Raw genomic sequence first — 144,179 nt, 5'->3', positions numbered from 1 at the left:
TAGCAAATATAAAGGCTGACTCTAGGGATGGTGTAGCAAACGAAAGCTTGGAGACATAAGGAAGACAGTAGGGGTTAATCAGTGGCAGTTTCCAAGAAGGCTGGAGAAGAGAATTCCTGTGTGACTTAATACTCATCTATTTGTGATTACAAATGCCTGCTCTCTGCTAGATTCTCACCTCTTTGAGGATAGGAATCGCATTTGTATGGTTCATAATTCTCTACTTAGTGGCTGGCCCAGTGCTGGAACAGTCAGATGCTCAGGAAATAATTGAAGAGAACCAGACACCAGAAGAGGCTATTTGTCTGACACTTGGGGAGGCACCTCCTCCTCCTTGATGAGAAGGCATGAAAGAGGACTGTGAGGAGGAAGGGAGAAATGTGAGGAATTTTCCAACTGATATCTTTTATCTTCTCTCTGAAATGAAGAATAAAAAAAAAAAATAAGGAGTTAATAATGTAGAAGGCTTGAAGAGAATAATGTTTTCACACTGCTAATGTGAAACAAGATTTATAGGTAGAGAACCATCAAGGAGTAGCAAATGACAATCTGTGATGAAGACACAACTAAGTTGTGTTAGATGTTCATATATAGAACATACTTCTTCAAGTCAGAACTATCAAGGAAGTCATGAAGGAGAAAAAAACCTTCTTGTTGACTCTGAAAATTGTGTGTAGGAGAAGGAACAAGGCTATGGGATTGGGGGAGGAGCAGGCACAGAAGCTCAATGATAGAATTTGGCCTTTTGGAACCTATAGGAATCGTGGCTATATTGAGCTGAAGTTCCCTTTAGGCACTAAAATGAAAGAATTTGGGGCAAGGGGCAGGGGTGGGGAAAGGCAGGGGAGATTCATGAGCATCCTCAGCCATTTCATAAAATGCCTATTTTGCCTTAATTAAAGTTCCCCAACTTCATGCTAAATTCTTCTTTTTTGTTTGAGAACCACTGGCTTAGACAATGGTGATTTCATCCCTTGGCTGTTAAGTAAGCCCCAACAATGTCTTTCATAATATCTCCTTGCTCTTTATTTTGGGCTTTCCTGTCAAATTTCATAGCTTCCTTTACATCCACCTATTTCACTCTCATACTGCTGGTATACCAGATGCTCCCTTAATTTACTGGAACTTCAGTTCCCATGACATTTTTTTTTTTTCCTCAGTTGGTCCCTACTGTTCAATGTCTACCTAGGCAAAACTCCATTGTAATCACTTCAACTACTTTCACCAGTACCCCAATTTCTAGACTGTTTACCACCCTCTACCTACATATTCTAAATCTTGCCTCAATCCAGCAATTTGACTCTTCTGCGACTACAGAAAACTGATGAAGAAAATTGCTCAACTATAAAGGATGAGAGTATTCACATTCACATTAACATCCAAATGCTGCTTGGAAATACTCTCATCTTACTCTAATTTCCCTTGGTATTTCTATTCCTCATTACTTTCCTCTTAATTCTTGCCATGCTGCTATTTTCTGTCAGAAAGTAGTCTTATAATTTCATTAAAAAAAAGAGAGGCCATACTACATCATTCCACTTTCCTTCAAGAAACTCATTTTCCCTACCTCCATCCCTGCCCTGCTCTATGTACAATACATACATGTACACATGCACCATGTACCTGCAAACGTATCCTCACCCCACCCTATCTTTACTTGCTCTCCTTCTCCCTCTGTAAAAGATATTTCTTCTCTTGCCTTCCTAGAGCCAATCCTTACATTTGCTTTTTGATTCAGCTATTACTGCCTGCATTCATTTTCTATTGCTGCTGTAAGAAATCACCATAAATTCAGGGCCCTAAAACAACACAAATTTGTTCTCTTACATTTCTGGAAGTAAAGGTCTGAAATCAATTTCACAGGCTAAAGTCAGATTTTGGCAGGGTTGGTTCCTTCAGGAGGCTCTGGGGGAGAATCCATTTCCTTGTCTATTTCAACATCTAGAGACCAACTCCACCGCCTTGGTTTATGGCTCCTCTCTCACAGCATCAACCTCTTGTTTACATCATCAAATCTCCCACTATTCACATTGGGTCTCTTACCTCTGTCTTATAGCGATGCTTGTGATTACATCATGCCAATCTAGATAATTAAAGATAATTTCCTTACTCTCAAGACTCTTAATCACATCTGCAAAGTCCCTTTTTCCATGTAAGGTAACTTGTTCACAAGTTCCAGAAATTAGGACAGGACATCTTCATATTATTCTGTCCACCCCACTATCTCTTCTAGAATTTTGCTTCATGGAGTCCCCTCTGTTCTCCTGCATCCTCACTATTTCCCTGCTGGATCTATCCTCCCAGCTAGTAAACCTGCTTAACTGTTTCTTATCTTATTTAGGTACAGTCATTGACTCCTTTTTCTTTTTACTATGATGATCTGTTTGCATGATCTTATTTCACTCCCTAATTCTATCTATTGCTTATGAAAAAATGACCTCCAAATTTGTAATTTTCCAGTCTATCCAACTGCCCACTGAGAATCTCCACCTGCATGGCCTAAAGGTATCTTAAACTCAGCATGTCCAAAACTGACTGTGAAAGCTGCTTTTCTCATTCCTCTAATTTCTGGCTCAGTTATCGGTGTCTCAGTTAGCTAAACTGAGCAAGAGAATCACTTTTAAACTGTACTCTTCCCCTCTGCATTTAATTGTCCTCTGTGGTGAATATAATTGTGGATCTTTGCTTGCTCAATATCTATTCCAATCTCCTTTTACTGTTTCTTCCCATACTAAAAAGGCTTAAAAACTAAACAATGACATTTCCCAGAAGCCCTTGAAGCTAGATCTGATGGTGATTCAGATGCACTTGTGTGAGGCTTGATTCAAAATTGAGTTTAGAAGGAAGAGAAGCAGGCCACTAGGCATACATTTTGCTGGTGCACATTAAACAGATAACATGGTTGTTCTAGCAAATTCCAAAATCATCACATGATATTTATAATCAGAGCAAGAGAAACAATTCCCTTGGCAGCCTAATTCTGCTGTGACAATGAGAATTATTTCTGGAAGTTCAAGCTAGAATCTAAATCTTTAACCCTTCCAAACATTCCACAAACCATTTATATTCTGTTTAAAATATAAAACAAAAAAAACCTTTCTGCTTTAACTGGCCATAGTGGATTTGTTCTCTGTAACTGAACCCTGACAAAAATAGTTACAAAATTATATGGGTGTTTATTCCTAAGTATATGTTATATTGTTTTATGTGTATTCATTGCCTTAGTTTGGGCCCTTACAGTTTCTTGTTTGGGCTGTTACCACGACTTCCTAATTGGTTGAGCTAATCCTGTATCTCCACAGGCCTTAACTGCTTCAAAGGTACTTCATTAATTGGGGTTACACCCCAAGGTCTTTATGATGGTAGGCACATTCTTCATTTACCAGCTCCTGCACATCTGTCCAACCTCACTTCCTACCAAGCTTACATGCTTATTTTATGCTTTAACCATCAGGTTCCAAACACAACTCACTAGGTTGTGGTTGTGTGATTCCCTCTCTGTGTCCATCTCGCAGACACCTAAGTTGCCTTCAAGGTCCAGTTCCAATATATCCTTTTTTTTTGGTAAAACCTTCCTTGACTCATTTTGACAGAGGTAGAGACCTCTTCTTCTGTGCATTGCCTTATTATGTATCTGCTACTGTTTGTCCTCTTAAGGCCTCATTTAATTCAGGAAGCATGCACATTCATCTTTTTATTCCTGTACCCATCAAGGACCTAAATCCACATGGAAAATACACCCTCAACAAATGTTTGAGCAATGAAAATATCAGTTACAGAAAATAGAATAAAATAGGAGAGTAGCAGTCCATTCCCCACTATCAATAAATATTTATCAAATACCACCTAAGTTAGAGTCTAGAAATATGATGGTAAAAAGACATTCTTTCTTAGCGCTTATAGTCTGGGTGGGAGATAGTTAAAAAACAAATAAAACATTAAAAAAAAAAAAACCAACAACTGGTAATAAGTAATAAATACCCTAGAAGAAACAAGGGGATGAAGAAGATCTGAAACTCTGAGATTACTAAAGAGAATTTCAGCTTAGGAGGGACAAAATTAAATTTGCATGTATCCATGGTTTAAAAGGAAAGCTTTAAACCTTTTGTAAAGTTCCTTATATCCTCCCTGGAGCTGAATTCTCCAAATGGTTGCCTTGTTCCCCCAACCCTAGGCTCACTGTCCTCACAGAGTCTGTACTTCTTCCAGTATTCCCTCTCTTTTTGGTAACCCCCTATCCTTGCTTCAGAATGAAGTTTCCTTCTTGGTTCTCCAAGGTTGAATTAGTCCAGAATGATGTCTCTGGGCTTCTGTAGGACAGACCAGCATGGGGGCAAAGTCAAGTCCTGACTCTCTTGAGATTTCCATCTCTAAGTAGATTATGTGAATACCTCTCAACTTTCTAATTGCTTAGTGGATGTTGGTTAGATGGCTTTCTCTCCTCCTCCCTACCCCCCTGCCCCCCCCCCCCGTCACACACACATACCTACCAAGGGTAAATATTAATTCTTAGAATTTAAGCCATAATAAAATAAAGAAACTTTTTGTTCAAAGGCATATAACTTACCAGATTGCCTCTCTCAAAGTAAAGCTAGGATTTCCCATTGTTACTGAGCATCTTCTATGTCCCAGGTATGTGCTTCATGCTGGGGATACAAAAACAAGTACCAAATAGTCCCTTCTTTCAAATACTGACAGTCTCATCTACCTTGGAAAGATTTTTGAATCTCCAACCTTTTCTCTCCATCTCTACTCCCTTGTCTGTCTTCATTGCTTACCTGGAACAGCTTCAACAGCTTCCCCTGGCTTCCCTAAACTTAAGGTTCTATTTCATTTTCTTTTCTAGTACTTGTTAAAGTAGACCTTATTTTATTTTTCAAGTCTGTTTCCCCATCTAGACTGTAAGTTCTTTGAGAGAAAGGGTCCAGTTTTGCTCACCTTTTCTACTTCTAACACAATACTCAGCAGATAATGATGCTCAGTAGATGTTTTCTAAGTTTATTTATTTATTTTGAGAGACAGAGTGTGTGCACTCAGGGGAGGGAGGAGGGGCAGAGACAGAGATTCCCAAGCAGGCTCCGTACCTTCACTGCAGAGCCTGACTCCGGAACCCATGAACCCTGAGATCAAGACATAAGCCAAAATAAGAGTCTGACACTCAACAGCTCAACCGACTGAGCCACCCAAGCGCCCCAGTAGATGTTTTTCTGAATCAGCATCTCTTTAGTTCAGAAAAGACCATCCAAGTGACAATCAGTAAATTTCTAAACTCCTGTTAAATATTTGAGACAAATATGAACCATCTTTTTTGCTGTTGGGAAAATGGAGTTTCTAGGAAAAGAAGCAAAGCAATCACTTGCAATTGTAGTCTTCCTTTCAGAGCTCTTTCCTATGTAAAAGAATTTTGTAAACAGTAAAGAATGATCTCTATGTAAATGAATATCCTTATTATATTAATCCTGAGACATAGCTGTGGAATATGTATTTTAAGTATTCTTGTGTTTTTAAGTATCCTCATTTCACAAATGCAGGTACTGAGAAATACATTAGTGAACGACTTTAGCCAACCAGCCACTCAGACCAGGGCTCAGTTCTTCTGATGCAAGCAAGCACTGTGAGATCTCTCAGTAAATTGTTTTTTGTGGGGTTTTTGTTGTTGTTGTTGTTGTTGTTTTTATTTGAGTTGCCGATGATTTTCTTTAGACTTCCTACCAATGGGTAAAAGAGCCCAAGAGGAGGGAGGAGTCATATGACTGAGGCTTGACTTGGTTCTGACTGGCTCTGGGTTTGATCCAAGTCCCAAAGTCACAGTACTTTCTATGTTAGTCGTGGATCACATGAAATAGTACATGCCTAAGTTCTGCAGTCTGTGAGGACTCTGTGCAGCACCTTTTCTGTTTTCTCCCCAGACCTTGTAGATCACTTGTGATAGTTGCTGTGTTTTCTCCTGGCTTTAAGACACCAAATTGGAAAAGATGAATTTAATGCAAGACACTATGAATGCTTAATGCTAATGCTAATGCATGCTAAATGCATGCTAAATATATATAATACACATTATATATATTTACAGATTTATATGCTATAACGATATATAATATATATATATGATGAGACTATAATAAAAAATAAAAGAAAGTAGAATACAAATACCCCAAAAGGACGAGTGATTCTTTTATTCCAAGTCTTTTTTTTTTTAAGATTATTTATGTACCTTGAGAGAAAGAGAGAAAGAGAGAATGGGGGGGGTAGGGAGAGAGAGAGAGAGAGAGGGAAAATCCCAAGTAGATTCCACACTGAAAGCACAGAGCCTGACTCAGGGTTTGAACCCACGAACTGTGAAATCGTGACCTGAGCAGAAACCAAGAGTTAGCCGTTCAACCAATTGAACTACCCAGGCACCAAGTCTCTCAATAACACAAAGAAAAAACACTTGCCTTTTTGCAGTTTCCCTCCTTTTTATCACTCCAAACATAAAATAAATATAGAGTTCTAAATACATGGCTAATAAAGGCCATTTAAACTTGAATCAAATGCATTTGTACCAAAAATAACTGAATATTTGCCTTTCAGTTATATGGATCCTGCTCTGTTCGTCTTTTCCTAAAAAGATCTGTACATTAAGTTGCTGACATTTGAATGGTAGCTGAAGCCAGTTTTGAACTGCATTTCAGTTCATGTTATAATGATTAATTGTGGCTTAATAAATTAATAACATCAAGTTAATACTTTCTTAGAGATTTGAAAAATCGCAGACGTCAGTCTTTAGGAAAAATCCCTTTAACTTAGTCCATCATTTCATATCTAACCAGTGATGTTCAAAGTCCTGACCGAATTCAGAATCTCTTCACAACTATCCACACAAGTACTTGAGGGGGTAAGTTTTTAAGCCGAATGCATCATGTATGTCTGAATAAAAACCCAAGGAACTTTTCCCAAAGTGTAGTTACACATCCCGCTCTCCCGTTCGCCAATGTGATCGCCTAAAACCTAGTGAGTTTCCGAAGCTGTAGGACCAGCCACAACTTCTTTGTGAGGCCAAGAGTCCCACTGCCCTGCCGCACCACCCCAATTCAAGGGCATGTCCCGAGGCAATGCCTGTGTCCTTTCGGGCTGAAAGCTTTATTTGTCTGCAGTTCAGCTGAGACCCCAGAGACAGAGCCGCATTGACAACCCACCCACTCTTCAAGGGGGTCACCTGTTGCCTCACCCAGGTCAGGGGAGGTCAGCTTCTCAACAGGAATTTTTAAAAAAGAGGCAGGCACGGGTCTGTCCATAAAAGGATCTCTTTGAGGTTGGTAAAAAAAAAAAAAAAAAAGAAAGAAAGAAAGAAAAAGAAAAAGAAGAAAGGCAGGGAATTTTGTGTTCCCAGTTAGACCCTCTGGAACAAGGCCGCCTGAGAACAGGCCTGTGAGCACTTCTTATTGGAGGCCAGCCAGCGGAGGCAGCCCAGACGATTTTCACAGGACCTCTTGCTGCCACCGCTCACCCACGACAGCCTAAATTGGAGTCAGGGCGGCCACCTCCTGGCCCCGCCCCCCACCCCCACCCTGGACGTCTGCTGAGCAGCACAGGGCTTTACTGGAGCAGCTGCCTCCTGACAGGATCAAGTAATTTAGGGTCAAGGACAGGAAACCAGATTCACACAGACAAGCAAGATGAAAAACTGACATTTGCTGATGACCATATGGAGCCTTCACTCTTCTTTGCCTCCTTCCCTCCTACTGAAAAGGTCAAGAAATCCACTCCCGAAACCCTTTCTCACACAATACCCCTCTAACTCAATATACCTGCTGAATAAGAATTCAGGCACATTCTGACACAAGTGGCAGGCCTTGTGCAGTTCCCGGGACTGTGGTTTATGTCCCTTTGCCTCCTTCTCTTCCCTCCAGAGACCTCGGGCACATTTAAGTGAACAGCCCAGTGTGCTGGGCTTGCACAGCGTGGGAAATCAGGGGCGAGGGCTGATGTGGGCAGCGCTCAGCCTGCTGTGGGAAGGAACCACCACAGTTGCTGCAGGCTCATTGCTAGAGAAGAGAAAAGAGGCTGCCTGCTCCTGCCTCCCTCCCCCAGCATCAGAGAATCTTTCAAAGGAGAGGTGCCTTACAGCTCAGTGGAACCCCAGGGCTTGCTCTCTCCTATGTCCTCCTTCCTGCCCCCACTCCACTATGACAACCATGCGTTTAGAAAGTTAGAATTAGGGGCATCTGGGTGGCTCAGTTCATTAAGTATCCGACTCTGACTCTTTGATTTTGATCAGGTCCTGATCTCGCGGTTTGTGAGATCAGATCAAGCCCCACATGTTGGGCTCTGCGTTGACAGCACAGAACCTGCCTGGGATTCTCTCACTCCCTCTCTCTCTGCCCCTCCCCTGTTCTCACTGTCTCTCTCTCCCTCTCTCAAAATAAATAAATTAACTTAAAAAAAAAAAAAAGATAGTATTTGAGAGTATCTGAGAGTTCAGAAACCAAAAAGTAAACATGTGAAATTAGAAAGAGCTTGGCCAGACTTTCAGGGCTAACCCACCCTTCTTATTCCCAAATAGCTAAACCTCCCCTTGCCTCCAAAAACTGTCTGAAACAGAACAATTTTCTTTACTGCATTGCTTGAGATTTGTTGTTCCCACTTTTATATTTTATTTATTAAAAAAAATTTAATATTTATTTTTGACAGAGAGACAGAGTGCAAGCAGGGGAGGGGCAGAGAGAGAGAGAGGGGGACACAGAATCTGAAGCAGGTTCCAGGCTCTGAGCTGTCATCCCAGAGCCTGAGGCAGGGCTCGAACTCATGAACCATGAGATAGTGACCTGAGCCGAAGTCAGACACTTAACTGACTGAGCCACCCAGGCGCCCTTCCACTTTTATATTAAAAAGAAAAAAAAAATGTGAATACCTCTAGAAAAACCTGAATGTGCTGCAGTATTTCATGCCTCAGTCTTTGGCCTCATGCTCTGTTTTCTGTCTCCACAGGGCAAGGATGCTATCTTGCCTTTCTCCAGGCCCAGCTCAAATATCCCCTTCTCGGTGAAGCCTGTTTCGTGCCCTCAAATTCTCCCTCTTCTCTGCACTCTGTAATGCAGTTATTCTATACTCTGAAGGTACCACTACTACTTAGTTTTCATGAAATTTTTTAGCTACCACCAGTGAAGCATGGATTTTAAGGCTCTTCTCCAGGCACTGCAGCATGGAAACTTCACCGGAATCCTTAACCCAATGTCCCTGTGGCCAACCCCAGGCATTTGTGGGGTGGCTGGGGGACACTGCGGCTAACAACGCTGTCGGCTGGAGCTCACAACCTTGGCTTCATTTGATCAATACTCTAAAACAAGCCCCTTAGTGGCTCTAAGCGACCCAGATCCAAGCACAATTAAAGGCGAGTCTACTCACTATCATGGGGAATGTAGATTTGGGACCATGGCTCTCAGAAACAAACCTATCCAAGAAGATCCAGGAGGAAAACAAAAGAACCCCAGCATCATCCACAACACAGCCTCTTGTGGCACCAAGTCTTTATTAGATTTGGTGTGTGTTCTTTTGGAATCTGCACATGTTTTATTGTTGTTTGTTCAAGCCTGAAGCAGTCTTGTCTCTCTCAGCCTGCTCGCTCGTCAGAGGCTGATGGATGCCAGTTACTGTTCAGCTGCTGGTAGATTGCTATTTGAACGAACCACATCTGAGGGTGCTGGTGCTGGTAAAGCATCTTTTTAGTTGAATAATGTAAGACAGCACATTTGGGGAGGTGGAAGTCGTGCAGTGGTAGCTCAGAAGGAAGACAAAGAGGAAACAGACCACTGACGCTGGTGGGAACCAGGGTGGTATGAGGCGTCCCGCACGTAGAGACAAAGATCCCAGTAAATTACCACGATGCCAAACAGAGGGCCCCGCCAGACACGATGGAACCGCATCCCTCCTTTGTCCAACATTTGAGAGGAAAATCACAGTATGTGCTTTTGTCATGTTCAGCCAAGAGAATTAAAAGACATGCTTAGTTTCTCTTTAAAACCTTTGCCGAAGGGATGGATTACAGCCCTCCCTCTTTGCTGATTCACTTGGTCATACCTAGTCGCATCACACCAAAAGGAAGTGAGCACTTTGTGTGCATGGTTTTGTGCAAATTTCCTTATCAGTTGCTTGTTGTTTTAATTGAGAAACAGGGAAGGAAAGGTGGGGTGCACCTGGACTTTTCTGCGCTGCAAGCTCTCAGGTATTTTACAAAAACACATTGCAGACACCAGGGATCTTTTAGGCTATTGAATAAGTTGTAAGAATCTCCTGAGCTTGTTCTAAGTTCCAATTCCTTCTTCTGCCTGAGATAATCTCATTTATGAACTTGAGATCATGTTGAAGAGACATAAAGAATCTTCAAAGTTTACTTAAACAAAACTCATACAAGATGCTTAGGGTCTGCTGAAGAAAACAGTATTCTTTCGAACTTACAAATAATAAAGGTTGTGAAAATGTTTCATGAATAAAAGGATGTTAATGTCTTATAATGATGAGAAATTGCCTTTGGAAAAATTCAAGTCATGGCTTTGACAATAAAGCATGAAATATACTTTAGATTTATAATGCCCCATTGGCTATCTGCAGAAGGTGAAGTATGCATAAAAAGCCAAATTGATGCAAGGCTCCCCTCAAATGCTGGAAGAGGAAAAGTACAGAGAATAGAGCTGTGTTATAAAACCCTGGGGTGGTCTTCCTCAAAGCAGTCCCCAAAAGGCTCAAGATGACTTTGGAACATAGTAAAACTTAAAACAAAGGAAACCAAATAAAATCTGCAGAATCATTGCATGGTAGGAAGCCAAGGCTGGGAATTTAAGAGCTGTGACCTCTGGCCATCCCTGATGCCATCCTCTGCCTTTGTGACCCCCAGTCTTGTCCCATATAACATTCCATCTCTGAGGTGCCTTGGTGACATTCATTCATTGATTTATGTATTCAATTTTTTTCAAGAAATGTTTACTTGAGTGCCCACTATTTCAGCGCCCTGTGCTGGGTGTTGCTGGATTTACATGCATTTCTCGCATGTTCCTTACAATCCTACACTATGAAGTAGGTGTGGTTGTTGCTTCAACTTACAGATGAAAAAACAGACTTTGGCCAGTTTTTCCAAGGACACAAATCTATGAAAAGATTTGCCTGGGATACAAATTCAGGAGCCCAGGTTTTAACCACAACACAACCTTAAGTAGAGGTATAACCAGCCCTCAGGAAACCCTCCACGAGGGGAGGAGACAAAGCATAGCTTGTACACGTGCAGATACAACCCAATGCATTGTCCTGTGAGAGAACAAGAGCTTGAAGTTCAAGGAAGTGGGCTAGAAGGGGGAAATCACCAATGACTGAGGTAACTGTAGGTAGCTTCAGAGGGAGGTAGGATTTGAGCTGTGTGTTGAAGGATACAGAAGATTTTAGAACTGTATCATAATCATACATCAAACCTAACTAAAACAGAATAACCTGTGATTGTCCTGCTCTTTCTTTCTCTTTTTGTTTTTCTTTTAATTTAAAACTTTTTTTTTAATGTTTACTTATTTTTGAGAGAGAGAGAGAGAGAGTGAGCTGGAGTCGGGCAGAAAGAGGGAGACACAGAATCTGAAGCTGTCAGCTCAGAACTTGGTACAAGTCTCCAACCCACGAACCGTGAGATCATGACCTGAGCTAAAGTCAGACACTTAACTGACAGAGCCACCCAGACACCCCTGTGTTGCTGTTTCTTATACCTCAGTCCTGGAGTCATTTTTCAGCTGCCCCTCACCAAGTCTTTGACTAAAACATTTGAAAAGACTCATGAATTCATTTCTCCTTCTCTTCCTGCAACTGCTAAATTGATTCAAAGCCTGGTTATCCCTTACCTGGAACACATCTGCATTAGAATTCTTCCTCCTCTGCTCCAGTGCTCCTCACTGCTAGGGCAGGATGACATGGCCTTCCTACTCACCGCTGGGGTCCAAAACTAGAAGAGCACCTGCCAAGGCCAATAAATAGGAAGTTCATGTGATATGCCAGGCATGTAGATTATGAAGACATACTAGGATCTGTCCCATGATCTTTACCTGGAAAACTAATGGAAATAAGAGCAGCAGGCTGGGTTATTGACTGTTAAGCCATTGTTTTGGGCTTAAGAGGTATTCGGAGCAGAGAAAACCTAATTTCCATCTTCACATGACTGCAGTATTGTTGTGAGCCAAAGCACAGACATGTGATGGAACAGTGCTACGAGGGCTGCAGAAGCTGGATGAGTGACACACATTAGACCCAGGAGAGTTGTTCTGAAGAGACAGGTGCCACTCACAGCTGAGATGTCCCATTCCCAGAAATTTGGGTTTGAGCAAGAAGCTCAATTAAATTTAAATTTAAATTTAATCAGGATTTAAATTTAAATTTAATCAGGATTTAAATTTAAATTTAATCAGGATTTAAATTTAAATTTAATCAGGATTTAAACCAACAGAAAGAAGTATAAAACGTATTTCAAGGGAGAGAATACATACTTATTCCAGCATTACTCAAAATGATGCCATTAAGCTTGTCATTAAAAAAGAGGTAGGAGGTTAAGTGCTCAAGGGATTAAACACAAAAGTGAACCGAAATCTTCCCCACAGGACCTCTTAGAAATACTAAATGGTAATATGCCTTGTGAGGGAAACATACAGTATACATATACGTATATATGGTGCATGTACTTATATGATATGTATGTGATAGTATATACTATTATCACATGTAACATGGAGTCCAGAGGAAGATCAGGCTTCAGGGATGGTTGGTTGGGTGACTGACAATAGCAGGTAAGATCCAGCTTCCTTCCATATCCCTGCTCTGGTATCCACAGCATTGAGGCTGGTTTTCCTCAAAATCATGAGTTGACTATCAGTAGCTACTGGAACCAACACCTCCCTGTTCATACTCAGCAGGAACATGGTTCTCTTTCCCAAAAGGTTCAAGGAAACTTTACCTTGTGTCTCACTCACTGGTCCAAACTGGTTTAGGCTCGCCTATCCTCAGCTTGATCACTGGCAAGGGGATGGATAGCCAGGATTGGCTAGAAAATGTGCACTACACACACCTTGGAAACCCAGGCCTTCATTCATTCATAATTTCAACATTTCATCTCTCCTTCCAAACTCTATTAACTGAGTACCAACAGTGCTTCCAAGTTACCAATCTCTTCCCTTAGGAAGCGCACCATCTGGTGAGAGAGGAAACTAATGCTGCACTGTAATTTGTGCACAGAAAGCATTGGGGGGTCCAGTTGAGGAAGCCTACAGAGGACTTCACAGGATGGGTAACTTCTCTGCTGGGAAGAGAGCGACAAATAGAAGAGCCTTCCATGTGGAAATTTTATCTTGGTGCTCTTGGGGGAAAACATACAATTTGATGAAAGGACATATAAAGAGAAGACATTGAGAAAGAACACTAGAGGAGAAGGAGCAGTAGTGCTGATGAGATTAAAAAGAAAGAATGTCTGAAGGAAGAAATGCGGCGCAGTAAGGTAAATGAGAAGAAGACCAATGACAATTTATGAAATGTCTGGCACAGTAAATTGTAAACTTCTCAACAGATGAGGAGCCTGAGACTTAGCTAAGTTCCCCCCAGGGCAGGTAACTAGTAAGGAAGGGGCTGCTATGGACCGTATGCTCGTGTCCTCCCCAAATTCCTATGTTTAAACCCTAAAAATTCATACGTTGAAGTCACCTCAGGATGCGATGGTATTTGGAAGTGGGATCTCTGGAAGGCAATTCGTTCATGAAGGTGGAGCCCTTGTGAGAAGATGAATGCCTTTATAAGAGGGGCCATGAGGGAGTTTGCTTTTTGTCTCTTTCTCTGCTCTCTGCCATGTGAGGACCCAGCAAGATGATTGCCATCTGGAAACCAGGAAGAGGCTTTCCACAGAACTCAGCCACGTTGGCACCCTCGTCTCAGACTTGCCAGTCTCCAGAGCTGTGAGAAATTAGTTTCTATTGTTTCCGCCACCCAGTCTACAGTCTCTTGTTACAGCAGCTGGAACTAGCTAAGATGGGAACTGAGTCAGGATTTGCATCCAGGGAAGGCTAGCTCCAGAACACACACTCTTTTATATATTACCATATCGTCCAGTAAAAATGGTGAATGGATTTTGAAAATTAGAAATGCAGTGTCAGTAAAGGAGGAGGTGAGAGGCCGAATGGGGACGCAGGGAAGACAGAACCGCGGGCACCTGGGCTGAGGTACTGGAAACGCGATGAAGAAACTCACACCCAGCCCAGCAGCACTGGCTTTATTGCTATTCTGTCTTTTGCCAATGTCTTTAAAATTGTGTCAGCAGCTGTCTCTGGGGCTCTTTTTTCTCTCCTGATGCAATTTTCACACCTTCTCTGCAACTCTTCAGCTAATCCTAGGCTTACTTATTGGTGCTTCTTCCTTCCTTTACTACATCCTCTTCAGAGGGTTTGTCTTGCTCTAATTGTGAGCACCCTCACGTTCACATGCCTACGCGTCATAATTTTGTTCCTTATTGTTTCATTCTGTGGACTTTTGGAGACCGAGTCAATAATCTAAGCTGGAGATGTTAGTCACTTAGCTCAGAACTTGTGGCTTCTAGCCCAGTGGGTTATAATTTTGGATGCACACGTTGAATCAACCAAAAGCCTTTAAAAAAATGCAGATTCCTAGCTCCTGTCCCAGACCTCCTAAATAGGAATCTCTGAAGATGGAGTCCAAATATTCCTATTTTTAAAAGTTGCCCAGGTAAACCCATGCAACTGACCCGGCACTGGTCCAGGGCCCACTACTGGGAGCCGTGGCTCTAGCTGCTGAGTCACTCTCCTATTACTTAGTCTCTGCTGTTTTCTGGGCTTTGAGCTCAAAGCAGAATAACCCTTGACCACAGATATTTTGTTACTGTATCTCTTTGCTTACAGAGTCACCTCCCATGGCTTGGGAACATTGTGGAAATGATCTTAGGTTGACCCAGTATTTACTGCAATTTTAAAGTCATATCATAATTATATCTTATCTGTCTCCTACACTTCCTTGTCTGGAGCCCAAATCTCTTCTCACTGTTCATGACAAGACGTAAACTGCTCATGTCTTGTCTTAATCCAGAAAGGAGCATTATTCTGTATGGGTCTATTCTTGTAGTCATTTAAAACCAAAGTCAGTTATCTCTGCCTTTATTCATTTAGTCATTACCATCTTTCTCATACTCCCAATGCAGGTGCTTGATCCCACTGGTTATCATGGCCCACTCTTTGTCTCTAAATCCATCTTTTCTTCATCTGAGCTATATATGGCTCATACCGTATAACAGCAAACATTGGGATGGTGGAAATCTAGTGGGTTAGGATGGGAAGCAGAATCACTACATGATCCTGGGGGAGCCTAGGATTTTTAGTTACTTTCTAGTGAGAGTTTTTAGTTCATGGAAATGATGCTTGGAAGTTGAGCGGTTAGGGCCTTCTTTGCAGATCTCTAGGACGGAAGTCAAAGTCTGAGGTCATTTCCTAGGGATGCAGGGGAGCTGAACCGGAGCCTTGGAAGCTTCACTGTGATCAACATTCCTGGGAAAAGAAGCCTGGACAAAGTTCTGTGATTTCTGAGCTTCTAAAAGGGATGGATGAAACAAGAACAAGAACAAGAACAAGAACAAGGAGTGCTGAGGAATGAGAACCGGCACTGTGAGGGAGAGGCTCTGTGCTCTGGTAGAACACCACAATCCAGGAGCACCTTGGTGGCTCAGTTGGTTGAGTGTTCGACTTCAGCTCAGGTCATGATCTCACGGTTTGTGAGTTTGAGCCCCGCATCGGGCTCTGTGCTGACAGCTCAGAGCCTGGAGACTGCTTCCAATTCTGTGTCTCCCTCTCTCTCTCTTTGTCCTTCTCCCCCTCATGCTCTGTCTCCTTCTCTCAAAAGTAAATAAACATTAAAAAAAAATTTTTTTTTAAAGAAAAGAACACCACAATCCAGGTGAAAGTCTAGAGGCCAGTGGTACTTGTAGAAAAACCAAATTCCGGGTCACCTGGGTGGCTCAGTCGGTTAAGTGTCCAACTTTGGCTTAAGTCATGATCTTGTGGCTCATGAGTTCAAGCCTGGCATCGGCTGAGTGCTGACAGCTCAGAGCCTGGATCCTGCTTCGGATTCTGTGTCTCCCTCTCTCTCTGCCCCTCCTCTACTTGTGCCTCCCCCACCAACTCTCTCAAATGTAAACATTAAAAATTAAAAAAATAAAATGAAAAACAAATTCCAAGCCCTTTGCATATGGTACTAAATGAGTTTAATGTTTGTTTAGCTACTGTGTGTTGAGGGAGTATAGTGGGAAGGACCAGGTCTGAGAGAAGCAAGAAAAGGGATGAATCTGCAGAATGTGCAACAAGAACCCAGGAAGGCCCTCAAGGACTTTGAGGGCCTTCAGTTCTTGAAGTCCTGTCTAGTGAGTGCTTAGTACTCATGGAAACAATTTTTGATTAGACTTTGCTCAGTTTTTCTACTACTAATCGACAATCAAGAATTTCCCTTTCAACAGCTGTGACATCTGTATGCCTTTTTTAAGTTATAGGAGAATTCTACATGTGCCTTTGGGGGTATGAAAAGTTTAGAACACTTGCATTTCCATATTTGCATTTTATGCATTATCCGTTTGTGGAAACTCCATGTGACCATGCCATAACAGATGTCATTTTAGCTTCATTTTCACTTCTTCTGGAATTGTTTGTTCACTCCCCTTGATTTAATACTAATTTCAATGTACAAGATATGCAGTGTCATCCAACCAAAAGAATATTTAAAAATTATCCCATTGCCCTGGTAATGAAAAAATGATTATCATGTGCTAGATCGGAATTTATATACAAATAAAGTATCTTTAAACATATATGCAACAATTCCCACCTCCAAACTCATGGGACCAGACTAGAAATGATTCTTGGTTTCAGCACATCAGTGGTCTTAAGATCAAATAAAATGTGGCTGAAAATTGGAAAATTAAGCATCTAAAATGAAAATGTTTCCCTTTTTCCCTTTTAAGAAAGTGCTTTGTTTATTTCATTCAAATGGAACAGGGAATTCCTATACTCAACCACCACAATGCTCCTAATTTGTTAAAGATGTTTCTTCTTATGATGGGGAATCATCAGATGCAAGAATGTCAAAGCTAACCTAGGGTTTATTACAAAAATATAAATTGCCCAATGACCTCCCCACTTCCTCTCCTTTTGGTTTCTTTATGAATGAACTCTTTGGAGAGGAACATTGTAAAGATGCTCTCAGATCTCTTGATGATATGGAACCAAACCACAGAATTAAAGTGTTCTCTAGTCCATAATAATTTTCCTCTTGATATCCTTAAACTCTAGATTAAACCAGTGAATCTTTTGCATTCATTTAATAAAGGATGAAAGAGTCTTAACAGTGTACAATGTATTAGCAGGATTTAATTTTTACAAAAGATCTTTATTTTTAAACTATGGCAAAAGTTAGTCATTTTCAATTAAGGAAAAAAATAGATTGAACACAGCTTTAAACACATGCAGCAACTGGGGCAACTCAGTTGTTCAAAAACAATGTAAATCCAGGTAGCTGAAGATGAAACGTTTCTGGGCTACTCAATGGTAAAGTCACTTACCATTATCACAGGCACAATTTCAGAAGATAAATATCTAAGAACATAAAATGAATTTCCTGACATTCAGCAGCAACCACCCCACCCCTACCTCCTGTTAACTTCTAGTGGATGTTAGTAACCACGCATGAGTAACAAGGAACTCACTGCAGTGAATAATTATAGTAAATGTCTTGCTCAAAGACTTATTCAGTAACTTGAAAATAGGTGTTTAAATTATATAATTAATCATCCAATTAGCTGGTATTATAATCAGTAGATAGTTAGTGGATGGTTCAGTTGCTATTCATTCAGTTACATTTAGTGTCTGAGAATATCAGATAAAATTGTTCTGTTTTGTTAGTCCCCATGTGAAAAATAGAACATGAGTGGAGGATGCGATGTATCCACATCATTGGGAATATAAGCATCAATAAGGCAAACCTCCTCATGATGATTCTTCTGTGCCACCACTGAGCTTTAGGCTGAAAGAATTGGTTCTTGCTAATTATAATCTGCTTCATTTTCTTACAGAAGCTCTTCAGTGTTGACAGAGAAGCTTGCCCATTCATTTCTGGGACTACAGTAAGTTGATATATAGGGGACATATTTAGCGTGTCTTTCCACAGGCATGGTGGTTTTCCCTTTCCCTGGAGCCTTCTTCAACTATCTTACTCTTTTCTTAACTATATTTGCATGAGACAGCATCTACCTATGTGACAGGATCTCTCCCCTAGAATGCTGGCAATTGAATTTTTTTTAATGTTTATTTATTTTTGAGACAGAGGGAGACAGAGCACGAGTGGGGGGGAGACAGAGAGAGAGGGAGACACAGAATCTGAAACAGGGTCCAGGCTCTGAGCTATCAGCACAGAGCCCAATGCGGGGCTCAAACCCAGGAACCGTGAGACCATGACCTGAGCCGAAGTCGGACACTTAACCGACTGAGCCACCCAGGCACACCTAGAATGCTGGTAATTGAGAACAACAAAAGATGTTACAAAATAATTTTTTTAAAGCTAACATTCAGTTCCACTAGGTTATTAAGAATGCACTACATGCCCAGCATTAATGTAGATGCTGAGGAAACAAGAATGGATAAGGCAGAGCTCCTGTCCTCAAGTAATTCACTAAGAAGAAGTGAAGATTCTTATACAATGGTGTGAGATACACTAAAATATTCACAGGCTCCTAGTTTTATGAAAAGTCCATAGAGAGTACTATTTATTTCATCTGGTAAGGATAATAGGAATATTCAGATATACAAAAAAGAGGACATCTAGCATCTCAGGATTTAAAGAAAGGTCGTCAAATCCAGAGGCTCTCATGGACCTCATCTCATAGAACCAAAAAATTAAAAAAAAAAAAAAAAGGTAGGAGACATACGTCAGGTTGTTCATTTTTATATTTCCAAAAGTGGACACCAAAAAATCAGATAATTGGCTATGATTATTGTCACCATCTGCTTTCATTATCTATTGCTACATAACAAACTACCCCAAAATTAATGACTCACAGCCACAGCAAGTTATTATTTCTCACAATTTTCTAGTTTGGCTGAAAATGCTTTACGTGGTGTCAGCTTCAGGGGCTGCAAGTTCCAAAGGAGCCTCACTCACAGGTCAGCTTGGCAATTAGCTGGGGCTACCAGCCTGGGGCACTGCTTCTTTTCCATATGGCTCCTTGGGCTTCCTCACCAGATGGTAGCTGGGGAAAATATTCCGTGAAATGAAAGCGGAAGCTACAGATCCCTTAAATTCCAGCCTTGGAAGTTAAACAGTATCAGTTTTGCTCTGTTCTGTTACTGAATACATATCATGGAACCAGCCAAGATTTAAGGGAAGAAAAAATAGATTCTACCTTTTGATGGGACAGTGACAAAGTCACATTGGAAAAGGGATGGGCAATATTGTTGTGACCATGTTCAGAAATACTATCCACCACCCTTCATTTGAAAACAGGGCATTTTAGCACTGATGTATTTAGAAGGACATAATCACAGACTAATGGGTGATCATGTAAATTGAATAAATCTAGCTTAATGAAAAACACTATGTAGTTTATATTTTTTCTAGTCACTAAATACCAGACATAACTTTATCAAGGATCAGCACTGGCTCAAAGACCAGCCAAGGTTTAGAGACCAATTATTTAAGCCAGCAACTTTAACATCTACTTAATGACTCATGAGAAATACATCTTAACAACCCAATGAGCACTTACACATACATGAAACAAATCAAAAGTATCATGAATGTTGTACTTCAAACAATTTCTTTTTCAACTTTTCCTATTTTATTAACAATAATGATGTTAATATTCCACTAGATTAATTTCATGATCTAATAATTGGGTAACACCCATGGCCAGAAAAGAACATTTCTAAACCATTCCCTCCTTATTCTGTCTCTATTGAACACCTTGAGTAATGACAATATGACTGTCAACTAAGACAGTCCTTATTACCTTTAGCAGTTCTTTTTTGTTAGAAAAGGGTAAGATTTGCTTCTGGCTTTCATATATTTTTCTTTGGGCCCAAGAATAATCTATCCTCCACCTGAGAGATCGATCGTCCAGTATTTGGGGACAGCTGTCATACCCCTGAAGTCAGCTTGTTTTTACTTCTCACTCCCTTTCCTTCATCTGATCTTTAGTGAACAGTCTCCTGAGTTCTATAGGGACATGGATAAGAGAGTGAGCCCTGAGGTCAATCTGCTGAATTTAAATTCTGGCTCCAGCTTTTATTAGTTGTGCAGCTTTGTGGAAGGTACTCAACTTTCCAGAGACTCCGTCTCCTCACGTGTAAACTGGAGGGTAATTATAACATTTAGATCATAAGGGACTATGAAAGTTAAATGAGAGAATATAAGAAAATGTTTTGCATGGTACTTGGCAAGTATTAAATATTTAAAAATTATTATTGTTTTCATACTTATCTCTCTTTAGTCTGTCTATACTCCATTTAAGATGTGGTTCAGAATATTATATTCTGTACGTTTACATTATATATTATTCTGTATTATCTAATGATGGATACACAGCATTTTTTTTTTTTTGAGAGAGAGAGAGAGAGGGCCCAAGTGAGTGAGGGGCAGAGAGAGGAAGAGAATCTCAAGTGCGGAGCCCTAGCAGGGCTCAAAGTCGGGCCCAAACTCACCAATGGTGAGATTATGACCTGAGCTTAAGTCAGATGCTTATCCTGAGCCTAAGTCAGATGCTTAACCAACTGAGCCACCCAGATGCCCCAACATTCAATGTTTCTTATAATCTGTGGAGTGTAGTATGAGAAGAGAGTATCCCTTTCATGGATAAGCATCCTATGCTTTTCTTTGGGCAGATTGAGGTGGCATAACTTTTATGACAGTTTTTATTTGTACTTAAACTGAACTAGCTGGTGTCTAAAATCTCTTGTTTTTCATACATGTTTCCGTTAAGTCAGGTCTCTGCCCTCCCACATTTGAGCTTTTGTCTTTTAAGACCCTATTCATTATTATCTCATTAGATTCAAACCGCTGTTACAATCTGTTAAATAACGTTATATTTTAATTCTAATCCTGCTATCCAGTGAATAATAAAATGTTCTGTCTCCCTGCATCTCCTCCATCTAGATGTTATCTTCTGAATCTCCTTCTAAGATATCTTACATAGATAAACATGTAAGAGGAACAGGATCTAGCTAGAGCCCCCACAACAAGGCACCAGAAACACCCATCAAGACACCAAATGGTCAGTCAGGATTCTCTATATCCAGTATTTGACCAATTGCTGCCGTCAAAATGGTCTGGTGACCAAACCACTTATTTCTCTTCTCTCATTTTACACGCTGTAATGAAAGATGTCATATGGATTTTTTTAGAGCTCAGTTTTACTGTATCTTCCACATTTCCCTGAAATAACATTATGACAATAACCCCATCAACCAAAGAAGTGGAAACATCTATGGTATAGTCAGAAGATGTGATTCTGTCTCCTGACTGTGAAATCTGGGGCAAAGTCCAGTTCCGTTCCATGGTCCAGTGATCATCTAACATGTATCCAAGTGCCAACCGACACTTCCACTTTTGTACTTAATAGGTATCTCCATATTTATATTTCTGTGTTTGTTGGGTTAATTCTAACTCTGTATTAGTTAGGTTCATTCTAAGAGGAGGAAGAAGAAGGAGAAAAGAGAAGCAAAAAGAAACCCAAAACATCAGCAGCTTAATACAATAGGATATGTCTGGTTCATGTGTTTAATGCATGTGTTCCTGGATTGTAGGGGAGCTTTCTTCCATGTGGTGATTCAAGAAACCAAGATCACTACTGCTTGTGGCTCACCGTTCACTAGGACCTCAATGTCTCTGCATCCAGCTGAGGAAATAGCAAGCTAGCCTACAGAAGACACACTGGCCAATAAGAGGTACATATCACTTCTGCTCACATTGTAGTGGGAAGACTGGCCACATGGCTGTACTGAGGTGCAATGGGAATGGTGAAAGGTGGACTCTGGCTGGGCAGCTGCTTCCCTGATACAACTCTACAAAAGAAGCACAGGCAGGCCCCACACAACTCCTTCACCACCTGTAACTCTATGACCTTATTTCCTAACCTTTCCCCCAAGCTTCCTTGCCTCCTGACACTTTGCCACTTCAGGGCTTTGCCTTGGCTTTTCCCTCTTCCCAGAATCTCTATAAGCTTCACTCCCTCACTTCTTTGCCACGTCTGCTCAAATCACATCTCATCACAGAGGCCTTCTCTGACCACCTCATTTAAATAGCACCACCTGCCATTCCCTATGCCCACGTCCTTTCAAATAGACTTTTCTTAAAAAGAACAGTTTTAGGTTCACAGAAAAATTGAGTGGAAGGTACAGAGAGTTCTCATGTACCCCCTGTAGCCATGGAGACACAGCCTCCCCACAAAGAATGTGTGGTACACAGTGGTACATTTGTTATAATCAATGAACCTATACTAACACATCATTATCACCCAAAGTCCATTATTTCCATTAGTTTTCACTCATGGTGGTGTGCATTCTATGGATTTTTAGCCAATAGATATAATGAAAATGTGCCTACCATTATAATGCATATGATGTATCACACAGAGTGGTTTCACTGCCCTAAAATATTCTCTGTTCCACTTATTCATCCTTTCCCCCGTCCTGATCACTTATCTCTTCACTGTCTGCATAGTTTTGCCTTTTCTAGAATATCATTTGTTAGAATCGTACAGCATGTGGCCTTTTCAGATTATTGTCTTTCACTTAGTAATATGCATTTAACTTTCCTCTGTGTCTTTTCATTTTTTAATAGCTATTTCTTTTTAGTGCTAAATACTGTTTCATTATTTGGATGCACCACAGTTCATTCATCCATTTACCCACTGAAGGACGGTCTCGGCTGTTTCCAAATTTTGGCAATTGTGAATGAAATTTCTATAAACATGTAGGTACAGGTTTTGTGTGAACATAAGTTTTCAACTCCTTTGGGTAAATACCAAGGAACATGATTGCTGGATTGTATGATAAGAGTATGTTTAGTTTTGTAAAAACTGCCAAACTGTCTCCCAAAGTGGCTGTCCCATTTTGCATTCCCACCAGCTATGAATGAGGGTTCTCATTGCTCCACGCCCTCATTTGGATGCCATCATTTAGTGCTGTCAGTGTTCTGGATTTTGGCCATTAAAACAGGAGTATAGTAGCATCTTTTTGTTTTAATTTGCTTTTCTCTGATGACATATGATGAGGAGCATCTTTTCATATCCTTATTTTCTATCTCTGATCCTCTTTGGTAGGGTGTCAGTTCAGACCTTTTGCCCATTTTTTAAGTTAAATTATTCACTTTTTTATTGTTGAAGTTCAAGAGTTCTTTGTATATGTTGACTAATAGTTCTTTTTTAGCCGGTCCTTTGCAAATGTTTTCTCCCGGTCTGAGGCTTGTCTTCTCAATCTCTTGACAGTGTCTTTCATGGAACAGAAGTTTTCTTATTTTATTTATGTTTTATTTGAGAGAGAGAGAGAGAGAGAGTGCACGGGGCAGGAGTAGAAGATCAGAAGGAAAGACAGAATCTTTTTTTTTTCTTTTTTTACAGAGAAAAAGAGAGGCAGAGAGCTGGGGAGATGGGCAGAGGAAGAGAGAGGGAGAATCTTAAGCAGGCTCCATGCTCAGTGCAGAGCCCGATACAGGACTCAATCCTATGACCCTGGGATCATGGCCTGACCAATCATCAAGACTCAGACTCTCAACGAACTGAGTCACCCAGGCACTCCACAGAACAGAAATTTTTAATTTCAGTGAAGTCCAGCTTATTGTATTTATTTCATAGATCATGACTTTGGTGTATCTAAAAAGTCATCACTATGCCAAGGTCAACTAGATATTCTCTCACCTTCTAAAAATTTTAGTTTTGTGTTTTCATTTAGGTCTATGATCTGTTTTGAATTCATTTTTGTGAAACGTTTAAGATCTGTGTCTAGATTCATTTCTTTCTTCTTCTTTTTCTATTTTTAATTTTATTTTTATTATTTTTCTTGTGGATGTCCAGTTGTTCCAATATTATTTGTTGAAAAGTCTGTCTTTTCTTCATTGCATTTATTTTGCCCTTTTGTCAATGGTCAGTTGACTATATGTGAGTCTCTTTGCAGCTCTCTTTTATATTCCATTGATCTTTGTGTCTGTTCTTTCTCCAGTACCACTCCACCATGATTACTGTAGCTGTGTAGTCAGTCTTAAAGTTGAGTAGTATCAGTCCTCTGACTTTGTTCCTTTCCTTCAAATTGTGTTGGATATTTTGAGTATTTCACTTCAATTATACTTTTTTTTTTTTAGTGGTTTCCCCAGAGTTCACAATATACAATATACATTTACAACTAACCCAAATCCACTTCAAATACCACTATATTGTTCATGGGTATTATAAGTACCTTAAAATACATGTATTTTATGTATGTATATATAAAATATATGTACTATATATATATATAGTATGATATATAATGTACATATATAGAGAGAGAAGCAAATGATTGTTGCTATTATTTTATTTTAGATAGATATATAGCGGGAGCAGGGAAAGAGGCAGAGGGAGAGAGAAAATCTTAAGGTGGCACCACACTCTGCATGAAGCCCAGTGCAGGTCTCAATCCCACAACCCTGGGATCATGGCCCAAGTTGAAATCAAGAGTCTGACACTCAACTAACTAAGCCACCCAGGTACCCCTGTTGCTATTATTTTAACTAAACTGTTACTGTTAGATCAAATGAGATTAAGAAATACCAAGGTTTTTATATACCTTCATTTATTCCTTCTCTAATATTCTTCCTTTTTTTTTATGTAGAAAGTTTCTGCCTTATATCAAGGCTGATCTACTAGCAATAAATTCATGTTTGTTTGTTTGTTTGAGAAAGTCTTTCTCTTTCATTCTTGAAGTACAGTTTTGCAGAATTCTGGGTTGGTGGTCATTTTCTTTGAACACTTTAAAAATGTCACTCCACTCTCCTTGTTTGCATGGTTTCTGAGGAAACGTTGGATCTAATTCTTATCTTTGCTCCTCTGTAGGTAAGGTGTTTTTTTCCTCTGTCTTCTTTTAAGATTTTTTTTTCTTTATTTTGATTTTTCTCCAGCTTGAAGATGTTATATGCCTAGGGACAGTTTTTGTTTATTTGTTTGCATTTGTCCTGCCTGGTGTTCTCTGAACTTCTTGGATCTGTGGTTTGGTGTGTGACATTAATTTGGCAGGAAATTCTCAGTCATTATTGCTTCAGATATTTGTTTTGTTTCTTTCTGTCCTTATTCTCCTTCTGGTATTCCCATTGTACATACATTTTACTTTTTGTAGTTGTCCCACAGTCCTTGGATATTTTGTTCTGTTTTTTTCTCCCTCAGTCTTTTTTTTTTTTTTTTTTTTGCTTTTCTGATTTAGAAGTTTTTTTCTTAATGTTTATTTATTTATTTGTTTTGTGAGAGTGAGAGAGAGAGAGAGAGAGACTGTGTGTGTGCAGGTGGAGGGGCAGAGAGAGAGAGCAGTGAGAGAACCCCAAGCAGGCTCTGCCCTAACAGCATGGAGCCGGATATGGTACTTCATCCTAAGAACTGTGAAATCATTACCTGAGTTGAAATCAGGAGTTGGATGCTTAACCAACTGAGCCACCCAGATGCCCCCAGATTTAGAAGTTTCTATGGACATTTCCTCAAGCTCAGAGATTATTTTCTTAGCTGTGTCCAGTTTACTAATGAGCCCATCAAAGGCATTCTTTTTGTTTGATTCTTCTTAGAATTTCTATCTCTGCTTGCATTATCCATCTGTTCTTGTATGTTGTCTACTTTATCCATTAGATCCCTTAGCATATTAATCATAGTTGTTTTTGAATGTCATGGTCTGATAATTCCAATACCTTTGCCATATCTGAGTCTGGTTCTGATATTGCTCTGTCTTCAAACTGTGTTTTTTTTTTCTTTTTAGTATGTTCTTGTAATTTTTGTTGAAAGCCAGACATGATGATATACTAAGTGAAAAGAACCCAAGTAAATAGGCCTTTAGTGTTGTGGTGGTAAAGTGTGGGAGGAGGAGAAGCATTCTATGTTCCTATGATTAGATCTCATTGCTTCTCGGACCTTTGGCTAAGATCAAGTGTATATTCCTATGATTACAGCCCAGTCTTTTAGTGAGCCTGTGCCCCTTGGGCTGTGAACTTCACAACCTTAGGACAGAATGGCTGGAGGGGGCTGGGTTTAAATATTTCCCAACCCTAGCAGGTTAGGCTCTGATAAAATAGTTTATCTTGAGGACAGGCCTTGTTAAGAACAGAATACTCTGGTGTATTTCAAAATGGTTCCTTTTCAGAGGATTTTTCTCTGATCTTCATGAGGAGAACCCAGTAGAGCCCCAAGACGTAAAAGTCACAGAAGTATGCCTTTCTTCCCAACTCCAGGAAGTTTTTAACCCATAGACTTGTCCACAGTAAGCCTCTAACAATTCATCAATTATAGTTCACCACCCCATGCCCCCAGCCCCCAGTGGTTCTTGCAGAAGGGGGTTTCTGCTGCAGTAAGTTGTGATTATTTCTATCTGTGCATGTCTGGCTTTCTAATTTGGGGGGCAGTACTTTCCCTTATGAAGTCATTTCTTGAAAGGAGTTAAGAAGAGTTGTTCTAAGCTCCTTATGTACCAGAGTGGAAACAAGAAGTCCTCCTAATCTTTTTTTAAAATTATTTATTTATTTATTATTATTATTTTTTATGCCAGGTATCACTACCTGATAAATTAATGGTAGCTTGTTGTTGGTATTTTTTTTTTCCTGTCTCCCCTGCTGAATTGAAGTTCCATGAGGACAGGAAAGTATTTTGTTTTATTCATTACTATGATGCTTGAACTCACATCACTACCTTGAATTCTTCTAGGTTTTTAATAAATGAGGTGTTCAGTGAAGGCTTTTGGAATAAATGAAAGAATGGCAGTTTGGGGGCTACTCCTAGTTCAGTCACATCATTTTTGTGATGAATTGCAACCATGATGCAAAAGCTTTACTCACAGAGTTGCTGTGTTGAAGAATTTAATTTAAATTCTTAAATTTAAATTTGTTGAAGACTCAATATAAAGATCAGGAGCAACTTGACTTCCAGCAAGTGTAAGGAGCCACATTCCTGTGTCTGTTTTGTTTTGCCTCATTTATTTCATATGAATCATACATGTTGAAATAGAGAAAGCAAGGACATGGGCTTACAGCTAACCTGACCTCCATGATTGACTAATAGTTTCAAGGGGGAAAGATGTGGTAAATGTACTGTTTGTTTATAATATTTAAAAGATTTTTGAATTCTAGAATAGTTTTAGATTTACAGAAAAGTTGCCAAGATAATACAGAGAATTTTATATGCCCCATACTCAGGTTCTTCTATTACCACATCTTGCATTATTGGTGCAATTGCCAAAACTAGTGAACCAATATTGGTACATTATGATTAACTAAGCTCTATGCTTTATTGTATTTCATTAGCTGTTCCCTAATGTCCTTTTTCTGTTCTAAGATGCCATCCAAGAGACCATATTACACTTAATCATTATATGTCTTTATGTTCATCTGGGCTATGACAATTTTTCAGACTTCCCTTGTTTGTGATGACCTTTGTGATGACAGTTTAAAGAGTACAGGTCTTGTATTTTGTGGAATGTCCCTCGGCTACAATTTGTCTGGTGTTTTTCTCAGGATGAGATTGGGATTATAAGTTTCAGGGAGAAAGATCAGAGAAGTAAGATGCCATTCTTAACGCATCGTATTAAGGACATGTGCTATCCACATGACTTATCACTCGTAGTGTTGATCTTAATAACCTAAGGTAGCATTTACCAGGTTTCTCTTTAATGTACTCTTTAGAAGCAAGTCCTTAACCATAATCCACATTTAAAGAGTGGGGTGTTATACTCCATTTCCTTGAGGGCAGAATGTTTATATTAATTATTTGGAATTCTTCTGTATAGATTTGCTTCTTCCCTCTTCCTCCTGTGTTTGTTTGTTTGTTCAATTATGTATTGAGATGATGGCTGGTGGATATTTATTTTATATTTTATGTTATAATACAATGCTACTGTATTTTGATTCATAAATTGTACTGTCTCTGGCTTATTGAATGCTCTTTCAGTAGACTCTTGTGTCCCTTTGACAAACCCGTGTCATTTCGTTTGAGCGCTTCCTTATTTTCTAGCTTTGCAAGATGATCCAGGTTATCTTGTTTATTCTATAACCAAGTCCTAAGATTGATCATTTCTCCCAAAGATCACTGATTCATTTTACTGCAAAGGCAGAGAGAGAGGGAGAGAGAATCCTAAGCAGGTGCCATGCTGTCAGCTGAGAGCCTGATGTGGGGCTTGAACTCATGAAACCGTGAGATCATGACCTGAGCTGAAACCAAGAGTTTAGAATCTTAACTGGGTGAGCCACCCAGGTGCCCCTAAAGGTTAAACTGTTACAATTGTGTGACATTGACTGATATGGAAAAACAACAACAACAACTCGAGGTTAGTTGGGGACCTCACTAGCCCAGGTGAGAGACATTCGAGTATCATATTGAACAATCTCTGGAGATGCAATAAAGGAAGCTGATGCACGACTATGATGACTGGGGGGCCTGGGTGGCTCAGTCAGTTGAGTGTTCAACTTCAGCTCAGGTCGTGATCTCGCGGTTTGTGAGGTCAAGCCCTGCATCAGGCCCACTGCTGTCAGCGTGCGGAGCCTGCTTTGGAACTTCTGTCTTCCTCTCTCTTTGCCCCTCCCCAGCTCGAACTCCCTCTCTCTCTCTCTCTCTCTCAAAAATAAATAAACATTAAAAATACAAACAATAGGATGACTGCGTTTAACATGGCAGTGGCAGACATTAAATAGATGCCTACCTGTATGCAATGGCATTAAACAAAGAACTAGTGTAGATCCAAAATTATAGACCTTACCTTCTCCCATTTATTTATTGAACAAATATCTGTTGACAGCCCACTATGGAGCAGGCACAGAACTGGACTCTGGGTATGTAATGGTGAACAAAACAGACATGCTTCTCACCCTGAGGGCTCTAGACCATAAATACGAAGAGAGGGAGAGACAGTTAAATAAATACATGTATAAGTATATGGTTGTAAACCCCTGTGCTGAAAGAGAATATGAGTGAGATTAAAGGAGGAAGCTAATTTGGATTTGCAATCTGGTTTCATGTTCTTTGTTTCCCCTGAGAACAGAGGGAAAGTCTTCAGTCTTAACAGAAAGATTTAGATTTGGGCATTTGAACTATAAAGGATGCTAAATGTTGGAGTGCTTTACCAAAGAGAAGTAGAATACTTTCTATTCTGCCTTTTTGAAGAGGGCTAATTGACAGATATGCATCCTTTATTAAACCTTTTACTGCAAGTCATTTTCAGTTCTGCATTTCCAGGATGGGAGAGGGGCCCAGATGCCACTCTGGTGCCTGGGTTCTTCATGTGGTTTGTCTCTAGAAAACTGAAAAACAAGCTCTTTATCCCCAGTGTTTACAGGAATCTCAAACAGGGCTACATAAAAGTAGCAATTTATTTACATGCAACAACACAGGAATAGAAATGGCAGTCCTCTTTGCTGACAGGAAAATTTTGCCTAATGTCACTTATTACAAACAAAATGCCTTTTGTAAACTCCCCAAAACACTTATTAAATATATATCTCTGTGTTTTGAGAAAGTCTGGGAAGTGGCTTGGTAATTACAGCCCAGAGTTAACACAATTTAGCCTCACTTATTCAGTTCCAGCTTTCAGATTCCCACTGCCTTGCTGGGACCCCTGTGGACCATCCTGACCACGTCTTTGCTTTCTTGATACTTATTTCAAACCTAGCAATTATCAACCAAACCTTCACTACCACCAGAGTGGTCAGAACCTCCTGACCTTAAAGACTTGCCAGGACTCAACATTAAACAGCCTCTGGTACTTCTGACTGTGACACTGACAGCTGCGTTTCCCACACGAGGATTGTGCAAACCACATTCCAAGGAATGCTCTCTCCCCAAATCTATGCAGCATGTTCTTAGTCATGATTTGTTTAACGTGTCCTGTCCTCCATCGTTCCTTTCTCTTTTCTTCCTTGTCCTATGTCACACTCATAATTTGTTACCCACTCTACTCTTGCGAAGCACTCTATTTACCTCTCCATTTCTCAGCACTCTATTTACTTTTGCGGTGATCAGATTTGGGAAACCATTCTCTCCCTTGCCTGTGCTGTATCTCAATCCCAAGTGCTATTTCTGCCCTGATTTTGCTGGAGGCGGTTTGGTGTAGTAGATAAGGGCACAGACTTTCGGACGGGACAGACTTCCTTGATTGGAATTCTGATTTGCACCTAGCAGCTGTGAAACTCGAGGCAAGCTTTATCTTCTTTGAGCCTCAGTGCCCTCATCTGTATAATGGCAATAATAATAGTACCTACCTCAAGGCCATTATGAGGATTTGGTAAGTTAATGTATGTTAAGTGCTTAGAACAATATCAGGCATGTAACAAGCCCTATTGAGATGTTAGCTGCCATTATCATCATAATCATGCACTTCCTAGGAACAATTGACTTCCTAGCTATAAAAACTCACTGAGTCAGACTTTCTCAGTTTGAATTCCAGTGTCATCAACTCCTTGCCATGTGACTTTGGGCATTTTCATCTCTCTCTGAGCCCCTGTTTTCCTCCTCTGAAAATATAGATACTGATTGTAACTTCCTTATAGGGATTTGTGAGGATTCAAATGAGATAATGAATATAAAGCCCGCATCACGGGGTCTCATAAGTAGTAAAAAAAAAAAAAAACTCCAAATGAAATTGTACAACTGAACAATAAAATTACAAGAAGAACTCACTAGATGGGTTTAACAGAAGTTTAGATACAACAGAAGAGAGAATTTTTGGGACAAAATATAAGTCATTAGAACACATTCGAACACATTCAGATCGGAGCACAATAAAAAAGAAGGGTGGAGTACACTGAAAAGAGCATTAAAGCTGATGAGACAGAGAAAAGGTCTAACATAAGGGTCTTTGTACTCCCCAGTTTGAGGGAAAAGAAGAGAAGGAAGATATAATATTTGAGTATTCATCAAATGTTGCGTATTTAAATATCCATCTCTTCTCAACATTGATTACAAAAGGTATCAAACCATTTCAAGAAGCTCCGGCAATTCCAAGGTAAATACAAAGGAAGTACTGGGCATTGGAATAAAACTGTGAAATATCAAAGACAGAGAGGAATCTTAGGAAATAGCCAGAGAAAAGAGACACATTACCCCTACAGGAGCAACAATAACATTTCTATTTGATTTTTCAACGGAAATTATAGAAGCCAAGAGAATGTAATTGTATCTTTAAAACGAAGTGCCAGCCTGAAATTCTATATTTGGAAAAAATATTCATCAAAATTGGAGGAAACTTAAGGCTGTTTTCTGACCAACAAAAGCAGAGAATTTGTTACCAGTCTAAGCACACCAAAAATATAGGCATGGGTATTCTTCAGGTAAAAAGAAAATTATCCCACATAGGAAATTTGAGATAGAATGAGGATCAACTTATAATAATAGACATAAGAAGAGACAAATAGCCTAATAAAAAAAAAAAATTAGAAAGCCCAGGATTAGAGTAGAAAGTCCAAAAACAGACCTATATGTATACAATCATTTGATTTATGACAAAAATGCCTTGGGGTGCCTGGGTGGCTCAGTCAGTGAAGCGCCCAACTTCGGCTCAGGTCATGATCTTACAGTTCAGAAGTTCGAGCCCCAACATCGGTCTCTGTGCTGACAGCTCAGAGCCTGGAGCTGGCTTCGGATTCTCTCTCTCTCTCTCTCTCTCTCTGTCAAAAATAAATAAACGTTAAAAAAATGCCTGTAACTGGTTGAATTGTGTCTCCCACAAAATATATACTGAAGTCTTAACTCCTGGTACCTCAGAGTGTGACCTGATTTGGGAAGGGGAAGGTTGCAGGTGTAATTAGTTAAGAGAAGTTCTCGCAGGAGTAAGGTGGGCCCTTAATCCTGTATAACTGGTGTCCTTATAAGAAGAGGGATATCTGAACCCAGACATAAGTCATTGTGGGAGAAAACCACGTGATGAAGGCTGCAGAGAGTGAAAGGCCACAGCTAAGCTAAGAAATGTCAAGTATGGGAGCGCCAGCTCAATCGGTTAAGTATCTGACATCAGCTCAAGTCGTGATCTCACATTTCTTGAGCCTGGTGTTGGGCTCTGTGTTGGCAGCTCAGAGTCTGGAGCCTGCTTCAGATTCTGTGTGTCCCTCTCTCTCTCTCCCCCTCCCCTGCTTGTGCTCCCTCTCTCTCAAAAATATATAAATAAATATTAAAAAAGAAAGAAAGAAAGTCAGTCAAGTATATAGCCAGCAAATCACCAGAAGCTAGAAAAAAGCAGGTAAGGATTCTCTACAGGTTTCAGAGGCAATGCACCCTGCTGACAACTTGATTTTGGACTTCCAGTCTCCAGAACTGTGAGAAATAAATTTCTGTTTATATGACACACAGGGCACGTGGTTAGGACAGCATTAGGAAACTCACACAAGGCCACTTCAATGAAATAGGAATGATGATCTTTCATCAAAAGGTTCTGGGTAAATTAAATATCCATGTTTTTTTAAAAATGTATCTTAATATTAATTACACTAAGGACAATAAGTATTTTATTAAAAAGGATGAAAATATATCTTGATGCTATATGGATGAAAATTCAAATATCAATAAACATGAAAAATGCCTAATGTCATTAATTTTTAGAAAAATACAAACTAGATCACAATGAGATTCCACTGCATAACCTCCAGACTGGCCATAATGCAAAATAAACCCGACACTACAACACGTGGGTGGGGGCAACGGGTAGCTGGAACTTTTATACACTGCTAATTTGACATACCTACTAAGCAGAAAAAACGCATCCAATGCTCTGCAAATTCCATTCCCAACAGAAAAGCAAAATATATCTATCAAAAGACACATATAAGAATGTTTATAGCAGCATTTCTTCTAGTAAATAGTCAAGAAACAAAAACAAAAACAAAAAAAATAGCTGCCCATCAATGGTAGAATAGATTTTTAAAAATTGTGGTCTATGGCAATAAATATAAATGAAATCCTGCTACCTGAAGCAACAAGAAAGACTATTAAAAAAATTATGTTCAGACAATAAGGCAGGTACAAATGGGTATATCATGCTTGATTTTAAATGCATAAAGCCTCAAAACAGACAATTTAACGTATAATTTTTATGTTTTAGAAATAGAAATAATGATTATCTTGGAAAGGGGGTTAATGATTTGAGGAGTTGAAAAAAGACTTCTGAGATACTGGCAATATTCTGTTTTTTTATTTGGATGGTTAATTATATGTGTGTGTTCCCATTATAGAAATTCATTGAACTGTGCTCTCATGATTTGTGTGGTTTTCTGTATGTGTGCACTCAAAGAAATTTACAAAACAATGCATGTATGTGAGTTATTTAATGCTCTGTAACAAATTATCTCAAAACAACAGCTTAAGACACATTTGTTATCCCACAGCTTCATGGGTCAAGAATCCAGGCATGGCTTAACTGGGTCCTCTGGCCCTCCCTGTCAAGAGAGGCCCTCTCAGGTCTCACAGGGGCAGGATTTGTGACCTAGCTCACTCCTGTGGTTGATAGCAGGACTCAGTTCCTTGCAGGTTGTTGGCTGGAGAATTCAGTTCCTCCTGAGCTCCTTTCCAAGAGGCCTCACTTTATTCTTCTCTGTAGGCCTCTCCAAAGAACACCTAACAGCATGATAGCAGAATGTACCCATAAGAGAGCATGCTAACAAGATGGAAGTCATAGTCCTTTGTAAGGTAATTGTGGAAGTGACATCTCATCACTTTTGCCATATTTTATTCATTAGAAGCAAGTCATTAGGTCCAGCTTACACATAAGGGCTTAAGGGATAGGAGGCAGGGCTCACTGGAAGCCACTTTAGAAGTCTGCCTATCACAGCATATTACTAGTGGTAGCAAAGAACAAAATACATACAAATATGTACTAGTCCCTACACTTCCCTATGCATTTCCTAATACACAGGATAAGGTCAGTCAAACAGAAATCTGTATTAAATGGAAAAGTCTCTATTCCTGTTTCACTTTGGTTGTGTAGATGGAGAGATTGTGACTTTTAACTGACCACAGGCCTTCTCCCAAAAGAAATTAAATTGAATTATATAGAGGAAAAATAGCCCCATGAAAAGAAAGGGCAGAATGCTTTGTTTTAATGGGTTTTGAAGACTCTGCCCCAGTAACAAATGTTCTCAGTTATCCCACCACCCACTTGAAAAGCAACTGGCATTGGGGAAAGAACAGAGTTGCTTGGCCTATTGCAAGAAGGCTCATTTTACTGGAATGCAAGCATTACTCTGAAATAGGGAAGAAGAGACAGAAAGTGGGAAAATGGCCTCCAACAACCGCTTTTAATGGAAATGGCATGATGGCCCCTTACCCTCCTCTTCATGGTTTTAAGTCCGTGGTCCCCAGAGAGCATATCTGAGGCTGCAATGAAAGCCTGGATGCAAGTTCTCTCTTCTTTAATGCCCCAGTCAGAGAGAATGTTTCCATTGTGTGTGGGGTTTTGATATGTAGCTTTGAAAAGAATACTAAATCCTTCCATGAAAAGGTTGGATATTGTGCTCTTTGCTGAGTAAAGAGAGTTGTTGTTTTGGAGTAAGGCTGAAATCCCACTCAAAGTCTCTCCTTGTTTGGGACCTGCTTCTTCCTCAGGAGGCACATCAATGTACCCTTTCTTTTACTTATTATTTTTTTTCTTTTCCGTGGATGACGTGACCATTCTATTCTTTGATGGGAAGGAAATGTCACACTGAAAGAGGAAAAAATGTGAAAATGCAGGTAACATTTTTTTTAAGGAAGAGAAAAAAACGAGACAGCGTTGTTTCACTGTACTGGAGGCATGATATACTAAGGTTGCCGATGTTAGAGGCTGGGGTCTATGAAGGCCACTCCCTGCCAAATCCTCAGGTTCTGAGTGGGGAAAAAATCAATAGGAAGTGCAGTATTAACACACAGAAATCCAGTTAACTGGATTCTTCAGAGAACTGGAATTTTTTGCTGCTCAGCAGTGCTAGGAAACATTAAGAGAGCAAATGAGAGCAGGAGTTTGTTAAATGGCACACTGAACGTCAACCCCCCCCCCCCCCCCCCCCCCCGGAAAAGGACCCTGTGGTTTCGTGCCTTCCAAAGGTAGCTGAAAATCAAGCTGTGTGAGACTTAAATTGCTACAGCCTCATCTAAATCTACTAAATCAGAATCCCTAGAAGTAAGGTGTGAGCATCTTTATTTTAAAGGGAAAAAAAGAGCCATTCAGGTGAGGAGTTTGGACCAAAAGGTTTTTTGCAGGGAGTACAAACACAAGACCACTACGGTTATATTTACCATGTAAAGCAAACAGAGACTTTCAGATGATAGTGATAAATGTAGGTCCAGAAATCTTCCACCTGAGACTGAGAGCTCCAGTAATTGGGGGAAAATAGAAAACTCCAATCATGCAGATGATGGCCCGAATCCCTCATTTCATGTTCACGAGAGCCAGAGGAAACAGGCTCTCCTCGCTTCCAGCCTTCTGGTGATAATTTCCTTCAGCAATATCTCTGTGCCACCGAATGATACTTTGTTACATTAAAAGCTCCCTGTTTTCTACTTTTGATAGAGTATATGTTAGTACTTGAACTATCTGTTGAAGGAAACTATTAAATCCTCCCTAATTATACTTTCCATACAGTTGTCATCTCTCTGTCTCTGATTTTCCAAATGAAGCAATCTGTCCCTCTGTTTTCTTCCTGTGTCAGGCAATTGGAAACAGGGGCAATCTTAACTTTCCCAGAAACTTCCTTCTCAGCCTTCAGACTCCCATCTCCAGTCCTCAGAGCAAGATTGGCTATATCCAGGCTTGTGTCTGCAGGGCTGGGCTGGAGAGACCCCTCTCTTTTTTTTCTCTCTCAGAAGCTGGAGAGCCACACATACTCTGGGAAACCTGCCCAGGAAGTCCTTAACACTCATCAGAAAGATCTTCCTTCAATTAACCTAGATCACAACTATATTAAGGAAAGCCCATCTCCTTCCTTTGGCCAAACAAAGCTCATTCTCAAGAAATGCATGCAAATCATTTAAACATAGGACAGCAGTGCTGCACCTGTGGATAAACTCCTTCAAAGTCCTCGTCCATATTCATTCACTGCCATATTTCTTCCCCGCCCCCCCCTCAGAAGAATGTATCTTTCAGTAAGTGTGAACGCAGTTGTGTTCTGAATCACTGTTAATCCAAACACTGAGGAATTTCACGCATCAGGCACTAATGTACAAGGTGCTTCCACACCAAGTACACATTAAAAATTCCAGATCAGTTTCTCTCAAACTCAGCAGCTGCACCAACCTAAAAGTTACTGGCTACTTTGGTACAGCTGCTCAACTAAGAAAAACAGACGAGGGTGTAGGTAACAGGCTCCATTCTTCGCAAAGCATTTTAATTAGGGTTCATGTGCCTGGTGTGATGGGAAAAGGCCAAGAACTTGGGAGTTTCTCAGATGCACTTGGAGTTGCCAAGTGTACCTTCTGGCCAAGTGTACTTCTGACCAAGTGAAGTAACTTTATCTTGCTAAACCTCATTTTCCTCATTTCTAAAGTGAGAAGAACACATCCAACTGACTCTCAGCATTGTTGTGAGGGCATGGTTAGAAGATGAATCTGAAAGAGCAGTGTAGTCAGCCAGGGGTTAGTGAAGGGTATGGAGCTCTGATTGCCACCTATTTGGCCTCCAAATCATGCTGTTCTGTAGCTAGTGCTGGTGAACACATCGTTTCACATGATATTCATATTTTTTCAAGATTTTCTTGGCAGATTTTTCATACACGAACCATGCGTTGAGTGATAGGGTGGGATGCCGGAGATATGGAAGTAAAAAACAATCTAATAGGTGTCTCTTTATTTTACAGTATGTCGTCATTATGAATCTGCCCTTGATTAATTATATTTATGCAACAAATATTTATGAAACACTATATGCCAGACACTGTCCTAGTTCATAGGAAGGGTGACATATTAAATATACATATTTTAACATATGTTTAAATATACATATTATGTGATAGAAAATGGTGATAAGGCAAATAAGGAAGATAGATGGTGTGTAGTTTGCACAATGGAAGCCCACTCTGAAATTGTTGTATTTGAGCAGATTTTTGAAGAAAAGTGTGTGAGACAGCTACAAGGCTATCAGATGGAAAGGTGCTTAAAGCAGAAGGAACAGCAGTTGCAGAGGCAGGGTGTGCCTGGGATGTTGGAGGAAGAGTGAGCATGCCTGAGGCAGAAGCATAGTGAAGCAGGGAAAAGGAGTAAAAGGGGAGGTCGGAGAAGTTGCTGGGACCAAATCACGGGAGTCAAATGGAACTTTGTAAAGGCTTTGCTTTTAACCCTGATGAGTTGAGAAGCCACTGAAAATTCTGAGCAGAGGAGTAACATGATCTGGCTCAACCTGTTGTGAAAACACTCTGGTTGCTGTGTAGAGAATGTTTGGAAGCTGAAAGGTTAGTTAGGAGCCATTGCTGTAATCTTGGCAAGAGAAGATAGTGGCTTAGAATGGGGTGGCAGTGGAGGAGGTGATGAGAAGGTGTCGGGCTCTGGATGTCTTTGGAAGAATTGACAGGATTTGTGGACAGTCAATATACAGTGTGAGAGAAAGAGGGGAGTCAAGGATAGCATTGTGATTTTAGCTGAGCACTAGAACTTTGAATCTACAATTTACTAAGATGGGAAGACTGAGTAGGTCTGTAAGGTGGAAGGAGAAACAAGTGTTCCATTTTGGACATGTTGAGTCTGAGATGCCTAATTATATCTACATCATGTAGAGTAGGTAGTTGGATATATAAGTTTTGAGTTCAGAAGGGTTGAATACAGGAAATGTGAGGTCTCTAGCATTTAGGCACCTTTAAAGACATGGGAGTTAGATAAGGTCATCCAGGAAAGTGAATATTGACAGAGAAAATAAGATGCCAAAGATTTTTTCCATTTCTATTTCTATTTAGTCTTTAGTCAAAAACCTTCACAAAACCTTTATCATGTACTCTGAGACTTCTTCATCCAGTATAAGATTTACCATATTGATACAACCCAGTTTCCCAACCTTATGTCTCCTTCTTCCTTCCTTGCTAACGTATGCTCCCTATGACGATCCCTATTTCCTCAATCTTACCGTACTCGTTCCTGTCTCTGAATCTTTGATTGTCTTATTTTTTTCCATTGCAACTGGCCACCCACATTTCTGGCTATTGAGACACCACCAGCTTCTTGAGGTCCAGTTCAATTCTATGTCCATGATGGGTGGAACGATCCTATTATCTCACAACCAAATCTGATCCCTACTCTTTCTTATCAACCATTGTATGCATTTGGACCCATGGCAGATATGGCAGATTGTAGATCACAAGGCACTCATTCCAGGCCTCTTCTGGACTGCCTTTTTGTACTAAAGAAGCTCAAAAACTAAAAAAACAAAAACAAACAAACAAACAAACAAAAAACACTAATCCCAAACTCCTCCACTAGAGTTTCTACCTATGCCTTAGGTTCTCCAAGTAAATCTCTGGGATCACACAAGACTTGAAAAGCAGAAGTAGTCATTATGGCATAACTACTACACTCAGCTACACTCAAAGAGGTTTTCATTCTTCTGAGGCAGCGAGGTACAGAACGTAGGATCATAGGTGCTGAGCGGAAGATAGCAAGGGCCACGACAATGAAATTTTCACTAAATTGTTTTCTGAGATGGTGGACAATTCTGGCTGTGTAGCATCCAACTTTGCTTCCTTGGCCTATCTAAAAATTTTTTTTAATTAAAAAAATTATTTTTTATTTTAGAGAGAGAGAGTACAAGTGGGGGAGAAGAGCAGAGGGAGGGAGAGAGAGAGAAAGAGAATCTTAAGCAGACTCCACTCTCAGCACAGAGCCGGATGCAGGACTTGATCCCACAATCCTGGGGATACTGACCTGAGCCGAAATCACAAGTCAGACTCTCAACTGATTGAGCTGGCCAGATGCCCCAACCTTTCTAGAAATTATGTAAGCACCCTAATACTCTTTAATAAACACTTTCTGCTCAAAGTAGGCTGGGGGATTATATTTCTGCAATTAAACATCCTAACCAATAAAATACCTTTCTCATTATGACATACCATCTTGCTTTGCTGTATAACATGTCTTAGCATACTTTTATTATGTTCTCTATTAGATTGCCTAGCTCCTTTCAGGAAGTAACAGTGTTAAACTGTCCCTGTATGCAGTACAGTGCCTAACTGTACTTAGGGGTGTCCAGGGTGCCACAGGAAACTCACAGGGGTACTGCAAGGTATCTAAACACAGTGATGTGTGTGAACACTGAACAGACTATGACTATGAGGTTATTTGAAACTTTCTACTTAGAAAATTGAACTGTTTTTTCATATCATAAGAGAAAATTACAGAGACCCTGAGGGAATTATGAACCAAAAAATTCTGATAACCTGTGTACTAGGTGCTGAACAGAAATAAATGTGTATCACATCTGGGCTTAAATGAGACTCAGAGAGTATAGTCCTTTTCAGTTCAGGAACGAAGGGCAATCTGACCCATACGGGAACCAGTCAAGGCAGGGAGGGTTGGAAAATAAGACTGAGTTTTTGACTTAAATTGTGGAGCATCTCAAATATAGCTTTATAATTTTGGTCAGAAATTATGCGAAATGCTCCAATACCTACAGCAGGCAGAGGACCCGCTGCCTATCTTTGCATCACTGAGCTACTATGGTAGCTCTTTAAGGTCCTCTTGGCAGCCCCCTCCTTATCCTTAATGCCACTGCCTTGTAGCACTCTACTGGCTAAAATGAAGCGTAAGAGCCCAGAAAGGAGGTCAAACACAGGCAGAGAGCCTAACTGAGGCTATGATAGAGATGAAAGGCTGTATTCTGACTGTTGGCATTCCAGCTCATATCTTTTGCCAAATGATATTTATACAGCTGAGAGGAGTATGTGAGTTTCGTGTTCCTTCTGCATAGGAGTGCGAGCCATTCTCAGGAGAAGGGTCCTAAATGGAATGCATATGTTTTACAATATCCAAATGAGCCTCCCATCCTCAGATCCTTGAGCCCCTAAATACCACTACTTTGGCTAAGCTGGCAGGCTCCTTTCTGGCCAGAACTCTGATTAGAATCTAAACTTCACATGATTGTACTCCAGAATCATGGAGTATGAACCATGTTGGGGTTTTGTAGCGTCCGAATGCAATTCATTATGGTTACTGAGGTTTAGAATTCATTTGAAGGAGCTAGAATTATTCTGAGGAGACATTTTATCAGATAGTTTTCAGCTAAGCCAAGTTTTCCTGAGAGCTTAGAAACCGTGGTCCAAACCTGGGACCTCATCCACCCAAAGCAGCAATTAGGGGGCTAAAGGGCAACCCACCAAATCAACTTGGATTTGCCTAATGGAAATGTGAGTCAGCTTCTCAGGGCTACAGTGGCCAGGCCTGTGGGACAGGGTACAATAGAGTGAGAATGCAAGGAATTGACATGCAACTTCCATTTAATGGACAGGAATAAAGTTACTAGCCAGTTGTTCTACTAATCAGGTGTCCCCAAAGGTAAGAATATGGCAGCTTTTAAAGCAATCATTACAGAGCTCTCTCTGTCTCTGTCTCTGTGTGTGTGTGTGTGTGTGTGTGTGTGTGTGTTTAAATATTTAATCTTCCATCTATCTGAAACCCAGAGTAATTATCAGGACTAGAGCTGTAGAGGAGCAGAGGATGGGGAATCCTGCTTTTTTCAGTTGGTTAGAGAGAAATATATGTAATTTTAGAGTCACTCTCTTGTCTCCAACTTTTACAGAGCAGTGTAGAGTGGAGGAGGGCTGAGATGCTATGGAAGGTAAGGCAAATGCTGGCTTTTTTTCCTCCCTTGATAACCAAATTAAGGGTTGCTCTTCAAAAAATAAAATACTCTGCTTATAAGTATGCTTATCTGTAGGGGAAAAAGAGCATGGGTGACTCTTGATGATCTATTTATCGGTCTTTATCAGCTAAGAATGTGACACAGACAGAATCCCAAAGAAAAGCAGGAGAGAAACATTCAAACATTTACTTGGCAGCCTTTTTGCCAAGACAGATATAATATTTGTGTTGGTGATGTTCGCTGCTTCACAAGTGAGAGCGTTTCTCTTCACCTTGAAACACTGAAAGCAGCCTGACCTAAAATCATAAATAAAAAATTAAACTTACTCCCAAGACCCTTGAAAGGTCAGTGATGTCACTAACTGAAATGACCTTGCACTTATTTTAATTTGGTGTCTTTCTGTCAAGACTTGACTTTTCTCTCCTAGGAGACCACTCATTTGTTAAAGCAGGTTGTTTGAATGTGGAGAGAATTCTGGATGAGGAGTCATTAGACAGGTGGCCCATCTGGCACTGTCATTAATCAGGGGGTGCCTGTGGGCAGCTTTGTTCAACTCTCGGGGGCACAGCTTACTCCTCAGTAACAGGACAGGGCAAAATGGAAATGTCCTCTAAAATCTTTTCCAACTCGAACGATTCCTGATTTTAAGAGTTTAAGAATTCACCTTGTTGGCCCTTGTGCCACTGGGCCAGCCTCCTTCTATCCATGCTTCCATCTGTTATCATTTTTCCTCCCCTCAACACACAGCCACATGCCAGGTTCTGTATATTCTTGTTGATAAGCCACGTCAAACTCTGATATTGTGCTCATAAAGAATTCATCTCATTGCCAACTGAGCCTAAAAGATGTCTTTAGATTTTCTACAAGTCGCCCAAACAACTATCCAATATTGCAAACTAAATCAAAGATGTCAACTGAACGAACAAATCAGTTAAATCATCAAAGGACCTGATTATTTGATCAATTTGATTAATCTATTTAGTAGCTGTTAGAGGCCCCCAGCCTCTGTGTGCAGACCCTCTACATCGGAACAGAACAGCTGACAGAGAAGGCCATGCAGGGGTAGGTCCAGACATGAGTCTCTGCTTGCTTAGCAGCTGTGTGGCCTTGTGGAAGTTTTGCAACATCACTTAGCTGCAGTTTCTTCTTAAGTAAGATAAAGATGACATTACATAAAGTATAGGGCGGCTTAAATGAAATGCGGTGTATCGAGTCCCTAACACAATACCAACTCATTTCCTTTCTCTCTCTTACCTTTTGCCCAGCTAAGAAGTCTTTTTGCAGCAACCCTAGCAAGTGGGCATAGAACTGAGAAAATTTCTCCAGGGTAGGGGAGCCCATTACTAGAGAGCCACCCAGACAGCCAGAAAAGGCTTAACAGAGAAAAAAGGCAAAGGCCTTCCTCTGAGTTCAAAATAGCAATTGCCAAAATTTTAGGATCAAAGCACTCACATAATCATTCAAAACAACAACAAAAACTGCCTTCAGCTGACTTCATCTTATTTCATCAATGGAATTTTAGAATCGGCTGTGTATGTGCCCAAGCAATATCCTCTGTAATATCCTTGGAGTCTGTCAGCCAATAAGCTTCCGGAAACAAGAGAGCTCACTACTTTTCAATAAAGCTGTCCATATTAAGACAACCTTACTCAACATTAGCACAAAAATCTTGCTCATTTCTAACTCCCGCTTGATGTCCTAACTCTTCTCTTTGGAGTAACTTAGAATGTTTATCCCTTAGCAATGCAGCCCATCACATACCTGAGAAGGAAGGTTGTAGCTTCCAAAATCCACTCTTTCCCGAGTAAAAATTGCTCTAATTTTCCCCTGCAAGACACTGAAATCTATTACTCTTCTCTGGGAGAGTGGAGTAAATGTGAGGCATTTGTGTAAAGGAAAAAGTGGATGTTTGCGGTAAGATCCCGGGGAAAGTTTAACATATGTTATAGTATTGCTCATGTGTCCTCAAAAACATGCAGGCCTAAATAAAATAAATAAAATATTTCAATCCTCTCTAAATTTATTCATCCAAATCTGATGATGGATTTTGATTCATCTTTAATTTCATTGCACACACACACATACACACACACACGCATCAAATATTGAAAACTATTCGGAGTCTTTTTTGCAGGGGACAAAAAGCTTGAGTTCTTTCAGACAAAAATAATAACATAAAGCGAATATCCACTGTAATAATTTCTCTTGTGGCAGATTTTAGATGGCATTCACAGATCAGTTATAAAGAAAAGAGCATCTCTTAAGAAAGCTTATCAATTTAAAGTGCCCAAGAATAGATTGGAACAAGTCCACAAACCTGTAAGTGCTGCACGGTTGCTGAAAGTCTCTCAGAAAACATGTGGCCTAAAACCTAAAGTCCAAATGTATTGCTTTAATGTATAATAAATAGCAGTGGCCTGATCAGTGAGGAGGGAGGGGATGGTGATTCCAACTACCCCCTAAGCAGGAGGCCTGGAGTGTGTGTGGGCACATGCAGTCTCCCTGTCAAGTCACATTGGCTCCATGGCTCTAGATGTTGCTTGCTGCCTGGCGATCTGTCCAGAGACGAAGCAACAAACTCGCTTAGACTTCAGATTCCCCAGACAGCCTTGGTAAACATCACTGATGGTTCCAGGAGCAGCGAGGCCCTTGGTCAGAGCAGGGAGCCCGGTACCCCTCGGTGTTAACACCACTTTGGCCCCAGGAGTCTGCTCACCCCTCTTCCCAGCCTGTCCTCTGTGCCTCTGCAGAAACCCCCCCTTGGAGATTTTATTCTGGGTTCATACCATTTGAATTCATATGACTGCATTCACAAATGCTCACATTTTTTGCTTTTTTTAAAATACAGATTTAAAAATAGAGTAGACAGTTCACTTCAAGGAGATCTAAAAAAAATTTCCAGTGTAATCTGCAACCTGCATGTTGGAACACTTTGTTCTTGATGCTAACACTGTAGCCTTTAATTCTCCTTCTCCTTTTGCCTCTGACCCATGAAGAAATCTGACTAGAGGGCTTTCAGTTCCTGAAAACAATGTTTTTAAAATACCCAAATCAGTTCAGCAAATATTTATTTGAGCATCTCTTACGTACCATGCATTGTTTATTCTAAGTACTGGAGATACAACAGTAAACAGAACAGAGAAAAATTGAATTTTGTACAATAAATACTGAAGAGGAAAGGGAAGGAGGTGATGAAAAGTAACATCTAAATAGGGAAAGCCCTCACTGAGAAGAAGGCTTAGAGGAAAGGTCTGAAGGAAGTGAGGGATCTATCCAAGCAGGGAAGGAGATTTGATGCACAGAGAGAGCTAGCTTGAGGGGTATGAGGCGAAAGTGTGCCTGGAGGTTCAAGGAGCAGGAGGCTGGTGAGGCTGGAACAAAGTGAGCCAGGGAGGCAGGGAAGAGCTGTTCCCAGGAGGCCAGGTGACGTGGGGCTTGTGGCTTACAGGAAGGATTCTGGCTTTTACTTTGAATGAGATGTCAAACCATTGGAGAGGGTTTTTTTTTTCCTTTTTTTTAAAGTTTATTTATTTATTCTTGAGAGGTAGAGGAGGAACAGAGAGAGAGAAGATTAAGAATCCCAAACAGGCTTTGTGCTGTTAGCATAGAGCCTGACATGGGGTTCGATCCCACAAACCATGAGATCATGACCTGAACTGAAATCAAACCACTGCAGAGCTTTAAGCAGAGGAGAACCATGAGTTGAATTATGTTTTAATGGGTTGCTGTGGCTACTGTGTTAAACATATACTGGGGAGGGGCACCTGGGTGGCTCATTCCATGAACCGTCTGACTTGACTCAGGTCATGATCTCATAGTTTGTGAGTCTGAGCCCCGCCACGGGCTCTGTGCTGACAGCACAGACACAGCCTGGAGCCTGCTTCATATTCTGTGTCTCCCTCTTTCTCTGCCCCTCCCCCACCCCTGCTCACACTCTGTCTCTCTCTCTCTCTCTCTCTCAAAAATAAATAAACATAAAAAATTTTTGTTAATAATAATAAAAAATATATTGGGGCACTTGGATGGCTCAGTCAGTTAAGCATCCCACTTCAGCTCAGGTCATGATCTCATGGTTTATGAGTTTGAGCCCCATGGGGGGCACTGACAGTGTGGGAGCCTGCTTAGATTCTCTCTTTCTCCCTCTCTCTCTACCCCTCCCCTACTTGCACTCCGTCTCTCTCTCAAAATAATGAACTTAAAAAATATATACTGAAGCTGGGAAATTATGGAGGCTCTAGGTAGGAGGTTATTGAAATGATCCAGGTGAAATATGGTGGTGGTTGGAACCAAAGGGATAGCTGTGGGGGTGAGGGCAAGAGGCTGATCCCAAATATCAGATGCAAGGAATTTGGTCTGGGTAATTGGAAGAACAGAGTTGCTATTAACTAAGACAAGGAAAGCAGCAGGAGTTTTGGAACTAAAAGATACCAGGAGTTTAGTGAGGGTCATATTAAGGCCAAACAACTATGAAAGCTATCAATTTTTTTTCCTTGCTCTTTAACATATAAGATAAGCTCCCTTACTTTTACACACACACACATGCACAAACACACATATGCACACACGTGCTGTGCTGTTTTCTACCACCCAGACTCAAGAAGGGAGTCCTTCAATTCCTGAAGGAATCACTCCTCTGCTGAGTGAATCCATTCCAGGAGGTCCAGTTGAAGTGGTTCTTGAGTACAGAGGTTTCTAAATCTTCAAGGCCAAGTGAGGAGTGGCCTGGAATCTCTTTGACACCCAGCAGCAACATTTCCTATATACTTATTTATTATTATTATTATTATTATTATTAATACTAGTGGGCAAACAACTAGGGTGTCAAACCACAGAAAGCCTGATGAGCCGTGGAGAAAATGACAAATTGCTGACTATCAACTCCAGACTGTTGGGACTCCCTGAAACCTGCAACAGTATCACAAATGGAAGGATGGAGACAGTCTATAAAACAGTTTATGATGACAATTACAGGCAGGGAATCATTGGCTATTCTTGTAAGAGAATATCATTTATAATCCAATTCTGTGTTTACTCACCTAATCAGTCATTCAATACACACTTCTAGAGGACTCACTAAGTGGCCAGCACTCAGACACAAAAATGAATATTGTGGCCACATCTTTCTTTCAAGGCACACAAGCCAGCTGGGGAGACAGCGTGCAACCTAACAATGCAGGGTGTGGCCAGCGAAAGCTATAAAAGTATGATGGTGGAGACGCAAGGAAGACAGTTCTTTCTGGGCTGAGAGAGGAAGTATTGTTTGAACAGTTGCAAAGAGAGTGGACATTCCCCCAAGCAGGCCAAGGAGAGAGGAAGCGAGGGGAATCATGTTTTTAGATGAATGGCTTGAACATAGAGTGAAGCTGTGGGCATATTCACCGACCTACAGAGTAGTCCACAGGAATGTGGCAGGAGGGTAATATGGTGAGCGACGGAGCCAGCTCCCAAAGAAGTCTGGTCTGCAGGTAGTTGGCTTTATCCTATGAGCAAAGAGGGACCATTAAGTAGGGGAAAGCCTGATGGATTTGCCTTTTAGAAAATTCACTCTGATAGAGAGATAAGGAAGTGCACAGGATACATGAACATGTACAAGACCTTTGGAAGGATTCTACAGATCCTACAGTAAAGGTGGTTTCAAAGGTTTTTCAGTCAAATATACTATATGTTAATTAAGATAGTTCTTCTTAGCAAATTGACTGAAGTAGACACTTGTAGAGTTGCATTTGCCCTACTTGAGTGTTGCCTGTTTTCAGTGTCACGGAGCCAAACATGAATGACAAACTTTTACATGCTTCTCCGTACCCTAAGTAAAATGAATATGAAAGACAAGGAGATATTTTGAAAGTCTAGTCTATCAGAATGCTTCTTTGGTTCTACAAGCTATTCAGTCTAATTCATCTACTTCATTGCCTAAATTCATTTCAAAGAATTTATATTTAGAAAAGATTTATGTTATTGATGAAAACAAAAATGAAGGGAAATGTAAGTTTTCAGTTAATGTCACATGCATATTTGAGGTGTATAAAAGTCATTAAAAAGCCTTTTTATTAGAATAACTGGTTTGGGAAATACCAGGTGAATGTGTAAAACATTTTAAAGAAATGGGAAATTTTTCCCACTTGTCCTAAAAGTCATTGAAAGGGTTTAAATGTGTCAGAAACATTGCTTAAAAGAATAATCAACTCTTATTGATTATTCTAGAGCAGAGGTAAATAAATAAGTAATACATAAACAAGCTTGGATGCCTGAGACCTTCCACAGTCTCTGATGGTTTCCTCACAAATGAAGCATCCTGCCTTCAAAGATACCTTGGTGATGGGTTCTGACCTCAATGGGTCCCATCACCCACCGGTGGTGAGATTCAGATAATCATGAAAAGGTTGTTGTTCTGTAGAAATGAGAAATGAATCCAGTCATCAGGCATTATTTCTCTTTTATTGTTTAGCATTGAATACAACTTGTTCTCTCAACTACTGTATCCTAAACCATTGGAAGCAAGATCCCAACCCCTCGTTACCAAGGTGGACATGCCTGTAGAGTCTTCAGGCATCGTATAGACCTTTTTCTTAGATCCTAAATAAAAAACAAAGCAACACACTTATAAGAAAAGACCCTGTCCCCATTGCACCACTGTTTCTTCTCTGATGAACTCCTTGTCTGTATGTCTACACTGTTGTCCTGAGTGTAAATTCCAAACCCCATCTCTTATCTCTATCCAGCGAGGTGCCCCCATAGTGCTATAATTCCTGCTTTTACAAGAATTCTGAGACAGTTTGTGATCTAACTTGCAATGGAAGAGAAAAGAGGAACCCCAAGCACGAGGGTCTTGATTCTGAGTGCCACCGTAAGCCTGCTATGCCAACAAGAGACTGCCAAACTAATACTTCCTGTTTCTACAGCTCTGTGTTCCATACAACACAGAAGATTATAGGATATGTGGGACTGAGGAAGCAGAGAAAAAGTTCTCTTATCCTGATTCCACCTAACTTACACTCATTTATTTATTATTTTTTATGTGACATTCATTTAAATCTCTTAGAGGGGCACCTGGGTGGCTCAGGTGGTTAAGCATCTGCCTTCAGCTCAGGTCATGGTCTCACAGTTTGTGGCTTTGAGCCCCACATCAGACTCTCTGCTGTCTGCGCAGAGCTGGCTTCGGGTTCCCACTCTCTCTCTGCCCCTCCCCAACTTGCAAGTGTGCTCTCTCTCTCTCTTTCTCTCTCTGAAAAATAAATTTTAAAAATCCCCTAAATCTCTTAAAGATAATATATGAATTATTCAGACAAAGAACAATGAAGAAAAAGTTTGCTGAGTAAATGTAATCAAATGTAATCGAAATGACACAAAATTACGTGCTTTTGAAGCGTCTTTCAAAAAGCAAGCTAAAATATTAATATTAGCTAAAAATCTTTTGAATACTTATCATTGGCTCACACATACAGGTTAAATACTTTGTTTATAGTTCCCACTGAATCCTCAGTACTGATTTGGGAGGGGACATGTACAATCTGAGACTTGAGGGATTTGTCCAGGAACATAAAGGTTTTACATGGCAAATTTGGGATTCAAATGTAGCTCTTCCTGTGCTCAGTATAATATACAGCCTCCTGACGATTGCACCAATATTGTAGGTCTCCTAGAACAAATATTATTAATACTTTGTACATGATTCATATTATTATACATTCTTAAAAGCAATACAACTGTTTTCATTTTAAAATGAATGTAATCTGGAATTTTCACCCCTTCACACTATTCTATTTAATTATTTAGGATTTGTATGACCCTACCATAAAATTCACATGTGCTATCCAAAACTCAGAAAGAAAAAAAATGAATTCCATATAAGCAGTCCAAAAATTAGTATTATCTTGTTTTTCTTTAAATTGTATTCCATTGGTCCTAACAGCCAGATAGGATTCAGTTGCCCAAATACACACAGTGCAGCTCAAAATATTTTAGCAGGAAGTGAAGTAGACAGCTTCCTCTCCCTAGAAGTTTAAAATCTAAAATTCAATATGGGCACTTAACAATGCAAAGAATATTACTGTTATGCCCAGAATTCGTGATCCCCAAAGACCACTAGGGAGCCGAGTCTGATGCAAAAGCAAAGAGCCTTTATTCGAGCTAGCTCGAGCTCAATCCCCTACCTGCACCGACGCAGTGGTGAGATACCAGGGAAAGAGAGCGAGTTTCAAAAGGACAAAGGTTTTATTGGGGCCTAGGGGCAGTTGGTGAGGTAATGGCTGTGGCCTCAGCCGATTGGCTGGGGAAGGGTCCTGGGGAAGGGTCCAAGTCCTGTTAGGCAGGTGAGGGGGGGTTACTCAAGGGGAGGAGGTGTGGTCAAGGTGAAGGACACAGAACAAGATGGAGTCAGCTGGCCTAGGCCCGCCCTTTCATTCCCCCCTTGTCATGTAGCTTAGGGACCCAATCATGGGACTGGCTGCATTTATGGTGACAAGGGGAACAGAGTTTGGAGGTTTACGCAAAGTTCTGGGAACCAAGTGTCCCTGGGGTGGCTCTGGGACGTCTGATTAAGTATTGTCCCCGAGCTGGTGTCTATGATCTGCCAGGTGATGTTTTGGGGGGTGTGGGGACTCCCGGCAGCATGAGCAATGACAAGCAGAGTTAACAGAGTTACCAATATTAGGTAGGACGAATGCGCTGTAGCTTGAGCTTGAGCGGGTTGTGTTGGTCCCGACTGATGGCCCATCACGTGACAACGTCCTTCCGGATCGAGGAGGGGTCTGCTGGCTGAGCGTGGGTGTGATGGACCCAGGTCGCGATGTCGTCTACCTTGAGAGCGGTGGGAGTTGTCAACACCACGATGTAGGGTCCCTTCCAGCGTGGCTCGAGAGTCTCTCGGTGGTGCCTCTTGACGTAGACCCAGTCTCCCGGCCTGTACTGATGAGGTGTCGGGATCGGGCCAGCCTCGTAGATGGCATGGAGGTGCGGCCAAATGTCCTCGTGCGCCCTCTGGAGCCCGCTCAAGGAAAGAAAAAGTTCTTGATCTTTAAACTCAGCAGTAAGTTCAGCTCGAAGGCTGGGAATAACAGGGGGTGGCCTGCCAAACATGATCTTGTAGGGAGTAAAACCCAGAGTGTAAGGAGTGTTTCTAACCCGGTAAAGGGCGTATGGTAGGAGAGTCACCCAGTCCCTGCCAGTTTCCATGGTTAATTTGGTAAGGGTCTCTTTTAGGGTTCTATTCATTCTTTCTACCTGTCCTGAGCTCTGGGGCCTATAAGCACAATGTAATTTCCAGTTTGCCCCCACCGCCTTGGCTACTGCCTGTGTTACCTGCGAGATAAAAGCTGGTCCATTGTCTGATCCTACCATGGCAGGAAAACCATACCTGAGTAAGATGTCTTCTAGTAGCTTCTTAGCCACCGTCTGAGCTGTTTCATGCTTGGTTGGGTATGCCTCCACCCAGCCAGAGAAGGTGTCTGTAAATACCAGGTCCTCGTGTAGTGCCTCGTCGAAGATGGTGGGTGAATTTTTGAATCCCTGAGGTAGCCGTGTCCAGGTGAGTTGCCCACTGTAGCCCTCCTCCGGATCATGCCACTCAAAGGCGAACAAGGTTGGCTCTGGGGTGCCAACGGCAGACTGAAGAAGGCGTCCTTTAAATCTAGTACAGTATACCAGACCCTGGAGGGCGCTAAGGAGCTCAAGAGAGTATATGGGTTGGGAACAGTTGGGTGTATGTCCGCGACCCTCTTATTTACTTCCCGGAGGTCTTGTACCGGTCGGTAGTCATTTGTGTGAGGCTTTTTGACCAGCAGTAAGGGGGTGTTCCAGGCAGACTGGCAAGGAACTAGTACCCCTAGGCTTCGTAGTCTCCGGATGTGTGGCTGGATCCCCTTCCAGGCGTCCTGAGACATGGGGTATTGTTTGATCCTTACCGGACTCTCTCCTGGCTTGAGCTCTACCAGGACTGGGGTCCTGTGAGCGGCTAGTCCCATCCCCCCCGTCTCTGCCCAAACCGAGGGGAATTCTTGTAGCCATCTGTCTATATTATTCTCTCTCGGGAGCGCCTCCTGGTGGAGGAGGTATTCATCCTCCAGTTTCATGGTCAGGACCTGGATGGGGTGGCCCTTGCCATCGGTGACCTGAGGCCCCCCTTGTCTGAAAGTTATCTGAGCTCCAATCTTGGTCAGTAAGTCCCATCCTAACAGCGGGTAGGGGCATTCTGGTATTACCATAAAGGAGTGGGATACCCGGCTCGTTCCCAAATCTACTGTTCTTCGGGTAGTCCATGAATACTGGCTCATACCAGTTGCCCCTTGTACCCAGGACTTTTTGCTAGCTAGTTTTCCTTGTGGGGTGCGGAGGACCGAATGTTGTGCTCCGGTGTCGACAAGGAAGTCAATAGGGGTCCCCTCCACTTTAAGAGTTACCCTGGGTTCGGGGAGAGGGTCCGAACCCTGACTCCCCTAATCACTTAGTTCATCCAGCTCTAGGACTTTTACTCGATCAGTCTTGCTTCCCTTCCCGCCAGCTCTTTTTGGACAATCTCGGGCCCAATGCCCTATCTCCTTGCAGTATGCGCACTGATCCTTCTGCAACCTCTGCTTCCCCCCCTTGGTGCTTTTACCTTTTCTTGTGTCGTCTGCCAGCTTCCGGAGACGGCGGTCTCGTTCCTCGGGGAAGTCAGCAGTGGTAGCTAGTAGTATTCTGGCCAGGTCTCGAGTCTGCTTACTGCTGGCAGCCACCATGGCGCGAGCCTGCTTGTCCTCAGGAGGCTCCCAGTTATTATATACCTTTTCGGCTACCACCAGTAAGTCCTGCAGACTTTTTTCTCCTAGTCTATCTATTTTCTGTAATTTTCTCCTAATGTCTATGGCCGATTGGTTTACAGAGGCCATGATAACAGCTGCCTTGCTTTCTGGAGCCTCTGGATCCATGGGGGTATAGGTACGGAATGCCTCCATGATCCATTCTAAAAAGGCAGCCGGAGATTCATCTTTTCCCTGTTGTACATTTCCTACCTTGGCCAAATTGATTGGCTTTCTAGCAGCCATTCAGAGACCCCCCATTAGAGTCTGGCGGTAGACCTGGAGCCTCTCCTTACCTTCTGCCGTGTTGAAATCCCACTGGGGCCGAGTTAAAGGGAAGGAGGCATCTATCTGAGCCTGGTTGGTGGTGGGATTCCCGTCTGCGCCTGGAACTAGTTTTCGGGCCCCACTGAGGATTCTTTCTCTTTCTTCAGTCGTGAACAGGACCTGCAAAAGCTGCTGGCAATCATCCCACGTGGGCTGATGGGTAAAAAGAACAGAGTCTAATAAATCAATAAGCCCTGCCGGTTTCTCGGAAAACTTAGGATTCTGAGCTTTCCAATTGTAGAGGTCACTAGTGGCGAAAGGCCAATAGTGATGGGGCTGATTCCCCTCCGCGTCTGGGGGTCCGGTGGCTCTCAGGGGCAGAATAGTGGAGTCAGCGGCGGAGGCGGATTGCCCCCTCTGAGCCCTTTGTCTGGTAAAGGGCGGGCTTCCCCCTGGAGCGTTTCCGCCTCCCGCTCTCGGAACAGCATCTGCCTCCCCCGGAGGGGGAGGCGGATGGTGTTCTTCCGGCATCCTAGAGGGGTTATATGGGGGAGGAAAAATTAATTCTTCTTCAGTACCCCCCTGTAGGACAGGGTAGAGGGGTGCTGAAGGCTGGGTAAGACTTTTCCTCTTCTGTCTCCTGCAAAGCAAGAATGGGTTTTGGCTCTGGAGGGAGCAGGGTTAGGAAGGGCTTAAGCCAAGAGGGTGGGTCTTCTACAAGGTCCTGCCAAGTGATAATGTAAGAGAGCTGATCAAAATGGCCCGTCTTAGGCTGAGAGATGATACTCCTGACTCGGTGGATGGTAGGGAGGTCGAAGGTCCCCTCTGGTGGCCATCCGACATTGAAAGTTGGCCACTCGCTAGAACAAAAAAACTGCAACCGACCCTTTCGGACTTCCACACTGAGGTTGTTAGCTCTTCCCCTCACATCCTTAAAGTGATCAATCATAATACTTAGAGGAGTAGTCTGAGTCTGTCCCATAACGTCCGTCCAGTAAGTCCACAGAACAAAACAGAGAAACACAAAAACAGACAAACAGAGGGCCCCTGGAAAGTCTTCCAACTCCATGGAAGCAAAACTGCAAGCTAGCTTAGACCTTTGAGGGGATTCCATGTCCCTCCAAAACTGATGAGGGGATTCCACGTCCCTCCAAAGACGACGGCCTCACGCCGACCAGCGGGAGCGACCCGCCTTGTCTCAGACCTTTGAGGGGATTCCACGTCCCTCCAGAAGGGAGAATCGGAACGTCTTCCGAAACTCCCGGCCCGTGGTACTCCAGTGCGTCCACTTAGACCGCGTCGGGCACTACCAGAATTCCAGAAATGAGCTCACACAGAAAAGACAGAACAAACAGACACTAACCATGGCCAGTCAGGCTCTCCGGGTCGGGGGTGCCTCGGGGTTCTTGGGGATCCCAGACGAGCCCCCAAATGTTATGCCCAGAATTTGTGATCCCCAAAGACCACTAGGGAGCCGAGTCCGATGCAAAAGCAAAGAGCCTTTATTCGAGCTAGCTCGAGCTCAATCCCCTACCTGCACCGACGCAGCGGTGAGATACCAGGGAAAGAGAGCGAGTTTCAAAAGGACAAAGGTTTTATTGGGGCCTAGGGGCAGTTGGTGAGGTAATGGCTGTGGCCTCAGCCGATTGGCTGGGGAAGGGTCCGAGTCCTGTTAGGCAGGTGAGGGGGGAGTTACTCAAGGGGAGGAGGTGTGGTCAAGGTGAAGGACACAGAACAAGATGGAGTCGGCTGGTGTAGGCCCGCCCTTTAAATTACCACACCCAACCGTGCAAGAAGAAAGTACATGGAATAATAAATATATAAGCAAGCCCATAAATTATCACTAATTTTCATATTTGTCTGAAGTTTTCATTGTTGTGGGCATTGTACACACACACACACACACACACACACACACATCCCACACACACACAGAGCAATTATCACTCAAATCAGGGAGAATCTCAGAAGAAATGAAAGCAAGGGAAAGACTTTTCCCAATAGAGAGACTACTGGATGAAACCTGGGAATGGCTTCCATGACAGTGGGGTAAGCTTGGTAGAACAATATGAAGCACATGGTAAGGAGATGGGTTTGGGCAAAATGAAGGAAACCTGAAAGAAGGAATGAGATTCATTACAGATCCAGGGATCAGATAAAGAGCCCCATAGTAGGGCCAGAGCAGCCTGACCTATATGGAGGGAACACAACTGGAAGCCACAAGAGATTTCAAGGGGTCAGATAATGTGGGGTGGGTGGTGGAGGCATTGGCCCTGCTCCATCACCTGGATCATCTGGGTCTGAGGTGGAGGAAAGTGGGCCAGTGAGAAGGAGGTAGCCATGGTCAAGTCTAGAAGCTGGTTCCTCAGAAACTAAATCCCTTTATCCACATAATGCCACTTCTTCAGATGAAAAGGACAGAATTCAAATGGTGCTAAGACTCCTTTTTCATTTCTTTCAGGTTTTCAGGCAGTAACTCTTGGCATAGAGGGCAAAAATGCAGAGATGGAAGGACGGTGTGGTCAGGAAGGAAGGAAGCCCAGATCATAAAGGGGATGAGTTTTAGTGGTAGAAACTGGCATAAAATACACTCACTAGTATGTTAATCTCTTCACCATGTTCCTGGTGATATTTTATGTCCATTCTGATGAAAGAAAAATATTCGAACTTCATCTCTCAAATATCATTATCAACAAACTCTATTTCTTTATTCCAGGTCTTGATGAAGACTTATGAACTCAGTTGGCACATTTGCACTTGTTTCCATATCACTTGCAAGAGAGTTTTATTGTCTTTTGAGCAGTTAGGAGGTAAGGATGTGAAGCCAGATGTGCCTCACTCAGTTCAAATTCCAGCTGTTCTGCTTAATTGCTGTGTGATGTTGGGAAGGTGCTTAATGTGTCTAAGTCTCAATGTCCTCAACTGTTAAAGGGAATAATAATAACATCTACCTGCATCATTGCTTTACAGATTAAATAAAACAATGCATGTAAAGCACTTAATATAGTGCTGACAAACAACAGATGCTCAAAGGATATTAAAGACTATAGTTATTTTTCTGTATGCTTTCTTTCCAGATAAATCTCGCACTTTTTAAAAGTAAGTTCAAAGTTTATGTTACCTCTGATACCCCAACAAAATACTAAATCCCATCTTCTACAAACAGTGAGGGGTTGAAAAGTAAAAGCTATTGTAGCTGTGACCAGGATTACATGCCCCACCAACATCCAAGCAGAAAGCAGATCCTTCTGTTCATGATCATATAGCAGCAAACACCAAGTTGTCTCTTGGACTGATGGACTGTTGGCTTCTGAAAGAAGAGATTTAGAAACTATGGATTAATATAAGCGTGCAGGAATTGCTTACCTTGTAAAGTGTGCAGAGGTGTGGTGATGTTTAGTATCTAGTTATTCATCCCTGATGATTTTTATTGCAGCAATAGTCTATTTTAGATAGTTTTTCATCCTACTGCATGACCTGCTAATAAATTGAAGCATTTTCACCTCACTAAACTCAATTTTTAATGACAATAGCCTATTTTGAATACACATCATTGGAATCTCACTCTTGGCGCATAATGAATCCCTCTCTGTGGCCTGCCTAGGACTCTATTAAATAATCTTTGTGAGCCTCACCACAATGGTTTGGTTCAGTATCCCTCCACCATCGAATACATTAAACCCAAAACAAAACACTGTCATACATGGAAGAGTTCATAAAATCCAGCCTGTGAAAGACAGTCAGCAATCTGTCCAAGTCACGTCCTGGACTTTTTGTTTTACAGACTTTCCCAGAATATTGGCTCAATGTTAACAGAGAAGCAGTATATCAAACTTAAAAAGGAAGGGGTTGGTTAGTCTATGGGTGACCAGAGTCTAGAGAGTTGCCCACACCTCTGAAAAACACCAAGTTTGCTAAACTGCTCTTGTCAGCTCAGATTCTATGGCTGATAAAATCACAGGGCTCTACAGTATGCCTACTCAGTCCTTTGGGATTATTACTAAATAGGACCATAAGGTACTTTTTTGCTTTTTGCACTAACCGCAAATGCAAAGACTCCAAAAGCAGTCATTTGCAAACACATTCTTTTTCCCTCCAGGTCATGCATTCCTCTTTTTTTTTTTTTCTAAGTGAGAATGAAAAAATTTTTAATTCATTGTAAGAATAGTTATTCTCATTTGCCTTGCCTTTTTTTTTTAAAGAATTATTTCATATTCTTATAAAGTGTTATTAAGCATATTTTTGAAGCAAAGGATATAGCTTTGGAACTAAAAGATTCTTCACAAAGGAAATTGCTAATCAGACAATTTTAATAATTTGCTCAAAGTCCCACAGCCAGTGAGAGGTAGATGTGGGAGTAGGATCCTACTCCCCCTCTCCTAAATGCTGGGTTTACACCCTGCCAAGCAGTCCAACTTCAAATAGTGGAGCAATTATAATGTGCCCACATGCTCTGGACTCTCAACTGGCCCCAACCTGTATAGCACCCTTTGCCCTTCTTTCTAGCATTTCCTACCTCTAGTCTGAATGCCTCCTGTTCTAAATAATCAGATGGAATCCCAGCAGTTTCCGCACATTTCACCAGAACAGCTAAAAACATGACTCCTCACAGATATCCTAAAGGCTAAAAGATCTTAATAAGGTGTCATGAACACTCCTGATCCACATGAGTACCACTCTCCAACACAGGCAGAAGCAAGAGGAGAGTAACACATATAGAGAAAACGCTGCCGTGTGATGAGGTAGAGGTGCCTCCTGAAGAGGAATCCTGAACTGGGGTCATAGAGTGTGTGCTGCAATAGATGATCCTGACCCTGATCTAAAGGTTGAGTAAGGGTTACCAGGGTAGGGGGCTGGGGTGGGGCACCCCTGTTACAATAACCAGATTTGACTTTTATTCTACCACTAAGTAGCTGTAAACCTCTGGACAAGTTTTACAAATCCCCTGACTTCTTATCTGAAATGGAGTTGTTAATAGTAACTACCCAAAAAGTTTGGTGGGCTATAAATGAATACATAGATGTAATTTCTTTTGAAAGCCTAAGTAGACATCTCATAAATTTTAGCTATGATGTTGTTGTTGATGATGGAACAATATGCTCAAAGACTCAGAGGTAAAATTTGCATAGCATATTGCTGAACATTCCAGGAAAAGCAAATAGTTCAGGTTGGTGGAAAGATTGAATGTAATTTAACTGAAGTGGATTCACTTCTCCTAGCTGTGGTATAAGCAAGAAATTGCACATCATTTCAACTAACCAATATAGTGGAATACTCATTAAAGCTTGCTTTCTCTTCAAAGGCTTGATGGTGGGTTTATGGTGGCCTCCGTTAGAAGGCATGTTTGAAGTGGGCACCCGGGTGGCTTAGTTGGTTGAGCTTATGACTCCTGATTTTGGCTCAGGTTATGATCTCACAGTTTGTGAGATCAAGTCTTGCATCCGGCTCTGCTCTGACAGCGTGGAGCCTCCTTGGGATTCTCTCCCTCTCTTTCTGCCCCTCCCCCATTCTCTCTCCCTCTCTCTCTCTCTCAAAATAAATAAACTTATTGAAAAAAAAAAGAAGGCAGGTGTGAATTTAAGGTAGGTAGCCTTAGTGGAGGGAAAAGATTTAATTTCTAAGAGATAGGTAAAGTGGAGCCCCGGGAATAGTAGGATAGGCAACCAGGGCTGAATATGGAGAACTAGCCTCATACCTGGAAGTAGACCTATAGAAGGTCTATGGCTCCAAAGGTTCCAGGAGCACTGGCCTATAGTACTTCCTCAGAGCCACCATTTAAATGATCTGAAGTTATAGGGCTCAGAAAAAGCTAACTGCAGCTTTTGTGCTGGGGATGACTCTTCCTGGATGGACTGCCCATCATGTTAGTGAAACTTCTAGTCTTTCCCGTGTCTCAGGCCTGGGGCCACCTCATGAGTGTGAACTTTGGTTCAGTGAGGCTTCAAGTCTTAGAGTGCCAGTGAAGGGACTGTTAAGTGGAACTGCTAATTATGACCTGTGGCACAAGTGTGTCCATTTATTAACAAGAGGTAATTCTGTCTAATATGGAGAAATAAGTCATTTATAAATGGAGTTGAAATGACTTTTTCCAGATGTCACAGCAAACTTCAGGCAGAATTTGTCCTAGAAGGAAAATATTTTACTCTCAAAGATCTCAGAGCCATGGGGATTGTCCTTTGGCAAGAGAGAATGACCAATCCAAATTACTTAAATATGTCTTCTCCTTTAAAGTTAACAAGATTTCTAACTTCTTTAACTTTGTCTTCTCCGCCCCCCCCCCTTTTTTAAGAGAGTAAGCTGAGGAGAGGGGCAGAGAGAGAGAGAGAGAGGATCATAAGCATGGAGCCTGATGTGGGGCTCGATCCCACAACCCTGGGATCATGATCTGACCTGATATTGAGTTGGACACTTGACTGACTGAGCCACCCAGGTACCCCAAGATTCCTAAATTCTGGCAAAGTTATGTGCTATAGACTGAATGTCATGTCTCCCCAAAATTTATACACTGAAACCTAATCCTCAATGTGATGGTATTAGAAGATGGGGCCTTTAAGAGGTGATGAGGTCATGAGGGTACAGCCCACATCAATGGGATTAGTGCCCTTGTAGAAGACATCCAGAGAGTTCCCTTGCCCCCTTTCCACACTTGAAAATACAGTGAGAAGAGGGAGACCTATGAAGCAGAAAGCCAACTCTCATCAGACCCAGCATCTGCTGATGCCTTAATCTTGGACTTGCCAGCCTCTAGAACTGTGAGAAATAAACATTCGTTGTTTAAGCCCCTCCCACCCAGTCTATGGTATTTTTGTTACAGTAGCCTGAACTGACTAAATCACTGAGTTAGAAAAGAAACACCAAAACGAATATGACTGGAGTGCTCTTGTGTCCTTTCTGAACCTTTGCACCCAGGGTACAAAACCACTCAGGGATCCGATGGCACGCAAAGCGCTTCCACTGTGACCCACCTCCACTCACACTCCAGGCAGATGGGAATTCAGAAGTGCCCTTCCCTCCTGTGCTTCCCTCCGCTGTTCATCCCCGCCACATCTCTCATAAGGTTGTTAGGCTTCCCAATCCTGCTTTATCTTAAACTTCAAACAGACTCCTCTGCCTGCCCCATAGGACACTCTAGTGCTTGCTGGCTTGCAGGTATTGTATTGAGCCATTTTCATTTAATGAGCAGGATGTGTTCACATAGCGATTCACTGCATTATAAAAGCCTTTATTAATCACTCCATGGTGCCATAAAATGACAGGCATTTGGTTCCCAAAGCAAACACTACAAACCAAGAACCTTAATATAGAGGTGGATATAAAATTATAATAGCCAAGTGGCAAGTCCTTGGTGCATTTAGAGGATCACAAGAGGATAAAAAGAGCTTCTGGTGCCTCTCTAATTGTTTTTAAATTTTTATTTATGGTCATATTAAGCAGTTCCCTGAGAGCTCGAGCCATTTAAATTATGGTGATTCTTTCTGAAGGCTTTTAACGGTAAGGAAATTGGGAATTAGTCCCTTTTCTGAGGAGACACAGGTGCCTGAGTATTTCCTAGCAGACAATGTTCTTTCAAACTTGCTGAGTGGATGAGTTATCAGCAGTTTGCAACCTTCAGCATGCTTCAGAATCTCCTGATGAATTTAATAAACTCATATTGCTGAGCCCCACTTCTAGAGTTCTGATTCAGTAGGTCTGGAACAGGACTTGAAAACCTGTAAACATTCCTTGGTGATGTTGATGCTGCTGGTCTAGGGACCACACTTTGAGAATTACCATTATAGAATATACTTTGAGCTAAATGCACCAGGCCATCTGTCATTGTTGGGTAGGGTTTAAAAAGGTATGGCTCCTCCAAGAAGCACGTCAGTCCCTTCATTGTCTTTTTCTCAGTAAGAAAGGCACACTAATCCCACACTATGCTCCTCAAGTTGCTTATGGATTAGATGCTGTTTAAGGTGAAAAAATGAATGTTTGTTCTAGTTGTTACCATGGAGTAACAATATATGCATGGGGCTGGGCAAAGGGATTGCATGGCATTTGTTCTGGGTCACTCAGAAATATGAGAAAATAATTACATTGAATTTTCAAGCAAATCCAGAGATGTTTTTCTCCAGTAAGTCCATACTTCGTATATACAGTTGACCCTTGAGCAACTTAGGTTTGAGCTGCATGGATCCACTTATACACGGATTTTTTCGATAAATACTGTACAGTACTATAAATGTATTTTCTTTCATGATTTTCTTAACATTTTCTTTTCTCTGACTTTATTAAAGAATATAGTGCATAAAATCTGGGTTAATTATATATATAATGTACAAAATCTGGATTAATTGACTATTTACATTATCCACGAGGCTTCCAGTAAACAGTAGGCTAATGGTAGTCAAGTTTTGGGGGAGTCAAAAGTTATACTCGATTTTTGACTGTGCAGAGGTTGGCACCCTAACCCTTGCATTGTTCAAGGATCAAGTGTATTCCATTTCAGAATGAGCAAAGAATAACCATATATAATGTCAGTAATGAAGTTGCAATAAAGGAGATTTTCTTTATGCCTAAACTGTAGCATCTTTTGATTTCATTTCAGCCTATTCTCTATCAATAGATTATGGTTCTTCCCCAAAGAATTGTTATTATATATGATATTTCTATTATATCACACTTTAGGATGTTGTCTTAGGATAACATCTTTTATATTTGTTAATTTCTCAGGCTTAGGTTATTAATTTAATTTCTCATATTGGTTGTACTGAAATCCATTAATTTTTAACCTTTAATTTTGAAATAATTTCAAACATACAAAAAAGTTACATACAAAAAAGTTGCAAGAATGGTACAAAGAACTTCCATATAACCTACACTCAGATTAGCCAGTTCAATATTTTCCACATCTCTCTCTCCATATATATGTATATATATATATATATATGTATATATATATACATATATATATGTATATATATATACATATATATATATATACATATATATACAAGATTTTACCCCTCAAGATTTTAGTGTTAATTTTCTAAAAATAAAGACAGTCTACTACATAGACACGGAACAGCCATCAGCATCAGAAAATTAACTTTGATAGTTTACCACCATCAAATTTATAGACTCCATTCAAATTTTACTAATTTTTCCAATAAGATACTTTATAAACTGAGGATTTCAATCTAAGATTGTTGTATTTAGTTGTCATGTCCTACAACTTGGAATAATTCTTCAGTCTTTCCTTGTGCTTTATGTACTTAATATTTTTTAGGTGTTTAAGACTCATATTTTGTGGGCTAGTCTTCCATCTAAATATGTCTGCTTTCTCCTCGTGATTAGATTCCAGGTATGCTTTTTGGCATGAATACCATGGCAGTGACACTGTGCTCTCCTCGGAGTATCACATAACGACGTACATGATGTCAGTTTGTTCCATTCTCAGTGCTGTGAATTTTTTGCCGTTTGGTTATGGTTATGTCTGCCAGTTTTTTGGGTACTATTTATTAATAAGTTATTAACAAGTATTTTGATAGGATATACATTGACACTATCGATATCCTGGTTGTCATCAAACTATCACCAGCTAGTTTGGGCATGCATCAATGATTTTCATGCCTGAACAGTGACAATCAATTTCTTTAATTAAAATTCATGGGCTTTATGGGAAAGGGGGCTAGGAAATGACTCTAAAACAATGATCAGTCCTTGAGTTTACAGTCTAAATGGGAAGGTAAGAAATAGATGCAGGTGTAGGAAATGAGCTATGAAGTATCAGGCTGGTGGTCGGACCGAAGACCTGTAACTACTGACAAAAGTGTGACATGGAGGAGTAGTTTGGGTCTCAAGCTTGTGGGACTGTGAAGAAGATGTAGCCCTGGGAGGAGAGGGGTTGCTGAGGCAAAAGCAAGACATGAGAAGTAGGAATGTGAAGCTGTCACGGCAGAGGTTTTTGTAGGAAATTTGGGGGAAATAAGAAAAAAAATTTTGAACTGAAAACCTATTGCATTGATTTTCAGGAATAACTGCTTCGACCAAATCCATGAAATAATCAAATAAGAAACAGTACTGGAGGGGCGCCTGGGTGGCTCAGTCGGTTAAGCATCCAACTTCGGCTCAAGTCATGATCTCGCGGTCCGTGTGTTCGAGCCCCGCGTCAGGCTCTGTGCTGACAGCTCAGAGCTTGGAGCCTGTTTCAGATTCTGTGTCTCCCTCTCTCTCTGACCCTCCCCTGTTCATGCTGTCTCTCCCTGTCTCAAAAATAAATAAACGTTAAAAAATTTAAAAAAAATTAAAAAAAAAGAAACAGTACTGGAAAATCTTAAGTTCTACAGTAGTTTCTGCCCTTCTAATAACCAAGAATACATTTTATTATTATCTCTCTCGCAAATTCCTGAAATGTTACTATTGACCATCATTTGTTATCTGCATGAAAAGTAATGTTATCATTCAAAGGTGATTTTTTTTTTTTTTTTAGTCCTGCAAAAGCAAAGAATTTTGATAGTTTAGTTAATCTAAGCAGTTTTATCTCGGTACAAACTTTGATTTTATTGAGTTTTTTGAAATATTAAAAATAGCTTGAGGATTCTCATTGTTTGTGGACTCTTAGAAGTTGTACATACTCATTTAGTTTAATAATTGCATAGTATAGATAAGGAAATAAGAGGCTCAGAAAAGTTAAATAACTTGCCAAAGGTCACACAGTTATTGACTAAACCAGTCTTGACATGAATCCAGAACCTGCTCCTTTGTCTTTCTTCCTAGTTGAGAGCTTTATTATGCACTAACTTGTGTTCTTTTCTTTTTTTCTCTTTTGCACTATTCCTTTCCACCCAAGATTTTAAACTGTTGAAACAAGGGAAAGTCATCTTCTTTTTGAATAATGATGATAGCAATATGTGTATATTATTCCTAAAGAGAGTCGGTACTAAATGCTTTCTAGACATGGCTCATTTAATCCTTCTAACAACTCTGTGAAACCGGTATTAGGAGTCTCACTTTACAGATACAGAATCTGGGCTTTATGAAGGGTAAGTAATTTGCCTTCAATTATGCAGCTAGTAAAGAGCAGAACATGGGTTTAACCCCAGATCCAGTCTTCTCCAATGCCTTTGTTCTCTACCAGCTAAGCTGCCTCTAAGGGTACTCATAATTCTACATTCCCTAACACAGCCAGGTGGCCGAGTCTGATGATTTTCTAAGGTCCCTTACGATGCCCAGCTCTTAGAAAGACATAAAAGTCATAAAAGCATGGGTATTTGTTTTCTGAAAACAATAAGGTACTGCAAAATATGTTAAATGTATCAAAGTGAACATATGAAAATCTCCTCTAATTATTTTTATAAGACAGTTGGAAATATATTCAATCAGAGAATCTTCACATTTCATAAGATGTTTAACATTCATCTTCTTGTTTATTTCTCCTTATCAATTTTGTCCTTTGCAGGCAATTTTCCCTACAGGCAATTTTCCAGCAAAAATATCCCTCTTCACTTGGAATTATTTTGCTCATCTGTAATGCCTCAAGGGTAATGTTGGACATCTTTAATCAACACATCACTTCTCTTGAGGTTTTGAATGGTCACCATTCAGGAGCAAGGGGACCAGAGGTGGGGCCTCAGGGACCACCAGAAGAGTAGGAAATCTCACACAGAGGCTTGACCCATGCTATTAGGCAACTTTGCGACCTTAGTGGTCATTGACATGTTAGCAAACATGGGGCTTGAGAGAAGGGATGACACCAAAGCTGTGTGGGAATGAGAGAGCTGTTGGCAAATGCAGGATGGCTTGGCAGGAAGAACGTCAACTGAGATATTGATGGTGCCCCTACATATTTAATTGAATGCAGGGAATTTAATCCTGAGACATCTTGAGTCAGAGCTCACTCTCCTGTTTCCTGTCGGATTTGGCAGTGCCCTGGTCTGTTATTGAGACTCTGCCCCCGGGGAAAAGAGAGATTTCGGGGGGAGGGGACACATCTGCCTTCACGTTCAGGAGTTGTCATTAGCCCGACAGAGGCCAGACCCAGAGTACAAAAAGCTTTTCTCCCAGTTACCGATGCATCCTCCAAGGCAGGCTTTTTCCTCTTTTTCCTTTCTTTTCCCGGTTTTTACTTTTGTTTTCTTTTTAACATTTGCTTTAGATATGCTACACCGTGTAGTGGTTTTAACCCTAGTCATGCATTAAAATCACTCTTCTGTATTGTTGGACTTTTTTAACCACATGAATTTATTATTTCAAAAAAATCAAGTCACGCCGGGGCACAGAAATTTTAATTTAATTGCTCTGGAATGGGGCCTCGGCACCAGGACTTTCAAGCTCTCCAGTTGGTCCCAATGTAAAGCCTAATGTGATTCTCAGCCTGGGACCCCCAGAGGTCCTCAGGAACTACTTTGAATATTTCAAAGAGCCCAAAGACAGTCATCTATTTTACCCATAATACACTTCCTCCAGTTAACACTGAATCTCTTTGCTCTTGGCTGGAACTAAATCAACACCTGATATAATAGCTTATCACTTTCTGATGCTAAACTTTGATAAGCAGAGTTTCGTAAAATAAAACTGAAATGGGAAATTAATTATTACTTTATAAATACAGTTTTTATGTGGGTAAAATCTTTCAAAAATTGAGTATATCATGAGAGAAAGTATATAAAAGGGTAATTTCAGGTGATAAAATTGGGAAGCAATCTGATAAAGTTATCTTTTAAGCTGGTATTAGCCTTCAAATACCAAACAACAAATAAGTAAAAGGCGTACCGGCAAGGTACTGGCTGGCAGGCCGAAGCCAGCAAGGGGATTTTATATTTGTCCTGGATAATGAGCACTCAGCTATGCAGAGGATGACGTTTGTGATCTTTGTGAATTCACCTGCATTCTCCTGCTGTAGGCAACCTAAGTCTCACAGCATCTCCCAATCGCCCCATCTCACTTCTATCAATCCCATTAGGACCAGACCCTTCAAGACCTGTCTGAGAAAAATCACAGAAGGAAGCACTAGAGATTATTTCTATTGTCTGCCAAGTTGGTCTCTTGCTATCATCCGGAAATGTTTAACATAAGTGAATCTTTAATTAACTTCAAAAAGTGCCTGTGCTTGGTTTCAGGTATGTAAACATGGCAGGACAAAAGTCACTAATGTTTGGCAAGGGGAGTTCTGAAAACATCAATTAGAACGAGTTGGTATGAACACCCGATGAACACCCACCTCGACAGCAGGAACGAAATTAGTGCTAATTATGAGTATCCCTCTTACTTCACCAAACATTTGTTCATGATTATACACTGGGAAGTGAAATCAAGTACATTTTTTGCTTGTATTTTATTTATTCATACATTTAACAAATATTTAAAGAGAATATACCATGCACTAGATACTGCTCCCGGCACTAGAAATAAAGAAATAAGCAAAATAAACAAAACTTACTATCCCCATGAAGCTTAGATCTTGAAAGGGACTGTAGATGTTGGAAGTCACTACCAGTCAAGAAGAGTACATGCAAAACAGCTGTTACTTAAAACTCTGTATTAAAACATTTGTAATTCAGACTTCTAAAAACAATATCTCCTTTGCATACAGAAAACTAAAGTATTCCCTCCAACCCTTCACAAGAATAGTTTTAATTCACAGCTTCCCATTGCTCGAAACGATTAAATCGAAATCCAACTAAGAGCAAAACATAATTTTAGGTTCTTATGTTCTCCATCCCCAACAGTTTACAACTGAGCATTTACTAGCTGGGAGCTTGGGTCATTCAAGTAGACCTTGCTTCTTTAGCGATGATAAGCGAGACAATGCGCTGTGTTTATGGACTTAGAGGTGAGAAGAGAAAGAAAAGCTCTCTTAGGAAATCTGAAAAGGAGTTTAGAGACCAGTAAAGAAATTCAGAGGACATCAACATTCAAATCAGATACTGCCATGTAATAAATATTTGCTGAATATTTCGTTGGGCAGCTAGATTCCATAGATAGGGTGACATTGTGTCTCTTAAGACGTTAGCACTTTGTATGTACAATTGTACTGTATAGGATACATTTCAGCTCTCATTTCCAATTGGTAATCCCTTGAAAAAAATCGTATAATGTGTCTGTGGCTGAGTGTAAAATTATCTTGGGTAGAGCCTCTGTGAGAGTATTGAGGCAAATGCTAATTGTGCCACCTTCTTGGCTTGAGTGTTTTTCAAGGAACAGTTATAAAGCCTTTAAGGCAGAGAAAGTGATCGAGAGTCAGAAAGTATGCTAGCAGTTGAAACTCTACTCTTGAGATAAGAGCTACCTTGCCTAAAATACAGTGAATGGCAGCCTCAGGACAAAGGATTAATGTGAAGAGGTACAGCCACACGTCTTCTGAAAGCCCTACACCATTGCCACATTGTTCTGAGTATTTATAAAAAGTAGTTTTCCAGGAGTAGGGACTTGTCAAAGGAAGTTAAATGTTCACTTCATAATGGGGGTTCCATGAAGAATTACTGAGGAAGTGAGAATGCTTTTTCTTAAACAAGCCTCCTTCTGTTTAAAATTTTATTTTAAAGTGAAGAAAAGTATATATGTCTTGATGCTTTAGAAACAGATGTAGTGTAAATAATACAAATTTTAGTCAGATAATAACAGAGGCTTACAAATTTGGCAAAAAATAGGAGACTATCTTTTCTTTGAAGTGTCTTCCCACAGAAATGTCAGACAAATGTAGCAATCAGTTTTACCTGGACACTTTAAAAACACTTAATCTCACTGTCCTTATATTAATTCAACACACAAACATTTAAGTTGGTGTCCTGCAGAATAACAAATTCATAGGATATGATCCCTTACACGAATAAAAAAGTAGCACTGATCACATTGAAGCATGAAAAGGACTGCCAGAGAAAAAAACAGAACACATTAAAAAAAATTTTTTTTTGAGAGAGAGACAGGGCACAAGTGAGGGAGGGGCAGAGAGAGAGAGAGAGAGAGAGAGAGAGAGAGAGAGAGAGAGACAAGCAAGGCTTACCTAAAGCGGGGCCCATGCTCACCCAAGCAGAGCTTGAGCTCACTCCATGCAGAATTTGAACTCACAAACAGGGAGGTCATGATCTGAGCCGAAGTCAGATATTTACTGAGCCATCCAGATACCCCAAGAACACCAAATATTGTAAGAGACACTCTTATACTAACAATTTTTTGCTGTTTATCTGAAATTCAAATATAACTGAACATTCTGTATTTTTATCTTATTTTTTATTTTATTTTAATTTTTTTTAACATTCTCTGTTTTTATTTGCTAAATCTGGCAAGCCTAAAAGGGTACATCCAAATTAAAAAGCAAATTACTAGAACTCCAATTTTTTTAAACATTTGAAAAAAATATTCAACTAGACTCTCTCCTGAAATGCTCCCAAGGTGCTATGGACTGATGTCTGCCCCTCCCAACTTATATGTTGAAGCCTTAACCCCCAATGGGACTGTATTTGAAGATAAGGCTTTTAGGAGACAATTAGGTTAAATGAGGTCGTAAGAGTGTTCCTAATCCAACATAATTAGTGGCCTTATAAAAAGAGAAAAAGACATCTCTCTGTCGGCACACCTGCACCGAGGAAAGGCCACATGAGCACTGCACAGAAAGGTGGCCATCAAAAGCCAGGGAGAGAACCTTTCCCAGAACCTGACCATGCTGGCACCCTGATCTCAGATTTCCACTCTCCAGACTGTGAGAAAATAAATTTCTGTTGTATAGGCCACCAGTCTGTAATATTTTGTCATGATCACCCAAGCTCACAAAGACACAAGACCCACTGCACTTCCCCTCGTAGTCATCATCACCCCTGGACCTGCTGTACTTCCCAGATTTATTTCCCCAGCAGATCCTGACCTCCATGGCAGCAGGGAGGGCAGAGAGTGCCTGCATGGTCTTTTGCTGTGTGCTTAGCTGACTGCACAGTGCCTCTGGCTTGTAATGGGGACTGAGTGAATACCTGTCAGCTAAAGGAATACTGTATGAATTAAGTGACTAGAAGGGCAGACAAAAAAAAAAATGTGTTCACCATTGCCTAATGTATAGAATTATTGAATTATTATGTTGTACACCTGAAACTAATATAACATTGTATGTCAAGTATACTTCAATTATTTAAAAATATGCCCACTGCAATGTTATTTATAATAATAGTTGAAACATTAAGAAAGATCTAAATGTCCAAAATTAGGAGAGTGTTCAAATAAATTAATTACATTAATAAAAGTACAATCATATGACAATATATCATGTAGTTGTTAAAAAGAGTCTTACAAATATTACTTTTGATGGCATGATAAAGGTCACATAAAGTCACATTAAGAAAAAAATAGGATATATATGTACCTATACACACACACACACACACACACACAGAGGAATATTTGGGAGTAAATGCAATTTTTTTTCTTTTCTTTTAGAGAGAGAGGGAGAGAGCCTGTGCCCGCACCTGCTCACCTTGGGAAAAGGCTAAGCCTGGTTGTCCAGAGATTTCCAAAGAGAAATAATATTGGGATTGTCTTCAGTGGAACATGGCAGGATAGGGAGTGAGCATTAATACTACCATTGTTTTGGACTGCCAGCTCACCATGATAATAAAGTGCATACTGACTTTTAGTTGTTTATTTTTAAAGCAATTTTTTTAAGTTTATTTATCTTGAGAGAAAGAGAAAGAGTGGGGGAGGGACAGAGATAAAGGGAGAGAGAGAATCCCAAGCAGGCTCCATGCTGTCAGCACAGAGCCCCACAGGGAGATATATTTCACAAACCGTAAGATCATGACCTGAGCCTAAATCAAGAGCTGGATACTTAGTCAACTGAGCCACCCAGGTGCTCTGGAGTAAATGTGATTGTTAACGATGGTTATATTCAGATAGTCAGATAAGATTATTTTTTCATTAAGTTTTTCTTTACTTTTCAAATTTACTACAAGAATTATGGATGCTTTATAATCAGGAAGAAAATTAGTAGTCATTTGGCATGAGTCATATGGATTGAAAGATTATATTTGCAAAATTTTTATAGCAGGGAAAACAAAGATAAGTTGGTCAAAGTCATTATTCATGCAGGATTCAGAAAAACCTTATAAACTCCACTGAGAAAACACCTCAGTAGTGAGATTAAACTAAGTTACACCATAAAGAAAGCCTTTATGGTCAGGAATAGTCATGTGAACAGATAATGTCATTATTTGTAAGGACTAAGGCAAACCCATGTAGTAGGGATCTGGGGCAGAAAGGAAAGACCTTGAAGTGGATGCCATTGCTGCCCTGTCATGATTCCCTTCTTTAGCCTGTTGTATCCAGCTTACAGCTGCTGTGAGTTTGGGCTGCTGGAGGTTCACAGCTGCCTTCTTCCCTGGTGAATTTCCTTTCACAATATTGCAGCCTCCCCTCCTGGATGAGAGGGGCACCAGCATTGTCGAGAAGCTGCAGTGGCTGTCCCATGTAGGTGAGGATTAAAAGGATAGGAGATCCTCCTATAGCACTGTGCTCCCTGATAGCAATGGGGATGATAGGACCTCAGAATAGCACAGGCCAGATGGCCAGAAGCAAGGTGGGCATGATTATCAAAGTGCACAGCAGACGGACTAACAGGCTGTGTTCAAAGAGACCTATGGAGTTACCTAATGGAGAATGGTGTTCCCAGAATGAGATTGACGGACAAGTCAATAGGGGTCTTGCTTAATGTATATCAGCAATCAAGATATATCATGAATAGATAAACAGAACGCTAAGGTCTACCCACTCAGTGGAAAATCATGATCCCTTCATCAGTTTACAGACTTTAGCTAGTTCTTAGGCCCATAACCTATTGCTTCCTAACTTGCAACACCATGGAAACTGTATAAAGTAGTGTTTCCCTCCTTCTACAATGGGGCCAATGGCCATTTACTCAAATAAAGATACACTGGGGAAAGTGGGCTGTTGAATCAGGAATCTGAGTTGACTATGATACCTAAGGACACAGAGTACCATCATGGATCCTCCTGTTAGAGAAGAGCCATATCTGGGTCCAGAGTTCTAGGCTGGGTCCATCTCATAGTGGGTGCACAGGGTCCATGAATCTACCCTGCGGTTATTTCCTGGATTGCTAAATTTATAATCAGCATACGTGTACTTAACGTTTGTGAAAACCCTCACCATGATTTGTAGATAAAGAGCTGTTACAGTGGGAAAAACCAAAATGAATACCCCCTGAAATTTCTAAGGTAATACATCAAAAACAATATTATATTCCAGATGGAAAGGCAGAGATTGGTACCATCCTCAAAAACTTAAAAGGTAAATGGATCATGGTCTTCATCAGCTCCATTTAATTCATTAGTCATGAAATGACTGTGGACAGAATGACTCAGCCATTGATGTAAGTCAGCTGCTAACCACCACCTCTAAACATCATAACCAAAGAGCTTGGAAAATCTTTTCCAGGATGGAGTGAATTTCATGTGGGAAACAACTGGATATGAGTGGTGTAAGGGATAGAGTATCATAGATGCTGTTGGTGCCCTGGCAGGATCCCTTTTTTCCAGGCCAGTGCACTTATCCCACAGCTAGTGTGAGTTGATCTGCTAATGGCTCACAGGTACCCCTTTACCTGGAAAACTGCCCTTGATAAATGGAAATTATCACTCCTGAGAGGTATTTTTCAGTTAAGTGCAGTGAAATCTATTTCGTGGGATCATCTCTTAGCATGAAGAGAACAGAAAAGTGGTCATTTCTTTCGGTGAAATAAAAACTAATTCATTTCTCTATTTATTTAGCAATAACTTCCTAAACACAGATTAGAGCCAATCATTTGTGTTACCTGTTCCAGATCCAAGAGGGAATCAGACTATCTCCTGTCTTTCAGAACTTACACTTTAGGGTCATGTCTGAGTCTCCCTCCATTTGTCTGGAAAGGTGAGAGCAGGGTGTGCTTCTGGACACAGATGGGAGAAAACGGTAGCTTTCTGAAGGGAGGGTTAAAGAGTAGTTTTCCCTAGTACAAGCAACAAGTGGGTGCACCATCTGTAGAAAATTTCAAACAGTAATAAAAACCAACTAAAAGGGGGCGCCTGGGTGGCTTAGTCGGTTAAGCTTCCGACTCAGGTTATGATCTCACAGCTGGTGGGATAGAGCCCCATGTCAGGCTCCTCACTGAATAAATAAATAAACTTTAAAAATTGCTTTAAAAAAACAACTAAAAGTCAGTATGCACTTTATTATCATGGTGAGCTGGCAATCCTAAACAATGGTAGTGTTAATGCTTACTCCCTACCCCCCATACGCCACTGAAGAGAATCCTAGTATTATTCCTGTTTGGAAATCTCTGGACAACCAGGCTTAACCTTTCCCCAAGGTGAGAGGTCACAACAGCTTCCATCACCAAGGAAGGAGAGAAGTGGTTAGAAGGAGAGGTTTAGAGCCACCAGTCCCAAAATAACCTTGAGTGTCCACCCCTGAGTGTCTCCAGGAAAGCAGGGGCAGTTCATTATGATTAGACTCTAGCTTTTGTGTGGGGGCAGGGCAGGGAGTGAGGATCGTTGAGGCAGCACACAATGAATTTGCCTCACTATAAGCTTGTATATTTTATCTAGAGTAGGATGCTTGGGGAAAAGTAGAAGAGAATGAACGAAAAGGGAGAGCAGAATCAAACCCCTTCTGCGAGTCAGAGGAGTTTGACTTCAGTGAGCTCTGAGAGAAGAGTTGATCTCTTAACCTGTGCTGGCAAAGATTTAAAGTCACTTACTTTGGCAGGGAGAGTCAAAAGACCAACTGTTCATTCCTAGGGATTTGGAGGTAGTAACTTGCTTAGATTTTGTCAGTAAAAAGAGATAATTAAGGTTCTAAACAACTACAGACTTCTTCCTATTCAGCGAGCTTACAAAACAAGGCTATGAATTTTAAAACCTTTACAACTTACCTGAGGAATTAATATTCTCCCATCCACAATAGTCACCATAATGGGATAGAAAATGAAAAGTGACCAAATGCATTACTTTTCAACCTTGAATTTCATCATGCTCTAATTTTGTAGAGTATTTATTATACTTGATTAAGGGAGATTTAAATAATATGGGTTATATTTTATGTGTTGGGTGAATTTTTCATAGATGAAACTTCTCTTCAGAGGCCTAGGAATAAGAACAAAAGAAAATAAAAAGGTTACTTGGCAAAACTTAGTATTGACCTGCATTATCCAATACTGTAGCCAGTAGCCACATTCAGCTATTTAAATTTATAAAAAGCAAACTAAACTAAAAATTCAGTTGATTGGTTGCTCTCGCCACATTTAAAAAAGATTTTTGTTTTGAAATAATTTAGGGCTTACACAGAAGTTGCAGAAATAGTACAGAGAGTTCCCATGGATGTTTCTCCCAGTTTGCCTCAGCAATATCTTATAACCATAGGATAATTATCAAAGCCATCAAATTGACGGTGGTACGATACTATTAACTAAACTACAGACACTATTTGGGTTGTTACCAGTTTTAATATGCACATTTGGCGGGCGTGGGGGGTGTATAGTTCTATGACATTTTATCGTGCATATAGATTTGTAAAACTATGATAATCATCAAGATCATCATCAACCATTTCACCATCCCTTCATAGTCCTGCCCTCCTGCCAACCCGAACCCTTAGCAAACACTAATCTGTCATTCACCAGTATAATTCTGTCATTTTGAGAAGGTAACGTGAATATAATTGACTTTTCATTATGCAGCATAATGGATATCCAACATGCTGTTGCAGTTTGTTTCTTTTATCACTGAGTAGTATTCCATTGTATGGACATCTTAGTCCATTTGGGCTGCTGTAACAAAATGTCATAGACTGGATGGCTTATTAAAAAGCAGAAATATATTTCTTATAATTCTGGAGACTGGAAATTCTAAGATCAAAGTGTCTACAGATTGGGTGTCTGGAAAGAGCCCACTTCCTGGTCCATAGACAACCATCTTCTTGCCATGTCCTCACATGCTGCAAGGGGTAACAGAGTTCTATGGGTTCTCTTTTATAAGGGCATTACTCCTATTCATGAGAACTCCACCCTCATGACCTAATCACCTTCCAAAGTCTCCACCTTCAAATATCATCACATTGGACATTAGGATTTAACATATGAATTTGAAAGCTGGGGGTTCACATTCATTCTGTAGCAATGGATGTAATATAATTTGTTTATCCGTCCACCTACTGAAAGACATTTAAGTTGTTCTAAGTGTTTTTTTTTTAATTTTTTCAATGTTTATTTATTTCTTTTGAGAGAGAGAGAAAGAGAGAGAGCACATGTACAGGGGAGGGGCAGAAAGGGAAGGAAAGAAAGAATCCCAAGCAAGCCCTGGGCTGTCAGCACACAGCCCGAGGCAGACTCAATCCCATGAACCCGTGAGATCATGACCTAAGCCAAAATCAAGAGTTGGATGACCAGCTGACTGAGCCACCCAGGCATCTCTCAGGTTTGTTTTTTTTTAATATGAAATTATTGTCAAATTGGTTTCCATACAACACCCAGTGCTCATCCCAACAGGTGCCCTCCTCAATGCCCATCACGCACCCTCCCCTCCTTCCCACCCATCCTCATTTTTTGATTTACAAATAAAGCTTCTGTGAACATTCATGCTCAGGTTTTGTGCTGATTTTCTGTCTGGTGGTTTATCAATTACTAAGAGAAGCCTTAGCTCTAGTTACGGGTTTGTCTATTTCCCCTTTCAGTTTTGCAATTTTTCTTTCATGTTTTTTCAGGTTCTGCTGCTTAGAACATACATATTTAGGAGTGTTATGTGTTCTTAGGTAATTGACCCTTTTGATAATTTTGTAATACCACTTTTTGTTAATTTTCTTTGCTCCACAGTCTACTTTGTCTGATATTAATATAGGCACTCCAGCTTTCTTTTGATTAATGTTTGCACAATGTATCTTTTTCCATTCTTGTACTTTAAGTTACCTGTATCATACCTAGATTTGAAGTGAGTTTCTTCTAGACAGCCCATAGTTGGATCATAATTTTTTGAATCCATTTTGCCATTCTCTGTCTTTTATGGTGAGTTGAAGCCATTTACATTTATTTATTTATTTATTTATTTATGTCTTTATTTATTTATTTATTTAATTATAAGAGTTCAGCTTTTTCTTGAACAGGTTAAAGAAGAGATTTAGTCAAAAGACTAAAGCCCACATCATCATCAGACTCCTCTGATTCTTCTTTCTTTGCTTCCACTTTCTTCTCCTCAGTTGGGGCAGCAGTGGTGGAGGGGGCAGGCCCAGCTGCTGGGACAGAACCACCAGCCCCCACCTTACGGACAAGGCTCCTGATGTTGATGATGTTGACGTGGGCCAGGGCCTATGCAAACAAGCCTGGCCAGAAAGATTCAACATTTACACCCACTGTTTTAATGAGAGCATTGACCTCATCCTCCTTGACCGACACCTCATCATCCTGCACGGTGAGACCCGAGTAGATGCCCACGAGCTCCCAACAGAGGCGGAGGTGGGGAGATTGGGCGCTGCTGGATAAAGTGAAGCTTCCTCAGTCGGACCAAGCACTTTAGTAGCAGCTGAGGAAAGGGGCTGAGCCATTTACTTTCAAAGTAATTCACAATGTGTTAGAATTTACGTCTTCTGTTTGATTGTTTTCTATTAGTTCCCATTGCTGTTTGTTTCATTTTCCCTTTCATGCATTTCTTGTTGGAGTATTTTCATGACAGTTGCTTGACAACCTTGTCATTTAACTCCAACCTCTGTGCGATCGTGGCATTGCATGTCTTTTCTCATTTGAGTTATGGTTTTTCTGGGACTTGGATTGATTCCTTAACAGTTTGAGGATTGAGTTAGAAGAATCAGGTTTCTTTTTAAATCAAATATTTTAGCAGGCAATCAACCCTGAACGTGTCTTGACTCCATTTTGTGGACTGTGGTTTGAATGTCAATTTAGTTTCAAAAGCTTTGTACTATTATTTTGGTCTCCCTCACCTGTGTGCTTCTCAGAGTCCAATCTGCAGATGTGATATTGCGCACCAACTTCAGTTTCCTAAGTGTTTGCTGTGTTTATTTTGGCAGGTTTCATGCACATGAGCCATTTTTCAGGGTAAGGAGTAGGGAGCAAGCAATCCGGGACTTTAATCATAGAATTAAAGGAGTCCTTTTTCTACCTTGTTCCTCTCTATAATTCTCTCCACAGTCTCTGCTGTGTTGTCACTGTTTAGTGCCACCCTACCCACAACTTAAGCCCTCAGTAGCAACATATGGCTAACAAGTTCTATATTGGACAGTGCAAATACAGAAAATTTCCATCATCTCCAAAAGTTCTATTGTATAGGGCTGATATAGATGAAAACCTTTTGCTTCATGAGTTTAAGCTCTTCTTCAAGATGATTAATTATAGAAAGAAACAAAAGGCATAAAAATAGATGGGGAGGGTGAGAAAAGAAGAATTTTAAGATCCAAAGATTAGAAAAATAAAAGTGGTAACAAGAAAAGACAGCAGAGAGACATTGGAAATACCTACATGGAATAAATCTTTTTTTTTAAAGTTTATTTATTTTGAGAGAGAGCGAGCGAGCAGGGGAGGGGCAGAAAGATAGGGAGAGAGAGAGAATCCCAAGCAGGCTCCTCACTGTCAATGCAGAGCCTGACCCAACAAACCACAAGATCATGGCCTGAGCTGAGGTCAAGAGTCAGACGCTTAACCGAATGAGCCACCCAGGCGCTCCACCACGTGGAGTAAATCTTAATTGAAAACAGCAGAGCAAGCTCCTAAGCACAGGGTCTCCTAGATATTCCTGATACTTACCTAGTTTCATGCGCCAGAGACCAGGCCATCTTCTCAAAGCTGTGTTTCAAAAGCAGTGGGTTCAAGCTTCAATTGTCATTCTCTTACCTCATTCTCTGCAGTGAAAGAGATACTTAGAATCTTAGAGTGCAAAAGACACTTTAAGACTGTGCAATTCAAATGCTACTTCAAAACACTGTGCATGCAAAGATTACACACTTGGGTATGGTAAGGCTAGCCTCCTTGCTGGTTTTAGACTTGTCTAAATTAATGAGTATCAAGCCCCCACAGGGACTTCCAGGTATGGGAGCCTCACTCCTGCCTAGGCCTTGATGAATTGCAACCCAGTGCTCTTTGGTCACCGAAGAAGAAACATTATGGCTCTCTGACCTTGTTCATCCTTTAGTTTTTCAGATGGAAGAGAGAGACCCCAGATACTGTCCTGAAAGCAGCTGAAAGTCTGAGTGTCTAGTAAATAAACAAAGGCAATCCCTAGCCCCAGGCTCCAGGGCAAGAGAGAAGCTACTAGGGAATTGAAACTGAAGATCTGAGAAGAAAGAAGTAACCTAGAGAGCGGTGGAGAGAGGGGAGTAAAGAAAGAATGCCAAGGCACTAGTGGGTCAGGGGACAGTTTTGAGCTAATCTCACAAGTTCCTTTCTAGAGACTTTCTGGAGGCAGACACTGAAGGACACAAACAGCTGGGACAAGAGCTGGTTTCTTCAGAGCAATCCACACACTAGTTTCTCCTCATGGGATTTCCCAGAACTACGGTTTTCCTTTCCTAGTACACAACTTGGAACAAATTTCCTGAAAGAAGTGTTCAAAAAGTTCTTCTCTCTTCTTACACCTTTTGCCAAGATTTCTTGAAAATTCTCAAATTCATCTCAATGCCTCTCCACCCTTATCGATAAATCAGGACAGAAGGGAGATACCAATCATTAGACCTGACGTGTGTATTTTCACTACCAATAACATATTTAAAACATAATTCAATATAATTATTGAAAAAACAGGCTTTCAATCCAAATATTGTTGAAGAAGAGGGAATATTGCCACAGAGAGGTGAAAGAGATACACTAAGCCAAGATGGAAACTAAACAGTATTTTAGTGTGCTTAGTGACAAATCATAATGAAAAACCTAACAATAGTTTTCAGAATCAACAGAGTTGTTTTCTAAAATGGTGCCAGGATGTGGTATCAACAGTGCGAGTGGGAGTCATATGAAACCAGACAGTTTTCTTATTCTATTATTTAGTACCTGGAAAAATGACCCAAGGTGTCAGCTTCAATAAAAGTAATCGTAATGCCTATCTTGCAAATTCATTATTAGGATTACAAGACACGGTGCATGTAAGGTGCTTAGCGTGATGCCTGGCACACTTGGCACACACTGAATGTCTGGATCTTTCTTCTTTTCTCCCTTTATAACCTGCGATAGATAACATCACTTCTGTTGGGCCTTCAACCTTTCTGCCATCCATCCATGCTGCTGGCCAGGTGCCCTCTTCTCTTCTAGGCTCCCTCTTCTCTTGAATAAACCCTGATTATTACAATTATCATGTGTCTTATAATTAGACATTGTTTCTATTAACTCAAGTCATGTATTTAAATGAAGCACCTAGTGAAGTAATGCATTGGGATCATCAATAGCTTTTTGCCTCTTGCAGTTTCCCCACTTGTCCACTAGGTTTGCTGGGGAGCAGCTGATTCAAACCTACTTTATTGGACTCCGTGTTCATGTTTATTTTACAGTGTTTATCTTTATTCCCAATTATTCTAACCCACTGAAAGAAAGCAAGGCCCTTAATAAAATGGAGCATGCAGTTTCAATTTTCACATGAGTCACACTTGCGAGTAGTGCGTTCTTTTGTCTTGGGCTCAGCGCGTGGGGCAAATCAAAAGAGGATGGGAAGAGTTTTGTGCCTGGACACAGCTGGAGCACTGTGTTAAGTTGATGGTATCAAAGAATCTGAAGCTTTTCTTTTGGTCTGTGTAGGGAATAAAATTAGTAAGAATCATTTTACACCGTGGGAGGGATTTACTGGTTTATAAATATGATAAACTTTTCTTAGTATAAGTGCTTTGAACTTGCTGAGCACCTTTCAGCGGTGGATTCCAAAGCACTTCTCTGACAGTAAGCCCCAGGACCCTCAGGATGGAGGCATTATTTCCATTTTAGAGTTAGGGAAATAAATGCAAGGAGTGACTTGCTCGAGAACAGAGAGTAAGTCCTCTTCATGCTTATACCTCAAGAACTCAGACCAAATCTAACCTCTAGGCTACTCTTGCCCCCACATAATTATTTTGTAAAAGGAAAACAATGATTTCAAATGTATATTGAGTTAAGCATAAGCATACATCCCTTTCCACCTGTTTTAACACGTTTTTGAAGTTTTGCTTATTTTTACATTGGCAGGATTTTCAGATGATTAGCTCTGAGTGTCTTGTTTAAAGTGTCTCATATGAAGGATGAGAGAGACTGGATGATCAAGGATCTTTCCACTGTTTAGTAACTAGCTCATGTTCAGTCGAGCTGTGTGGTGACCAATAGGGACTATTCCAATTCTTCTTCTTTTATTTATTTATTTTCATAGAGACAAAGACAGGGCAAGTGGGGGAGGGGCAGAGAGAGAGGGAGAGAGAATCCCAAGCAGACTCTGCACTGCCAGTGCAGAGCCTGATGCAGAGCTCGAACTCAGGAAACCATGAGATCATGATCTAAGCCGAACCCAAAAGTCAGATGCTTAACCAGCTGAGCCACCCAGGCACCCTGGGACTATTCTAGTTCTGAGAGAGGTTCATCTTAACCTAGTCTTGGAGGTGGGGCATAGTTCCAAAATGAAAAATGGCAGAATTTATATGCGGTTATTTGGGTTCTATACACGAGAGTCCTATTGAAAACCTATGGACATGGATGCAAAAGTACAGAAGGGAGTAGTCTTAGAAACAGAAAATGAACAAAAATGTAGAACAAGTCCTAAAGAGCAGTAGAGAAAGCAGTAGAAGGAGCACTAGACAAAGCCAGAGATTGAGAAATGAAAAGTAGCATCAGCAAGGCTGATACCACCAGTGGTAACCTGCAAACAGATTTCAGGAGAGGCATATGATTTGACCTCACTGGACCAAGAGGATCAAAGGAAACAGGCAACCAGCATTAAGGAATAGGCAAGTAGGAAGACAGTTTTATCACACTAATGTCCTAGAGAATAAGATAAAACAAAATATATCCCTAGTTCCTAGTTTGAAATTTGCATCTATTTAATTGTCTAGTATAGGTGCAACAGATCAAAAAGTAACTGTAAATCATCACCAATATAAAGGTCAACATTTAAACTATTAAGACTGTAAATGGGGTAATAACTGAACATCATTACCCATGCAGGGCACTACACTAATACAGGCTTTTCTAATACCCTTACCCCACCCCCAAATGCACAAAAGCTTTTTGAGGCAACATATAGCTTCCATCCAATCCTTATTTAAGGGAAGCATCAGCTTCAGCAGCCAACAGGTTGCTCCCTATTTCTTCCTTCCTTCCTCTCAGCTTGTAAGATCTGGAAACAGGAAGTGATATTTACTCCTTGGTCTCAATAGAATAACGATGGACACTGTGAATGTACGCGACTCTAAATATTGACCACAGCAGGGAAACATTCTCATAGGAATATTTATAAAGCTTGTGATCTTCATTTTTTAATATCCACGTGATGTTTCTTGTGATTTTTAAAGAATTAAGCACGAATTGACATTTCAGTGAAAGGAGAAATAAGCCCTACAGAACCAGAAGAATCCACATGAGCCTTGTCCAGAGAGGATGATATTGTAAAAAACGGTATCATCAGGAATATGTTAGTAACTGTTCATTCCTTCTCATAAATATAAAAGCCAGAAGAGAAGCACTCAAAATTACAACTTAAGAACTCTATCGAACAAGGTAGTTTGTCATTTGTTTTTGCATAGCTGTGTAGTTACATAGTGAACAGACCAGATTCTGGGCAGATCCCCAGATGGTTCTGAGTCTGGGGGAAGAGATGCATGCAATTTGATAATGCCTTTACAAAAGGGATGTTATACACAAAATGGGTAAAATATGATTGAGACCATCTCACTCGAACTTTATTCGACATTCACTTGTGTCATAGAACACTTGTGTCTATGTTACCATGCAAACTACAGGTCTGGGGGTTACATTTACATTTTTCTCCAGAAACAAGGAAAACAGCACTGCCTTAAACAGAGCTTCTATACTACTTCTGCTGCTGTCTTGCTATGGCCTTCCTTTTGGAGAAAGTCATACCTCAAGCCATGGTTTCTGTACTTGTTTAAGAGCACTTAATACCCCAGCATAGAAACAGGCAAAACATTATTCTACTAGTGTATTTCTTCTATGTAATTAATTTACAACATTGGCTTATTATCAAATCCATCATTAAGCACAACCAGTGTTTTGATTTATAAAATAATTTGAAATCAGCCTCAGTATTTCATTTTTTGCTGTACTTCATTTTGGTTGCACAGTACTGAGAAAAATCCTAATTCAGCTGTAGAAGTCTTTGCAAAGGCCGACACTCTTGCATAGCTCCCCTGGCAATCTCAACATACTCTTTGAAAAAGTGGATGGAAATATTTATTGTAAAAAACTGTATCATCAGGAATATGTTAGTAACTGTTCATTCCTTCTCAAAAATATAAAAGCCAGAAGAGAAGCACTCAAAATTACAACTTAAGAACTGTTTCGAACAAGGTAGCTTGTCATTTGTTTTTGCATAGCTGTGTAGTTACATAGTGAACAGAGCAGATTCTGGGCAGATCCCCAGGCCTGACCTGGCATTTATCGAGCCCAGTATTCATGTAACCGAACCCAGCATTCATGTAACACAGTCGTGTGCTTGTACAGTTTTACATGAGTACACATGAGTGGGCCTGAATTTTTTAAAGGAACATTTAAGCACCATTACATTCCTAATCAATGGCACATTTAGAAGTAAAAATATTTTCAGAGAAGGCAGGAGAAGCTATATTCTGACTCTACACAAAAACGAGTTAACCTGAGTACACAAGTTACAACACCAGTGCTATCAAGAGTCAGCCTGATATCCAGCATATTGAACATGCATGCCATTTCTATTCTTTTTTCGAATAAAATTCAGATCAAACATTTGAAGCTTCCTGAATCATTTTCCAGAGTTCTTCTAATATCTGACATACCGCCTGGCCTAGAGTCAGTAATAAATACTTGTTGAGTGGGTAACAGACTCTAGTTTGAAAATTCACTGGCATAATAGAGCAAAGGTCTTTTCAAGACCCCTTGTCCTCTCCAGGGGAGATAGAAAGAAAACCAAGCCATTCTGCAGTTACCTACCTCTGGTACTTAACCAACCACTTTCAAAGCTTATTTCTCATGCCTCCTTTACAATGGAGGTTTTTACATGAGTACTTGCAGGTCTGTAAGGGAGATGTTATTATCCTAGCATCATAGCTCAAAAATCAAAACAAAATAATATTTACTAGGGTCTATTAATGAGTGAAGTGTGGAATTGAGATTCAGAACCTGGGCCATGGGATCTCTAAACCCACTTCTGTCTTTGGCGTTCTCTACCTCTCCCTCAATTTCCTGCCTCTGTCACATGCTTAAAGCACTACATATAATTTAAAGCCTACTTGGGCTTTGGGGTTAGTCAGAGAAAGCCATTGAGTCTCATAGTTGCACTTGTTCACACATAAAAGATTTGAGATAATAATATTTCATAAATATATAAACTGTATATATAAATATATATATTTAAATATATGTATTAAATATATAAATATTTTATATATTTAAATATATATATAAATACATAAACTAAACTATACATAAACTATATGATAAAAAAGTATAAACACAGAACATATCCACACATCCTATGTATAGAGTAAGTTTCTTAAAGTTTGGCGTAAAGTACATTTCTTACTGTATCAGGGCATTTCACAGTGAGAGCTTTCTTATTCAGAAATGAACATTTGATTCTTTCCTCTGTTTAAAGAAATTTTTTTGAATGTTTTCTTCCTCTAGATATTGGAGAGTGTACTAACCAAATAAACATATAGAATATTAAAATTTCCCTGCTGATAATTTTGCTAAAATACTGAAAAGTCATTTCTTGCATAAACAAGACTAGACACAATAGTCAAGGATCAGGGTTTCTCGGCACACAAAGTAGGCTTTGTCCAGTGGATGTTTTCCTTGGTTTTTTTTTTTTTTTTTTCCTTGATAGAGTGCTAACAAAAGTATAACTTTCCCACTTTGTTGCAGAGATGGGGGATTGAAGTCTAGTGAGGGCAACTTTGTGCCTTATCTAAGCCTCTCATGGTGGGTCACTTAAGAGGGAAAGACCCCATTCATAGGTCCCTGGACAGGAAAGAGGGCCCACAGTGGGGACAAGGAGCAGTTCTGTGCTTAAAGGGATCTTGCAGATTTGCATAACGGAAGATGTTTATCCCTGTTTATGGCATATCCCTTCTCCCTTTATGTTTCCCATGGTTGATGTTACTTTTTATAGTATATCTGCCTGTTTGAGAAGGAGAGTGTGAGTTCCATGCCTTGGAAAGCAAAGAGGAAGGGACAGAAACCTTCAGTAACACTATCTGCTGGAGGGTGTCTGGCTTTAGGAATTTACAAAGAAGATGAAGTGTGTGTGTGTGTGTGTGTGTGTGTGTGTGTGTGTATGTGTATTCACTGAAACACATATATATGGTATATATGATGTGGGAGCTTTTCAAATGGATAACTTATATGAAAGAATCAAAAGCTTTTCTTTATATACACTTGCAACTTCTTTAGTATATTGCATACATTGTCAAATTAATATCAATTATTAATAATTAGATTCAAAATTATATTCTAATGTCATTTTTTGTGGAATAGTAAATTGGGAGGATCCCACTGTCTTTGAGTTTTAAACATACCTGTGGGAAATACCAAAATTCCTGTGATGTACTTTTATCATTGACATTATGATTTTAGTAAGAAAAGAAAGGAAACTTCCAAGGAGAGTTTAATTTTAAAGAGGATGCAGGGTATCTTTTAGAAAGATTTTCTTAATCATCTGGATTAATCCCGACTTTCAACTCCAGATAAGAAATAGGATATCCCATAAGGAGGATTTGCAGCATGTAGGGAATTTTTTGCCAACCAGGAAAGGCTCCCAGGGTCTCAGTTATTAAAGTTAAATTTATTGGTGATTATGTCTATTTCCTGTATAAATGAAACTTCAAAACAAACACTTGAAAAAGCCAAAAGAAGTCAACTAAATGGCATGGTTTTTACAAGTATAAAAGAAGTGGACATTTTCAAAGGGCCTCATGGCTTGGCAGATTGAATAAAATGAATGTGAGAGCTTACTGTTAACCCCCAACAAATGCTGACACAGTTGTAGCCCCCCCCCACCACCCCCACACACTGTTCACAAGAAATAATAGACAAACTGCCCAGAGATACACAGCTTTAATCCCATCAAGGGGCTCTTGTGACATTGTAAACCAAGTAACTAGAGTTTGAGTAGATGAGGCTGTCCCTAGACCTTCTGGTTGGGATTAATTCCATGTAATTCTCTACAGCCTTTTCTAATTGGTTAAGATGTGTGAGATGCCATGCGTAATGGAATCACTTAGCCATCTGCCTCTCACACAGGCCACTTCAAATGGGGGAAAAAAAATTATTGTGAGAAGCCAGCAATTGACTCTATCTTGTAGGAATATAGTACTTACTCTTCAGCCAGACATTATGACAAATCAAAACAATGAACACGAATGTTGCTGCACCGGCAATGCCAACCTTGGTAGAAGGCGCAATTGTATTGTAAATGAGCCTGGATGCTGCAGAGCCAGGTGTCTCAATCTGCATGTGGAGTTTTACGTTTTGGTAAAAGTAAATACCAAGCCTTGTGCCAGTACACACACTGGTTTTTTATAAAACAGATCTTCAAGAAGTTAAGCTGTAACAAAAATAACATACATCAGATGGAACACTTGCCCAGCACTTGTCTGTACTTGTCATCCACTAAAATACTTCACTCATTTGGCAAAGTTAGAAAATAATAAAATCATCAATATACGATGAAGGTCACACAATTAGCCCGTTAATTGAACTTTTTTAATTTTTCACCTTGTTTGTTACAGTGCTATATAAATACAACCTGAACCCACAAGCCATTATAATCATAAACACAAGCAAAAGCATGTTCCAGTATTACACAATGACCATGGGCCCACTTAAGGCTTGTTGCTTATTAAGCTGGATACATCTAAATGAACGTTGGACACCTATATGCAGTTGAGACTGGGCATGTATCCATGTGCCTCTAAATCAGTGATTTTACACATATGTGTTTGTAATGCCCAGAGACCTCAACACAATCTTGGTGGCTTGGGAGACATGCCCATAGAGATCTACACTTTTGAGAGAGCTAAGTGAAGTTAATTATTTGAGTGCTTGTATTCATTAGATGTGATGATTGGAAAAGGTGTGGGAGAAAGTGTGGTTTTCTTGGTAAATAGGATTGGAGGTTACAAAAAAAAAAATAAGAGTACATAATAAGACAAGGTGATAAAGCAGGCTTAATTTTTGTAGTCAACTATAAGGGACATCGTTATTTGTAAAAATTAGACTTCTAGAATGAATATATTTAAGAGCAATATATTTTTCAGGTATGTTACTTGAGCCACCTCCATCTGAATTATTCAGTGTCCTTATTAAAAATGACCCCCCAATACCTTTTTCACCTGCCATTCTCTTTGCCTGATTGACTCCAAGTAATCCTTGTTGTTACATGCTGGACTTTCCCCTAAACTCATAACTGCTTTAGGATGAGGGTTGTGCTTCATTGATATCTCCAGAGCTTAGCACAAAGAGATATCCATGTTGAATAAATCAATGCTGATTTTAAGAAAGTGGAATTTCATACGATTTCACAACTAAGTCTGAAGTAGTTAATATCAGGTGTTCGTGTCAGATGGGTCTGAGAATAATATGCTGCTGTAGGGCCTGAGCACCTGAGCCAATGCCCACACCCTATTCATAGACAAGAGAAAGGAAGCAAACGTGTATCAGGCACTAAGTGCTAGGAATGATGATGGCTGCCTCAAAGAGTGTGTCATGTGAGCCTCACAATCCCAGTAGGAGGAAGAAATTGCCACACATTATAGAGCTAAGGTAGTAGAAGCTCAAGGAGGTTAGGCTACATATTCAATTTCTCAGAGCTACAAAGTAGCCAAAGAAGGACTGACTACACCCCAAGGATCCTCTGTCCATTGTTGCAAGTTGGGTTCAAGTGGATTTCACCCACACCTAAAATATCTGATTTATCTTGGACCTCCCCCTGCTAGAAATTAAGAAAATTCTCAACTCAGGACAGTTGATTCTACACTCCATCTCCTGGGTTTTACAATTAGGTCAAGCAGATTTTCAAAAGTAGTTATTTCCAAAGCATCACCTTAGGGCGGATGGGAAGAGACCCCCTTACTCCCTGACTCTCATTCATCCCACTTACTTGCAGCTGGGCTCCAACCAGGATACCAAAGGGCCACAGGGTCACCCCAGAGTTCTAAGCTTCAGGCAGATGGCTCCTCAAGTGTAAGACAGAACCTAGATCTGCACACAGGCTGGAGTTTATGGTCAAGGGTCTGTTGCTCTGTAAGGGAACAAAGAAACCATTAAAGCAGCCCTGGGCCATTTTCCAAGAGATTTGGAGGGGGGAGAAAAAGTTAGTGGTTATAAGCAGAAGAAAAGTGAAATTTATATTTTCTAGAGATTTATGTATGTGTGAAATATATATGTATACATGTATGAATGTTTAATTCCAGGGACCCAATACAGAACAAAAGAAAGTCTCTTTGAAATAGGTTTCCTTTTCTTGTTTAAAACTCCGTTTGATGAGCATGTAGCTTAATAATCCATTTATAGTTGACATGTGTGCTGCTATTTGAGCGGTCTTAACATATTCACGGTTAAGATCCTTCAGGGTCCAAAACAGAAAAGCACCACAGCAGCCCAGAAAATGCATTCAAACTCATCTCATTTCCTTAACAAGTGGTCTTTCAGGTAAGATCACACTTAAAGAAATGCCATTACAAGAAAAGAAGAAAAGAATAGAGAAAAGTTTTTATATTCCTTTTAGATTACATCTTTTCCCTTACCTTATGAAAATAAAAGTATTTTAAAAGAATTCTAGTTATAAGAGGAAGCAGCTTCAACCTGAATTAATATTGGCAATTGGCAATGTCTCTTGAATTATTCTTAAGTGTTTCTTTAAAAATTAGGATTTTTGGGGGCGCCTGGGTGGCGCAGTCGGTTAAGCGTCCGACTTCAGCCAGGTCACGATCTCGCGGTCCGTGAGTTCCAGCCCCGCGTCGGGCTCTGGGCTGATGGCTCAGAGCCTGGGGCCTGTTTCCGATTCTGTGTCTCCCTCTCTCTCTGCCCCTCCCCCGTTCATGCTCTGGCTCTCTCTGTCCCAAAAATAAATAAACGTTGAAAAAAAAATTAAAAAATTAGGATTTTTTTCTTTTTGCTTTTTTTCTTCATATTTTAGCCCTCAGGAAGTACTTCTATGGTTCAACTTTCTCGTTTTCAGGAACATATGTATACCAAAATATGTGACTCACTCCACTTACCAATTTTTCCCCACATTTTCTTTCTTTTTATTATACATGCTTTTTTTTTAAAGCTTTCCAACTATATTTACATAACATTTAGGGGAGCAGCAGGCAATTGTAGGGTATGGGGAAATATACCAAATTTTGTAGTGTATTAACAGGGATTTCTTCTGCCAAAAAAAACTCTGACACCATTCATTGGTGTGTTGTTGGCTCAAGTGGGCAAGACAGATGGATCCGCCCTTTCACCTCAAAGGAGAAATCTTTTTTGGATTAATAAACAACTGATCTATAAGAAGCACTTTTCCATCCCTAACAATCCACCATCCTCTATAAAATTCACAGTCTCCTTGCAAAAACCAGCTTCAGTGTCATAGAAGCATTCTAAACCACAGTGTTTTCCTAATCCAGCATTGCTCACCAAAATCAGGGCTTATGGAGATATTTTTGGTAAACTTGTCTGCCTCCATCCTAAGAAGGCTATATTAAAAAACACCCAGAATTGCCCAAGGAACAAAACCCCCAGCGGGGCCATGGGATTGTTTCCAGGTCAAGCATGCAATACTGGCTTTCCCTTACTCATCTCCTCACCTCAGAGAGGAGGTGCCTGTATCCATCATAAGTGGACGTGGCAATGTCCCTCTTCCTTGCATTGACTATAGAACTGACAAATTCCCCCCCAGTTCCCTCTGCCTGGAATGCTTTTCTTTCACTTCAGTCATGCTGCTGCCCAAATGTCATTCAGTTACCAGAAGGCCTTCCCTGACCACCCTATGTAAGTTAACCCACCACCACCATCTCTCTCAACATCTTACCCTGCATGAATCTGCCTCCTAACCCTGACTCACTACATTTATTTGTTGGCTGCTTCTCCCCATTTAGAATATCAGCTCCTTGGGGACAGGACTCTGAGTTTTTTGTTTGGTGCCGCACTCCTAAGGCCTGGAACGATGCCAGGACATTATTAAATTATAAATAAAAATTATTTTAAATATAAATTAATTATATATTATAAATTATAATTCAATCACAAATTTAAAAGACACCTCCCTGAGATATTTGTCTTATGAACCAACCAATGATGGTAAGACATCTTGCCTAGTGTTTCAGAAAGGTTTCTGGCCATTTTTTGACCTTTCATGGTGTAGTGCCCTCATTTTTGTGTGTGGCCCAGAGGCAAGGTGTTACACCACAGGACCTGGGGACCTTCCTTCAGGCTGTGGAAAAGTCTAGGGTTGGTAAGTGGTGGGTTTTCCCCATAGACTGTGGCCTGATCACAGTTTAAGGTCTTAGTCTGCATTCAAAGACTTCTATAGAATAGCCTTCCACTGTTTTCCAGCCTTCCCTCTTGGGGTAAACATATACAGTCTTACCCACAGTGAGCTATTTTCTACCAGATGTGCTCACCCCACCACTGTGCCCTATTAATGATATTTTATTTGCCCCCAAACTGTTCTTTCTACCATTCCCAGCCTCCTTGGCACTTCTTGCCATCACCACACACCTCAATTTCATCTCATCCACACTCAAAGCCTAGTCTAGGAATCGTGCCTTCCCGGAGGCTCTTCTTCACATGCCCACCATCACTATCACTGCCATTGCTCTGGCTGGAAGAAGCCACTTCCTCTCTGCTCTCACTGATTTAGATCCACATCTCCCTGATTGTGCAATAACAATCTTTACTGTGTATTGGGAGGCTTTGATTGTGTTTATTTTTGTTTGCTTATTTGTTTGTTTTTTGTATGAGTCTTAGCTTTGCACATTAGGTTAAGAAGGAGTTCCCTTGTTTTTATTAATCTGCCTCCACCCACTTCAAATGTGCAAAGCATTCCTAGTCCACAGTGATTATCAACTGCAGAGCACAAATCCTGAGGTGGGGACAGTGAGTGTCTGAGTCTATTGTGGGGAAGAATATATCTAGGCTGAAAGAGTACCCCACCTCTTGCTATGCAAATCCACAATTTCCAACGTTCCAAATAACCTCTCCAACACATGAGATTTGCCATATTAGACTGGAAGCAGCATGTGTATTATTCACCATTACATCTCCTACACTGTCTAGCACAATGCCTTGAACTTTTTTTTAATGTTTATTTATTTTTGAGAAAGTGAGAGAGAGAGAGAGGAGAGAGAGAGAGAGTAGGGGAAGAGCAGAGGGAGAGAGGAGAGGGAGACAAAGAATCTGAAGCAGGCTCCAGGCTCTGAGATGTCAGCACAGAGCCTGACACGGGCTCGAACTCACAGACTGCTAGATCAAGACCTGAGCCGAAGTTGGTTGCTCAATCGACTGAGCCACCCAGGTGCCTCACAATGCCTTGAACTTACTGCGTGCAGAAAAAAAATGCCTGGGGAATGAATGAATGCACTCCTGGAAAATCTTTCTGTTCCCTTGTAGTTAGCACCTCCTTGATCCCAGGTTTAAAGCACACATCCTTAAGGCAGGTTATAAAACATCTTCATCTTTAATCCTTATCCCCCTGCACAGCCCCCACACCCTCTGACCGAGCATTTATCTCAGGGCACAAAATGCCATTTGCGTGCTGATCAAAGGCTGTGGGAATGGGGGCATGAGCAGAATGGCAGCTGCACTCAGATCCTGCCCACACCCTTCCTGTTTGCGGCAGCCCACCCCAGGGGCTATTATGTTTGCAGAAGGCTAAGCCCAGCCCCTCCTTCCCTGGTCCTTACAGACACTCTGTGGGGCTGAAGTGGCAGCCCCTTGCTCATGGAGCCTGTTTTCAGCATTTCATTGTCCCTATGCAAGGCGCAGATAGCAGCCCAGACGCTCCTTTCCCCTTTCCTGGGACACTGATAAGGCAATGAAAACAGTTCTCTATTTTCCTGCACAAAAGCTAACTTAGAAGAATGGGGTGGAGCATAAGTGATAACCGGCCAGAATTTGTTGCTTTGTGAAAAGAAATGTGGCAGGGAGGGACAAGGGAAGACTGAAAGCTTTGAGTTTCTGCTCTGGGTTGTAAAAGTCAGCCACCATTCAACAACAATGTCCCCTTTCCAGCCTTATAGCCTCATTTCACTTCTGTAATGGAAAACGCTGCCCTCAGGTCAGAGGACCACAAGTGTCTCCTCCTGAGGGTGGCTGGGCCACCTGGGAGGCTCTCATGTGACCCACTTAACCACAGTGTAGCTTAGGGGTTGGAATTAAGGGAGAGGGGAGAAGACAAGCATGCCTTCCTGTACATTTAACCCATTCCAACCGAATTTCTTACCCTTTTGAACCCACCAGCTTGGTCAATTTCAGCTCAAGATGTGTGTGTTTGTGTGTGTGTGCATGTGTGCGTGTGTGTGTGTGTGTGTGTGTGTGTTTATGTGGGGAACTTCATCAACTCCACATGATCTTGGTTTATCCCAAGTGTCTCTGGTCAGGGACTCTTTAAATAAACAACACAGCCTGGAGTTTCCAAGTTATTTTGCAAGAGAAATCCTTCAAAGATGTAGTTGGTGTTTGGTGACCATGGAGGCAAAGAAATGCCATAAAGAAATAGAAGATTACTATTTCCATCTGGAACTGAAGAAAAAAAAAAACTGAAATTAAGGAGAGAAATGAGATTTTACCAAAATGTTTCCTGGTGGGAGCTCACTGCCCTGAGGCAGGCACTGGTATCCCTCTGCCACCACTTGCTCTGGAACGTGGTGTAATTAACAGAAACTGCAGTCCTCCTTTTGTTTATCAGAAAAATAAGGTAGTTTCCCTGAGGCCAATTCAAGGAAATTAATTGGTCTGGGGTAGAGTCCCAATATTGCCATTGTTTTTGAAAGCAACCAAGATGGTTCTAACGCACAATCAGGGTAGAAAATCGGTTAACAAGACAATCTCTAAGGCATCTGCTGGTTCTAAAATGTTACAGTTCCATAGTTCAGGGTCCAAGTTTCTCCATTTTTTTTTTTTATAATTTAGATGTAATTGACATACAATGTATTAGATTCAAGTGTACAACATAATGATTCAATATTTGTGTATATCACAAAAATAATCACAGTAAGTCTGGTTAACATCCATCTCTGTTAATCTTTCTCTCATTTACCTAAAGACTTGATTCACAGCTCCTTACTAGCCTCCACATCATTCTGAAATTGATGGAGAAAGAAATTCAGCAAGTGGCCAACTGTTACTTTTCCCACTCTGCGACATAAATGCAGGTAATTGAGCGTTGCTCAACACCTAGGGACCAACTTTCACAAGGCGTGTAAGTTTGGAGGGCTCTGGGAGGATTAAAGCAGGTGCATATTCATGAGCTGAACCTACCCAAGAAAAATAAAGAACTCCACTGAAATAGCAGCCATGAGGAGAAGAGAACACAGCAGTCAAACAACCCTACTAGGCAGTTTAGACTCTTACTCATTTTCATCGTGAACAAGGCTGTATGGAGCCAATGCAATCCCATTAGTCACTGACTGGGATGTGCCTCTTTCACTTTCTTTGAGAAAACACTTGATTATTTTTACAAATCTCACTCTCTGCTTCCTAAATAGCAATATAAATCATTCTTATTGTCCCTCTGTTCCCTTTTCTGCCTCCTTGCATCAAACTCCCTAAAATGAGTTTCCAGAATCTATAGTCCTGTTTTAATTCCAGACTTGCTCATCTTCCCCCTAGGGAGGCTGTTCCTCCAGTGAGTTGTGTTGGAGGGTGTGGGGAGGGTCTTGGTGACAACTGCCTAAGGCACGACCAGCAAATCTCAAGTGATTTTAAAATCAAGTGTGCAGCTGCACAAATACAAAAGGAACAGGCAGCATAAAATTAAGTAAAATGCCAAATATCTCATACAAATGGAATAGTTACACAATAAATGCAAAAAATAAATATGATTATGTTAACTTAGATCTTTAGAATAAAATCTCAGGAATTGGAAACGATTCTATTAGCCATATAGGCCAATTCCCAAAGGATGCTCTCTTCAGCATCCTCAGCGTACAGCCATCGGGGATCTGACCAAACATCCAGCGATGGGCTTTACTCTCTCACAAGGCCTCCCATTCCAGTTTGAATCCATTTTAATTAAAATCCAGCTGAAGTCAAATATTCAATTAGAAGCACTGCGAGTAATAGCACAGCTGTAAAGTAAACATCAGCTCATGGATAAAAGGAAAAGCACAAATTGGGAAGTTTGTAGAGTAGAATGGGTAGCAATGGTCTGAGATGTTTATTTATAATTTTCCCTTAGAATCACTTTTTTTTTTTGAGAGTGAGAATGTGTGTGAGTGGGGTAGGACAGAGGGGGGAGAGCGAGAGAGAGAAAGAGAGAAGCTTAAACAGGCTCTATGCTCAGTGTGGAGCCCCAGGATCATGGCCTGAGCCAAAACCAAGAGCCCAATGCTCAACCCATGGAGCCACTCAGGTGCTCCCCCCCTTAGAATCACTTCTAAATTACACATTCACATGGCCTTTGCATGTCCCCATCCAGAGAATGAATATTTTCATTCAGCAGCTTCTGCTGTTAGATAAAAAAAAATTATGGAAATAAAATATTTTGAAGTAAAAAAAAATTGATGCAAACCTCTTGTTAAAGTGAGATTTTTTTTTTAAATAAGGAATTTGTTTTTTGAAGCTCCAACTATTTGGTAAAAATTATCTCCTCTTTGTATTCTAGTTATTTAAATGTTATGGGTAAGTTGGAAGTATCATAATTATCTCAGTTCCTCTCAAATTCTGTAGGAAAACTGATGTAAATATGTATAGTGATTATACAAATACCACTGAGTATCCATTCAGATCTGATCCTTAAAAACAAAGTTTTAACCAAGATACTCTAAATAAGTAATGTAGATGAAGAAAGATGAAGACTAATTGAGGGGATAAAATTTGCTCTTTGGGATTAATTCCAGATTTAAATGCATGGATTTTATTCCTTCAACCAGAAAATCTCGCTTTTTTGGCTTGTTGTATTAATCAAGATAAAGATATCCCATCACATATTGTGTCCCGTATAAACCCAATACAGGTGTATTTTCAAGTGCAATTGGTCCATGTACTACTCTGAAATGATGATACTTTCTGAGATATTAAAGAAATCATAATAATAATAGCAAACATTTATTGAGCACTCACTAGGAGCCTGGGACTATAATGGAGCCTTACATACATCATCTGATTTAAAGAAACGGTCATGATTTGCTTTATCTGAAACCACTTCCCAGGTACTAGAAAATTAAATGAGTGTCCACCCAGCCTTTCCAGAAGCATCTCATTTACATGGCACTTTAAACTTCCATATCTATAATCTCTTTAGAATCGGGAGGTATATGGAGTAATAGAGCTAACAATAGAAGCTAACTGTTACTCTGTCTTCTACCTTTCTTTATAAAATGAGAAAAATTTGAAGGTTACTTGCAAGTTTCTTTCTAGTTTCAAAATCCCTGTATGTCTTAGCCCAAAACTAAGAGGTAATCAGCTCTATCAGCTTTCAGAGCATTTTGAAAACAGTGCTGTGTTCATTAGCTTATTGTCAAATCTAGACCCACCTCTACCTTCACATGTCTGGAGACGACAGGTCCAAATTTTAGAAATTCACTTTAATTAAGGGCACCTGGGTGGCTCAGTCAGTTAAGCGTCCGACTTCAGCTCAGGTCATGATCTCACGGTTCGTGGTTCAAGTCCTGTGTCGGGCTCTGTGCTGACAGCTTGGAGCCTGAAGCTGCTTTGGATTCTGTGACTCCCTCTCTCTCTGCCCCTCCCCTACTCGTGTTCTGTCTCTCTCACTCTCAAAAATAAACATTAAAAAAAATTAAAAAAAAAAAAAAGAAATTCACTTTAATTCAACCAAACTTGCATTGTTGTGCATGGGCTGGGAGTTTGAGAGATAAATGAACTAACGTTCCTAAGAATCCTAAGTATCTTTTGGAAAGATGCAAGAAAGAGATAATTCCAATGGAGAGAAACTGAGACATCATCAATAAGTCCAGTAAATATGAGCAGAATTTCCAGGGGCTGGTTTTTAGCATGATGAAGGAATTAACTTTTTTCAGGGCTGAATTCTGTGGGCAAGCTCTATCCTATGGGGAACCATATCCTGATGGGGAAGCTTCGTTTATTTGTTTGCTTTGCATTACTCCAAGGTGTCTGTCCAGTGCTCAGCTCAGAGACAAGATTCAATGTATTTTGTGAACTTTTCTTTTTTAATGACTGAATGCATAAATTAGAAACTTCTAAAAAATCAATAGTGTTATAAATGTATCTATTCACCTGCTCAACAAATAGTTATTGCAAATAACTCTGGACACAGTCCCTGCCCACTTGAAGTTTATAATTCAATGAGAGGGACGTACATTGGTTAACTAATCACACAAGTACTTTGTGCCTGCAGTGGTGGTTTTTCCCCTCCACCCTAGGATCACTCCCCTCTGTCTCACACCTGCCTTCAAGTCATCCAGTTGACCACTGTTCCTTGACTTGAGGGCCCCTTCCTACTCTACCATGAGCCATGGGCCATGACTTAATGGGGCTGCTATTTATTGAGAACCCCTGTAAAATTCTCTTCCCTGCCAAGGGCTCATGAGGAAGACAGAAGTGTATGAGGCAGGCCCCACCTCCATTTACTGCCTCATTTCTTCGTTTCTTCGTAACTTCACCACACCAAGATGTGGGGGCACGTAGATGTCACTGAATAACTGGATGTCAAACTAAATGCTAAATGTGACTTCATAGCTCAAGGGGAGATGAGCCCCAAAGCGAAGCCCTCTCTAAGGGGGTAAACTTTTTCTGAAACACATCCTCCTGGTCTCTGAGAGTACCTCTTCAAGTCTCCATGTACCTTTTAGGAAACTTCAGCTCAGATGGGCATAGATTTTTTAAAAATTATTATTTTATTAATATTTAGAAAACTAGCAATAGTCACACAAAAAATAGTGCACATAAAAATGTATTGTCTTATTCATGGTGGCTTAGGAGAGAGGGCAGTGGAGATTATAGGACAGCTCTAGCCATTACCATCCCCCAAGCAACCCTTGGAGCTGCCTCTGGCTGAATCGTTTCCACTGGGGCTGGGGGATGGGATGGGGACACCTTCCAAAAATAATTCCACAGAGGAATATTGGAAATGGCAGCATTCTCCAGACAGTGGTCCTACTCCTAAATGCTACCCTCAAAATAGTTAGGGAGTAGGCAGAAGGCATTTCCTATTGCTCTGTCAGAATACTCCCTGGCCCCTTTCTGGAAGAAAGTTGTAGAAAAAAAGAGCAAGTAGAATCTGCAAGTGGCCAAGAGGTGTCATCAGGGAGGAGCCAGCATCAGAAGCCCCAGAACAGGAAGATTCTACCTGCGAGCAAGAGTACAGGCAAGGATTCAATTAACTTCATGTCCCATGCCTTTCCTGGGCACCTACTAAGCTTGGGCACTGTGCAGAGGTCACGGATCACAGCGCTGTGCAAGCAACAAGGGATGATAAGGGAGCACACAGGATCTGTTATAAGGATGCCTACCAGGCATTATGGGAATGGAGATGCAGGAGCAACTGAGGCAGGGATCCATCCCAGAGCAACCAGTTCTTTAACCAGGAAGGACAAAGCGAGGGTGCAGCATCAGTTAGAGAGGCTGGGACTTCCATCTTTTGGCAGAAGAGAGCTAGTGAGCGGGCTTTTCCAGAGAGTAGTCCCCATCCTAAGGCAGGAGCTATGCTCACAGCTGTGAATATTCCCCCACTGTGTTGTGTGGGAGGGCAGAGGGAGGACAGGGACAGAGGGATGAGGCAGCTTGCTCCTGACTCCCACAGGGACAGGGTGAGCCCTTCACCAAGACTCTAAAGCCCAGAGGTCAGTATTTTCTTAGGTTTCTTTCTTGGCCCCTCTACTGCCTCAGACTTCAGGAGCCCCTGTAGACTTGGTCACCAAGGTGCCACAGGCGCCAAGGTCCCTGGCTCCACTGCTCTGGCAGAGGCCCTGCCCTGACCACATTCTCCCCGGGGCCCAGTGGCTGCTTTCTCCGGTTTTACCTTTGTTTTGCTAGTCTGTTCCTCCCTGGGCTTGTTTGTGTAAGAAAACCTCTCTCCCTGTTTCCTGTGTCTCTGTCATTTCCTCCCATTGCCATTCTGCACCATGGCACTGAGGCCCATTGTTTTTCTTTCTAACCACATTCTAGTCCCTGGGAATGGACAGTAGGTATGGGACAATGTGGAGGAAGGCAGGTCTGCCTGGGCTGTTTCAGAACCACTCTCAAGCACCACAATATCACAGTAAACTGGCGGGAGTGGTGTTCGATTGTCAGCGAGGGAAGGAAGAAACTCAATATCAGGAGACAGCTTCTTGCCAATTAATCCTTAGACACTGTCCAAATGGAGGCAAAGGCAAGTTCCCAGGGGTGAAGACCAGAGATGTCTGATAGCGCTGATAACCATCTTTGGGAAAGGAAGCTATGACTGTCCCATTTGCTTTCAGGTTTTCTGACATGTTCTTACTGCTTTTAAATTAACTGGAAAATCAACTGAGCCTTATTTAAAAGGGGAGCTAAACAGAGGTCTGAAACCAGGAGCAGGACACATGGATGCCCAGTGAAATGCACTTAGGGATGGATTTCTTTGTGGTTCTATTCAGTGCTCTGACCTGTTATCCCTTTTGATCAGCCCACTATTCAGGCAGCCTGCATTGTAGTGTAAGGTAAACGACTTGGTGTTTTCTTGGCAGAGCTTGAATCAAACAGGTTCTCACAGGAGCTCAGATCCTGAGTTGTTTTCCTGAGCCCAGGGAGAGACAACTGTAAAAGTAGCTGGCCTGGGGAAAGAGGAATGTGATGCTTTTTATTTACCATTGAAATGTTCAATGCTTGTGTATGTGTTGATTTCCAAATACAAATGGGAGGAACACCGAGGTCCATATCCCATTAATGACTAAGTGTCACGTTGGCTTAGTTTGGGAACACTGCCTTAGTTTTGAAAACCAGTGCTTTTTTTTTTTTTTTTTTTTTTTTTTTAGTGAAATTTCAACAAAGTGAACTGAGCAAGATTTGATATAGGATTTCAGCTTGGTTTTCCTAAGAGAAGTATTGAAAAGCACATTTATTTTGTTGACTATCACCTAGCAGAAGTTTGTGGTTCTATTTTGGTAGTATTTGTTTCATAAAACTTTCATGGTTTTTGCCAGCTTCTTTTATTACACTGTTCCCATCAGTTATGACACTGAGACTCCCTCATCAAAGAGGTTTTGTTTATTTCAAGTTTTAAAGGACAACATGGTTGCCAGAAACATGTTAAACCTCCAGGTTTCTGTTCGAACAGTAGACAGTTATAAAGCACAAAGGTATCAAATTCCCTTATTTCAAATAAAGTTTGTTGTTTTTCATTAAAGGATTTAAGCATGCACTATGCCATGCATGTGCTGCAAAGCTGCTTGGGACACAATTTTAATATCAACCAGTCTCGGGGTGCCTGGGTGGCTCAGTTGGTTGAGCGTTGGACTTTGGCTCACGTCATGATCTCATGGTTCCTGGGTTTGAGCCCTGCGTCGAGCTCTGTGTTCATAGCTTAGAGCCAGGAGCCTGCTTCAGACTCTCTGTCTCCCTCTCTTTCTGCCCCTCCCCCACTCACGCTCTGTCTCTCCAAAATAAATAAACATTTAAAATAAATAAATAAATAATATCGACCAGTCTCTGGGTGCTTAAGTGGCTCAGTAGGTTGAGTGTCCAACTTCAGCTCAGGTCATGATCCCAGGGTCGTGAGATCAAGCCCCATGTCTGGCTCCACACTGAAGGTGGAGCCTGCTTGGGATTCTGTGTCTCCCTCTCTCTCTGCCCCTCCCCCACTCGCACTCTGTCTTTCTCAAAATAAATAAATAAACTTAAAAAATTTTTTAAATAAAAGAAAATAAACGCTCAAGCATATTGAAACATTTAAGGATGAGATGCAATGATTTTTGAGTTGTGCTTCGAAATAAAAGGAAAGATGGTTGGTGGAGTTTATATGAAGCTCGACCAATGAGGACTTAGAAATGTCTGTGGGCAATGAGTAAAAGAGGGTTCATCACAGCAATCTGTCTCTTTTACATGCTTCAACTAATCTATGCTTCAACTAAACTAACAATTGGCAAAACAAACAAACAAACAAACAAAAGAACAATGGGAGTCAAAAATATTTTTTTTTCTAAAGAGAGTTAACTGGTATTATTTCTTCATTTAAATTCTCTAATCAAGTAACACTTTAGTGTTACTCTCTGTGTTACAGAGAGTTCAGTGTTACACTCTGATGCTGTCTTCTTACAGGGATCAGATGTATTAAAACTGTTGGAAAGCCAGAAATCTGAGCAGGTCCATCATTTTTCAGATGTCCAATGAAAGAAATACAAATTACATGACTGCATGCAAATTACTTGATATTATTAACTCAGAATTCACTTATTTCCTAGAATAAAATTTATAGGGAAAATCTGAGAAAAAACAATACTGGTGAATAAATCTGAGAAATGAGCTTTTTCCATCTCTGGCTCTAGAACAAGCAAATATAGACAAGCTTTGCCAGGAGTGTTCCATCATGGGCTTCAGTGGGTGGAGGTCCATTTATGAAAAGGGAAAGCTTCTTTAGCATGTGAATGAGGAAGAGTCATTTTACTTCCAGAGACAATTCTTGATCTATGTAAATCTGTATTTTCTGGGACTGCATCTCAGACTCTTGTCAGTGTTCCTTCTCTGTACTGCTGAGAACAAAGTCTTAAGAATCAAGATTTTTCCATTGCGGGTTTGCCAATCGGATATTATAACATTTCCTTCCTAGGATATTTTCTTTTTCTTTTATCTATTTTACCCAAATTACATTTATGTACACATATTCAAAGAATGCACTAAACAATAAATCATTGAGATAATTTTCTCATTTCAAGGTGTCCCATGAAAGATTCTATGGCCAGCAAGTAGACTACATAGGCAAAAGTGAGTTAGGATCCTGGCCCAGAGGCAGTTAATCAATTATAATATGTGATCCAGATGAGAAGCAGATAACATGGCCCAATATTTTTGTAACTAAACCTGTATGGTATTTAGAGTTTGCCCTCCCAGAGGAGATTCAACAATGGGCTCTCAGCCTTGCATGGGGAAATACCTCACTTTGGTGTACACTGTATTTATATTTTGGGCCATTAGAGACACAAGCTGTCCACTAAACTAGCCGAAATAGAAAAAAAAAAAAAAAATCCCTGCCTCTGTGTGGGTTAAATAAAGACCACAAGTTGCAGCAGTTGGCCTCAAAGAATTGAATAGGCCTCTCCCCAGACACTCATTCTGCTTATCTGGAATCTTAATTCCAGTCTGCACCTTTTGATCAGGCAAGCCCCAGACCATGGACGACTTATCGAAGGGGCTGGAATTTGCACTGTGCCCCATGCACTCCATCTTACTGGCCACTTGTAGGCTGGATTATGGGACTAACACTTCAACACTCACAAGTGGAGGCCTGGGAGTGGCTCCTGGTGTCCATCACAGGCGAGGTGCCATGAGTCAAGTGGGAGGTCAAGCGGAACACGCCAGAAGGCCTCCCACAGCCTCTGTGGCTCTTCCCAGCTCTCCGTGTTAACAGAAACATCCTTCCTCACTACACAGCAACAAGGTTATTTTTCCTTTTGAATGCAGGCATGAAGCTCAGTTTCCCAGTCTTCCTTCTCTGCACATCCTTTCCTTTTCAGGGTGGTCTTATGATGCTGTCTCACTGACTTCCCATCTCACCCCAGGAGGCAGCCCCCACCTGTGCCACAAGCTGGTGAAGGTCTTGCAATCTTCCCGCCTGCCTGGATTTTCTGTTATCAGCCTCTAGGCCTGCCGGCTCCCAGGGTCCACTTTCAGGGACAGCAATAGCTCCAGGCCTTCAACCCATTTCCATGTTAAGCTGGACAGTTACTAAGATTAATTCCTACTCTGCTCACAATCTGATTTTCCCATCATTTGTGCCTCAAACCCTAATTCAGAGTCACCCTTAGCTAAAAATTATAACACCCAAGGATATGTAAACCTTTGGTGGCCCCTGTCCCTGACCTGGCCCCTCCATTCCCCATACCCTCACAGGAACTCAGAGAGTAGGAGAGGCCTCTCACTGTGACCCTTCACCTTGTCCTCCCATTCTTGGGTAGTTTCTTCTCTGAAACCTTTTTTTCACCTTTCAGACCATCAAAATCTACTCTCTTTGCATCGCATTTCTTTCTGTCCCATCCCAGTCACTTGTCCCATGAAAAACAAGTTTCAAATACTAATTAACACAAAGATGTTAACAGATAAACAGGGCTACATGTGTGATCGAGTGATGTAAACATAAGAAATGTTTTTATACCAGAATTCTCAAGTACCCTGGGAGACGACTGGCCCAAGAAAAAATTATTTAGTGATGAATTGTCCTTTCCTGTCACTTATTTCCATATAATACAGCCAGCCCTTGCTCTGTAGGGCTGATTCTGGTTTGTTTCCCATCAGCTTTCCCCAAAATTGTACATTGTTCACCCTCATTTCAGATGGAACGCTTCATTCCAGATCCAGATAGCTGTCAGTGCTGCTTCTGTCCACTCGGGGTGACAGTATGATGTAATGGAAAGAACCCCAACTTTAGAATCAGGCAGACTTGAATTCCATGCTCAACTCAACCACCTGCTAGCCTGGTGACATTGGCAAGTTATTAAATTCTTTGAGCCCTCAGCTTCCTCATCTGTAAAATGGGAATATATCACTTACTTCCAAGTTGCCGAATAAGGTAGATGAGACAACACACATAGTTGTTTGGTAGTTTGCTTTTAAAGCTAGGTATAACACTAGTACTTGAATCACAGCTTTGAACATAAAAGTCATCTGCCTGCAGTAAATATGGGTTAACTTGCTGGTCACTTCTCATTTTCCATTAATAATTGCTTCATTCAACACTGCAGAACTAGCAAAGAGCAGCCTACTTCTTGACTTTAGGTGCTAGAAAACTTAGATACTTAAACCATTTGACAGCCATTTTTTTAGCTTATTCTGGGCTACCTCGTGTGTATCATGAGAAACTTAAAAATAAATGGAAAAGATGGAGAAAGTAAAAAAAAAAAAAAAGTCTTAATATCACTCTTCCTGCTGAAGGCAAAAATTGCCTCCACACTAAAATTTTGAATTTAATGGCTAGTATAATTTTTAAATAGCATAAACATTGAACTTTCCAACCAGCCCCTTAAAAATATTCATTATGAAGTGATAAGGCTCACTGTAAAAGAAGTCTTCCCAAGTAACAAACCTAAACTTTCCCTGCTTTTTGACAATTCCAGAGGATCCTAAAATATCCATGAGTGTGTGATCTGGTGAAATGTCCTATTTATATGTAAAAGTAGTTATCTAAGCACACCTTGGGAAAAGATAACACTTACTGATTCTTTAAGCATATCAGGAAGGGAAATCTATTTGACTAAAACCTTGACCTATTCTTATACTGGTGATTGCTCTCTCCTCAAAGATCCAGTCTCTCACAATTTAATTTAACAAATTCTTCTTTTAGTCACTTTGTGCTTTTCATGTAAAAGTCAAAACTTGTCCACTTCCTGGGCTGGAAACCCAGATGCCAATTCTTTCTTTATTTCACACTGAGTCACTGTTGTAAATCTGAGACAAGTTGGTCAACGTGGTTAGAAAGCTTAAAATAACAAGAAAAAAGGTGGATATTATTTTTTACTCCCAGTCCAGAATTGAGGCTTCAAAGGCTCCCGGAGATTCTGGATGTGCCCAAGGTTGCCTGGTCATTGGTGGCAGACCTGAAACTCAAGCCCAGGTGGATCTGATACCACATTGGTATACTGAGGTCGGAAGCATGGACTGGCCTTGTGGGAGCCAGTCACCTTTTGTCATTCACTTCACCTGACGCCTGGCCAGCTGTCCTTCCAGAGTGTGCTGTTGTCACAAATGGTGCCAGCTGGAAAAGTGAGAGGGAGAGCAATACACACAGCCCTGCTAGAATCAGTGCCAGAGGGTGCACACTCTGGGAATGAGGCAGCAGGGCTGACTTCTGTTTCTCTGTTCTTTCGGAACCCTGGCTCTCTTCACTGTGCTTCAGTTGCGAAAACTAACCTGCAAATTCTTCCCTCCCATGTGCCTTACTAGGCTCCTCTCCAGGATTTATTCACCTTTGGCAAATGTTCATACTTCTTTCCCCTTGCCCAAGACATCCCAGCCATTCTTCCTTTCAAAGATTTTCATGACCCATTCCCTCATTTCTACTCCTGCTGCCTCCAACCTGGTGCTGTGTTTTATAGTTTCATATCCAAGTTCTTGCAACAAGTTCTGAACCGCTTCCCTAGTTCCCAGAACTCCACTCTTACCCACCATCCCAACACAGAAAGATTGAATCACAAACACACCTCCCAGGGTATTTCCTATGGTGGATCCAGATTTATCAGCCTAAACTCCTGCTGGTGTGGTGAAAAGAGCAAAGAGCATGGGGTCAAAAGACCTGGTTCTAGTGCTGGCTCTATGGCTGACTCTAGTTCTTTGACTTTGGTTGAGTTATAGAAAAGGTTGAATTGAAAGTCTGAACTAGATTAAGCTGTAATTTGAGTGAAGGTGGGGTCCCAGATTCACACCCAAGTGACCCAATCTGCTACTCATTTTCCCTTAGCCCTATGATCTAAATCTATTCTATGACCTGCCTGTGTCCTGGAATGCTGACCCCTATGGAGAATCACTAGACTCTCCTCCAGCTGTCTTCCTCTCCACCAATGGGAGGGAGGCAGAGATGAGAGCAAGAGAGGAGAGAGAAACTGGGGTATTTGTTCCCTACTGTCTCCTTCCTACTGGGCAGACTCTCCTACAAAATCCCAGCAGTCACTGGACTCCAGTAACATGATCTTCCCTTGTCGTTTCAGTCCTAATGGTGCTAATTCTGTGAGAGATGCAGTTCTCAAAGTATCGTCCCCAGACCAGCAACATTAGTATCACCTGGGAACTTGTTAGAACATTTGCAGGCCCTGCCTCAGATTTACTGAATGAGAAATTTAGAGGGTGGGATCTAGTCATTTCTATTTTTAACAAGATCTTGGATGATTCTGACACTCAATAAAGTTTGAGAGTCACTGCCAGAGAGGAGATTGCTAGAACTGACCCTAAGTCTCTGGTTCAGTAGGTTAGGTGGTAGGGTCCAACACTGTGCATTTCTAACACAGATGAGGCCTTAGCTGCTCATCGCAAAAGTACAAATTGAAAACCACAGCTCTCTGGGGCACCTGGGTGGCTCAGTTGGATAAGCATCCAACTTTGGCTCAGGTCATGATCTCACAGTTCATGAGTTCAAGCCCCCCATCAGGTTCTGTGCTGACAGCTCAGAGACTGGAGCCTGGAACCTGCCTCGAATTCTGTTTCTCCCTCTCTCTTTGTTCCTCCCCACTCATATTCTGTTTCTCTCTCTCAAAAATAAATTAACATTAAAAAAAAATTAACACACACACAAAAGGAAAGAAAACCACAGCTCTAGATCAAAAGCCAAGTGTCTCTTTCTCTTGCTAAGAAAAAGGAAGCTTTCCCTCACTTATAGATCTTCCAGTGAGTTCACCCACAGCAGATTCTGTTTGAGGTAATGTAAATTCTCCTCAAAACCTACTCAAATCCCCCCAACACCCAGCACCTCCCCCCCACACACACATGTGCACACACATGCACACACACACTCCCAACAGACTCACTAGGAGAGTTAAATGCCAGTGTGGTTTAGAAGAATTTCAAGATTTGCTCCTGAAGGAAACCCAACTCATTCTAACTAAAGGAGTTATAAAATCTTGCAAACTTTTACAAAGAGTGTATTAATTTGTTAGGGCTTTCATAACAATTACCACAGACTGAATGGCTTAAACAAAACAAACTTATTTTCTCACAGTTCTAGAGGTGAAAAGTCCAAGATCGAGGTCTTAGCAGGGCTAATTACATTCTGATGTGTTGGCTTCTAGATGGCCATCTTCTCTCTGTGTCTTTATATAGTCTCTCCTCTGTGCATGTCTGTGTCTTAATCTTCTCTTATTATAAGAATTTCAGTCATATTGGTTTAGGACCCACTCATAAGACTTCATTTTATCTCAGTGATCTCTGTAAATGCCTTATCTCCAAATACAATCACATTCTGGGGCACTGAGGGTTAGAAATTCAACATATGAATTTTGGGTTGACATGATTCAATCCATAACAAGCAGAATCTTGGGAAACATGGGTAGAAATAGATTGGACCAAGGAAGACAAAATATAGTTGGATAGGATTGAATGTAGTGATATGAGTGCACTCACCTGAGCCTAACATAGTAGTTCTCAACCTTGACAGCACATTTGGCTGTCAAAAAATACTGGTGATGTTGGAGTCCAACCCCAAAGATTCTAATTTAATTTTTCTGGGGTATAGCCTGGGCATCAGAAAAAAAAAATTTTAAGTTTATTTATTTTGAGAAAGAGAGTGTGTGAGAGTCAGGGAGGGGCACAGAGAGAGAGGGTGAGAGAGAATCCCAAGCAGTCTCAGTGACACTAGTGCAGAGCTCTATATGGAGCTTGAACTCAAGAACTGTGAGATCATGACCTGAGCTGAGATCAAGAGTCAGATGCTTAACCAACTGAGCACACAGGTGCCTCAAGGGCATCGGAAAGTTTTTAGTTGCCCCAGATAGGTACCAAGGTTGGGAACCCCTGTAAAGCAGTTTCCTTACCCAGTTAATTGGACCAGTAAATGAGGCTGAAATATCACAGTTGTTCTTGGAAGAATAAGGGGTCCATACACATCAAAAGGTGGAAGTGTTGGAGTGAATTTATTATGTGTAAACCACCCAAGTACCCTCACCCCTGTCATGCCCCACTCCCACTTTAGAAGACCCATATGATGCTCCCCTTATTAAGAAATGCCTTAGGGAAAGAAAGCTCTATCTTAGAAAGCTCTACAAAGATGCAGAATGTCTCTATGCTAGAGATAGAGGGAGGGGGGATGTTATTGCACAGTTGGGTCCTGATTTCAATGGCAGTATGTAATCCTGGTGGACTTGAAAGGAGTAATTACCATAACAGACTGCAGAAACAGGGAGAGCTGATCAGACTGTCAGACCTGGAAAAATCTGGTGGTTACTTATCACAGAGCCCTTGGGAAAGGGAAAGATGGGCAGGTTACCAGGGTATTGGTTGATCCACATATCTCAAAAAAATTCTAGGTTTAATCAGTAGGAACTAGACTAGTTTACCTGGAAAAAACTCTTAGGTGCCATCCCCTCACCTCCCCCACTGTCCTCATCAGATGTACCAGAGTTTGCAAAGGGAATGTAGTGGACATTTGTGAAAAAGTATCCGAGTGAGGCTGTTATGTGCCTCACATAAAAATGGGGAAAAGGCATTTCCCCAAGGAGAAGATGATGAATAGAAAAAAAAAAAAAGTAATAATTGCCTACTACAATGCCCACCCAATAGCTATTTCTATGTAATTAATTGACTCTTTGATTCACCATTAACATTTCATCTCACTTTATTGTTGACAAAATGTTTTTCACATATACTATCTACTTTAATCTCATTTTAAAACTCCTGACTTCATTTTTTTTTATATTTTCCTTTTAGAGAAAAGGCAATTGGGTCTAAGAAAAGGTGTACTTATATAGAACTGAAATCCAGATCCAGTATAAACTTCAATCTCTTTCCATTATATAACATCATTACCTTAAAAATAAGAGTTGTTTTTTTTAATATGACATTTTAGAATCAGGCTTGGATCAATTTGGACTAAGTAAATGCAGTATTCTTCCAACATATGTAACTTCTATAATAATATGAGCAAAAAATAAGTAATGGTTACTACTTCGAGATCAATCATATGCCAGACTTTACTCAATTAAGTTAAATTCAATAAATATATTTAAATATATAGGATGCATCCCAGATACTAGGGAATCAAATAAATATAAGATCCAGTCTCTGTGCTCCCATAGTTCAAATTAGGTCATCTAAATAAATAAAGTAGACATCTAAACAAATAAGTACAATAGAGATACTTCAGGAACATTGTATTTTAATTATCTATTTGCTTCTATTCCCTGGACTCCAAGACTCTTGGGTTCAGGGATCACGTCTTTTTTGTATTCCCAGCACTGATCACAGTGTCTGGGACTGAGTAAATTCTCAATAAATAGTTATAGAATTAATTAATGTATTTATTTATGAAAAAAGATAAGTGTAATGGAGACTCAGTTGAAGGAGGGATTATTTTTATTTCTGTACTAAGAAAAGCTACATTTGACGTGGTAGGATGAGTTTCAAAAGAATCCAAGAAAACAACTCATCTGCACACTGGAGTTGTGCTGTGTATGTGTGCACTCTTTGTCGTGCTCATGACTAGAAAGGCCTCGTCACAATAAGGAGGGCATTCTGTCCTATAGAAGGTACTTTTGCATTGTTGTGTTGCAACCAATAGATACTTCTGTTCTGACAGATACTGCAAACAGTAGACTTAGCTTTGCTCCTTTAAGACGTGTTTCCAATCTCCTTACTACTGCTGCGTGTAAATCTAGCCCTATTTCAAACACGTCTACAGTCTTAATTTTCTCAAACTGTCCATTTGTACTATGTATATTGCCCATACAGACACTATATCATCAATTTTTTTTTCTCATGGAAAGTACACTTATTCATTTATTTACTCATTATTCTGCTGAGCATAGAACCCTCTACTGGGTCCACTGTGATTCTGAGACCTACATCCCTCTAACTCAAATGTAAAAGGCCTCCATCATTTCTCTCTAAGCTCATTCCTCCTGGAATGAATACATTGTTCATTAGACATTCAGCAAAGTATTTGCCATCTGACAGGCTAAATGAAAGCATCTCCTCTCCTAGAAGAAGTTCACTACAAGGACAACCACTGTCATTGTTCCAGTCTAGCACAGACCCCCAATGATACACGCACTCTAACACAGTTAAATTCAAAGGGGCCACACCTAGGGAAGCTACAGAATAGTTGAGAGTCACTTAAAATACTCTGACATGTCATGTCAGGTCACCAATTGGAAAAGAGGATTTTTGAAATACCTGGATCAGGAAAGCTCGGAGGTCCTGCCTATGGGATCCAGAAATGTGCCAAAATTGAGCTGCTGTTTTGGACACGCTTTGAAGGAAAACATTTTTGGTGGCCAGTTTCAGTGTTTGTCTTCGATTCAGAACTCATATTTGATCCTAGACCAAAATATGTATCCAAAATTGCAAACAAAGCTGTTAAAATATCAGAAGGACCATGGGGGCTAGTCTTCAGAGACAGATCCAAAGGCACATGTATAAGGAAAGCCCCGTGGCCACTTCACAAAACCTTTAAAGTACCAACTTCAACTCAAAACATATGGCAGCACAGGGTATGAAAAGGAGCCTTTCACTTCCTGGAGAGATGCCAGTCTTCTGTTGGTAGCACTGAGAAGCTCTGCCACAGAAGAGGCTCCTGGGGAAAATGCAGTGGACTGTGTGAAACACATTGGTGGTCTGTCTCCTTTCTCACTGCCAACGTATTAATGGTGGAAGTTGTTCCTTCAGTTGGCATGAATTGGTATTTTTATGTTGCCTAAAGAAACTTGGAAACTACTGTATTCTCATCATTTAGATGTAGACTTTCTCATGTGGGAGACTATTTGAGGCCATGTGAGATCCGTTAATTAATTATTAATGAAAATGAATTCTTTAAGTCAATAAAGCTTGCGGCCACAAGATTTTAAGCCCCAGATTATCCATAAAGAAGGCAGAATGCCTTATGTGTGTTATGTTAATTGGATCTTCTACTTACACAGAGTTGTGTATAGCCCATACACAGACCACCAATTCCAAAAAATGGAGGGCAACATGTTCATCTAGTATGAAAACTATACTGAGTAAAACCATTCTTGGTTCCGAAGTGCCTTAGAATGTAATGGGGCTTAGGGTCACCATTAAACATGTCATTTTTAAGAGCTATAGAAGAATAAACTGACTCCCCACAGACCTACCCTGGGATGTACACTTTTAAACAAATTCTTCACATTCACTTAGTTACTTGTGATTTATTTCTTTCTCGTAAAATGAAGCTCGGTGTATGAAAAAAGAAGTCCTATTGGTTTGAATGTGGGAATCTAGATGTAGAAACCTGGATTCCCACGTCCAGATATAATCAGCTTTTTTTATGTACATATTTTGACATGGTTGAGATGATGCTACACTCAAAAATTATACTCTTCTCTTTTCACTCAACAGTCTGTGCATCATGAGACTTTTTACATGTCATTGAAATCCTTTATTAACAGGTTATAATTGCTATATAATATTATGTCAAATAGGTTAGTTTGTAATATATAACTTCTCATGTTTGTACATTAAAAAAACCGTTTCTATCATTTAGCTCTTCTAAATATTGTTGTGATAATTTTAATGTGTTAATCTTTGTCTACTCATTTCCTTAAAATAATTCACTAGAAATGGAATTGCAATTAAAGTGTTTGGTTCTTGGATATTAACTAAACTGATTGCGGTAATCATTTCACACAATATACATATATTAAATTATTAGATTGTACACCTTAAACTTATACAATGTTATATGTCAGTTGTAGCCCAATAAAACTGGAAAAAAAGGCCAAAATATTTGGTTCTGGATATAATATCTCCACAAGTTTACCTATTTATTCTTTTATATATATATATATATATATATATATATATATATATATATGATACAAATATATCAGTAACATATATCAGGAAGTGCTGTGTGTGTATAATTTCCCCCACAAGTTTACCAATTTATTCTCCATTAGTAGTATTGTTATTTTAATATTTTTAATGTTTATTTTTGAGAGATAGATAGAATGAGCAGAAGACAGGCAGAGAGAGAGGGAGACAGAAAATCTGAAGCAGGCTCCATGCTGTCAGCACAAAGTCTGAGGGGGAATTGAACCCACAAACCATGAAATCATGACCTGAGCCAAAGTGGGACGCTCAACCAACTGAGCCACGCAGGTGCCCCCCATTAGTAATATTTTTAAATGTCCATTTTACCACCATCGACAGCACTGAAAGTTCACTTTAATTTTTAAGCTATTTTAAGGTTTAGTCATTCCTTTCACACATTGCTCCTGGTAGGTTGCCTTGTCTAATCACTCATATGATTGATTATCTGGCAAGTTCTTCTGAATGTCAACATCTTTTTAAAAACATATTATAAACCTACAACATATTATGAGGCTACATTGTCTTCTACAATAAAACAGGGTTATTTTCACAATTCTATATAATTGGGAATGAGGTTGTCACATAGATGGAACACAACAGCCTTCAGCTACTCTCTGATAGATTTAAAATGTGACAAGCAAAGACTGTTACACTTTAGTATTTTCTGCAGAAGGGATGTATCTGAGTCCTCATAATGCTTAAAAAACTTACCTGAAAATCCACGTTCCTTTTCAAGTTATTATGTTCAAATACTGTAAGACGAAAAAGAGGACATGAAAGCTCAATAAAAAAAATTAAAGTCCGGGGTGCCTGGGTGGCTCAGTCGGTTATGCATCCGACTTCGGCTCATGTCATGATCTCACGGTCCCTGAGTTTGAGCCCCGCGTCAGGCTCTGTGCTGACAGCTCAGAGCCTGGAGCGTGTTTCAGATTCTGTGTCTCCCTCTCTCTCTGACCCTCCCCCATTCATGCTCTGTCTTCTGTCTCAGAAATAAATAAACGTTAAATAAATAAATAAATAAATAAATAAATAAATAAATAAATAACGTCCATGTTTTCTCTCTTTATTTGAGCAGGTGTCTGAAGGGAAAAAAAATAAATCTCTCTCAAACTGAAAAGGACAGAACTACGTGTTTATTTTGCTCAACTCTCAATCTCCAGGTCCCCCAAGTAGGGTAGTGCTGCCTCAAAAAGCAATGGAGAAAAAGTTCTGGAGATGAACGTGGTGATGGTTGTACAAAAATGTGAATATATCTAATGCCACAGAACATTTGTAGTTAAAAAAGTTAAAATGGTAAAATTTTATATATATTATATATATATTATATTATATTATATTTATTATTATATTTTATACCCCTCATACCCACCCCCTCAAAAAACAGCAATGGAGGCTCTTCTGGTTTTCCCTTGACTTTTCTGAGCCTCCTGCTATCTGTTAACCAACCTGTAATGAATCTGCCATAGTCCCCTAGCTGCTGGGAACTTCAATTATCTGAGAACTCATAAACTCTGCCCCAGATCTTCTTTTAAATTAGCAGCAATGTGAGTACAGATCTTCCTCAGTTTATGATGGGGTATTGTCCCAACAAGCCCATCATAAGTTGAAAATGCATTTAATTCACTTAACCTACTGAATATCATAGCTTGTCTGACCTACCTTGAATGTGATCAGAACACTTACGTTAGCCTCAAATTGGGCAAAATCATCTAACACAAATACCATTTTATAATAAAGTGTTGCATATCTCATGTAACTTATTAAATCCTGTACTTAAAGTGAGAAACAATGGTTGGATGGAGACAGAATCGTGGTAAGCATATTGGTTGTTCATCCTCGCGATCCGGTGGCTACTGGGAGCTGCCGCTGCCACTGCTTCTGCCCAGCGTCACCAGAGAGGGTCTTACCATATCTCTCTAGCCGGGAAAAGATCCAAATTCAAAATGTGAAGTATAGTTTCTATTGAATGCTTATCACTTTCACAGGATCGCAAAGTCGAAAAACCATAAGGGGACCCATCGTAACCCAGGGACCGTCTGTCCAGGCATGAACATAATATATTTGAAAAAAGAAAACCAGAAGAATAGCAGCTGCGGTTTCACTACTGTCTGGTGACTGAGAGACTTGGTTCAAACTCTGCCTACAGGCAAAGTTACTGCACATGTACCCTGCATTCTGTCATCAGCATATTTCTGGAAATGTAGTATGTAAATTAAATTTTTTTTTAAAGTTTATTCATTTTTTGAGAGAGAGAGGGAGAGAGAGAGAGAGAGAAAAAAAGAGAGCTCAAGTGGGATTAAGGCAGAGAAAGAAGACACAGAATCCAAAGCAGGCTCCAGTCTCTGAGCTGTCATCACAGAGCCTGTGATGGGACTTGAACTTACAGACGGAGCTGAAGTCAGACGCTTAACCAACTGAGCCACCCAGGCGCCCCATGTAGTATATAAATTAAAATTAACAAAATGAATTATTTACATAGAGATGAAAATAGCAATTGTATTTCAATTCTTTAAATAAAGCAAATGGTGCAAAAGAGTCTAAAATACAGAACTCAACCTTTTAGAACTACCTTTGAAACATAAAATCTTGCTTTGTTTATAAAATCAATTCCTGTCCCCACCCCTGCCCCCACAAGAAGGCCACAAAACTCATCTTGCTTCTTGGCAGAAATTAAATGAAAACACAAACAAGTGTAAATAAAATGTTATAACAGCTATAAGAATATGTTAAAGAATTGGAGAAACCATCTTAAACACACAAAAAATTAAAATAGTATCTGTATAATATTAATATAAATATATTAACATCTAAGAGCAGCTAAAATGTCTGGACCACTTACTCTGAGCCAGGCACTGTCCCAAGTGCTTATTTGTACTTGCCTCGAGTTGGGCAAAATCATCTAACACAAATACCATTTCATTCTTAACATACCCTTCATTCTTAACATAGTCCTTACCAGGTAAGGCACTATTTATTACTGCCCCATTTTACAGACATGGAAAGCCATTAAAGAGAGCCAGAGAGTTTGGTAATTTACCCAAGGCTTTCAATTAGCTGCAATGCTCTTAAGATGTACACAGTAATGCTTTTTCAGACTCCATCTGGGATCTTACCCTGTACCTAAGATGGCCACAACTGGAAAGGAGAAAGGCCATAACTGTAAATAAAAGCATCCACTGGCTTTTGCAAGCCCTACAAGCATCTCTTTGAAAAATGACCATAATTCATATCTAAATAAAATTGAAGAGAGAAGTAGTTTATCTTCTCCTGACCCTCAAGTTTAGGCAGTTAAACTACTGCTATGCCTCCAGATTTTCCTGTGATCATAATTGTTTCCTAGAGGCATCAGCTGGGGCTTGACTGAGGAGTGATGAAGAAAAGCATACTTTACAAAAGCTTAGTCCAGTGTGGAGTCTTTCCCTGCATACTCGAATTCTGGACACGGTTACTTTCTATCATGACAGACCCCTACTAGGACGATAGTGGGGACAGAGTACTGGTTCACATGGAAACTCATCCTCTTCAGATCCTCCACATTAGAAAGGCCAGAGCCCTTTGCAGACCCTATTTCCTCTATCTTGAAAGATTTTGTTCTTTACCTCTAACTACCCTTAACCCCCACCACCAGCCCCAGGCTTCCTACCCCTGGTACAATCTAAGAGAGAAATCAATGAGGTTTTCCTCATTTACTGAGTTCAACAAAGGCAAGCCCACAATCTTGGGGGTGGGGTTAGAGGTGATGAAAATAAATTCCAACTAGCCCATCCTGCAAACACTTGGAGGTCCAGATCACATCTGGCTGGGGAGAGGGCTTGGAGTGCTGGTAACTTATCAGTGCTCGGGTTACTCAATTACACCAAAGAGTATCCTCTGGGAAAGCAGCCGGTATCCCCTCCTATCACCTCAGACAGAAAGCACATCTCAACAAAGCTGGTGACTGAAGGGTTGCCATTAGTGACAAATTCATTTATTTATTTCCTGAGTTTCCATCTTTAGGACTACTTCCACATCCATAAAACAAAGAATCTTTATGCTATATTTATTTCCAAGAAAGTGTTCCAGTGTCAATATGGAAATTATGACTACAGAAGTGGACAGAGTATGGTCAACTACCATGCATTTAGGTTCTTTCTACATAGGAAAGGATTAGCAGCAGAAAGAACGCCAGAACTAATTTTAATCTCTCTTTTACCTTGTGACTAGAAGCAAATCATTGAATTCCCAGAGATGCACATTCTCATCTGGAAAACATAGATAATATTCCTAGGTCTTCTTTTTGCATCTGGATGTGCAAAAATTAAATGGAGTGATGTAAAGAACAATGTAATTGAAAGTGCTGTGTATACTATCCATTAAGGATTATATGAGTAATAAGCTATTACCATATAAGGTGATAAAGGAGATGTTCTGCCTATGAACACACTAGGCAATGACTTCTTAAGGGTGTCTTTAAATCTCATGTTCGATAGTTTAGTAAATGAAGAAAACTTTGCCATTTAATGCAGTAAGACAGTCACATTTAATGTGTCCACAGTAGCTTAGGCCAGTCCACAGAGTTCATACCCCGTCTCCAAACATTGTATATGTTGTTTATATGATTCACTTGTTTATATGGACATTAATCACATGCTGTTTAATGGTGTCATGTATTATTATTTGCCTCTTTTTAAATTTAATTTTTTATATGCAAATATATGTCTCATTCCTTCAACTAGACTGTAAATCACTTCATGACTATTTAAGAGCTTGTTAAATGAGATGATAAGTATTAAAGACATAGTACAGTATCTAGCACATGGTAAGAGCTCAATAAATAGTAATTATTTTTTTAGTCCAGAGTATATACAACAAGTTATCAATTAACTATTTCAAGTAGGAAACACCACACTGTGGGATATTATTTGAAGACTCCCTTGAGCAATAATCATATAGGACTTCAAAAGAATATTTCAAGCCCCATACAAAATGACATTTCCAATTAAGCAACAATATTTAAGGGTCAAGAATGAGCAGTGATGATGAACACAGGTTTTGGAGTCAGACAGACCTTGGTTTGGATGTCTACTCCACCTCTTACAAGATGTGTGGCCTTGGCCAAATTACATCACTCTATTAACTCCAAATGAGAATAATAATACCTGCTCCAGTGTTGTGGTAATGAAAGGAATCAATACAGGCAAAAACTTACACTGAACCAAATGGTAGTTGTTACTCCTACTAAGAGTCCAACAATTTTGTGTTCTAGGATTGAGTAGGCCACTATATGAGAAGGATAGATTAAAATGTCCACAAAGAAAGAGAAAGGAGAATTTAGCCTGACAGTCTCCTAGTCCACCAACCCAATCTTCACATTTTGAAAATTAAGTAGAACATATAGCCCAAATAGCCCATATAAGAACATATTTAATGCATATATTTTTCTGATAAAAAATGTTTAAAATTCTAGAAAATATATGTTTAGTTTGTTGAAACACATGCCTTTCTGGTTTAGACTAAAATCGGATAAGTTACCATCAGGGAAATGTAAATCAAAACCACCATGAGGTAACACCATATATACTGGGATGACTGTAATCAAAAAGACAGACAATAATCAATCTTGGTGAGGCAGTAGAGGAAATTTGGAATCCTCATTCACCATCGGTGGGAATGTAAAATGGAGCAGTCACTTTGGAAAACAGACTAGAAAGTCCTCAAAATTTTAAGAGTTAGCATTAGAATTAGCATCAAAGCTACCATATGAGCCAGCAATTCCACTCTTGGGAACATACCCCAGGAAATGCAAACATATGTCCACATAAAAGCTTGTACACAGATGTTCGTAGCAGCAGTATTAATAATAGCCAAAAAGTGGAAATAACACAAATGTTCATCAAATGATGAATGGTTAAACAAAATGCGATATAGCTAACAATAATTATTCAGCAGTGGAAAAAATAAAGTACTGATAAATGCAATAGTATGAATGAATCTTGAAAATATGTCAGGTGAAAGAAGCCAGTCACAAAAGCCACATATGTGATTCCATTTATATGAAGTGTTCCAAATAGGCAAATTCATAGAAACAGAAAGTAAATTCATGGTTGCTTAGGGCTGGGAAGACTAGGGGGAAATAGGAAGTGGTTAATGGGTACAGGGTTCCTTTTTGGAGTGATGAGAATGTCTTAAAAAACTAATTGCGGCGATGGTTGCCCAGTTCTGTGGATATGCTAAAAACCACTGAATTGTGCACTTTAAACAAATGAATTATATGGTATGTGAATTATATCTCAATATAGCTGTTTATTTTTTTAATGTTTATTTCTTTATCTTGAGAGTGAGAGAGCACAAGCAGGATGAGGGGGAGAAAGGGAGAGAGAGAGAATCTCAAGCAGGCTCTGTTCTTGGCTCAATGGAGGGGTTCGATTTCACAAACTGTGAGATCAGGACCTGAGCTAAAATCACGAGTCAAACGCTGAACTGACTGAGCCACCCAGGCACCCCAAGCTGTTAATTCAAAAGATTGGATTAGTGCTGTATTGACTAGAAAGGCCTTGTTAGTTTACAGAAAGACAAAGACATCAAACCAACAAAAATATCACTAACAAAATAGTAAAGATTACTTGAAGAGTTTTTAATGATATAAATACATCACGAAAATGTAACTGTAGTTCACAGCTGAATTTTTTTTGGACAATTGCATTTTTAAATGTGCTACAATACACTTAACTTAGAAACATTAGAGTTCTTATCAGTGATATGTTTTAGTAAGCTACATAGCTATTAGGTTTATAATAGACTATAAAACCATGTTAAAAGAAGGCAATTAAGGGGCCTGGGTGGCTCAGTGGGTTAAGCGGCTGACTTCAGCTCAGGTCATGATCACACAGCTTGTGGGTTCGAGCCCTGCACCCGGCTCTGTGCTGACAGCTCAGAGCCTGGAACCTGCTTCAGATTCTGTGTCTCCCTCTCTCTCTCTGCCCCTCCCCTGCTCATGCTCTGTCTCAAAAATAAATATAAACATTAAAAAAAATTTTTTAAATAAAAAATTTATTTAAAAAAATAAAAGAAAGGTAATTAATTTTAAATTGCACTTTATTTCCATGTGTTCCATTTTGTTCCAACTATTAATATCATCAAAATCTTGAAGTATGGTATTGTTAGAACTTTTAGACTTTTTCTAATCAATCAATAGAAATGTTATAAAAATTATGGAGGGCAAAGGGCTACCAAAATATGTAGTTAAGAAACTGAAAAGATAAAGTGTGTGCACCAATTATAATCTGATACATGATAGTCTAATAATTATAATCAAATAGTCAAAGTGTCTTTTTACCATTTTGGTGAAAATAATAGTAACTGTACAGAGTACTCTTTTGGAGGGGGATTCTTACAACACACTTTCATTAACTTATGTATTGGTAATTATATTCAGGCTTTACAGCATCAATATTTAACATTTAAATTTGAAAATATCTTCCTTCAAAAACCATATAATCCCATGTCTTCTAAAATTAAATTATTATATTATTGCCCAAAATAAACTTCACTCAGTAAATGTGTCTAATACATAAATAAAACATTCTTATGATTTCTAACATGCCAAAATTTAGAAAATACACTTACAAAAGAAATAGATGTTGTGTAGTAAATAATGCTACTTAATTCTAACATCAAAAGAAGATGATTGTGGTAACTTAAAACTTTCAAAAAACTGTATCTATAAGTCTTTGCTCAAGAGAAACATTTTGAGATTAAAATGTCATCAAGATTCACATTTATTTCACTCACAGGGCCTTTCTCTTTTAAATTTATATTTGATATTATTTTAGAGGATGTTACATGCATCTTAATTTTAGAATTTGGTTTTTGTTTTATCTTTATAAAAAAATTTAATATGATTAGAAAATATTTAGCAGCAGTTGAAACAATATGTAAAAACATTTAAGGTTGGAGGTAGATTTAAAATTAAATTAATGTTAGGGGCGCCTGGGTGGCTCAGTTGGTTTAGCGTCCAAGTTTGGCTCAGGTCATGATCTCACAGTTTGTGGGTTCAAGTCCCACGTCAGGATCTGTGCTGACAGCTCAGAGCCTGGAGCCTGGAGCCTGCTTCTGATTCTCTGTCTCCCTTTCTCTCTGCCCCTCCTCTGCTCCTGCTGTCTCTTTCTGTCTCTCAAAAATAAATAAATGTAAAAAAAATTTTTTAATTAAATTAATGTTATGTCAATCATACTACAATAGAGTGGTTTAAAAAATAAAATTAAAACAAGGGTGCCTGGGTGGCTCAGTCAGTTAAGTGTCTGACTTCAGCTCAGGTCATGATCTCATGGTTTGTGAGTTCAGGCCCTGGGTTGGCCTCTGTGCTGACAGCTCAGAGCCTGGAACCTGCTTTGGGTTCTGTGTCTCCCTCTCTCTCTCAATCTCTCAGAAATAAATAAATAAACATTTTTTAAAAAATTAAAACAATTTTCAGAGGAGACACCATTATAATAAATGAAGAAAACTTCAAATTTAAAAATTTTGCCAAAATACAATACTTGTTTGAATGACCTCAAATTTTTTGTGTTTCAAATTGCTTCATATTTCTTCCACCTGTCTGTTGTCATCTTGTTATATTCCAGAAAACAAATTAAAGGAAATATAACATTCAAGCAAATTACACAATTAATATTAAGAACTACATGTATCTCATTGTATAACTTCATAAAAAATAGAGGATTCGATTTTCTAAATTTCTCTGAGAATTGTGTGAACTGAACACATTGCTTATATATTCATTGTGTTTTCTTTTGCCACCTTATTTACAAAGTTGGGTTGGGGCAGGAAAAATTTACATTTTCATGTGAAGAATTTTCCTAACGCTTCTGATTAAGTACCCTGGATCACAGTGAATCAGCAAACATTGATTTACACAGAGCTTTAGAAAATAGCTCGACTTTCAAAGAAGTGATACTTTCTCAAGTGAATCCTAAAGTCTTCAAAGGTCAACAAAAAGAGAAATTTCAGATTTTGCTCCCACCACAATAATTTGGTATATTTAAAAGTATTTTTGTAGTCAGACTACTATAGAAATCTGGAAGTAATTCTGATTTTAAAAGGCAACATTTTCTGAAGCTTGAAGTTTCTAAGTGTTAATTAAAAGCCATAGTTAATGTTTCATTTAGTTGGAGCTGTGAACGTTAACACTCATATCACTGAATATGCATTTATATAATGAAAAAACGTCAAATATATGCAACATATTTAAAAACTACCATAATGCTATCCACACATTTTCAAAGGCAAAAAAAAAAAAAAACAACTTTTCAAAAATCTAACTGAAACTGCCTTTTACTCCAATACAAATTGGAGTTCTCAAGTTGTTTAAGTGAACTGATTTATAAGGGAAATAAGTGGAGTTTAGATGAGTTTCCTGTAAATGTGTACTAAAACCCACAGTTGTATATGTAGATTCTTAATTTTTGAACAATAAATTTAGGGCCGGGCAATGTCACTGGAGTAAATTCCTTTAAGAGATGTAAAGGTCTTGATGACAGTTATTTTCCAGGTCTACTTTCCCACAATCACATCTCTGAAAGATTTTCTGCATGAAGTGTCTGAAGAAGAGTGGTGGACATGTCAATGATCCCTGAGGTCCATTCCAGGTTCCCTTTAAGGTGGAGGTGGGGCAAAAAGGAGAGAAGAAAAGGTAATGCTGATAAGGGAATCTGAACCAAATGTTGTCGCATGCTAGAAATGATTAGATGCCCTTGTCATGGAGCTGCTACAGAAGTCCGGGGTGAAAGAGGGAAACAAGAGGTCAAGTGTGGGCACATGAGTAAAAAAAAAAAAAAAAAAAAAAAAGGTTTGTGTGGTATAGTGGAGGGAAAATGAATCCTTAATCTACTCCTAAATCCTCTCTCCTTTTCTTTTTTAAATATCCTTTGGTCCTGTGATGGGAAGAACGGAGGTGGGTCTTGATGCTATTTATTAACACGTATCAGGTTAAGCTACACAATATGTTTGTAATTAAAATAAAAGCTTTAGCAAGAATATTCTGCTCTCTTGCTTAGAGGTGTTCACAAAGCACAAGCAAGCTACTGAACTGACCTTCATCATGGAATGCCTATTTTTTTTATGTTTATTTCTTTTTGAGGGAGAGAGAGAGCTCAAGCAGGGGAGGGACAGAAAGAGAGGGGGGCAGAGGATCCAAAGCGAGTTCCGTGCTGACAGCAGACAGCCCTCATCAGGACTGGAACTCACGAACTGTGAGATCATGACCTGAGATGAAGCCAGGCACTTAACCGACTGAGTCACCCAGGCACCCTGCAATGCCTATTTCTAAATGTCCATGTCTTATCACTGTACTTACGTTTTGGTGGGAGTCATGTCTTATATTCATTCAATAGCTATACATTGAGGACCTGCTAGGTGCCAAGCCCTGTTTTAGACAGTGAATAAACAGTGAAATCCTTGCTCTCATGGAGTTTACAAAATAGTAACAAAATAGGCATTAAACAAAGTTAAATGAGAAAATTGGGTATTATGTTTCATTAGTTTTTAACATATACCTTTCCCATATTTTGATGTATGTAAATTGGGATGCATTTTTAAATTGATGGTAAATAATATTTTAATTGGTGATCTTTTTTCTTTGTGGCAGGCCATGAAACAGTGATATAAGCCTTAAGTGATAACATTCAGAATTCAACATAATGTAGTAGAGTGGTAGAAAGTAACAAACACTTTCAAAAAGAAGAATGGAGAGGAGAGGAATTGTAACAGTGTGGTCAGCGGCAGCCTCACTGAGAAGGCATCTTTCCAGCCCAGGCATAAAAAAGAAACCAACCCATCATGCAGGGCTTCCCAGGTAGAGGAAAGTACAAATGCCCTAAGATAGGAGGGTGCCTGGTCACGGTCCTGGAAATACAAGACCAATGTAGCTGGAACTGAATGGGAGTGAGGACAGCAGTAGAAAAGGGTGAAAGATGAGAAGTAAGAAGGAAGCCAGCCTATATAAGGCCTTGTGGACCATTGTAAGGACTCTGACGTTTACTCTGAGTGAAATGGCAAGTTATTGGGAGTGTGTGGGGCAGAAACCATGATATGAATTCTATGTGAAGGGTAAAAAGGCACCTCTGGCTGCTGTGTTGAGAATGGATGGACTAAAGGAGAACAAGGCAGAAAAGAAGAGAGCAATTTGGAATCTTCTATTCAATGCCAAGTAAAAGGTGATGGTGCCTATCACCAGGGTGTTAGCTGTAGAGGTGATTCTGTAACCAGATTTCTGAATAGATAAAACCTACAAGATTGGTTCATTTTGGATGTGGGGTTCAAGAAGAGGTGTGTCATGATAACCCCAAGACTTCTGGCCTGAAACACTGTAACTAAGATGGGTTATCATGAATTATTCTGATTATAAACCAGGGATGCCTCATACTAAATCAACAAGTTTCCAACCGAATAAAGCTTGTGTATTCAAAGCTAAAAATTTCAAATAGTGGTGACTGTAGGAGTTCTGGCACTAGTATACAAAAGTGCTGTTTACCAAAGGAGGGGAAAGACAGAGAAAGGCAAGAAAGGCAAGAGAAAGGAGAATTAGGTTTATTGTACCAAGTGGTTCATGTATATTCTCATTTAATCCCAACAACCACTACACAATGTCATGATTACTCTCCCCATTTCACAAGTAGAGAAATTAGGCTTTAGGTTGGTTAAGCAGGTTACCAAGGTCACATAGCTATAGATAATCCTTTAGAGTTCTCCCCTTGGAACTGGTTGCAATTTTTTAACTAGGCTTCCAAATCAGGTGTCCCACTCTTTCAGTTTTCTTACAGCATCCAGTTCTGCTCTATTTCCCTCTCCTAAAGGAATTGAGGGGGATATTTTTCCCCCTGAAGATCAGTGGAAGGATATTTCAGTGGATACCATATAGTGTTCTTCCAAAAAGCATCCTTCAGCCAATATACTTCAGTCTCCAGGAATGTCATATTTCACCAACAGAGCTACCTGCCTACGCAGGGCACAAGCCTTTATCCAACATCCAACCCCCTTCCACACCTTCACTTTTTCCCCCAAAACTCTTCATTCTGGGAGTCAGACCTTAGAACCTACAGATTTTCTAACTGCCTTTGCTCACATCACCATATCAGATCCTCACATCGATATGGTACCGTGTCCCCTCGGGCAGTGGTTACACAAGAGATCTGCAAGCTGTGATGCTTGCCCTTAGATGGCAAGCCCTCCCCAAACATGAAGAGTGCAGCATAGAGTGAGAGCTTTGCAATCAGTTAGGACTAGGTTCAGCTCTGAGTTTCTGACACTTTCTGGATCCACAACCTATGACAAGGTACCCAGCATTTTAAACTTCAATTTCTTTATCATTAAAAAGCAGAAAATGGTAATTATGTTACAGTATTGTGAGAATTAAATGGGACAGTGTTTGTAAGCCCCTAGGGTAGGGTGTGATACTAGTAAATGCTTCTTAAATGTACTCTATTACTATTTCCTGGCTCTTCTCCCATGTGAAGCACTAATAGAGGGTGTATACCATGTTCAGTGAGCTCCCAGATTGCAATGGAAGTTCTGCACTTAGAATCTCACATCTAGGGGCACCTGGGCAGCTCAATCGGTTAAGCATCTGGCTCTTGATTCGGCTCAGGTCATGATCTCACAGTTCCTGAGATCAAGCCCTGCGTTGGACTCTGCACTGAGTGTGGAGCCTCTTTGAGATTCTTTCTCTCTTTCTCTCTGCCCCTTCCCCACATCTCAAAATAAATAAGTAAACATTGAGAAAATAAATCCCACATTTATTTTTCTAATGCTACCTTTACTCCTAAAAAGCCAAGGCTGCATGTTTTTTGTTTGTTTTTTCCTATATCTATGGCCAACCAGCCCAGCTTATGAACTGTAACTAAGAGGAGGCAGAGTCAAGAGCAAAGCAGCAGGCAGTGCTGGAAACACTGGCACAGCTGGACATCAGGAGAAGCACCCCACACAGGGACAGGCACACAACCTCTTCTTTCTCAGCAGCTCTGTGACTCATGGGTTGGGAAAAGCTTTGAGAAATGAACTAGTCCTCTCTGTTGCTCGAAACAACTACTGTCAGTTACCTGAGCATCTTGCACTTAAAGACGTTAAAAAAGGAAATAGATTCCCATCTCGGTCCATGTCATCATGTGGTCGATTTATTGTTGTTGCTATTGTTTCATGAAGGTGGCATTTCAGGAGTCAATTCTTTTATTCCATGCCTCCCGGGTAATTGGTACTAAACCAAGGACATGTAGAGAAGTGGCCCAGTGACAGAGCCACCTCTCAGCCATGTCTGTGCAGACCTGTGGGAGAAGCACTAATTATCTCTTTCTGTCCAAGGTCTTAGTTCACCTATGGGCACCTCAGTCTCAATTTGTCTAAAACAAACATCTCTCTTACCCTCACCTGCTCTTGCTCTAGTGCTCACAGCACTGATTGAAAATATGCTCATACCAGAACTGTAGCCATCACCACAGAAAATCAGTTTCCGAATCTTGTGGGTTCAGGTAATTCTCCCTTTGAAATATTCCTCCAAACTATTCTCTTGTTGTCATCTTCACTGCTTAGTCTCCTCTCACCTGGCCTATTGCAACTGCCTAGCCTAAATCTCCCCATGTCCAGTCTCTCCAAGTCCAACCACCTCAGTGACATAGAAATTATGATTCTAGGGCACTTGAGTAGCTCAGTCATTAAGCATCTGAGTTTGGCTCAGGTCATGATCTCATGGTTCATGAGTTCGAGTCCCACATTGGGTGAGCTCAAGCCCCGCTTCGGGTGAGGATGAGACCCACTTCAGGTAAGCCCCACTTTTCTCTCTCTCTCTGTCTCCCTCTCTGCCCCTCCTGGGATTCTCTCTCTCTCTCTCTCTCTCTCTCTGCCCCTTGCTCACTTGCACCCGCTCTTCTCTCGAAAGAAAGAAAGAAAGAAAGAAAGAAAGAAAGAAAGAAAACAGAAATTATGACTGTACCCCTGATTTGAGCTTAAACTTTCCACATCCATCACTCAGCTGAGATCTATCATACCCTAGAACTCTGCTGTCCAATCCAATAGCCACTAGGGACATATGACTCTTGAGCACTTGCAACATGGCTAGTCCAAATTTCGACGTGCTACAGTGCATAAGACATGCCAGATTTCAAAGACTTGGTATGAAAACAAGAATATAAAATATTTCATTAATCTTTTAGGCTCATCACATGTTGAAATGATAACATTGGGGGACAGCTGAGGTTAAATAAAATGTATCTTTTAAAATTAACTTCAATTAACTTCATTTGTTCCCTCCCTCCCTTTTTTTTTTATTGTGGCTACTAGACAATTTAAAATTGTGCATGCTCCTTTTATTAAAGTTTTCTCTGACAGTGCTACCTTGGTGCCAGGTCCTTCTCAATTTGTGACCTTTGCACCAGCTATTCTTTCCTTCTCCCTGGAACTTCCTTCAGCAAGTGAACTCCCATTCATTCAAGGTTTAATTAAAATTCACTTTCTGATATTTGTCTTTCTCTGACTGACTTATATTGCTTAGCATAATACACTCTAGTTTCATCCACATTGTTGCAAATGGCAAGATTTCATTCTTTGTGATCACTGGGTAGTTTTCCATTGCATATATATATACCACATCTTCTTTATCCATTCATCAGCCGATGGACATTTGGTTTCTTTCCATAATTTGGCCATTTTTGATAATGTTGTTATAAACATCGGGAAGGTTGCTGGAGGGGAGGTGGGAGGGATGGGTTAAATGTGTGATAGGCATAAAGGAGGGCACTTTTAGGGAAGAGTACTGGGTGTTATATGTAAGACATGGAACCAAGACTACACTGTATGTTAACTAACTTGAAGTTAAATAAAATAAATAAATAAAAATAAAATTCACTTTCTGTATTAAGACATCTCTACTTTTTCCTTTGTAAGTCCTTTTTGGCACTTTTCCTGATTTAAATATTTATTTAGAAATTTATTTATTTAATGTCGATCTCCCTCACTAGACTGCAAGGTCCACAAAGGAAGAGAACCAACCTTTTCTTGGTTCCTCACTGACCTTATGAATCTTCTTTAATGTCTGGAAGACATACTATGTGTTTGATAAACTCTACTTGAATAAGTGAATGAATGAGACATTCTGATTCCCCTCCCAGGTGTTGGTGGGGCTGAGCAATAAACTAAACCAGCTGGCATAATTGAGACAGAATAAGATAGTGCAAAGCAAGGCTGGTCCACTATCTAGCTCCCCATTTCTCCCTCTATCAGTTGGTTCCCTGAGAAGCTAAGCCTCTACCCCACAATCAGCACCAATGAGGTGGTAAGAGGTATCAGAAGGAGTCCTTTCCCACTCAACCCTCCATTCTCTTCTTTGTTGTTAACGGGGCCCAGGGAGCTAAGCTTACACCTTGACTCAAAAACAAAAATGCCATGCCCCACCTTCTCTTGGAAGGTGTTAGTGGGATGAGGGGTGACTGAAGTACCATCCCATTTGTCTGCAACAAAGCAGTGTGAACAAGTGTTCCACTTTGGTGGGTGGTGTCAGTGCGACCCAGCATGAAGCTCAACACAGGCACTTACCCAGCCCTCAAGCTACACCTCAACAAGAGACTACCTGTTAAATAAGAAAGATTAAATAGGAGCTTCATAATATAATACTTCAAGTTCCATGACACCAATAAATAAATAAATAAATAAATAAATAAATAAATAAGAAAGAAATCAATCTTGGATCACACCAAGAATAAGAAAAATCACAACTTGAATGACAAAACACAGTCAACAGATGCCAACACTAAGATTAATCAGAAGGAATTATCTGACAAGAATTTTAAAGAAGCCATCATAAAAATGTTTCAACTAGCAATTATTAATTCTCTTGAAACAAATGAAAAATACAGAAAATATCAGCAACATAATAGAAATTACACAGAATAGAAATAACTTCAATAGCAGAAATTAAAAATTCCCTGGATATGTTCTATTGTAGAGTGGAGATGTCAGGATACAATCATTGAACTTGAGGACAGGTCAAAATGATTTACCTATTCTGAACAATATGAAGAAAAATGGAATAGGGTAAAAAATTAACAGAGTCTCAGGAATCTGTAAAATATATATTTTTTAAAGCTAATAGTTGGATCATTTAAGTCCCAGAAGGAAAGGAGAGAGTGAGGCTGGAAAGTTTTCAAAGACATAATGACTGAAAACTTGCCAAATTTGGAGACAGACATAAACTTACACATTCAGGAGGGTGAACCCCAAATAGAATAAACCCAAAGAAACTACACTAAGACATACCATAATTAAACTTCTGAAAACTAAAAACGAAAAAAAGTCTTGAAAGTACCCAGAAAAAAAAATGACACATTACAAGGGATTCCTCATCTAAAACCACAAAGGACACAACAATATTTTTCAAGCCCTGGAAGAAAAGAACTGTCAACCTTCTTTTCTATATCTGGTGAAAATATGGTTCAGCAACAAAGGAAAAATAAAGACATTTTCAGATGAAGAAAAACAAGAAAATCCAGCCATAAAGCATGGCTAAAGAATGTTCTCTATACATAAAGGAAATGATAACAGAAGAAGGCTTGGAATTCCAGAAAGGAAAAATAGAACATGAGAATAGGTAAAAATAGGTAATAGGCAAAATGGGCAAGTATAATAGACTATCCTTCTTTTCATGAGTTTCCTGTATCATATTTGATGTTTAAAACAAAAATAATAAAGCCATCTTTGTGGTGGTCAATGTATATAAAGGGAATTGTATCTTAAAAGTAGGTAGTAAAACATAAGTTGATACCAATAGATTGTTGTAAATGACATATGCACGTGTAATCAGAGAACAACCACTAAGAAAAGTATACAAAGCTAAACACTCCAAAACACTATAAATAAATCAAGATGGAATGAATTAATAAATTAACAAATAAACGAAAACTGGTTCTCAGAAATATCTCATTTCCAAAAAAAAGAAAAAAAATTTGCTTTCAACAACAAAAAATTATTGCATAATAATGCATGTTGCATGTTTAAACCATCACAATTACAAGTGATAATGATCAAAAGAGTTTTTTGTAAATCACTGAATTAGGTATTAAAATTTTTAATCATGAAAATGTGTAAAATCAGTGTAAATGAAAGATGAAATTAATGTGACAAAAGCAAAAAGTGTAGTCATTTCATCATTAAGATCATGTCCTGATCCTATCATTTCATTCATGTTACTTTGTTTTTAATTTACTGCTTCTAACTTGATCCAAAGCAGCTGTTCCCCTACGAGTCTTATCTTTTTCAGCCTGGAGAATAAAATGGGGTTAAAGATGCAACCAGATATAGCCCATCTCCATGAAGCTGCAGGTCGGAAGAGGGTATGTGCAGTGCCAGAAGCTCATAAAGTTGGTTTAAAGGCAGGTTTATCTTATTCTCTCAAGACCAAAGTCATTAGAACAAGGTGGATGGCCACTGCACATAGACATCTCCACAGCAAGTGGATGCCAGACCTCATTCAGTGTCCTTGACTGTGGTAAACTCTTCAAAGAGAGGTCAGCTGTGCTGCTGCTCGCCCAGTGACCCCTGGTCCAAACAGACAGAAAAAGGGACACTGCCTCTTAGAAGATCAAAGCCCTAGCTTTACTCACTGCTTCTCTTGACTCTCCTGCTGTGGAGGCTGAAGGGGTGGTTAATGAGGGAGGGGGTGGGGAGAAAAAAGGAAGGGCATTTTAGCACAATGTAAATCATTACTAGCTCCACAAGAAACTTTGCTGAGGGATCACTGGTCACTGGTCATGAGATGAGCAGAAATGAAGTCTGGAGAATGGCTCTGACAGACAGAACTGCTCTCCTAAGGCCTCTCCTTCCAGCAGAAGCCTGTGACTCACTCATCACAGCTGTCAAAGCAGAGGTCAAAAGGAGAAGAAGGGGCACCTGGGGACAACCCACCTTTTCTCAGAGACATTTGCTTTCTGGTGCTTTGACATCGACATTAACAATGACTTCCAAGCTTCCAGGTTGGGGATATTGGTCATTCAGGCTCTTTGTTCTGTTATAGGGTAACCAACCATCCTAGTCTCCCTGGGATGCACCTTCCTCTGCTTTAGCACGGAAGTCTCACTTCCAGAAAAATCCGTCATGCAGGGAAAACCAGGACAATTGGTCACCTCAGCTGTGGGACAGCAAGACTGAACAGTTGACTGTGCTATTTGTAGAAAGATAAGTATAGTGGATTGAATGGTGTCCCCCCAACACGGCCCCCCCCCCGCCAAAAAATTCCCACACCCTAATCCCCAGAACCTGTGAATGTGACCTTACTTGGGGAAAAAAGGCCTTTGCAAATGTAATTAAAGACCTGAGCTCATCCCGGATTTAGGGTGGTCCCTCTGTCCAATGACAGCTGTCTTTATGAGAGACAGAGAGCACACAGAGACACATAGGAGAAGGTGATGTGAAAACGGAGGCAGAGATTGGAGTGATGCTAACACTCACCAGAAAGTGAAAGAAGAAAGAAACAGAATCCACTGAGAACCTTTGGAGGGAACACAGCCCTGCCAACACGTTGAGTTTTGGACTTCTAGTCTCCAGAACTGTGGCAGAATAAATTGCTGTTGTTTTTAGCCACGCAGTTTTGTAGTATTCGTTATGGCAACCAAGGAAACTAATATGAGAGTCTGGTGCTTGCGCATCTCCCCTGAGGCTACAAAGATTTTTCGCTGAAGACACTGGGTGACTAGAAGGTAGAACAGATAAAATTATGCAGTCAGTTAGTCTAAGGAAGAGTTTTAAGATGGATTGGATTCTTAGGAATCACCAATGAGTTTGGCAGACTGACTTTTTTCATAAACTGATGACATACAAATTTTCCTTCAAGGAAAAAGCACAGACCTCCCTCAGATACATATATGCCCCCTCAGAACAACAAAACATCCTTAGGTCTCTTTTTTCTTTTGCCTAGTGTAAGATATAAGATTTTTTTTTCCATTTTTTCAAAATTTCACTCATGAATTAAGTCTCCCAAGATAGTTTCCCAAATTATAAAAAAAAAAAAATGTTTGTGTCTAAAAAGTTGTGTCTATTACTTGTGTCTATTACTAGTGTCTAAACACTATGTGTTTAAAAAGGGAATTAACTGTGACATAACTGGTGATCTGTGCAAGTCACTTTGCTTCTCCAGTCCCTGTTTTTATCACCTATAAAATCAAGAGGTTCAACTAAATTATGTCAAAAAGATTTTCTTATTTTAGCATTCAGAGGTGTGTGTCAATAACCAGATTTCACTAATAATAATAAATATCTTATTTCCAGGGTGCCTCAGTGGCTTAGTCAGTTAAGCATCTGACTCGATTTCAGCTCAGGTCACGATCTCATAGTTTCGTGAGTTTGACCCCCACATAGGGCTCTGTGCTGACAGTGTGGAGTCGGCTTGGGATTCTGTCTCTCTTCCCCTCCCTTGCGCGCGCTCTCTCTCTCAATCTGTCTCTCAAAAATAAATGAACTTAAAAAAAATCTTATTTCCACATTAAAATAAAACCAATCTCTCTATATTAATAACCACATATGAACTTCTCTTAGTGAACTTACTTTCATTTCAAGATAAAAGCACCCCCTAGTTTTACTTCCTTTTGTATATAAATAAATTTCTTTATGTATTTTTTTTTCAACAGACTTAGGAGGGCCAGGACATTTTAGCCAACAAAACATTATGCTGAAAACATTACAGTTTCTTGTTCTTGAAATTCTATAAAAGCTAAAAATGAGAAGGCAGAAAGCAAATGCATGAAGTATGATAGCAACAATAATCTAAGAGATGCTAGAATTAGCATCTTAGCTCATTATAAATCATTTGAAATCACTACAGGGCACATTTCCAAATAATGTGACGAGGAGGAAAAACAACTATCAACATCCCCAGAGAGACAGTAAAGGAGGTTTGTGTTTTCACTCTCCATAGACTGTGCCAAACAAGATTATTACTGATCTGAGTGACTATCTGCCACAACCCACCAAGAGCAGCTAATTACAATTTATCAATTTATCCATCTTTTCTTCATGATGCCTTCTCTAGCCCCTCAAGTGCAGAACGTATGCCTCTTCAATGTGTGCCCACGCACCCTCACCTCCCTCTGTTTTCTTACCTAGCTATCTTTTTCTCTCCCATTGACCACAGTCCTTGGCGTCAGTGGCTTCTTACTCACTGTATGTCCAGGATTTTGTAAACTTGGCTGCACCTAGCACACTGCTTTGCCCACCACAAGCCAACTGAGTTACAGCAAACCACACCAAATGCTTTATTTTCTCTGTTGGGCTCTCCTGGGTGCATAGTGGTGACTGTAATCACTACATAAACTAACTTCACATGAAGACATGCCATTGTGACACCCAGGAGTTTTCCTCAAGAGCCTCTATTTTTCTGGCATATTTTTGTTTTCTTGACCACACTGAGAGAGGGATGGATGGGTGCCTCCAGAACAGCATTTTTTTAAACAAGTGTCTCTATTACCTAGAAGGAGAATTAGGGAATTCTAAATAGATGCCTCTATCCAGAAACTCCTAACCTCAACAGTGTTCTGTGCTGTACAGGTATGTTTAGCATCATTCCTACTCTCTAACCACTCAATGCCAGTAGTGACCTTAGCTGTAGCAAATAAAACTGTCCCTGGATATTACTTCCCCATGGGGGGCACAATTGCCCTGGGGTTTAGAGCTAATGCTGTAATATTTTCTTATTAGCACATTGGAGGAGGAGGAAAAATAATTTATCAGTTTACTGTCACCTTGACAGGTACCAAGTGTCTTCTCTGAAGTGGGTAGCCTACTATAGAGCCAGGATAAATGGAAGGTGTACACTAGAACGAAAACCCCAACTGTTTCTCCAACTCATCCAACAGCTACCTGAACCTGTCCGCCAGCTTGCCGCCCCTCCACGTGGCCCCACCCAACTCCCAGAATGCAGTGACGTGGCCGGCTGGCCCACCTCTCTGGTCTGAGCTCTCTCTGATTGGACAGACTTTTCGGGCTCCCGGAAGTGACACAACGCCCTTCTCCCAAGAGAACTGGTACGTTTTATGACTGACTAGCCAATTGTATTCCCGGCTCGAACTGTTTTCGTTTTCCTCTCTGGACACCTCATTACAGATTATCAGTGTGGTGCTTGTCTTATAGAAAGAAATCCATCTTTGTCCTGTATTAGATTAATAATGATTCTCAATACCGCTATAAACCCACTTATCCCACCTAACTACTTATTTGAAGTAACAGACAATAAATAGATCATTGAATTACATAACTAAAAGTAAAATCTAATTTTAGTCCTAAACTTCAGCGTCTTCTCTGCTACCACCATTAGCCAGAACAATGAACAAGAACAATATGTAACTGCTTTTCCTTTTGTCATTTTTCTTTCCACATGCATTATTCTGATGACTGTTGGCGGTCATCTGTAAAATGGCAAAACACAAAGAGATAAATAAAAAATAAAAAGGAGATAGGAGATGAGGAGGAAGAGAAATAAAGTGCCTAGATAATTTGCGATGTAATGAATCAGCCCCTGAATAATCAAGATCTAAAGCTACAGGAGGCTCAAGGTAATAGCGGTTAAAAGAGGAAAAATGAGCCAGTCACAATGGAACTGTGGAGGCCACCAAGTCCTCTGTAGGGGACCTTCTCAGCACTGCAGAATGACTGTTCTGGTTTGACACCTACCATGCATCATGGAGTCTGAGAAATAAAATTTAGATTAGGAAAGTAAATGGAGGACTAAGAAACAATCCTTTCCTCAGGTAACTGGCTGTCCAAAATTACAGACATCACTGAAGAGAGGAAATAAAACTGAAAATTACCACAGAATTTGCCAAGACCCCAGCCAGAATAAAACAAAGTCAGATGGCATGGAAGCCTTACATGCCTGAATGAAAAATGACTAAATAAAACCAAATTTTGTCCCACAAGAAGAATGGGTAAAACTTTTAACTAATTAGAGAAACTCCATCATGATCAAATATGAGCCACATAATTATTACATGGAACAGTAAACATTTTAATTATATAATTAGAAACAAATGTAAGGGCTTTTTTTTCTTCTTTATTTTTTGTGTGCTTGTATTTTTCTGCTTTCATGGTCAGCAGCCTAATGTAGTGATTTAATTACCTCAGAGTCAGTCAGTTAAGCTCACTGTCTGAGAGCTGCCTTTTCACAATGCCCTGAACTGACCTGAAGTGAAACTCAAACTCACCCTTTGTGCCCAGGGCTTTCCTGACAACAAAAGAGGTATTGGTTCTCCTTTCCCCAGATACCAGCCCTAGGCTTACTTCCCAGTGCCTCCTCCTCCTCCTCCTTAAGTCTCCTTCCTCTACCCATTCCTTGCCTTCACTCCACCCTCCACCTCATTCCCACATCAAACCCTCCCCCCAACACACACACACAATGGACAGGAATCCTGAATCTGCCATCTTGTTTGTCTCGTTATCACAGAAACAAGAGCATGGAGATTGTTCTATATTTCTAGGCACATGAAATCCCTCAGTCTCTAAGCACTCTGACCTTCGCTGCTACAACCATGTAAGTGCTTCAGGAGAATATCTCACGGTCACGTCTCAGAGACATATGTAAGAAGAAGAAGCAGACACACAGCTTGATGGAATGAGCTGGGCAATCACATGGCTTATTAGAACAGCAAGAATTACACCAACAGGTCTTCAGATTCTGCTCCTTTGATCCAGATCCTATTTTAACTAAGGAGAAATCCCTTCTCTGGAAAAAGGCTTTAATGGATAGATAGAGATGGATTCTCTGGTGGGGCTTCATTGGCTTTTCCTCTGCAAACCACACCACATATGATACCCAACAAGGTTAGAGCACATTTGAGACATACCTGCTAGTTTGAGGGGGAAGAACAATGCTCAGGACCTCCTGCCTCCATTTTTCACACAGGACCCATCCCCTTGTTCTCTTACCTCACTCTCCATTACCATGCTGGTGCTTTCAAAATCTCTATTAGGAGTTCTGGGTACAAATCTAGGGTAATTATACTTTTCAAAACATAGCAATATATCATAATCTTGAGAAACAAATGAGAACGAGTACCACGGGGCATTGGTATAAAGGGGGAGGAAAGGCAGCATCAAGACTTTTTCTTGAATTATTTAAATATGTGATAGGATATGGGCTATTCCTCTGAATGTTTTGTGTTTTTGGGGTTTTTTCTCGTTTTGTGTGTGTTTTTTTTTTTAGTTCAATCAATATATTTTTTGTTTCTGTTGCCTAGAGTCTAAGAAAATAACATGATGGAACTTTTAAAAAATTGATTTTGAAATCTTCAAAGTTAAGATCCTTCCATGTTAAGAAAAGAATATACTGCATAAGGGTTCGAGAGTGTCTCTTGATTTCCCTGAAACACGACTACACAAATAGAAGCTTTTCCACAGATGATAGTCTGGGAACAAATTCTGTAGCAGTTTGGCCTTGTGATAGTTTTAAAACACACCAGCACTAACAGAATTCCATAGTCTACCTCTACCATTGCTCCTTCTATAACTTCTACACGTTCCTTCTACCACTTACCTCATAGATAAAGCAGTCAGCAGGGAGACTTGTTTATTATTCCATAGTCTGAGATTCCCAGGGGCTGCTAATGTATGGGTTGATCTGCTTAGATACTAAAGACACAATTTTTTGTTCTTTGAAGAGATTTGCAAGATTGGCTGGTGTAAATGGACCTACTGTGGTGGCTTAGTTTCTTCACTTGTGGAAAGGATACTCGTGTGTGTGTCATTCTCAAAGTGAGATGGTTAAAAGTGGACATTACAATTAAGCATTGTCCAGTGAGCGCTGGTGTTCTTTTGCATGAGGGAAGACGGGTAGTAGTAACAAACAGATATAGTGATCTTGTTACAAAGGATCCAAACCAATATACTCAGTCCCTATTAAGATTTGATTAAAAGATGTAAGAGATTTCAGCTATAGCATAGCACAGTTGGGTGAAGTGAAATAAATGCTTATATCTGTGGAGATTATTTAAGTGACTTGTGAAAGACGTAGAATCTATTTCCCTGTAGTTGTAACTGGATGCTTATTCCATTAATGAGGATGTAACCAAATAATAGTAGGAGGAATTCCTAGGGATACTTCCAACTTTATTTCTTTATTACTTTCCTTTACTTCAGTAAAATGGTTTAAAATGTTAAAAATAATTCAAGGGGCACCTGGGTGGCGCAGTCGGTTGAGCACCCGACTTCAGCTCAGGTCATGATCTCACAGCTCATGAGCTCAAGCCCTGCGTCAGGCTCACTGATGTCAGCCTATAAGCGCAGAGCCTGCTTTGGATCCTTTGTTCCCCTCTCTCTGCCCTTTTCCCACTTGCACTCTCCCAACAATAATAAAATATTTTTTAATGTTAAAAATAACGCAAGACTGTATTCATATTCAAATAATTTCAAACAAATACGGTTGTTTCCCATTGCATAGGAATTGTTATTGCAGTACTAGAGAATATTTATGTTGCACTTAATCACTTATAAACTGCTATTTAACTGTTTTTATTAGCTATTTAAGGCAGTGCAATGGCTCTCTGATAAGAACTTACTTGCAAACATTTGGCAATTCCTTTCTACCAACCAAATGCTGCTTAGCATTCATCTGTTGTCTCTACCATTTCAGTTAGATAAGGTATAAGGATTTCTCGGAGAGGTGGAAATGTGCATATTTCTGGGTTAAAGCAGCTAATCAGGGCTGCACTCACCTAAGCAGATAGAACTATGAGAACTGCAACCTTTGGGTCTTTGACCACCTTTACCTTACAGAACAAGTAAGCTTAAAGGAAATAGTGATTTTTACAGACAGCAAACATCACTTTTGTAAAAATCAATGATTAAATAAATGTGTAAAATAGATTAAAATAGTAGTGAAATGATCAGCAATCAGACTCTATTGGCTCATCTACCTTTTCAGTCTCATTTCCTTCTCTTCCACCTCCACGTACCCTCCCAGCTATTCAGGTCTCACTGGCCTTCCCTGTAAGGAACTTGCTGGCCTTTCTTGATTACACCAGGACCCTCACACCTGCCTGACAGTACTCACATTGGCTCCTCTGCCTGGAAGACCATCCCATCCTTTTCCTAGTGAAATCACATTCATCCTCTAACACCCAGCCAACATCACATGCTCTGTAAAGTTGCCCCTGACTTCTCCTGTGGTGGCCAGCTGACCTGAGACCAATACAGCATGACACCCCTGCCCCATGCCCCCAGGTTCTGGGATCCTATTTCTCTTGTAGTACTTCTCCCATGCCAAACTCCTTAAAAATAAGTCCACTTTTCATTTCCATCTCTTTCCCAGGAACTCCCCTAAAGGCTAGAACATGGGAGAGCCTAAAAATATGGTTGAAATGTGATAAAAAAGCATCTAGCTTACCTCTTTCAGTCACTACCCAAGAAAGTACCACAAAACATTTTTGCCATAAATATCAAAGCATTGTTGCTATTACTAAAATTTTAATGCTTTCTTAATTAGAAATTATACACACACACACACACACACACACACACACACACAAATAGTAAAAACAACTATTTGATAACACTGAAAATAAATACAAGGACAACTTTGGGGGGGAAAAGGAATATGAATGAGTTGCTAACCTGCCTATAAAAAGTAAGTAAAATTTTCACCCCAGAAATTCACATATGATAAAGTTAGAAGTTGCCTGCCTTTGAAAGAGAATTGCTATGGAAGATCAGGAAAATAGGTAAGATATTTACAGTTTCTTATAAGGCACAATTACACAGCAAACTGGGAAGGAGACCTAAGGCTTCCACTTTCTAATTCAGTCCTCTTTTTCACAAAGATTTTGCAATTACTTCCTGTACAAATGAAAAGTTTGTGGCTGGTCAGTCTCATTTCTATGGATAAGAGTAGGAAACAATGTCACACATTAACCAATTAAAGGCAAGGAAAGAGGAGAATAGTAGAATTCAGTAAAATTAATCAGATTCTAATTACTACTTGAATGCAATGGTTTTTGAAACTTGTCTGTATGGAACTGCCTTCAGTCCATGCATCAGGAATAATGACTATCTACTGCCTAAGTTGGGTTTTTAAGTAGACCACTTAGTGTCATGAGGGCCTCTTGTTTTCCAGATGTGTGTATTAGTTCCTGCTACTCCCCACACTAATAATCCTTCACTTCCTAACTCCCAACGCTCAAACACTATATTATGTCTGAGGACTTCCTTGTTTTTCCCTCAAAACATAGTTTTCCCACTATGATGCTTAATTTTATGTGTCACTTGGCTAGGCCATGGTACCCTCATGATTGATCAAACACCACTCTAAATGCCCCTATGAAGGTATGCTTCAGATGGAATAACATTAAGCCAATAGACTTGAGTAAAGCAGATTACCCTCCAAACTGTGAGTGGACCTCATCCAATCAGTTGAAGGCCTAAAGAAGAAAAATACTGATTTCCTCCAAGAGACAGAGAATTCTGTCTTCAGACAGTCTTCAAACTCAAGCTTCAGCATCAATCCTTTCCCAAGTCCCCAGCCTACCCTATAGCTTGTACAGGTGCATGGACCAATTCCTTAAAGTCAGTCTCTCTCTCTCTCTCTCTCTCTCTCTCTCTCTCTCTCTCTCTTTCTTTCTGTCTCTCTCTCTCTCCCTGGGTATATATATATACGTATATATATACGTATATATATATACACACACACACACATATCATAAATATATACACATATCACATATATGTCATATATATTATATGTATTCAGCAGACATACAAATTGGTTCTGGAAAACCCTGATGGATACACTCATCTTAAAAGCTCAACATTTTTTGTATTTTTGTATTAAACTAATTTTGACACCTGGATTTATAATTATAGATGTACTATTAATGTTTGAGCTTCCAGAATGCAGCACCTGTGTTTTGGTCCCCTTTGCCTCTCCTGCAGCACTATGGTAGTATCTTGCATGCAGCAGGTACTCAAAAATGCAAGTTTGTTTAAATTTACTAGAATGGAAATAAATAAGTCATTTATATTTGGTCAATTGATAACCTGATATTTCTGCTTTCCTGTACCATAAGAGGTACAAACACAGTAAAATAAAATCAGCATTCAGACTAATGTTATGGAACTCTCTAATATCTGTGATCCTCAAATACTTCTCTATAAAATAAATGCATTGGAATAGATTAATAATTCTCAGACTACACTACCAGGGTTCCCTAATGCTTCCTCAAAGGAGGAAGCATGAGGAGATCCCAAATAGCCTATATGTTCTGATTGTAATTCCTACCCCTAATCCCTCCTCCAAGCAGATATATTTTGATTAATTGCATGTGAATTTACATGTAATATTCCACTTAAAAAAAAGAAAAGAAACTTTACATTTTTAATGCTTATTAATTTGAGAGAAAGAGAGAGATAGAGGGTCAGAGAGAGACAGAGCTGAGCTGTCAGCACAGAGCCTGACGCCAGGCTCCAACTCACGAACCACGAGATCATGACCTGAGCTGAAGTCAGATGCCTAGCCAACTGAGCCACCCAGATGCCCCAGAATAAAAGAAACTTTAAAAACCACCAGCCTAGATCATCTCTAAGGAGTCTTCCAGTTCTAAAATTCTAAGATTGTTTTGCAGCTAGTTTACAAACTTAATTTAGCTTTCCTTCTCAAGGATTATTCTTGTTTGAACTATTTTAATCCAGCCTTGCTCAAACATGAGGGATGCTGGGGTTTTATCAATAAAAGTAAGTGGTAAGAAGGAGGGACCTAGAATTCTGTTGATTAAGAGCAGAAGGGTAGCCCCATGAGGGCAGCTGAATGTTCTAAGACTTCGGGTCCACAGGGATTGATTCAGGCTAGTGTGGGGCATCCAAGGAGTTCTGCCCCTGGGGGCTAAAAAGAGGGCAGTCTCCTGTCAAGTGGGTGTTAGAGTCACAATTTAGTATAAAAGTTTATTCTCAGCAGGATCCCAAACTATGGATGGGGCTGGCAAGAATGTTGTGGGACACTAGTACCCAACCATTTCAACTAGGGCCTTAAGGAATGACTACAGTACAAAGAATCAGATAGCTAGAAAGGGAATACAAGACAAGGTTGAGATTATGCTAGAAATAAGGGAAAAGCAAACAGACAGGAGGCCCTTTGGAAATCACCCCAATAGCTCTGAATTGCTAGACAAGACCTATTTCAGATCTTACTGGCTAGGGAAATAAAGCTTTAGTTGAACTTTCTTCCTCAATAAGATTGGCTCAGTCTTAGTCTGAACCTACAGAGGGAGGCATCAGGGATTTATACCCAGAGAGAAACTCATGGAGACTATTTTAAAATAATACGTGGATGATAGTGTCCAGAATATGGCAGACATTATTCTACCATATACTGAGTCAGTCAGTTCACTTTTTGAAGTGAGTGTTCAGTCCTGGTTTATTGTTAGGAGTTATTCCAGCAGGCCTGGAGTTGGCCTGGGCTGTTTTGCTTGAAGTAAGTGATGTATCCACACAGATCTGACCCCTGGCCAAGATGTGAAATGTGCTGAATAATAGTGTTGCTTGGTAACTATGAGTTCAAGGCAAATTTCAGAGTGGTTCTTCCAGTTTGTCAACATTGTTTATTGATAACACTGAGATTGATGATGTGTACCTGGTCTTGACGAGAGCCTAGTAGGCTTTGTCCTTGCATCTGGTTACACAGCAAGAAACATGCCTATGTGACCAGCAATGTATAAGAAGTCCAGTCAGGAGTCCATTCTGAGCTCCCTGGTTCCAAGGTGTTCTGTGCCCACATTGTTGGTTCCAGCTTCAAAAAGAAAGCATGTCTAAAATGGTCTCTACAGAAGGAGGATAATTAGAGCCTGGGCCAGACTTTCCAGACTCTTTACTGTGGGGTAACTTTTGGGTATGATGGGTATCTTTATTTTAATGTTCTTGCTATATTGTATTGCTATTTGGGATCCTGTGAATCTTCCTTAGCAAAGTCTGTGACTGTCACCATAATCACCCCTGGGCACCAAATTTTAATGGGAATTGAACCCAAAGGTAGAGACCAATGTGTAGAACAATCAGAAACCATGTCACATAATGAAGAGTTGAAAGAAGTAGAGAGGCTTCACTTGGGGAGAGGGGGGAACATTTGAAGAATTGTAATATGCAATAGGGTTTTCTCTATGTCTCTTTCAACTCTAAGATTGAATTGATTTTTACTAATATCTAGAAGGCAAAACAATGCAGTAGAATGATATTACAGGGAGGCATTTAAATATGAGAATGAATGAATCTAACAATGTTGGGCTGTTTTAACTGGAATGGGCTTCTTTGTAAGTTTGAAAGTTTCTAGAAGGTTTAAGAGTCTGGATGACAACAGTTCAAGTGTGTATAGATAGTTACTGTTGTATTCATTTTTAGATTAGACACACTATTTTCTACATTCCATTTCAATGCTAACATGATTCTAAGTATAGATAATTGTGAGTATAGATAAGAAGAGTCCCTATTACAATAACATCAACATTCATTAGTTTTATTCATGATACCTTTAAAGTCTTCTTCTTTCTATAGTCTCAATTCATTGTGCACTGAGTGTACCACAACCCTGTTCTCACCTTTCAGCAAAAGCGAGCATCCAAGATTCAACTTAAAATCTTTTCTAAAAAATCAAAACTTTATTTTCTCACACATTTCCTTGTGATTAAAATGAGAATGCAAAAAAAGAAACTGTAACTGAGAATTAGCACTACCTCTGGGCTGGCTGCTGAGAGCCGCAATGATGCATCCAGGAAACAAATATAACTGGAGAGTGTTGGGCACATGCCTAGGGCATCTAGGGGAAAAAAAACAAGGTGCCTGCCAGAAAAAAAAAAAAACCCCAAAACACCTTTGCATATCCAAGCATCTAGGGCGCCAAGAGCGCATCTTGGTCCCTTGTGGAGCACACCAGATATATAGCCCATTGGGTCCAAGCACAGACAAACAGATAAGAGCTTCAAAAACAGACAACAGTAATGTAGAGTGATGCTTCCTAAAGGGGTGAGGTGCTCTAACCTCAGGCCAAGTGCAATGGTCCAGGCTGGTGTTGATGGGGTGGCAGGGGCCGGAGGTCCCTGATCAGCCAGCAGTTCCTCATCCGGAACTTTACAGGGTGGTGGGTGGAGAAGCAAACAGCATCCCGAATCTGAGTCACTGCCAACTGAGGGCATTTTGAAAAGCAGACTCCAAAGTGGAGCCAGAGAGAATTATGGGACTTAAAATAAGGCCAAGACGCAGGAACATTCCACGCAGAGGAATGGATCTGGGGAGGGACAAGACTCTTGGAAAGGGGAAAGCAGCCCTTTACTGCAGGCGGATGCTGGGCCGCGTGGGAGGGAGGGCCCAGGTGCCAAGCGAGATCCGGCGGCAGCAGCAGCGAACGCCCACATTCCCGCTAATAACCCCGGAAAGTCTTGGACTTTTCTCCTCAAAACGACTTCTGAATAAAACATGGGAGGCCCAATACGTTTCCATTTCATCCAAAAAGGTAGCATCTTGTCCAGGTGCCTATCTGAAAAGCCTCTCTGCCCCAGCTCCAGTGCAGGTAATGCATGTGTTTTTGAGAAGCCTGGGAAGAAGTAGGCAGCCCCCTTGACTCAGGCATCGCAATCCATCGTGGTCTCACACTTCATAAATAACCAGAGAGGAAAACTTTCCTCATCTCATTTAAGCCAGTGAGGTGTATATAGCTTTAACAGACCCAGGACACTTATCTCAAGCTGAGACTGTAATTTCATGGCAATAATTTGTTTAAAGTGTTGCTGATTGCTTCCTATTTCTTCCTGTTAATGACTTTTGCACCTTTCCACTGTTCCTTTTATATGGGCTGCTCTGGCAATTACCCTACAGGAGGCTGTTTAGACAACACGGGGCCTTTCAACAGGCTGCTGGGAACTCAACCGGACACTCCCTAGATCTGAAAAGTCTCTTTCATGCAGATTCTTCCTTTTTTGGAGAAAACAGATTTTGTTTTGTTTTTTAACCTTCTGTCCCTGCATTGCTGCCTCACAATTACTGCTATTCCTGTAGTGTACATTTTCAGAAGACAACGGAGCAAAGCTAATTTGAGGTTCATAAATTTCCTGATGACTGAAACCAGCTTAAGAAAGGTGGTGCGGAGTGCCTGGGGTTGAACATGTAAAAGAATACATCTCCTTTAGGTTAGAAGTCTAATATGGAATGCCTTGGAAAGCATGTTAGTGGTCAGAGGGTCATTTGAGAGCCTTTTAATCTTCACATTTTAGAGCAACTCGTGCTTGCAAACTTTGGCAAAGTATATTCTTCCCCTATTGGCAGTGATTTCAAATTTGAATGATGAAGTAGCTTTTTCCATATTTCATAGAGCAAAGTAAATAGTGTGTTCCTCGTGTCACCAGAGAGCATAATGCACGAAAAAGCCAGAGAGTAAGGGGCACACACAGCAACGTAACAACACGGTGGTCAGCCTATTTTCTTCTCTTTTGTCTTCAACCCATCTGTTCTTCCCATTTATTCACCTTCTTCCAGCCATTGCTTTTCTATGTTCCTTGCCCTTCTCCCCTCGCTTTAATGCTACCAGAGGCAGGGCAGTCCTGGGACCAGAGGAGTGGACAGACAGCAAACACCCTGGGCTACTCAGGTTCGGGTATTTGGTTCCACGGACCAAGTTTGCTGTTTCAGCCCAAAGGTGAATGTGATTGAGGAACAGAATAGAGATCCAAGATACTGCACATGCGTCAGCATTGCTGTGGCAGTCCAGGCTCTGAATCGCAAGCACTTTAATCCCTCAATGGTAAAGCCACCCAAGGAAAGAGATACCCTGAAACCAGACCAGGAAATATTTGTGCAGGAGGCGGGGAACTCGATCCACACCGCTTTTCTCCATCACTAAGATTCTTATTAACAGCAGGCCAAGTCCTAACTCCAAAAACAGTGTTCTCAACCTCCCGGGTCAATCATCCCAAAATCTTACCTAGGAGAGTTTACCAGGGCTGCCATCTCAAGATTCCTTTCTATACTTATTGGTTCATGTTCAGGAAAGTCTTGTCCTTAGGGTCCAATGCTTTCCTGCTACCACATCCTTGCTGTTAGGAATGAAAGTAATCTCTGTAGCCTCAGTCTCTAGAGAAGTTGATGACCTCAGTTGACTTCACAGTCATCCAGGAATCAACTTCATCATGTGTATGTTTCATTGATTAATTCTTTCAGCAAACAAATAGAAAGTCCTTACTAAGTGCCACAGTGTTATAGGTGCAGGGAAGTATATCAGTGAATCTTGCCTTCAGGGAGTTTATGTTCTAGTAGTGAGTGGGAGGGACGATAAGCACAGTAAGTAAATTACTTCATTATGTTAGAAGGCAAGAAGTGATATCAAACAATTAAAAAGGTTGAGTTGGTGGAGAAGGAAGTGGCAGTACAAATGGGTCATCAGAGTGGATCTTATGAAGGAGGAGATGCTTGAGCCAAGTCTTAAGGAAGGTGAGAGAGTTTCCAAGCAGACATTCAGGACAGAGCATTAAGAAAGAGCTAGAGCAAGGGCGCCTGGGTGGCTCAGTCAGCTAAGTGTCCAACTTGTGCTCAGGTCATGATCTCACGGTTCACGAGTTTGAGCCCCACGTCAGGCTCTATGCTGACAGCTCAGAGCCTGGAGCCTGCTTTGGACTCTGTGTTTCCCTCTCTCTCTGCCCCTCCCCCATTCATACTCTATCTCTCTCTCTCTCTCAAAAATTAAATTAAATTTTTTTTAATTTTAATAAAAAAAAGAATGACCTAGAGCAAATGCCCTATGACAAGAGCATGACTATTGTGATCCAGAAACAACAAGGAAGTCACCAGGGTGAGATCTGACTAAGAGGAGGAGAGTAGTAGGCAATGTAGTCAGAAAGGTAACAAAGGCTTTTTTACTCTTTCATGGACTTGGAATTTTATTCAGAGCAAAGTGTAGAATCATCTAAAAGCTTTTGAATAGATGAATTCAATGACCTAACTTCCATTTTCAAAAGATCTCTCTGGCTGCTCTGTTGAGAATAGACTGTGTGTGTGTGTGTGTGTGTGTGTGTGTTGGAGGGTGAGTGGAGGAGGCAGTGAGAGGAGTTAGGAGGGCACTTAATCCAAGCAAGAGATATTGGCAGCTCCACCAGACTGGTAGCAGTGGACATGGTACAAAGGAATAAGATTCTGGAAAGATTCTGAAAGTAGAGCTGGCAAGAGCTCAGATGGATTGGTTGTGAGATGAGAATAAAAGGAGTCAAAGATGACAGGGGCTGTTAACCTGAAACTGTAAAGATGGAGTTACCACCACCTGAGATGGGTGAAAGCAGAGGGTAGCAGAAGTCAGATTAGAAAGATCAGAAGTTTATTTTAATATACATTGAGTTTAATAGATTTCTATCATTTAATAATTACAATACATTACAATAACATTATATGTTATCCTATGATTTTACAGATTGTAAACGTTGAGATTTGCACTTTGTACCTGTCTAGTTGGGAAGAATAAAGCTGAAAAGTAGCCTAGGGATCTGCAGACAGTGATTCTATGCACTAATCTTATCAGTAAGTTAAGAAAGTACACTATCTTTTTTGGAGGAAACCACTGGATGTTAGACAAGCTCCTTACTTAGGGAAATTGACCAGCTTGTTCTGATGAATGTGATTTCTTTATCCCCTCTGTCCTCCTGCCAGCCTCACACAGGATTTCCTGTGCACAGAGCATAGTAGAGATAAGACAACACGTCAAGGCTCACAGTTGTGGCTCTTTGGGAAAGCCTAGAGGACCTGCCAGAATTAGAGCATAGATCAGAGAAATAGGGCTTTCCCCCCAAACTGATAGTTTCCATTCCAAAATAGTCCATGCTTACGCTTGAAGTAGTAGCAGCAAAAAGGCTTCATGGTTGGATGAAACACAGTCTCTCATGGTAAAACACACAGGAAATGTCTGGAAGCTCAAGGAAGCAACTCTATGGGGTAGGTAGTTTTTGTGGGACTACAAGAAGGGTGGAACAAAGAAAATATCTAGCTGCTCTGCCCCTTCAGCCCTTGAGTTTAATCTTAGCCAATTCTGGAAATTAGGTCTGAGTTGGTATTGCCCAAGGGGTGAACTCACTGAAGATTCTGAAAATTGAACTCTGAAAATTCTGTCCTAGTTACTCCTAGGACAAAGGAATGTTTTCCTCTGTTCTTCTCTTTGGAACAGTGGCTCCAATAAAATAGATAATTAATTCTTGTTGAATATAGAAGAAACTACTGACTGCTTTGTCTCCAGAAATTAAATGGAATTTCAAAGCTGCATTAAATAAAACAGGTGGATAAGTAAGTGGCTTTATGAGAACTACATGAGCATAGCATAAGTTATGCTATGAATAATTGCCAATCATTATTGTGTTGGATCACTGTGTTGTACACTGAAAACTAGTGTAACATCATGTGTCAACTATATCAAATAAAATAATTAAAATTTTAAAAAAGAAGAGACCTAACAATCATGTGGCTCAAGAGCAAATAAATTTACTCCTTTCTTATGTAACAACTCCAAGGTCAGAATTTCATGCCTGCAGGCAACTCTGATCCTTGTAGCCATTCAGAAACCCAGGCTGATGGTAGCTCTGCCATCTTGCAAATAAGGTATTCAAAGTCACAATTCCTGGAGAAAGGGGGGAAAATTAGAAGTTCAAGGTCAGGGAATTCCTCTAAAACAAGTGAAGCAGAAATTGTGCACTTCCTTTCTCTTCACATTTCATTGGCAAGAGCCAAGATACATACAAAACTTTGCTACAAAGGATGCTGAGGAATGCAGTCCTGACTGGGTAGGCACATGCCAGCTACAGTTCTGTTATTATGGAAGAAGACAAGAACACAGTTTGGAAGGCAATTAGCTGTTTCCACCTCAACAGCATTCTTTACTTTGAGGTGGACTGGGAAATATGCCCTGAGCTACAGGGAAGGTAAGACATTTGTCTGAAGAAAGCTGTGCTCTGTAAAACCACTCTCCTAACCTAAGAAGAACTATACAAAGGGCAGACATTCCCTGAAGTTCTCTAAGGAGACCTTTCAGATTATCAGGGAGTTAAGTTAAAGAACCTGACCTTGAGCCCCACCTCAGACACTAGTATCCCAGGATCCCAATTTATTTGGACACTTGACTATCAATGTGTATAGCCTGGGTAGCCAAAATAAATTAGTTAGATATAGCTGGAGAAACTAAACACACACACACACACACACACACACACACACCACCACCACCACCACACCACACCACACCCACAATAGCAAATTTAACATCTCTCTTTAAAAGTTGCTATTTTTGTACCACTTAACCATAGGACAGGTCACTTGCCCATGTGCTATGGACCAGAGAAGGCTCTCGTTTAACCAACACTCTGAGAATAACTCAGGTTAGCAAAACACTTAGCCCCTTTACCAGAGAAAATATTACCTTGGAATAATTGCTGATCATTGTTGTATGCTTACTACCTGCTAGCATTTGATATTATCATCTCACATAACTGTCAGAGCTGTCCTATAAGTCTTTATGAAGATGTGGAAACTGACCCTCAGAGAAGTTAAGTAACTTGCCTGTGATCTCGTAAGTAATGAGTGATTGAGCCAGAATGTGAACAGACATTCTGACTGTAAAATCTATATTCTTTCCTTTGTACTATGCTGCCTCCAGCTATGCCAGGGATAATTTGCCTTACAGTCATATGGGGAGACCAAAGTGTACATGATAAGTGGGGATCATCTTGTGGAGCAGAGATTATATTATTTTGTGTGGTTCTAAAAGAGCCAGAAAAAGTGGAAGGAAGGCACTAGAAAGTAGATTTATTTTGAGAAGGAACAGGAGTTTTCCACCAGCCCCAGCTGTCTGATAATAGTGTCAGTTTACCACACATGGTAGTAAGTTCCACAGCATTGAGGGTATTCATGCAGAGGCTTGGCAAACATTCATCTGAATTTCTTGCAATGAAAAGTAAATTCAGTGACTTCTTTTTTTTTTTTAAGTTTATTTATTTACTTTGAGAGAGAGAGAGAAAGAGAGAGAGAGAGAGAGAGAGAGAGAGAGAGAGAACAAGTGGGGGAAAGTGGAAGAAAGAGAGGGAGAGAGAGAGAGAATCCCAAGCAGGTTTT

General features: G+C 40.3%; 3 long non-coding RNA genes across 5 annotated transcripts in view; all 3 read right to left on the bottom strand.

Moving 5' to 3' along the window:
- LOC128315415 (uncharacterized) overlaps nt 1–12,127 on the bottom strand; it is a 13,190-nt gene extending 1,063 nt beyond the window's left edge. Inside the window, exons 1-3 of the long non-coding RNA XR_008298157.1 lie at nt 11,856–12,127; nt 4,568–4,646; nt 1–417 (exon numbers count right to left, since the gene is read on the bottom strand). The exon at nt 1–417 is cut by the window's left edge and continues 1,063 nt beyond it. This is a non-coding gene — a long non-coding RNA (uncharacterized LOC128315415). The remainder of the gene's footprint in view (nt 418–4,567; nt 4,647–11,855) is intronic.
- Nucleotides 12,128–55,164: 43,037 nt separating this feature from the next.
- Nucleotides 55,165–103,766, bottom strand: LOC113598695 (uncharacterized). 2 transcript variants are annotated; one of them, XR_008298351.1, is made up of 7 exons: nt 103,653–103,765; nt 103,250–103,499; nt 85,348–85,488; nt 83,567–83,793; nt 75,837–75,931; nt 71,964–72,174; nt 55,165–55,388 (listed from the first exon to the last, which is right to left on the bottom strand). It is a non-coding gene; the product is annotated as an uncharacterized LOC113598695 (long non-coding RNA). The 2 variants fall into 2 exon arrangements; XR_003419365.2 differs by lacking the exon at nt 103,250–103,499 and having other exon boundaries at nt 103,653–103,766.
- Nucleotides 103,767–104,991: 1,225 nt separating this feature from the next.
- Nucleotides 104,992–127,071, bottom strand: LOC106986144 (uncharacterized). 2 transcript variants are annotated; one of them, XR_008298352.1, is made up of 3 exons: nt 126,537–127,071; nt 106,419–106,562; nt 104,992–105,053 (listed from the first exon to the last, which is right to left on the bottom strand). It is a non-coding gene; the product is annotated as an uncharacterized LOC106986144 (long non-coding RNA). The 2 variants fall into 2 exon arrangements; XR_008298353.1 differs by lacking the exon at nt 126,537–127,071 and adding an exon at nt 112,267–124,832.
- Between the last annotated feature and the right edge of the window lie 17,108 nt (nt 127,072–144,179).

Source organism: Acinonyx jubatus, chromosome B2 (assembly GCF_027475565.1).
Source record: "Acinonyx jubatus isolate Ajub_Pintada_27869175 chromosome B2, VMU_Ajub_asm_v1.0, whole genome shotgun sequence".
Classification (NCBI taxonomy): Eukaryota; Metazoa; Chordata; class Mammalia; order Carnivora; family Felidae; genus Acinonyx; species Acinonyx jubatus.
This window is presented reverse-complemented; position numbering and strand designations above follow the sequence as displayed.